The sequence below is a fragment of the Bos javanicus genome, chromosome 11 (assembly GCF_032452875.1).
Source record: "Bos javanicus breed banteng chromosome 11, ARS-OSU_banteng_1.0, whole genome shotgun sequence".
Classification (NCBI taxonomy): domain Eukaryota; kingdom Metazoa; phylum Chordata; class Mammalia; order Artiodactyla; family Bovidae; genus Bos; species Bos javanicus.
Window position 1 is genome coordinate 88,694,688 of NC_083878.1, and position 144,179 is coordinate 88,838,866.

Below are 144,179 nucleotides of genomic sequence, written 5' to 3' on the forward strand. Positions count from 1 at the left end.
TTGGTCCTGCGCCAGACTCAAGGGGACAACCATCTGCTGATTCCACTCAAACAGTGGGCTTTAACTCCTTTCTCCAAGTCACAGAAAAAGTAGACGGACCTGAAATATCTGTCCTGCTGCTTCCCTACTGCTCTTAGATGCTCTTCCTGACCCCACTCTCCTCCAGCGGAGCATATAACAATTTTTTAGAGGAGCCAAATAACTCCAGAAAGAATGAAGGGATGGAGCCAAAGCAAAACCAATACCCAGCTGTGGATGTGACTGGTGATAGAAGCAAGGTCCGATGCTGTAAAGAGCAATATTGTATAGGAACCTGGAATGTCAGGTCCATGAATCAAGGCAAATTGGAAGTGGTCAAACAAGAGAGGGCAAGAGTGAATGTCGACATTATAGGAATCAGCGAACTAAAATAGACTGGAATGGGTGAATTTAACTCAGATGACCATTATATCTACTACTGCGGGCAGGAATCCCTTAGAAGAAATGGAGTGGCCATCATGGTCAACAAAAGAGTCCGAAATGCAGTACTTGGATGCAATCTCAAAAACGACAGAATGATCTCTCTTTGTTTCCAAGGCAAACCATTCAGTATCACAGTAATCCAAGTCTATGCCCCAACCAGTAACGCTGAAGAAGCTGAAGTTGAACGGTTCTATGAAGACCTACAAGACCTTTTATAACTAACACCCAAAAAAGATGTCCTTTTCATTATAGGGGACTGGAATGCAAAAGTAGGAAGTCAAGAAACACCTGGAGTAACAGGCAAATTTGGCCTTGGAATACGGAATGAAGCAGGGCAAAGACTAATAGACTTTTGCCAAGAAAATGCACTGGTCATAACAAACACCCTCTTCCAACAACACAAGAGAAGACTCTATACATGGACATCACCAGATGGTCAACACCAAAATCAGCTTGATTATATTCTTTGCAGCCAAAGATGGAGAAGCTCTATACAGTCAGCAAAAACAAGACCAGGAGCTGACTGTGGCTCAGACCATCAACTCCTTATTGCCAAATTCAGACTTAAATTGAAGAAAGTAGGGAAAACCACTAGACCATTCAGGTATGACCTAAATCAAATCCCTTATGATTATACAGTGGAAGTGAGAAATAGATTTAAGGGCCTAGATCTGATAGATAGAGTGCCTGATGAACTATGGAATGAGATTTGTGACATTGTACAGGAGACAGGGATCAAGACCATCCCCATGGAAAAGAAATGCAAAAAAGCAAAATGGCTGTCTGGGGAGGCCTTACAAATAGCTGTGAAAAGACGAAAAGCGAAAAGCAAAGGAGAAAAGGAAAGATATAAACATCTGAATGCAGAGTTCCAAAGAATAGCAAGAAGAGATAAGAAAGCTTTCTTCAGCGATCAATGCAAAGAAATAGAGGAAAACAACAGAATGGGAAAGACTAGGGATCTCTTCAAGAAAATCAGAGATACCAAAGGAACATTTCAGAGTTCGTCAAGGCTGTATATTGTCACCCTGTTTATTTAACTTATATGCAGAGTTCATCATGAGAAACGCTGGACTGGAAGAAACACAAGCTGGAACCAAGATTGCCGGGAGAAATATCAATAATCTCAGATATGCAGATGACACCACCCTTATGGCAGAAAGTGAAGAGGAACTCAAAAGCCTCTTGATGAAAGTGAAAGTGGAGAGTGAAAAAGTTGGCTTAAAGCTCAACATTCAGAAAAGGAAGATCATGGCATCTGGTCCCACCACTTCATGGGAAATAGATGGGGAAACAGTGGAAACAGTGTCAGACTTTATTTTTCTGGGGTCCAAAATCACTGCAGATGGTGACTGCAGCCATGAAATTAAAAGACGCTTACTCCTTGGAAGGAAAGTTATGATCAACCTAGATAGCATATTCAAAAGCAGAGACATTACTCTGCCAACAAAGGTTCGTCTAGTCAAGGCTATGGTTTTTCCTGTGGTCATGTATGGATGTGAGAGTTGGACTGTGAAGAAGGCTGAGTGCCGAAGAATTGATGCTTTTGAACTGTGGTGTTGGAGAAGACTCTTGAGAGTCCCTTGGACTGCAAGGAGATCCAACCAGTCTATTCTGAAGGAGATCAGCCCTGGGATTTCTTTGGAAGGAATGATGCTAAAGCTGAAAGTCCAGTCCTTTGGCCACCTCATGCAAAGAGTTGACTCATTGGAAAAGACTCTGATGCTGGGAGGGATTGGGGGCAGGAGGAGAAGGGGACGACAGAGGATGAGATGGCTGGATGGCATCACTGACTCGATGGACTGAGTCTGAGTGAACTCCGGGAGTTGGTGATGGACAGGGAGGCCTGGCATGCTGCGATTCATGGGGTCGCAAAGAGTCGGACACGACTAAGAGACCCATCTGATCTGCTGAACCCTACAGCTGTTTGTAAAATGAATCTGAAATAAAGCTCCAGCTTCACATTCTGGGAGAAGACCATATTCTCAGTTTCTTCCAGCCTTTTCAAGGAGAGATCGCCATGGGAGCCTGAGACCTTGGCATGGGGCTGTGTGATCTGGACCTCCACCCTCTAGGGGCTGGTTTCCTGGGCCATCACAGGTTGCCATTTCCTCTGGGGGAATCTTCCTGGCCCAGGTGTGTCTCCTGCATCGGCAGGCAGATTCTTCACCACTAGCACCACCTGGGGGGCATGGAATTAGTGTCAAATGGTAGCTCAGACTTTAAAGCGTCTGTCTACGATGCGGGAGACCCGGGTTCGATCCCTGGGTTGGGAAGATCCCTTGGAGAAGGAAATGGCAATCCACTCCAGTACTATTGCCTGGAAAATCCCATGGACAGAGGAACCTAGTAGGCTACAGTCCATGGGGTCGCAAAGAGTTGGACATGACTGAGTGACTTCACGTTCATGTTCACCACACAAGAAACCTTTAGGAAGGATATAAATAAAGAGGTCCTACACACTCTTTCCATCACCATGCCTGTCAGAGAGATATTGATATTTAACCATTGAATGAGTGGGTTTAGAGTTGGGGAAGTGGAGTTTGGACACAAATGATCAGGGAAGGCTCTTTGGAGGAGAAAGGAGCCTGGAGAGTTAGTGTCTCCATTTCAAACCATGAGCAAATAAATGTTTGCATGCCTGGCAGGGCAGGTAAAAGAATGGTGACAGACATTTGGGAAGTGCTTTCAAATATATGAAACTATTTTTATTGTTATCACATTTGGACCCTTTCAACAGTCCTTTGGGAGTGTTGTGTGTGCGTGTGCATGCTCAGCCATTCAGTTGTGTCTGACCCTTTGTGACCTCATGGACTTAGCCTGCCAGGATCCTCTGTCCATGGAATTTTCTAGGCAAGAACACTGGAGTGGGTTGCCATTTTTCCCTCCAGGGAATTAAACCACTTATACCTCTGAATAAACCTGGACAGCAGACACTAATACAAATCCTATCTTGGATCTAAAACAGAGGAAAAGAAATGACCACGGGGAGCCTAACGTCAGTTGCATAATTAGCATCGGCAGCTGGGTTGAATTTGTCTTCCAGGCAATTTGCCATGGGTGGGGTGCCCCCTACCCCAGTTTTCTTGGAGAGGGCATCCCATGGCAGGGAAGGGAGATACAACTCCTTCCTGTTTCTGATGCCTCATTAGATTCTAGAGGAAGAGACTGTGGCAGGACTGAAAATTCTAGAAACTTCTGTCTTCCCTGTTAGCTCTGCCTGGCTGCTTGAGGGCAGTTTAGTCTTCGCCTTCCTTTCTTGGGGCTCCCTGGAGTAGTGCTCATCATATAATTCTTTTCTGGCTGCACAGGGAGGTGCAGACCAGACCTAGGAAGCCCTGCATCCCTGGAGGGAAGCCTCAGAGTGGGCTGTTCGGAGCTGAGAGCAGCGCTTATACCTGGCCTTCAAACACTCCCCGAGAGGCATTCCTCTGCCCTCAGTGCCCTGAAATCCCTTTAGAGAGGCAAGTCCTGAATATAATACAAGTCCACTCCAGAATGTCCCAGAATTTCCCCCAATCCAATAGAGAATAATTATACTGGTAGGGCTACAATTCAGCTACTGATAAGGCTGACCCCTACGCTGGTCAGGTAGTCTTTTTCTCCAGCAGCTATAGAAAATTCAAACAGTCCTTAGAGCACTGTCTGCATGGACTGCTTTAAGCCTGACAAATGGAATGATAAAATCCTTAGTCTGCATAAAGTTCCATTTTGTCCTTTTCTGCCTTTCAACAATCAAATTAAACTTGAAAGGGCTTTTCCTCACTCCGGGGAGGAAAAGTGCCATTGGAAAAAAAAAAGAGAATCATCTCACTGGCAAATTAACAGATAAGAGTCAACCCTGCTGACGCAATGCCAAGCTGAGGTAAAAATTCAATCTCTTTATCACAGAAAAGTCATTTTTACTAAATCGGGGAAATAAGAGTAGGTCAGGATACAGGAACAGTTTCTCCCTCTCGACGTTTGAGATATAAAACTAAAATGGAATTGGCACTTATGTGTGAATCACAACCCTATTCTCCTTCAGATGACACCACATTTATTAAATTCTTCTATGAGAAATTATAAAGTTGCCCAAGGAATAAAAGTGATGCTCATGATAACAGAGCAGAACTGTGGGCTATTTCTAAACAGCATACTCAGCGTGATAATTGTTGCCTAGATAAAGCCCTATCTCTTCAGGGCCTCTGGGTTTAACAGCAAATTTGGCAAATTAATACAGTCATTATACAGCCAAAAGCTGCATCACTTACCCATTCATTATTGTTCAAATCAAAATTCATACTTTTCCAGGTCTCCCCAGGGTTAAGAACTAGATAGGGAAGTTTATCATTCTGCAAAATAACCTCTCCTGGTTCTCTCTCCACCGTGCTAAGAGAAACAGCCAATCACGTTTTTATATTAATTTTCATATTAATGGATCCTGTGCTGATGGACTAGGAGAGGTGACTTCTTTTCTGGTTCCATCCAACACCCATTTCTCCAACTCTGCCAGCTGCGTGGGGAGGAAGAGTGGGATACATGATTTCTTGTTGTTGTTGAGTCACTATGTCGTGTCCCACTCTTTGCAACCCCATGGACTGCAGCAAGCCAAGCTTTGCTGTCCTTCACTATCTCCCTTAGTTTGCTCAAACTCATGACCATCCAACCATCTCATTCTCTGCCACCCCCTTCTCCTTTTGCCTTCATTCTTTCTCAGCATCAAGGTCTTTTCCAATGAGTTGGCTCTTTGCATCAGGTAGCCAAAGTATTGGAGCTTCAGTTCCAGAATCAGTCCTTCCAATGAATATTCAGGGTTGATTTCCTTTAGAACGGACTCGTTTGATCTCCTTGCAGTCCAAGGGACTCTCAAGAGTCTTCTCTCCAGCACCATCATTTGAAAGCGTCAATTCTTCAGCGATCAGCCTTCTTTGTGGTCCAGTTCTCACATCCATACATGACTGCTAGGAAAACCATAGCTTTCACTATATGGAATTTTGTTGGCAAAGTGATGTTTCTGCTTTTTAATACGCTTCATCTAGTGGCTCAGCAGTAAAGAATCTGCCTGCAATGCAGGGGACGTGAGCTCAATTCCTGGGTGGAGATCTTCTCCCTAGGTGGCTATCTTCTCCATGGAGAAGGAAATGGCAACCTACTCCAGTATTTTTGCCTGGGTAATCCCAAGGACAGAGAAGCCTGGTAGGTTATATATAGTCCTAGGTGTCACAAAAGTCTTTTGTGGCATGTGGATGTGACACAGATGCTAAACAATCAGATATACCAGGTTTGTCAGAGCAGGTGCATGTCTAAAGGGAGCTGACCAAGCCCTCCAGACAACCTGGGTTTGGAGGCTCTGTAGAGAGATGGAGCTTGGGAAACTATAAAAGATGCTATAAAAAATTCCAGTTTTTTACAGATGAGGACATTTTCAATTAAGCATAACTCCCCAGATCATATAACCAGTTTACTCTTATTCTAACATTTAGCTTTTAATTATTTTGATTAAATATTTCATCTGAACAAATGATGTTGCCAACTTGAAGTCAAAATCTGAAAGCTTTTTTATTTATTTAGAATTAGGAGAAGGACTAGGAGAAAGACTTCTTGATTTCCAAATATTGATAGATTCTACTCTGTCTGATGGAGAAGGCAATGGCACCCCACTCCAGTACTCTTGCCTGGAAAATCCCATGAATGGAGGAGCCTGGTGGGCTACAGTCCATGGGGTCGCGAAGAGTCGGACACGACTGAGCAACTTCACTTTCACTTTTCACTTTCATGCATTGGAGAAGGAAATGGCAACCCACTCCAGTGTTCTTGCCTGGAGAATCCCAGGGATGGGGGAGCCTGGTGGGCTGCCATCTATGAGGTCGCACAGAGTCGGACACGACTGAAGCGACTTAGCAGCAGCACTCTGTCTGAATCCCTCAGCATACCCCTTTCTCTCTCTCTTTTTGTTATTTCTTGTTCTTGCTAGAATTTGCTGTCTCTGTTTGGACCTGATACCCACAGGAAGTTTAGAGAAACATGACTATGAAAGAACAGAGTTGGATCACAAGCAACACTTGATTTAGAAGGAGCATCTTCTCCTCCAGAATTTTTAAGCAGCCCGAGAAACAATATGATCATTTCACTCCTACCACCCAGTGAGAGGCAGCCTCAGAAGGTTCCAGAGAAGGTGCTGCTGGCTAAATATATAGGGACCCTAGCTGGTGTGTGTTTTGGGGACAGAATCTTCACACCTTTCTGAAGCCAACACGTAGTTTTCTTAGCTGTGAACACATGATGCTCAGACGCTTCATTTGATCAGGACTCCTTGTTCTGGGACACCGCCTACATTTCAGCATATGATTTACAGAATTGAATCATCCATGTGCTCCCAGGTCTCTCAACATTGCCTTGGTTTCAGAATCCATGTTTCTGATTTCGTCAGTCCATGATTTTCTCCATCGCTTTTATAGCAAACCTTTTTGAATCAAGCACTTCTCACAAGTTCACTTTCTAGAAAGGCAATGAGTATGAAAACCCTTTCCATGAAATGTATTCCAGGGAATGATATGTTGTTGGGAACTGTAGGCTTGCCACCCCATGGGGACAAGTTAGAAAGACTTACATCAGTCTACTCTGAATCAATTTCAAATGTCTCTAAATGGCAACAAATTCTTTTCAAGATGAAACAGGAATCAATTCAACAGCCCAAGTTGGCACCAACATGCCGAGGCTCCATGTGATAATTCTCTGTAAATGAAAGTATTTATAACTTTTCTGAGCTTACTGCCCCCAGTTACAAAAAATGAAATTCCACTTGGGTTTCTCAGCTCTGTGGTCTCTCCTTTTCAGTGTAGAATGGCTGTTGGGCTGTGTGGGGATAATCACTTTGCTGAGGAGTTTATACTGATGCATGCTTCTCCTGCCCACATCAACTCCGGGGCACTGGAGCACAGCCAGACATATTTTTCCACTATGTGCTTTGTTATGAAGAAGTCTCCTTTCCAGAGATCTGCTCTGATGGGTGCTATTATTTTTATTTACATGTGGAATGAGAATCAACTCAAATGAAGGTCCAGCAAGATGCATATGGGATTGGTAAAAATGGAGATCTGGACTAAATTCGTTTTAAAATTGAATTGAATGTTTTCTTTATGGACTGGCCTGGAATGCACTTGATTGAATCACTCATTTTCTAAAAGTGTTTGTTCTTATTTTAGTGGAGATGGAGGCAGGGGCGCCACATGGGATCAGAGGATGGGGCATTTTGTGGCATTTTGTGCACTTGGAAGGGGCATACAAAAATTGGCAAGAATGGACACAGAATTTTTTCTTTGGTGTTGCCAGTGCTGCTGAATCAGATCAGACAAACTGGCATTGTCTTTGCTTTCTCTCCCTTGTTGATAAAAGGGAAGAGGGGCAAGGCAGAAAGTTTTATGCAAATAGATCCATTAGTGAAAACATTTCACTAGCTTCATTAGCCTGGACTCAGTTCAGGGGTCAACAATTCAATCATTAAATGGGCATAAGATAATAATTAGAGTTCATAGGGTTGTTGTAAGGGCTTCCCAGGTGGCTCAGCAATAAAGAATCTGCCTGCCAATACAGTAGATACGGGTTTGATCCTTGGGTGGGGAAGATCCCCTGGAGGAGGGCACCGCTACTCATTCTAGTATTCTTACCTGGGAAATCCCATAGATAGGGAAGCCTGGCAGGCTACAGTCCATGGGGTCACAAAGAGTTGGACATGACTGAGTAACTGAACAACAATAGCAGCAGAGGTTGTTGTAAGGCTAGTCAATGAACGTAGACTTTATTATTTATTTATTTATTTTTTTACGTGAAGACTTTAGAACAATCCCTGGCACGTGGTTGGCATAAGTGCATGCTAATGGCATGCTATTAGGATGACTACTTGTCATTATTATTGATCAGACTTAGACCCCTTTCTGGTGGCTAGAGGCAATTTCAACAGAAGCTGCAGAAATTCATGACTCCAAGTGCGCTTAGTCAATCTCCACTCCTGCCTTCTTGGCTCTGTGATTTGGAGCAACTTAAACTCTGTCAACCTCAGTTTCTTCAGCCATAAATAGAGATAAGGACAAGAGCTCCCACCTCGTGGGACTGTTGGACTCTCACCTGATTGAGCACATCAAATGTCATGTCCACGTGGATTAGCTATGATGGTTCTGGGTGTTTTTCTGTTCACATCAGGACCATTGTCATTCCCTGCCATTCTGTAGTTCCTACTGCAATTCATTCCAGAGGGAACTCAGGGTCTCTTCATTGGCAGACTCTTTACCTGTCTTGTATCCTGCTAGTTTCTGACTTGGATTTATGTCTTGACGTTCAGAGTTAGAGTGTTAGTGTCTCAGTCATGTCCAACTCTTTGTGACCCCATGGACTATAGCCTGCCAGGCTCCTCTGTCCATGGAATTCTCCAGACAAGAATACTAGAATGAGTGAGGGGCCATTCCCCTCTCCAGGGGATCTTCCTGATGCAGGAATGAAACCCAGGTCTCTTGCATTGTAGGTGGAGACCACTACAACTGTACCGTCTGAACCACTAGGAAGACACATCTTGATGTTCACCTGAGATTTTATAAATCGGAATAAAGCTAAGGTAGGAAAAATGTTCATATCCATGAGGCATTAATTAATGGATGATGAATTTTCTTATGATAGTCTTTTTTATTTTTCTGAATTTAAGAGTGACAACTGGCTCCTTTTGGTTTGTCATCATGACTGATTATCTCCCCAAATTTAACATGGTGGTATGTTTCTTTTCCTGTGAAGATGCCTAGAGTTAAGAGTTGGAATTACAAGAAAAGAGAAGAGATAAGAAGGCTATTCCCAGGGCAGCCTTGGTTGAAATCGACCCATATAGGCCATCTTCTCCACTGAGTGGTAAGTAAGCAATGCCCCTTCATGTCTGTAGATGGTCCTGATTAAAAAGACAGAAAATTAAAATTCTTGGAATCATTCGTATGCCTCCTCCTAGCCTATCACAAATAGCAGACTCATTGGAAAAGACCCTGATGCTGGGAAAGATTGAAGGCAGGAGGAAAAGAGGGTGACAGAGGATAAGACGGTTGCATGGCATCACCGATTCAATGGACATGAACTTAGGCAAGATAGTGGGGGACAGGGAGACCTGGTGTGCCTCAGTCCATGGGGTTGCAAAGAGTCTACACAACTTGGTGACTGAACCGAACAGCAAAAGCCCATCGCTAAAGGAGAGAGACTTAGTAGAAACCGAGCTTGGGGTACAGAGTGGTGCTCATGAGTGTTTGCTGAACAGACATCTTTTAATCTAATCAGTTTTGTTTCTAGAGATTCATTTCAGAAGACATAGCATGACTTTCAAGATAAATACAAATCCTTGTCATAATAAGCTTGGAAACTGTTGCTTCTTTCTCCTCATTGGCCTCCTTTATTTAAAAATAGGTGCCTTGAAGTTTTGGACTCTCCGACTAAGAAGGCAAGTGAACCAGATTCTATTTCTGCCTCTGCTGCCCTTGAACTGCAGCAGGCAGTTCACTTGACCTTCTTCCCTTCCCTTCCCTTAAGGAAGATGCCTGCTGAGTACAGACCCCACGGGGGCGTTGGGAGGGTTTCAAGAGTGAATACAACCATCTTGGGTTATAATATGATGCTGCCAACTACTTTAGGGCCTGGGATGAAAGATACTGCATGAAAGAGCATTGTTATTACATTTTGTTAAAAATATGGATCAAAGGCTGGCTATACAGTAAGTGCTAAATGTTAATTATTGTTATAATATCATAACAAAGCAGATGCCAGAATGCTAGATCCCATGAGAAAACCTATTATAATAAGCCAGTGTGAAATGTACATATTACAAAGATATTTGGCAAGGAGGCAGATTTGGTTTTCAAATCTCAATGAACAGTTAAGCAGAATAAAAAAAAATAACTTTTAATGCTATGAAAAATATTAGTGTCTTGACAACCCTTTAACATAAAAATAAGAAGCTGCCTTTTCCCCATAGAAAAGAGGGAGTATTATTGCTTTATTTCTCCCCGAGCAGAAGATATATTTGTAACATCTTTGAATATAGAAAAAAAAGCAATATTTTTCTTTACAATGACCCCTAAAATAACTCTCTTTATGACAAAGATGAATTGGGAGAAAATTTTCTAAGTTTATAATAAAGCGATGAGTAAATCTATTTTTTTTTTTTTAGCTGCAAATGAGTTTATGTTCACATATTGCTGGTTTCTCTTTCCTCCTCCAAATGCATGTTCTCTTTGGTGACATTAGCGGATGGACTTCTTCAAGCATTCGTAAATGTCACTGGCTTCTCTTAGCTCAAGCTTTGTACATATTTTCAGATCTTAAAAGCAGAGTGAAAAGCATTAGTTGCTTAGTTGAATCTGACTCTTTATGACCCCCTGGACTGTAGCCCACCAGGCTCCTCTGTCCATGGGGTTTCCCAGGCAAGAGTCCTGGAGTGGGTTACCATTTCCTTCTCCAGGGGATCTTCCTGACCCAGGGATTGAACCCAGGCACATCATGTAATATCAGCTGGGAAAGGAGGAGGAGGAAGGAGAAAAGACATAGAAAGATGGGTCTGGAAGGAGAACCCTGTCTTAGAAATCACCAAGATCAAGAAAAAGTACTCTATGTCTTCATGCTATGCGTGGAGCATGTATGAATTCACCTAGCATACTCAGCCTTCTTTTCTGGAACACTGCAAAAGATGAATAACCAACTCTCAGGGGAAAGTGAAAACATATCTTTGTGTTGGGTATGTTTTATCTTTAAGGAAGAAAGGGAGATTGGAGAAGGCTGTACACTTCAAAACAAATTTACAGTAGACAAGGCACCCTCGGCTGAAAGCATCATGACCAGAGCACGATTTAGTTATCTTGGCCCCACCTCCATGTTTTTCTGCCCTCACTACACCCAGCCACCTGCTGGCTAGTTATCCATTCCACACTAACTTCAGCTTTTCCTTTAAACCTTTTTTCCCCTGTTACTCTAACTTTTAAAAAATGCACCTGTTGTTAGAAATAAACAAGAACCATATCTGTTGGTCCACTGGATCATGTGTTTGTCTGTCTGCAGAGGAGAAGCTGCAGGTAATCAAAGGAACTGATTTGGGTCTGAGGTTGAAATATGAACCAAACTAGGCTTCTTCACTGAAAAATTTCAGGGTGATTTGCCATAAAAAGCCACTGTCCCTGTGCCCATGAATTACAAAGGGAACCAGCCTGTAAACCACTCCAGTCTTTGGGAGGAGGAGGCCATGCCCAGCAGATGTGTGGTCCAGCTGCACCTGCATGGGGCTTGGGAAGCAGGTACCTCTTGCCTTTCTCAGGACACAGTTGTTGTTTTCCCAGCTCCTGTGATGCCAAAGAGTTTTCACGAGAGTGTGCTGGCAGCTGCTTGTTAAAAAATAGTATGTGTGGAGGCTCCTCAAGAAATTAAAAATAAAATTACCATATCATCGAGCAATCTCACTTCTGGATGTACATCCAAAAGAAATGAAAATAGGACCTCAAAGAGATAACTACACTCCAGGTTCTTTGCAGCATTATTCACAAAGCTAAGATATGGAAACAGCTCAAGTGTCCATCAACAGATGAATGGCTGGAGAAGATGTGGTGTATCTAACAGTGGAATATTACTCAGCCATGAGGAAGAAGGAAATTCTGCCATGTTTGACAGCATGGATGAACCTGAAGGGTGTCATGCTAAGTGAAGTAAGTCAGGCAGAGATAGGCAAGTACTGTGTGTTATCACTTATACGTGGAACCTAAAAAAAAAAAAAAATTGAAACTCACAGAAACAGAGAGTAGAAATGTGGTTGCCAGGGTTGGTGTGGAGGAAATAGAGAGAGGTTGGTCAAAGAGTACCTACTTTCAGCTCTATGGTGATTAAGATCTGAGGATCTAATTGAAGACATGGTAACTCTAGATGATAACATTATTTGTAATTGACATTTGCTAAGAGAGCAGAACTTAACTGCTGAAAAAAAAAAGCGTTATAGAATATGCTCCTCCCCCATATTCTACCCCTGTCCCAACAGCAGCCAGCACAAGAATGGACTGAGGTGAAAGATTTGTAATACACAGACTCTCTCTGAGGGTCAGTGCAAAGAGAAGCCCCAGAGCCAAGAGAGAAAACACAAATGAAGACACTGGAGGAATTTGAAGCCACTGGTACTTCCACCATCAGTACTCACTAGACATGGCCTGACTTCTGGCAGATTAACTAGACGCTGAGATTGTTCTGTTACATGCCAAAAGAGCATGTTCCTCCAGCTGTACCAAATCATTTCAGCAACTAAGCCTCTTTAAGTGATCAAAATAAAGATAAACAAGAGATTTAACCAGCCTCAGGAATTCTATTAGCAGTGATATATTTGTTGTTTGGTGAGTGCCACCTATAATCTGGACACACATTGTATCATATTTAATTCTCCTCTGTGTTCATCATTTTTAGTTTGCTGGCAAAAGTCTCAGTTCAGTTCAGGAGAAAGAGATTCAGTTCACTTCAATCTCAGTTGTGGCTGACTCTGTGTGACCCCATGGACTGCAGCACGCCAGGCCTCCCTGTCCATCACCAACTCCCGGAGTTTGCTCAGATGCATGTCCATCCAGTCGGTGATGGCATTCAACCATCTCATTCTCTGTTGTCCCCTTCTCCTCCTGCCTTCTATCTTTCCCAGCATCAGGGTCTTTTCAAATGAATCAACTCTTCACAACAGGTGGCCAAAGTATTGGAGTTTCAGCTTCAACATCAGTCCTTCCAATGAATATTCAGGACTGATTTCCTTTGGATGGACTGGTTGGATCTCCTTGCAGTCCAAGGGACTCTCAAGTGTCTTCTCTAACACCACAGTTCAAAAGCATTAATTCTTTGGTGCTCAGCCTTTTTTATAGTCCAACTCTCACATCCATACATGACCACTGGAAAAACCATACCCTTGACTAGACGGACTTTTTTGGCAAAGTAATGTCTCTGCTTTTTAATATGCTGTCTAGGTTGGTCATAACACTTCTTCCAAGGAGTAAGTGTCTTTTTATTTCATGGCTGCAGTCACCATCTGCAGTGATTTTGGAGCCCAAAAAATAAAGTCTGACACTGTTTCCCCATCTATTTGCCATGAAGTGATGGGACCAGATGCCATGATCTTCGTTTTTCTGAATGTTGAGTTTTAGGCCAGCTTTTTCACTCTCCTCTTTCACTTTCATTAAGAGGCTCTTTAGTTCTTCACTTTCTGCCATAAGGGTGGTGTCATCTGCATATCTGAGGTTATTGCTATTTCTCTCGGCAATCTTGATTCCAGCTTGTGCTTCCTCCAGCCCAGCGTTTCTCATGATGTACTCTGCATATAAGTTAAATAAGCAGGTTGACAGTAGACAGCCTTGACATACTCCTTTCCCTATTTGGAACCAGTTTGTTGTTCCACGTCCAGTTCTAACTGTTGCTTCCTGACCTGCATACAGGTTTCTCAAGAGGCAGGTCAGGTAGTCTAGTATTCCCATCTCTTTAAGAATTTTCCAGTTTGTTGTGATCCACACAGTCAAAGATTTGGCATAGTCAATAAAGCAGAAATAGATGTTTTTCTGGAACTCCCTTGCTTTTTCAATGATCCAGTGGATGTTGGCAATTTGATCTCTTGTTCCTCTGCCTTTTCTAAATCCAGCTTGAACATGTGATTATCTGGGTCATGAAGATCTTTTTTGCAAAGTTCTTCTGTGTATTCTTGCCACCTCTTAATATCTTCTGCTTCTGTTAGGCCCATACCATTTCTGTCCCTTATCGAGCCCATCTTCGCATGAAATGTTCCCTTGGTATCTCTAATTTTCTTGAAGAGATCTCTAGTCTTTCCCATTCTATTGTTTTCCTCTGTTTCTTTGCGCTGATCACTGAGGAAGGCTTTCTTGTCTCTCCTTGCTATTCTTTGGAACTCTGCATTCAGATGCTTATATCTTTCCTTTTCTCCTTTGCTTTTCACTTCTCTTCTTTTCACAGCTATTTGTAAGGCCTCCTCAGACAGCCATTTTGCTTTTTTGCATTTCTTTTTCTTGGGGATGGTCTTGATCCCTGTCTCCTGTACAATGTCATGAACCTCCATCCATAGTTCATCAGGCACTCTGTCTATCAGATCTAATCCCTTGAATCTATTTCTCACTTCCACTGTATAATCATAAGGGATTTGACTTAGGTCATACCTGAATGATCTAGTAGTTTTTCCTACTTTCTTCAATTAAAGTCTGAATTTGGCAATAAAGAGTTCATGGTCTGAGCCACAGTCAGCTCCCGGTCTTGTTTTTGCTGACTGTATAGAGTTTCTCCATCTTTGGCTGCAAAGAATATAATCAATTTGATTTCTGTATTGACCATCTGGTGGTGTCAATGTGTAGAGTCTTCTCCTGTGTTGTTGGAAGAGGGTGTTTGCTATGACTATTGCATTCACTTGGCAAAACTCTATTAGCCTTTGCCCTGCTTCATTCTGTTCTCCAAGGCCAAATTTGCCTGTTACTCCAGATGCTTCTCCTGGAGGTATGGGTCAGCAGCGGACTGCTGCAGGGACAGGGGCTCCAGGTATAGCAGACTTGGGTATGGCATAAGCCCTCTTGGAGGAGGTTGCCATTAACCCCACCATAGTTCTGCCAGAACTTACACAGTCCATCCTAAAGGAGATCAGTCCTGGGTGTTCATTGGAAGGACTGATGTTGAAGCTGAAACTCCAATACTTTGGCCACCTGATGTGAAGAGTTGACTCATTTGAAAAGACACTGATGCTGGGAAAGACAGAAGGCAGGAGGAGAAGGGGACAACAGAGAATGAGATGGTTGGATGGCATCACTGACTCAATGAACATGAGTTTGAGTAAATTCCGGGAGTTGGTGTAGGACAGGGAAGCCTGGCGTGCTACAGTCCTTGGGGTCGCAAAGAGTCAGACATGACTGAATGACTGAACTGAACTGAACTGAACTGAAATAGCAGGAAGGGAACACAGTTCCACTCATCAACAGAAAATTGGATTGAAGACTTACTGATCATGGTTCTGCCCATCAGAACAAGACCCAGTTTCCCTCTCAGTCAGTCTCTCCCATCAGGAAGCTTCCATAAGCCTCTTATCCTTCTCCATCAGAGGGCAGACAGACTGAAAACCACAATCACAGGTAAGTAACCAATCTGATCACATAGACCACAGCCTTTTTAACTCAATGAAACTGTGAGCCATGCCCTGTAGGGCCACCCAAGATGGATGGGTCATGGTGGGGAGTTCTGACAAAATGTGGTCCACTGGAGAAGGGAAAGCTTTGACTTTCCCTTTGACCAAAGCTTTGACTAGACGGACCTTTGTTGAGAAGGTCATGTCTGTGCTTTTTAATATGTTGTCTAGGTTTGTCATAGCTTTTCTTCCAAGGAGCAAGTGTCTTTTAATTTCAAGGCTGCAGTTACCATCTACAGTGATTTCGGAGCCCCCCAAAATAAAATGTCTATCACTGTTTCCATTATTTCCCCATCTATTTGCCATGAAGTGATGGGACCAGATACCATGATCTTAGTTTTCTGAATGTTGAGTTTTAAGCCAGCTTTTTCACTCTCCTCTTTCACTTTCATTAAAAAACTCTTTATTTCCTCTTTACTTTAGGCCATAAGGTGGTGTCATCTGCATATCTGAGCTTATTGATATTTTTCCTGGTAATCTTGATTGCAGCTTGTACTTCATCCAGCCGGGCATTCCCCATGATGTATGAACTGCATTGTACAGAAGGCAGTGATCTTTCCTTCTTTGCCTTTGGCTTCTCTTCTTTTCTCAGCTATTTGTAAGGCCTCCTCGGACAACAATTTTGCCTTTTTGCACTTCTTTTTCTTGGGGATGGTCTTGATCCCTCCCTCCTTCTGTACAATGTCACAAATCTCTGTCCATAGTTCTTCAGGCACTCCGTCTATCAGATCTAATCCCTTGAGTCTATTTGTCACTTCCACTGCATAATCATAGGGATTTGACTTAGGTCATACCTGAATGATCTAGTGGTTTCCCCCACTTTCTTCAACTTAAGTCTGAATATTGCAATAAGGAGTTCATGATCTGAGCCACAGTCAGCTCCTGGTCTTTTTTTTGCTGATTGTATAGAGCTTCTCCATCTTTGGCTGCAAAGAATATAATCAATCTGATTTCGGTATTGACCATCTGGTGATGTCCATGTGTAGAGTCATCTCTTGTGTTGTTGGAAGAGGGTGTTTGCTATGACCAGTGCATTCTTTTAGAAAAACTGTTAGTCTTTGCCCTGCTTCATTTTGTACTCCAAAGCCAAACTCGCTTGTTACTCAAGGTATCTCTTGACTTCCTACTTTGCTTACCAATCCCCTATGATGAAACAACATCATTTTCTGATGTTCAAGAAAGCCTTGTAAGTCATCATGGCAAAAGTCACAGGTGGGTGCAATTGTCGGAGCTGAACTGGAGACCAGACTTACTGTGTCTGAAGTTCCCGTGACCCATGGTACTTGCTGATTTTTGGAGGAACTTCAAGCTGTAAGAGTCAGACAGTCCTGCTGCTGCTGCTGCTGCTGCTGCTAAGTCGCTTCAGTTGTGTCCGACTCTGTGCGACCCCATAGATGGCAGCCCACCAGGCTCCCCCGTCCCTGGGATTCTCCAGGCAAGAACAATGGAGTAGGTTGCTATTTCCTTCTCCAATGCATGAAAGTGAAAAGTGAAAGTGAAGTTGCTCAGTTGTGTCTGACTCTTAGCGACCCCATGGACTGTAGCCCACCAGGCTCCTCCATTCATGGGATTTTCCAGGCAAGAGTACTGGAGTGGGGTGCCATTGCCTTCTCCGGCCAGTTACTGCTGCTGCTAAGTCGCTTCAGTCGTGTCCGACTCTGTGCGACCCCATAGATGGCAGCCCACCAGGCTTCCCCGTCCCTGGGATTCTCCAGGCAAGAACACTGGAGTGGGTTGCCATTTCCTTCTCCAATGCATGAAAGTGAAAAGTGAAAGTGAAGTCGCTCAGTCGTGTCTGAGTCTTAGCGACCCCATGGACTGCAGCCTTCCAGGCTCCTCCGTCCATGGGATTTTCCAGGCAAGAGTACAGGAGTGGGCTGCCATTGCCTTCTCCGACCTGAATTGCTAAGAGGGACCAAACATGCAACAAAGAAACTGAGGAAAATGGGCTTGTTATCCCAATAGCTGTTGGCTCCTTGGAAACCGTGCACAGGCTTGTCTTCAAGACAGAGGCTTGTTCCTCTAGCACTAAGGCAAGTTGAGTCTCTGAGATGCTTCATTAAGAAGAATCACGTACTTGGTTTTTCCCAGGAGAAGGATCCTTTGCATGGAGTCATTGGGCCCCATTGTCATATAGGCGGAGATGGTCCCAGGTCCATGGGCAAAAGTCGTTCCCTGTGGCTTTCCTTAGCTTTTAGGATTTTTTTTTTTCCAATTAAAAATGCTCTGAGTGAAAACAACCCACATCATTTTCTGAGCACTGTGGAAGTACTCATTGTCCAGGGTACGTGTGATGCTGGAGATTACAGTAAGGGCCACGGGTTTTAGTGTTTTACTTCTGGAGACTCAGGTGGGAAGGAGAAGATGCAGGTTTCAAGGGTTAGATTCTCTTTCCAGAATAGCCAGGGGAGAATCTTATAGCTGTGACTTTTACATCGATATTTGAATATGCGGAAGCATCTGATAGTTTTACGTTTATCTCTTTGCTTTCCTGGTTTGTCTCCCACACTGAACGCTTAGCATCATGAGGCCCCTAGGGACCACCGTGGTAGGCTGCCAGCCTGGGACTGGTACAGCCCATGTTGGAAAGGGACAGCAAGGGAGTAGGGAGGCTGAGCCTTAGGCAGGCACCAGTGGGCCAAGGTCATAGACTCACGGGGAGGCTTATAATGTTGAATCAATGTTCTTGGTCCTGTCCGGTTTCTAGCCTTTCTGGGTGTCAAAATTTCATGTAGGGATCCAAAATTTCAGACTGGATGAAAATTTTGTCTTTGGATGAATTTATTTTTGGACTCTGCATCCACTATTTCAGTAGCAAAGGAAGTTTGACTATAAAATATAGTTTTCTACAAACAAGGAGTCATATAGTTCTTTCCTTTACAATTCTGATAGGCATAAATCTATCACAGACTGGTGTTCAGGGGCATTTGTTTACAAAATAAGCCTTTGCTCTGGTCATAGTAACGTCACAGAGGGTGAAGGCTGGGTGCTCTGTAGGACAGACTTGGTAGTGTTGGTTTTTATTTAAGGACCAATTAGTGGGGTAAGACCTTTCTGTCTCTGGCAAAACCTAGTGAAGTGTTTTCTTAAGGATGTGAGTCCTTAATGGGATTCAGAGCCGAGCTTAGCAGGGAAGCTGCTCCATCATTACCCAAGAGTTCCGTTTAGTCAGAGGCAGCTCAAGACAGGAACATGTGACATCACCGCTCAGCCTGGCTTGGCCGGTGACCCAGTACCCTTCTGGCCAGAGGGACGGGTGGCTGGCAGAGACGTGCCCTCCAGCACATCGCCCTCGACATTTAGAAGAGTCATCTGCTGGATCCTCTATGACACAGCCCGCTGGATGCGTGGACCTGAATTCCCAGGGGCGGCTCACCCCCCAAGTCCGAATTCGACACATGGACACAGTCAAGGGCGTGTTAACTAGGACAGTTAGATTGTATTTGATTAATGCTCGTTGGCACTGCTCCATTCAAAACTGTGGTGCCTGGACAAGGACCTGAAAGGCCAGAGAGACTCCAAGTTCACTGTTTCCCTCAAAACCATCCCAGGAAAGCTGGCGATGAGCCAAGGAGCTGACACTCACCGATGGCTTCAAGCAAGGAACAGGCGGCAACTTTCCATTTCTAGACCAGACACACTGTTGGCTGATGAGTCCCTTTTCCTTAGAGAAAATGTCATTGATAAATCCTGAGGCTAAATGAAGAAACTCTGGAGAGAGAGAACCAACGATCAGATCAGATATGTGTTTAAGGCTCAAGAAAATGTACTGGAAAATTCTGAGTCCCCGAAACAAACTTTTGTGAAGCCGGGAACTGCCAAACTAAACATACCTACGAATCCAGACCTCTGCTGAGTAATTCTTCACAAACGCATTTGAGTGTCAGGGTCCAATAAGATCTCATCTCTGCCGTGCAAATAGGCTGTGCATTTATGGGTGACAACAAAAGGAAGTTTATCGGAGAATCTGATATTCGCTGCATGGAAGATTTTTTTTTTTTTCTTTCTGGCAGGAAAGCCTCATGATCTAAATAAATGCTGAATAAGAGTGAAGCAACAGTGTCTGCCCTCATGCTTAGGTTCTTTGATGGGAATGTAGACTGGATTCAAGAAGAAAACGTGCCGTGTATTCAGTGAGCTTTGGCTGTCTCTGCTGTGTTATGTGGAGGGAAGGCAGCATGCAGGGTGCGGGGACGCGAGGCAGACGGATGCAGGAGGCGTTTACAGGAAGGACTGCCCAGGATGAAGACCTGGCTTGCAAGTTGCCTGGGTGAGGCTTGGAGGAAAGGGGGGAAGGGCAGGGAAGACCTGATGCCCTGTCTTCCAGGAGCCCCCTGGTCTCCTTGGGCACATTCCTGCAGGTGGCATGGCCTGGATTCCAGCAGCCACCTCCTCCCCCTGTGTCTGTGCCCTCAGGGCCCCCTTCCCCAGCTCCTGCCCTACTCACCTGTGTGACAACAGCAGATAAACGAGCTCTCAAGCTCTCCCTTTAGTCCTTGCTCCCCCCCTCCCCACCTCCAACGGAAGACACAGCACACGCAAACCCCCTCGGGCCACTTCTGTGACTTCTTTGTATTTGAAGAGCCTCCATCATCCCTGCCATATGTGATGCTGGTGATGCTCATCTCACTTGCTTCTGTCTCTTAACCGGCTGCAGCCAGGGTGGGCGATGCTGCAACAGCTGTCGGAGTCCAGGGAAGAACCAGCCATCAGAAAAAGACGCCAGGCAGCTCCGAGATTCTGGGCCCACAGTCCTGGAGCACCCCAGGAAGCATGCCCTGACTGTAGCCTCATCTCATGTATTTGGGAACAGAGGACCACAGAGACCCCGCCCCAGCCTTCAGTCTTGTCATTTGCTTTTGTGTTGGCTCTCCTAGTCAGGAAGAGTGACCGGACTAGGAGACCCAGAAGTCACATGCTTACGTGGATCTTAAGACGCTGTGGGTTTGCATGAGGGCAGGTGGGATTCTGATGGGCTCAGGTTGGCAGTGAGGGCCCCATCTGGATTCCTGGGCATTTCAGAGGTTGAGGGAGGGAACAACCTCCCTCAATGAGGGTAGAAGTGCATTGAGGCTGGAAGTCTGATCCCGAACAAGGATATTCGGGAACAAATTTAGGTAATTATGAGCTTAGAGAGCCTGTATTAAAAAGTTGAATCGTCACTTTGCTGACAAAGATCCACATAGTCAAAGCTACGGTTTTTCCAGTAGTCATATATGGATGTGAGAGCTGGACCATAAAGAAGTCTGAGCACTGATGAATTGATGCTTTGGAACTGTGGAGATGGAGAAGACTCATGAGAGTCCCTTGGACTGCAAGGAGATCCAACCAGTCCATCCCAAAGGAAATCAGTCCTGAATATTCATTGGAAGGACTGATGCTGAAACTGAAACTCCAATACTTTGGCCACCTGATGAGAAGAGCCAACTCATTGGAAAAGACCCAGATGCTGGGAAAAATTGAAGGCAGGAGAAGGGGACGACAGAACATGAAATGGTTGGACAGCATCATCGACTCAATGGCCATGAGTTTGAGCAAACTCTGGGAGAGAGTGATGGGCAGGGAAGCCTGGCATGCTGCAGTCCATGGGGTCGCAAAGAGTCGGACATGACTGAGTGACTGAATAACAACAGAGAGCCTGGGAGGTGCAGGGTCAAGTGTTGGTGGTCTGGGGTGATACCTGAGACAACGTGGGAGAACAGAGAAGGGGTGACAAGCCACATCTGGTGCTCCTGTGGTCAGCTGTGTAGACAGGCCAGCCAGTTTCTCTTAAGGACTAATATAAAGGGAATGTTCTTTCTGGCCCTGTTGGGCTGAGTACAGTGCCGGCCCTTTCCTTAGACGTGGATGATAACCTTTCCAACACACACCTCATCTGATCTCCTGTGTCAATGTTTACAAGGAAAAAATCAGCTGTCATTTCAGCTACAGTATTTATATCCACCCATAAAACCGCACATGGAAACCACAAACAAATTTATTTGCCATTTTTGGAAAATTTGGCCCTTAAAGGGCATTAGCAAGAACATTGTGCCATTAGCACAGATTGTTTTTAAAACACTTGAAAAGATCCAAATTCTGTTGAATTTGGGGGCCAAGTAGACTGAAAATTGTATACTGTATCCCAGGAGCAAATGCAGGGTAGTTGTGAGCACAGGAGAGCAGAGAGCCATTTTGCAATGACCCGTGTCCTGCACGGAGGCCATCTGAGCCTGGACACATTTCTATCAGTGCAGCTGGTCGTCCCTGGGCCACAGAAGGCCCCTCCTGGAGGAAGCCCGAGTGTCTCTTGGCTTGAGTCCTCCGGCAGGGGCTGGGCCCTGGGGACGGTGAGGTGTTTCCAGCCTCAATGCCTCCTGGTGCCTTCAAGGAGCCACCCAGATCCGTGTCTCAGTAACAGGGCTCTGTGTTCCCATCTTATCATCACTGCCTTTAGGAGAACATCCGGCGTCTTTTCCATCTGCCTCCTCCACACAAACCTCAAGCCCCAGTGCTACCACGCATCCTAGGTGCTTCCAAAACCACGGTCTGTCTGTGCCCTTGTCTGGGACGTCCTTGCAGAGTGTCATGGCTGAGCCTTGGTCCCCCTGGAGCCTCATCCTTGTGACGATCTCCCACCCCAAGCTGGCCAAACAGAATCTCTCCTGGGAATTGCAAAACTTGACGGAGCCGAGCTTGCAGGTGTCTGGAGCAGAGCCATCCAAGGGCTGGACCGGGTGGACAGCTGCCCTGGCTCTCTAACTCCTAGGACTGGATTATCAATCTTCCTGCTCTGGGACCTGTCTTTGTAGAGTGCCCCTTTTCCTTAATAATGATGTGAAGTTTTACAGAGCTTATTATGTCCTTTGCTAAGGACTGCACACACAGCATTTTGTTTCCAAAGCTCCTGTTACATCCATATCCCACAGATGAGGAAACTGGGGCTCAGAAATTTTGCATGATTCCTTTAAGCAAATGGATTGTCAGGGTTTTAATGCTGATGCCACATATCCCCTTGAGTAATTTCAATCATGTCAGTTTCTACAGTTCCTGATGTCAGACTAGGTTCATTCTACCCTGTGATGTCCTTCTTGACTGATTGGATGATTCCCTCCTCTTGATCCCAATAGGACTGGCTCATCTCTATCTCACATCATTGGTTGGTTTACTTCTCTCTCAAAGTCTATGACTTCATGAGCAGTAGAGCCCTAGGATATGTATGTCCATCACGGGAGCAAAGTAGGAATTCAGTGAGTATTTGTTGGATAGATGCCTGACTCCCTCTTACCTGGGCAGATGGACAGGACAGAAAGGGAAAGATAAGAGCAGGTGACGACAACTCAGGCCACCATTTGTATGTTTCCATATACTCTGGAGGCAGGTATATCGACTGAGGAACAAGAGCTGTTTTGAGAAAGAGATTCTAATAAGATCAAATAACTTGATTTGAATCATTCATTAAATTAATTCAGGAAATACATCTTACCAAATCTCAGTAGATACTGGGGCACAGGAAGACCAGTGTGAGGGGGATCTCTGGACCTGGGGGGTGGCGAGCAGGGAGGTCCATGATCTGCACACGTATGTGTAGGTCAGTGTCAAAGAGTGTCAAAGGGCCCCTGGAGTGGAGAAGAACAGAAAAAGGAGGGGTGGTCTCCCCTGAGAAGTGGCAGGGGTTAAGTTCAAGGGCAAAGGGGCTGAAGGCCCACAGACAGAGGACCTGGGAGGATGCATGGAGAGGGGTCATGTGTGCTGGGGGAGCAGAGAAGGGGAGGGTAGGTGAGGATAGCTGTCGTTGGAAAGGCTGACTTTGCTAAGGGGATACAGCAGAAGATTTTGTCAGTTTCTCTCCTTATGCATGCTGTTTCCATGTAGAAGGAAGGAAACACTGCTGCTGTCAAGACTGGTTGCAACTTGTGCCGGTGGCTTTCAAACTGTGATGCTAGGTCACCAGGATCCTTTCAAAATGCAGGTTCCTCAACTTGTCCTATAGAACTGTAATTCACCAGGTACAGGGCAGAACCCAGGAACCTGCATTTTTATCAAGCTCCACAGGTGATTCTTATGCAACAGGTCCTTTCCACCTGATTTGTAGACCATTTCCCAGAGTCTCTGTGATGAGGAGTCTCTCTGTTGGTTTAGGAGACTATGGGAAGGAGGCTTTTGGTTTTTTGATAGGATGATGGCTCTGGGGAGAGTTTAGGGTTGGGAGGCAGAGACCATGGGGGTTCCATTCTTTTTCATAGAAAGAACGCATGATGCCTCTCTGGAGTCTGCTATAAAATAATCAGGAGCTTCTAGGCAAATCCTAGAGATGGGATTTTCCTCTGGGACTGGCCGGTGGGCAGGGGGAGAATCTCCCTGGGGACACACTGGCCCTGAAGCAAGGTGGCTGTCTGGGACCTGGACCAGGGTTTCCAAAGGCTGTGCTGGTTATAAGCTTTCGCATCAGGCACGTGGATATTATTCCTGGTTCTGTGCAGATATTTCCCTCTTTTATGCTCAGTTCAGTTCAGTCGCTCAGTTGTGTCGGACTCTTTGTGACCCCATGGTCTGCAGCACACCAGGCTTCCCTGTCCACCACTAACTCCTGAAGTTTACTCAACTCACATCCATTGAGTTGGTGATGCCATTCAACCATCTCATTCTCTGTCATCCCCTTCTCCTCCTGCCTTTAATCTTTCCCAGGATCAGGGTCTTTTCCAATGAGTCAGTTCTTCACATCAGGTGGCCAAAGTATTGGAGCTTCAGTGTCAGTCCTTTCAAAGAATATTCAGGACCGATTGCCTTTAGGATTGACTGGTTGGATCTCCTTTTATGCTCAAACCTTCAGTAAAAGTCTATTCCACAAGGCAGCACTGGGTTAGGAGTGTTTTAGGGAATTAAAGACCTGCATTTGCATTTGCTTTTCAGAGCAGAGTATAAAGATATGGCTGAGATGGAGGGCTGTGGCTACATGAAATCTCAAACTGGGTGCCTTAAAACAACAGAAACTTTTCCCCTCGTGGTTCTGGAGAAGCAAATCTAAAATGTGTTGGCAGAGCCTTGGTCCTTCTGAAACCCATCGGAAGATCCTGCCTTGTCTTTTCCAGCTTCTGGCATGACATCCGTGGCTGACAGCCCCAGTCTCTGCCTCTGTCATCCTGCGGTGTCTCCCCTGTGTGTGTCTAAATTCCCCTGTTGTTATAAGGACTCCTGTCATACTGGATCAGGATGCACCCTGATGACCTCATTTTATTATTTTTAAAGTTTTAAAAAGTATTTATTATTTATTTGACTTCATTGGATCTTTGTTGGGATTCCATGGTGGCTCAGATGGTAAAGAATCTGCCTGCAATGTGGGAGACTTGGGTTTGATCCCTGGGTTGGGAAGATCGGTTGGAAGAGGGCATGGCAACCCTCTCCAGGATCCTTGCCTGGAGAATCTTCATGGACAGGGGAGCCTGGCGGGCTACAGTCCATGGGGTCGAAAAGAATAGGACACGACTAAGCGACTAAGCATAGCACAGGGTCTTAGTTGCCTCATGCAGGATCTTTCATGTGGTACAAGGAGCCTCTGGTTGTGACCTTTGACCTTCAGAGTATGTGGGCTTCAGTAGCTGTGGCCTGTGGGTTTAGTTGCTCCAGGGCATGTGGGATCTTGTTCCAGACGAGGGATTGAGCCTGCATCTTTTGCATTGTGAGGTGGATATTTAGCCACTGGACCACCAGGAAAGTCCCAGATGACCTCATTTTAACTTGAATAATCTGAAAAATCTCTATTTTCGAGTAAGGTCACATTTACAAGTACTGAGGGTAGGGCTGGAATGTATCTCTTTTTAGGGACATGAAACAGCCTGTAACATGTGAGAGCGTGCTTGCGTGCTCAGTGACTCAGTCTTGTCAGACTCTTTGCCACCAACTTAGGATTTCCCAGGCAAGAATACTGTAGCAGGTTTCCATTTCCTTCTCCAGGGGATCTTCCCGACCTAGGGATTGAACCCATGTCTTCTGCATCTCCTGCATTGGCAGGTGGATTTTTTTTTACCACTGTGTCAGCCGGGAAGCCCAGATGTAAGACTGGCCCAGATGTAAGACTGGGTCCCCTTCTATCACAACCTTTTCTCAGAATCTTGAGCAATATTCTGGAGGGAAAACGAATTATTGGAAGAAGTATTAGCAATTTGTGAGGCTGGAGTACTCATTATTTTATCGGGCTATTACAAGACAAGTGACCCCAGACGAACTTGGGCTCACTCTGGTTACATACGTGTCATGAGTGGTTAGGGCTCAGCACTGTTTGTCAAATGCATTACCTAACTCCACTTGTCCTGCAGCCAATTCTGCGTCACCATCACAGGATCCGAGTCTGGCTCATGTCGGGCCAAGCTGAGCTCTCCATGTGGAGAGACACTTACTAAATGCTTTCAGTGTTCAGACAATTAAATGAAATATCTGTGGGGCTCAGGTTTTCCGACAAAAAGATTTGTATGCAAAGTCAGAGCCTTGTTCCTTTACTAAAGGCTGGAAAAGTAAACAGGGGCTTGGTTACATGGTCCCTTGGCTAGCAGTGCTGTGCTTTGACACAGGTCACATTCTGATGTCTGTTTCTGATCATAAACACCTGGCCTGGAAGCATCCGCAGTGTGTGTCATTTTTAGAGGCTGGGATGGCAAATTTGAAATTCAAATACTCGTGAACAGCAGAGCGAGAGTAACTATAAAAGTGTTTCAGACTACAGTGTTTTAAATGAAGGTTAATTTTCTGATAAAATAGAAAATGAAGGAAAACTTATCTCCCTGCACGCAAGCATGTTTTGGAATATTATAGCTGAATTAGATGTTCCGATTGTGCAAACAATCAGCTTCATGTCTTGTTAAATGTCTCCTTTTCAAATTATGAAGCTTTCCTATACTAAGGTTAGCAGGGGTATTAAGGGTGCAAGAGATAAAAGCTCCATCTGAGACAGAAGGAAAATTATAACTTGAGAGGGTTCAGAACTAAATCAGAACTTCATAAAATCCCATAGTGCATCCCAAGTTATTAAAAATTGTCCAGCATGGAAATTAACTGCTAGCCTCAGAGGAAAGAAAAGTTATTACTCTTTGCCGTCTTCCCCTGAGATACTGAACACTTCTTACTCCATGGAGTTTTGCTTTGTGCGTACGGAAATACACGTCAAGCTTGTTAATCAGACCTACACAATACATTATCTGCAAAACAGTTTTTTAAGGACACAGAATGTTTACTGCTTATGGGCCCTGGATTTTGGAGAAAGGGAAGGAGAAATCTTTGGAACTTTTCCTGCAAATCAAATTTGATACCCAAAGTTTTATGAGTGCATCTTTTTTTTTTTTTTTTATGATTCATTCTCAAGTCTTTTAATTCAGCTCTTACTGTGCTGTATCCGGAACAGAGAAGTGCATTCACTTTGTGCTGAGTGTTTTCTATTTCTGGTGCTCATGGTAAAGGCACAGAAGTGCAAACACACACTTTACAGCACTTAGTGGAGTTTGTTCACCGAGTGTAGGGAGGAACCCTTATCTTGGTAAGATGTTTGGTATCAGTCTTGCTGTTATGTCTGTCTCCTCATTCTTGTCCTCAGTGTCCAGTTCTTGCCAGTGCCTGTGCTGCCAAAACTCACTAAAACCCCTTCCTGCCTCTCAGCTTCCCACTGACCCCCTCCTTCCTACGAGAGCTCAGCCTGGTGGCTGGCTGAGAGTCATGGTCCTGCCTTCCTGTGTGCCTGTCTTGAACTTTCTCCTGGGCATTTTCCCAGGCTTTGTGCAGCTCAGGGGTTGCATCTTCCAGGAAGCTCTCCCTGCCCCCAGACTCCCCTGATGGGCTCTTTGTATTAATACAATGTCCTGTTGCTTGCTCCTGGTCCATCTTCCCCTGGATCACAGGGTCTAAGGGCAGCATCTGGGTCATGTCCACCTGATATTCTGGCCAGTAGTGAAGTAACTGACATGTCCTGGGCTCTTGACCAATGCTTGTTTGCTCCTCGTGTGAGTGATAATTGAATATACTGGGGTCTCCAGAGAAGACACAAGGCTCTTCTTAGAAGATAAAATGTGCCTTCACTGAAAACCTAAAAAATATGATCCAATAAATTCAGGACTGATGAGGCTGTTCTCAGTTTGATTGGGACAAAGGTTCATCACACACTGATTCTCAGGTTGGAACAGGGCTGTGCCTGGTTAAGAGAAGTTTTAGGTGGATCAGTGGCCAGTAGCTTGGCAGCCTCTATCACCTAATGCAATGAATTGCTGGAAGTGGTCGTGGATGAGATAAATTTTATCTCAGAAAAGGGAAGTAAGAAGAATTGTCCTGGATCCCTTATATATTTGAACATCTTTTTCTGAAGGGAACCCAGTTCCTTGCATTGTCTAGTGAAGGGATTTAGGATAATAGCCAAGTCAAGAATTTTGGAGCCATCCAGCCTATGTATCAACCCCATTATATTAGCTGGAAAATCTAGGAAAGGGGCCAATTTCTGTGTATCTCAGTTTTCTCATGCTCAAGATGGGATTAAGAAGCATCATGAAATTTTAGTGATGATAAATAAGACAATATTTTGTATCTTATTCAAAACAGAGGGGACTTCCCTGGTGGTCCAGTGGTTAAGAATCCACCTTGCTATGCGGGGGACATGGGTTTGATCCCTGGCCAGGGAAATAGATCCCATGTGCTGAGGAGTGACTAAGCCCACAAGCCACAGCTACGAAAGCCCCAGCACTCTGGAGCCTGTGTGCCACAACCAGAGTTCATGCACACCAATGAAAGTTCCCGCATGAAGTGACGAAGATCCCACATATTGTAACTAAGACTTGACACAGCCCAAAAAATTAATTAATTTTAAAAATAAATAAAGTTTGGAGGGTGCAGTCCCTTAGCTAGAAAAGAGTGACTTAGCCGGCTAATCACTTAGCTAGGGAGGATTTTGTATCCTGATTTGTCTTACAAAAAAATAGGACTTTTCCTGCTCTCCTGGACTGTTTCCCTACAAACCCACTGTTCTGTGTCCCTTTGACATTGGTGTTTCGAGTCTTGTGGATTCCTGTTGTTTGGTGCATTGATTTCGGGGGTTTTGCCACCCTCAGAGGACTGTTCATGAGTCATCCTGTCCACTACCCGACACCATAGGCGTTTTCATGGAAATCCAAGCTATATGTTGTTTTTCCTAAATTTTTAGTTTTCAAAGAACATTGCTGGACCTGGCTGCAAAATCCCATAAATTCAATTGAAATCAGTCACGTTTATGATGGGGTTGTTAAAAAGCTGTAAGTGTTATGGATTTATGACTCCGTGCTCACATTCAGCTGTTCCCTTCTTCTGCTTCTAGGTCTTTCTATCCTGTGTGGGATCAAATTTATATTTGTGGGTGAGATCATTATAAATCTTTTATGCAACACAAGTGCAATTTTAAACGTTTGCAAGTATGAGAACTAGACCCAGGATATATCTGCTATATTCCATAGGTTATGGCTCTTGTATAAATAGCAAACAAACAAACAAAAATCTCTCAAACTCAAACCTAAACATTAAACTTTGTAACCAGCACCCCACCTTCATTGAAGAGGGGCTGCTTTCACATGGAGCTAAACTTTGACTCCCTGGATGTTGTTTTAAAATTCTCTTCCTTTTCACATTCAAAAAAATTGCTGTTGTTGATGACCCTCCTTTCAGGTGTCCCTTACCGACTTCTGAGTTTTGTGAGAAAGGAACAGTTTTTCTGCATCAGAATTTCATGTCCCTTTTCGCACGGGTCAGTAGGAAAAGCAAGGTCAGCACAGGGCAGGGGGTGGCCTGATCTTCTTTATCTTTTTCAGTCTTGACCCTGAACTTGTATGTCACAGATGTCAGAATGTTAAAGATGATATCAACATCAGAAGTCTTTTTTTTTTCTTTTAAAGAAAAATATTATGAAAATGAAAGCTTATGTCTGTCTTCTGTCAAGAAAACAGCTGGGGGCTGGGTGCCTACCACAACCGGGAGACTCAAGCTCTGTGATAACAGGGCGAGGCCTCAAGACCATCCGAATGAGAAACTTGGAATTAAACCCTCTCGAATGATGTGACCAAATTAAAAGGGATAAGGGAATGTGATGAAGTATCATTAAAAGCAAATAATGAGATGGATGTTAATATTCTCAAACGTTTTGTGCTGACTTTGGGCCTTGGAGCATGAGGCTCTCGTTTTTGCTGTGTTGTCAGTAGGAAATGATTCTTAAATTAATCCAGGCAACAGAATCATCTGGAGGAACTTTAATAAAACAAAAAAAAATACCCGTTCAAGATTCCATCTCAGATCTGATTGCTGCAGCCGCAGCACCATCCCTCTGTTTTTACTGAGATCTGTGGATGGATTTTTGGGAATGAGAGTGTAGTTTGAGGGTCATGCTCTGTCTACAGCCTTTTGAAAATGAGTGTGAATGCCCTTGGGCTTGTGTCTTGATAGGAATAAATTCTAAGTAACGTGTGACTTTAGGGCCTCATTCTCCTCCTCTTTTACAAATAGAGAATGGAAGCTCAGAGAGGTTTCCTACTTGCCCTAAGGTTGCACAGCTTGTTGGGGGTTGAATGGAGACCTGAACTCAGGTTTCGGGACCCAGGGATCTTTCACTAGACGTGTGGTTCTGTCTCTGAGCCCTGAAGTAACCCCAGGCTGCTGCGGTGAACTCACACGGGCCCTTCAGGGTGTTTGCAATTGTCAAGCTTTGTAGGGCTGCTGTCCGAGGGGGTCACGAAGAGTCAGATACGATGGAGTGACTAACACACAGGGAAGCACAATGATGCTCTGATCTATCAGACAACGTCTAGACTAGTAGCTTGAGAAAGCTCGCTTTCCATGTTGGGCCAGGCTGCATTCCTTTTCATGACATATCTTTCTAGAACTGGGGTTTTGAGGACTGCTAAGAATGAAAGTAGCTATTGCATGAAAATCAGTAGGAAGCAGGACAAGAGGGTAGGCCATGTCTACTGAGAGTCCAAGGACTGACAACTTATGCTGAGCCCAAAAGGGGCCCACACCCACTAGCAAGTGGCTATTTTTAAATGAAAAACAAATGTTATTTTTTTCTTTCAGTTAGTGTGTGTGTGTTTTTTTTTTTTTAAAGTGGCTACTAACTTCCTAGGACAAGAATACTTATAAATTAACTACTTAATAAGTGGAAACATTAGCTATTTCTTTTGGCACAGGACCCTGTGTAAAACTACTGGGACATTAAGGACACCAGGAAAGAGGAAAGTTAAAAAATTAATCTTACTGTCTGCCTGTTATCACACACTCATTTCTGACTTGGATTTTCCAAAGCTTTGGTTTTCTGAGTTTTGGGAAAAAAAATTGATATCTTCTCTTCTTTTGGTGTTGGTGGTCTTGCCATTTATTTTAGACTCCTTGCTTTCAGATGAGTCTATTTATGAAAGAATTTCAAAATACAGTGATTTTTGTTTCAGCAACAAGACCGTTATATTTCTCGTGAAGTGAGTTTGCGTTCAGGGCTGTCTTATGGAGGAGTGGTACGGATGATACAGATGGACACAGGACATTTATCTGTACAAAATATCAACCCTCCTGCATGTCATTCTATGCCACAATCCCATTCCTTTGGGATCTGTAGACAGTATCGGCTTCTAGAAACTCCTGTGGAAATGCAGGTATTTCCTGGCAGACTTGTTTTGGTCAAACTTAATTGTTATTGAAGAGTCAGACTGGAGGAAGAGGATGAGGTTTTTCCCGTTCCTGGAAAGAGAAGACAGCAAGATGGAAGCTGAAGATGGAGGTGCATGTTACTGATGGAGCGACTTCCTGGGACAGGCTGGCTCTTCCTAAAATGCTACGTAAAACCATCACCAAGGACCTAGTGGAGGGAGAGCTCCGATTCTTGGGCTATTTCGGATTTTGTCAAGATAATCCATTTCACTTTTTGGTCATTTTGTTTAACTGGTAAAAACAAACTCTTCCATCTGCCTCAGTGTTTTACCTTTCCGGAAGTTTTAAAAATTCTTTTTTCCTTTTTTTTTTTTTTTTTGCCTAATATCATTTGGTTCTCCCTATAACCCTCAGAGGCGGTGGTTTAGTCACTAAGTTGTGTCTGACTCTTGCGACCCCATGGACTGTATGTAGCCTGCCATGCTCCTCTGCCCATGGGATTTTCCAGGCAAGAACACTAGAATGGGTTGCCATTTCCTTCTTCAGGGGATCTTCCCGACCCAGGGATCGAGCCTGAGTCTCTTGGGTCTCCTGCATTTGGCAGGCAGATTCTTTACCAATTGAACCACAAGAGAAGCCCAACCCTTGGAGGTAGGAAGTCAGAATTATGAATCTTGGCTTTAAGCGATGAGGATCCTGAGGCCAAACAGGAGAGATGTCTTGAGCAGTGGAGGGAAGAGAAGGAATAGAAGCCAGGCTTCTGGCTCTTGGATTAGTGCTCTTTGCCTGTGCTACATTTTTACAGGCTTGAGCACGTTTGATGGTGAGTGTCGTCAGCACCATCAGGAAGACTAAAGAGGCTGGTGGCCATGGTGGCTCATCTTTGCTCAGTGTCACCGCTCAGTGCTGCAGGTGTCCTGATGGCCCTCGGTTCGACAGTCCGTGGTTCAGTGAGCCTCTTCCCCTGCCCCTTCTGCTGCCTGTCCCCTGCTGTAGCTGCTGCTGTTTTTTGCTCATTATCTTCTGTGCTCCCAGCACTCAGGCCCCTCCTTTCAGGTTCCTTAAACACAATTCTTGAAATGAGATCTCAGGCACAAGATACAGGTCACCGGGCCATTGTATTTCCCCAAACGTGACTTCAAACCCATGATTCCATGTGGTCGCCCTCCATGGCCTGCGAAAGGGACCTGTAGCCTACTGTCGGTCTGAGAGCTACGGGTTCTTCTTCCAGTTCTGGAAGGCCCCACCCTATTCATGTACCACACAGGCATGGCACCAAGCAAAGGCAGGCTTGTTTGGTTGAAGGGGAGATGCGTGCATTACGGGAATGTTTTCAAACATGCAGTGCACAGAGATCAATCTAAAGCCAGTCCCACAGAGAAGAAGCATCCAGGGTGCTTCCAGGTCCCCAGTGGAAGAAATCATTTGCAAGGGCCACGGTAACTGTTCAGTCTGAACAAGACCACACAGCCGGGACATTTGATAGTTTTGATCTGGCCTTTCAAAGCTTGGGTGAGGCCAGGAAACTGCATTTAATGGACTGAAGGCTGCAGTATAGAAAATGAGAGGACTGCCGTAAAAACAGTAGAGACCTTGTTACCACCCCTCCCTCTAAGGAGCTGAGTCTCAGCTCTGTAAAGGGGAGCCTGAAACGGGTGTGCTGGCAGCCCCAGGGACATGTGGACCTGGGCTGATCTGCGTGTGGTTAGAGACCTCCCCCAGCGTCCCCGCCTGCACCTCACCACGACACATGCCACTGAGTCATCGCCACCAGGCCAGTCATCTCGACACAGGAAGTCAGGCACCTGTGCTTCTTTGTGGTGAAAATAACTCATGGGGGGAAGTTTTCAGCCGGCCTCGTCAGAGTTCAATGGATGAACCTCATACTCAAGGCCACACCCAAGCCTTGAGCGCTGTGGGTGTGTAAATAACCCCAGAAATGACACTGCAAGGCTGGCTTCACCTCTTCATGGTAGGGCTGGGGAGTTCATTTCCATAAAAGAGGAGGGAGTGAAAGTCACCCTCTGCTCCTTGGGTCCCCACACCTGTCAGATGGGCCCGAAGAAGCGCTTCCTTCCTTCCTCTCATTCTTCCCACTGGCACTGGGCAGCGGGTGGACTTTCCATGCGCCTGTCAGCGTTGGGAGCAGGTGCGCAAGCAGAAACGCGAGAAAACAGCTGATTTGGCTGCAGAGAGGAGAGATTTCTCGCTCGCCTTCTATTTCCATATGACTGTATGTCATCAGGCACTGACATGTTTTCAGGACAAAATCCCCCTCTTGTGACACAAGGATTGGTACTAAGTTGTTCCACATCATGAGGGTGACGGCTCTGGCTCATGCAGATGTGGTCTGTTCACCATAGAAGGAATTCTAGGACTCGACTGCATTCAGTCTTGAGCGATCCTTTGAGAGGGCTACCTGGGTAGCTCAGCGTTAAGAATCCCCGTGTAATGCAGGAGATGCAGGTTTGATTCTTGGGTTGGGAATAGCCCTGGAGAAGGAAGTGGCAACTTACTACAGTATTCATGCCTGAAAAACCCTATGGACAGAGGAGCCTAGCAGGCTACAGTCCAAAGATTTGGACACAAAGTGACTAAACAACAATAGCATCATGGATAGATTTAGGGAATGGGATAGTAGCGTTCATACTATTTATATTCTGATTTTGAGGAGGGCATGGCAACCCACTCTAGTATTCTTGCCTAGAGAATCCCATGGACAGAGGAAACTGGTGGGCTACGGTCCATAGGGTCCCACAGAGTCAGATACGACAGAGGTGGCCTAGCACGCATGCATGCAATCCTTTGAAAACCGAGGAAGCAAGTATCAATCAATCTCCTAACATTCAGATGGGAGCACTGAATCTTAGAGTCTCACAAAGCAGGTCAGTGAAAGGTAGATCTGGAGCTGAAGGCAATATACTCATAACTGGCACTGAGGCTAAGTTGTGTGGTCAAGGTCTTCAAGCGGTACATGACACCAGAAATGGTGCCCAAGTAGGCGGGCTGGAAGAAAGTGTGTTAGTTTCTCAGTCGTGGCCAACACTCTGCGACTCCAGGGACTGTAGCCCTCCAGGCTCCTCTGTCCATGGGATTCTCCAGGCAAGAATACTGGAGTGGGTAGCCATTCCGTTCTCCAGGGGATCTTCCCACCCCAGGAAGTGAACCCAGGTCTCTTGCATAATAAGCAGATTCTTTACCGTCTAAACCACCAGGGAAGCCCAGCCACTGGTTATGAGAGCTGTTGATATTTTTTTGCCCAGAATAGTCAAGAGTAGAGACTTTAGATAAAAGTTAGAATCCTTGGGACAATTTTTATCCTGGTGTTTTAGTTTCAGGGATCTAATTCCGATGGCCTGTTTTCAAGTATCCTCTGTGGTTATTTAAATTTTTAAATGAAAACGTGCTTGATTATTCTCTTAGCCTCATCATTTACTCTTCTTTATAAAATTATTTGGCAAATAGCTGGTAGTAGGGAAGTCACAAATATAATCCCTTTCAGTTTTTCTGTTGAAGGTCTCTTTCCTTTTCATGTGCGGGGCCAGACCTGCTCAGGACAGAGGCAATGGAATATTTACTGTTTGCCAGTGATATTTTACTTTGTCGACAAAGGTCCATCTGTCTAGTCAAAGCTATGGTTTTTCCAGTGGTCATATATGGACGTGAGAGTTGGACTATAAAGAAAACTAAGCACCGAAGAATTGATGCTTTTGAACTGTGGTGTTGGAGAAGACACTTGAGAGTCCCTTGGACTGCAAGGAGATCCAACCAGTCCATCCTAAAGGAGATCAGTCCTGAATATTCATTAGAAGGACTGATGCTGAAGCTGAAACTCCAATATTTTGGCTACCTGATGTGAAGAACTGACTCCTTGGAAAAAACCCTGATGCTGGGAAAGACTGAAGGCAGGAGAAGGGGACGACAGAGGATGAGATGATTGGATGGCATCACCAACTCGATGGACATGAGTTTGAGTGAACTCCAGGGGTTGGTGATGGACAGGGAGGCCTGGTGTGCTGCAGTCCTTGGGGTCCCATAGAGTCGGACATGACTGAGCGACTGAACTGAACTGAATGTTATTTTAGAGTGCCGGGAAAACTGAACGGAGCTTTTTACCTTCATCATACTCTAGGGGCTTACACTGGACAAAAAATGAACAGTTACATTAAAAAGATACTATTGCAAGGTACTGAAAGTGATTCAGTAGCCCGTGAGGCATCTGGTCCTTTCTACAGAACCAGTATGGAAATGACTTCTGTATGAAAAAATATTGAACTGATGAACTCATTTCCTCTTCCTGAGCATAAACTTCTGCTTCAGCATCTGTTAAGGTATCACCAGCTGCTGTTACAGGTAAACCCCCTATGTCTCAGTGGCTTAACACACTAAGGGGGTTTCTTCATGTCCAGGCAGACTGGCTGGTTTTGCTGCTCACTGACTCCCACCTGCTCTTTCAATGATCAAGGATATTTCCTGATTATACTTCTATTCCATCCTCCTTGTCATTGAGTTGGTGTTTGTATTTCCTTGGCCAGAACTCAGTCTCATGGTCATACCTAATTGTACACGAGGGCATTTGAGCCAGCACATATGTTTAGATTTATGTATTAAATCATTTAGTTTAGCTTAACTAATATAGGAGAATAGTCTTAAAAGGAGGGGAAAAAGGTAGTTACTTTTTAAAGGCAACTTGTGAAAAGAGATACACTATTATTAGGTTGGCAATTTATTCTTGATGATTGATGGCTGATTATTTTTGCCAGTGAGCTTGCATGCTTTGCTTTGAAGACTGGTCAATGCTCCCATCATTCCTTGAGTACCTTCCAGTCTCCTCCAGGCAGGGGGAGGATACCTCATCTTCCATTCCCATGTTCATCTTTCTCTAATTATTACATTGTATTGAATCTGCTCATTTACATATGTTGGGAGAATATCAGTTTCATGGCGGGGATCATGTCCTATGAGCTCTTATATCCCATAAACCACTCTTAAAATTTTTTTGCTGAATAAATGATGCATGAATGGTAGGTTTTAGATTAGCCCCAAGGGCATGAGTTTAGATATGGGAAGAGGTCTGCTAAGGCCAGGAACGGCCACACAAGGTCCAAGATGGTCCTGATGTTCCCTTCTGCCAAGCGTCTACAGGAATCTGAGTGAAGCCAAGGGTGGGGCTGCTCCCTTTGGTTGACTCAAGCTCACAAACAGGGCCTAGAATCAAATTTTTTGTGTATGCTAAGTTGCTTCAGTCGTGTCCAGCTCTTTGCAATCTCTTGGACTGTAGCTCCTCTGTCTATGGTATTCTCCAGGCAAGAATACTGGAGTGCATTGCCATATCTTCCTCCAGGGGATCTTCCTGATCTAGGGATCGAACCCTAGTCTTTCATGCCTTCTGCATTGGCATGTGGATTTTTGACTACTAGCGCCACCTGGGAAGAACCAAGATTAAATCAGTCTCTTTTTGTGAGATGACAGTTCATTTGGGAAAGAAATTTTTCAGGAGACTTTCCCATTATTTATCAATTTTAGGGTCTATGAATAGCTTTGAATACCAAATTGCATGTGAAAATGATTGTGTTTGCTATTGAATAATTGACTGATCTGTGACTCACAGCTTTTGAAAGAGGGGGTCCTGGCTAATTGCACCTGCAAGCTACTGATTGCACCTGCAATTAGGCAATTTTGGGGGCAGTTTTTCTCTTTCCATTTAATTGCCCAGATGACAGTGGGGAGTCCCCTTTACAAATCGGGCCTATTATCTCATCGGGAGCCTTTGCAAATATAAGATGACCCCAGAAACAGATGGAGAAAATATATAGTTTTATTTCCTGCACACCAATTAATGCCAGTAGTGTAGCCAACATTCCTGCACTTTTTCTTCCAGTAAGACATTTAAGTTTATTGAATCAGTCAATAACCCATAATGTAATTTAGCACTTCAATCTCTAGTTTTGCTATTTTATTAAAACATATATATCCATAATGGTTATAGTTCTTAAAAACATTTGTACTGTACTTGTTAGAGAGTCTTCTGAAAGTGATTACTGTTGTTCTGTTGCTTTTGGAGAGGGATATAAGAATCCATTGAGATCTGGTCCTTTCAGTAACTGACTACATACTGGTTATTGGTTCTGACTCCAAAGTGTAGAAATTGACCCTATCTATGCAAGGAGATCAAACCAGTCAGTCCTAAAGGAAATCAACTCTGAATATTCATTCGAAGGACTGTTGCTGAAGTTGAAGCTGCAAAACTTTGGCCACCTGATGTGAAGAGCCAACTCATTGGAAAAGACCTTGATGCTGGGAAAGATTGAAGGCAAAAGGAGAAGGGGATGGCAGAGGATGAGATGGTTAGATAGCATCATCGACTCAATGGACCTAAATTTGAGCATGCTCCGGAAGATAGTGGAGGACGGAGGAGCCTGGTATGTTACAGTCCATGAGGTCAGAGAGTCAGACACAACTTAGCGACTGAACAGCAACAGCACAACTCCATCTATTATGTAGATTACTCCGAGAAGGAAATGGCAACCCACTTCAGTGTTCTTGCCTGGAGAATCCCAGAGACAGAGGAGCCTGGTAGGAGGCTGTCTATGGGGTCACACAGAGTTGGACACAACTGAAGTGACTTAGCAGTAGCAGCAGCATGTTAAAATTCAATGGGACTTTAAGGAGATCTTGCTTATACTTACTTAGTTTTTTGAGTTTTGGGTCATATTTGCTATGTAGCTGATACAGAGATGCGCTGCTCAAATGCTCTTTTGAGAACAAGAATGCTTCCCATTTCAGTGAGTGTAGCTGGCTGACCGTTAGTTTTCCTGGAGATCTGTCTCAGTTTTCCAACCATGGGTCTGCTGATGCCCATGTGGAGGGGTAGAGGAAGGGTCTATTCATATTTGCTCCACTGAGACTTTCTGAAGGTGATCTTTGTCCTGTAGCTCCCTGGGAAGACATGGCCTTGCCCTGTGTCACTGCAACCTGCCAGCTCTTCTGCCCAATCCTGCTTCCTCCCATTTCTTTCTTGACAGATATTTCACTCCCCATAAACCTCTTGAGCTTTCAACTCCATCCCAGAACCTGCTTCCTAGAGAGTCCAGTCACAACCACCATTAAGTAAAGATGAATTAGGAATAGCTCAGAGGATGTTTATTTTATGGGACCCAAGGTTTCACTCCAGTTTTGAAGGAAATCTATTTTTCTCTGTGGTTGTATAAGAATTCCTTCTTTTCTTTCTACTCTCTGCCAGTATCAAGGCATTAGGTATATAAGGATAAAAGAATAGAATGCCTTTTGTAAGTTTAGAACCACATTTTAAAGGATTGATTTTTATTTAAATAATAATTATAAATATTTATTAAATGATTATTCAGTTTAATCGCTGAGTCCGGTCCGACTCTTTGCGACTCCATGAACTGCAGCACGCCAGGCCTCCCTGTCATTACCAACTCCCAGAGTTCACTCAGACTCACGTCCATCGAGTCAGTGATGCCATCCAGCCATCTCATCCTCTGCCATCCCCTTCTCCTGCCCCCAATCCCTCCCAGCATCAGAGTCTTTTCCAACGAGTCAACTCTTTGCATGAGGTGGCCAAAGTATTGGAGTTTCAGCTTTAGCATCAGTCCTTCCAAAGAACACCCAGGACTGATCTCCTTTAGAATGGACTGGTTGGATCTCCTTGCAGTCCATGGGACTCTCAAGAGTCTTCTCCAACACCACAGTTCAAAAGCATCAATTCTTCGGCGCTCAGCCTTCTTCACAGTCCAACTCTCACATCCATACATGACCACTGGAAAAACCATAGCCTTGACTAGACGGACCTTTGTTGGCAATGTAATGTCTCTGCTTTTGAATATGCTATCTAGGTTGGTCATAACTTTCCTTCCAAGGAGTAAGCGTCTTTTAATTTCATGGCTGCAGTCACCATCTGCATTGATTTTGGAGCCCCCCAAAATAAAGTCTGACACTGTTTCCACTGTTTCCCCATCTATTTCCCATGAAGTGATGGGAACAGATGCCATGATCTTCGTTTTCTGAATGTTGAGCTTTAAGCCAACTTTTTCACTCTCCTCTTTCACTTTCATCAAGAGGCTTTTTAGTTCCTCTTCACTTTCTGCCATAAGGGTGGTGCCATCTGCATATCTGAGGTTATTGATACTTCTCCTGGCAATCTTGATTCCAGCTTGTGCTTCTTCCAGCCCAGCATTTCTCATGATGTACTCTGCATATAAGTTAAATAAGCAGGGTGACAACATACAGCCTTGACGTACTCCTTTTCCTATTTGGAACCAATCTGTTGTTCCATGTCCTGTTCTAACCGTTGCTTCCTGATCTGCATACAGATTTCTCAAGAGGCAGATCAGGTGGTCTGGTATTCCCATCTCCTTCAGAATTTTCCACAGTTTATTGTGATCCACACAGTCAAAGGCTTTGGCATAGTCAATAAAGCAGAAATAGATGTTTTTCTGGAACTCTCTTGCTTTTTCCATGATCCAGTGGGTGTTGACAATTTGATCTCTGGTTCCTCTGCCTTTTCTAAAACCAGCTTGAACATCTGGAAGTTCATCGTTCACGTATTGCTGAAGCCTGGCTTGGAGAATTTTGAGCATTACTTTACTAGCGTGTGAGATGAGTGCAACTGTGCACTAGTTTGAGCATTCTTTGGCATTGCCTTTCTTTGGGATTGGAATGAAAACTGACCTTTTCCAGTCCTGTGGCCACTGCTGAGTTTTCCAAATTTGCTGGCATAGCGAGTGCAGCACTTTCACAGCATCATCTTTCAGGATTTGAAAGAGCTCAACTGGAATTCCATCACCTCCACTAGCTTTGTTCATAGTGATGCTTTCTAAGGCCCACTTGACTTCACATTCCAGGATGTCTGGCTCTAGGTGAGTGATCACACCATCATGATTATCTTGGTCATGAAGATCTTTTTTGTACAGTTCTTCTGTGTATTCTTGCCGCCTCTTCTTAATATCTTTTGCTTCTGTTAGGTCCATACCATTTCTGTCCTTTATTGAGCCCATCTTTGCATGAAATATTCTCTTGGTATCTCTAATTTTCTTGAAGAGATCTCTAGTCTTTCCCATTCCGTTGTTTTCCTCTATTTCTTTGCATTGATCACTGAGGAAGCCTTTCTTATCTCTTCTTGCTATTCTTTGGAACTCTACATTCAGATGCTTATGTCTTTCCTTTTCTCCTTTGCTTTTCGTTTCTCTTCTTTTTGCAGCTATTTGTAAGGCCTCCCCAGACAGCCATTTTGCTTTTTCACATTTCTTTTCCATGGGGATGGTCTTGATCCCTGTCTCCTGTACAGTGTCATGAACCTCCGTCCATAGTTCATCAGGCACTCTATCTATCAGATCTAGCCCCTTAAATCTATTTCTCACTTCCACTGTATAATCATAAGGGATTTGATTTAGGTCATATCTGAATGGTCTAGTGGTTTTCCCTACTTTCTTCAATTTCAGTCTGAATTTGGCAATAAGGAGTTCATGATCTGAGCCACAGTCAGCTCCCCGTCTTGTTTTTGTTGACTGTATAGAGCTTCTCCATCTTTGGCTGCAAAGAATATAATCAATCTGATTTCGATGTTGACCATCTGGTGATGTCCATGTGTAGAGTTTTCTCTTGTGTTGTTGGAAGAGGGTGTTTGCTATGACCAGTGTTTTCTCTTGGCAAAACTCTATTAGCCTTTGCCCTGCTTCATTCTGTATTCCAAGGCCAAATTTGCCTCTTACTGCAGGTGTTTCTTGACTTCCTACTTTTGCATTCCAGTCCCCTATAATGAAAAGGACATCTTTTTTGGGTGTTAGTTATAAAAGGTCTTGTAGGTCTTCATAGAACCTTTCAACTTCAGCTTCTTCAGCGTTACTGGTTGGGGCATAGACTTGGATTACTGTGATATTGAATGGTTTACCTTGGAAACGCACAGAGATTGTTCTGTTGTTTTTGAGATTGCATCCAAGTACTGCATTTCGGACTCTTTTGTTGACCATGATGGCTATTCCATTTCTTCTAAGGGATTCTTGCCCGCAGTAGTAGATATAATGGTCACCTGAGTTAAATTCACCCATTCCAGTCCATTTTAGCTCACTGATTCTTAGAATGTCGACATTCACCTTTGCCATCTCCTGTTTGACCACTTCCAGTTTGCCTTGATTCATGGACCTGACATTCCAGGTTCATATGGAATATTGCACTTTACAGCATTGGACCTTGCTTCTATCACCAGTCACATCCACAACTAGGTATTGTTTTTGCTTTGGCTCCATCCCTTCATTCTTTCTGGAGTTATTTCTCCACTGATCTCTTGCAGCATATTGGGGACCTTCTGACCTGGGGAGTTCCTCTTTCAGTATCCTATCATTTTGCCTTTTTATACTGTTCATGGGGTTCTCAAGGCAAGAATATGGAAGTGGCTTGCCATTCCCTTCTCCAGTGGACCACATTCTGTGAGACCTCTCCACCATGACCCGCCCATCTTGGGTGGCCCCACATGGCATGGCTTAGTTTCATTGGGTTAGACAAGGCTGTGGTCTGTATGATTAGATTGACTAGTTTTCTGTGATTATGGTTTGTGTGTCTACCCTCTGATGCTTCTCGAAACACCTACCGTCTTACTTGGGTTTCTCTTACCTTGTACATGGTGTATCCCTTCACAGCTGCTCCAGCAAAGCGCAGCCGCTGCTCCTTACCTTGGACGAGGGGTATCTCCTCACAGCTGCCCCTCTTGACCTTGAACGTGGAGTAGCTCCTCTCTGCCCTCCTGAGCGAGCGCAGCCACCGCTCCTTGGATGTGGATCTGGTAACTGATTATTAGTAATACTATTGTTTAAGGAAACCAACTCTGTCAAATGTTTCTAAGTGAAATACAAATTACCTCTAAACAGGTACTGAAAATTAGAAGAGATGTTTTACCTTTGGATCATATCACCAAAGCAACATGGATTTCATTTCACACAATTTATTCATCTTCCAGTAAACTTCGGTATACCTTTCCATGTTAACTTTTATTACAGTGGATAGCATTATTTGACAGAAGTCTACTTCCTGCCTTAAAAAATCTACATTATAAAGTGTGTCTTCTTACTACCTTAACCATTGGGTATAGTGTTTTCAAACTCCCAACAAATCTTTAATTAATATTAATATTTGGGATCTGAGAATGAGAAATCAGAATTCTTGGGAATTCTAAGGAATCTCTGAAAGTCTGAGAGAGGCTTATTTTTCCTGCTTTGTATATGTATTTTTAATTATGAATTATTTTTATTATAATAGGGTTGCAATAATAACTGGATAAATAATGAATGATTACTATAACAGGGTTATACTCAATAAGCAATGAATGACTTTTATTGTCATAGGATTATACTAAAACTTTGAATGGCTTTCTGCAAGCAAAATTTATCATAATATTTGTGTGGTTTATTATTTTTGTAAACTGATGCATTATGATAGGATTAAATCTTTTGATAACATGTAAAAGGGATATTTTCCTGATAGAAATATTTGATAATAGAAAAGATTCAAGGAAGGTAACATTAATACCAAATATGTACCGAACAAAAACCATTTCAGAATGGAAAGATATCCCAAATGTGTTTAGTCTCTCAGTCGTGCCTGACTCTTTGTGACCCCATGCACTGTAGCCTTCCAGGTTCCTCTGTCCACGGGATTCTCTAGCAAGAGTACTGAAGTGGGTAGCCATTCCTTCTCCAGGGGATCTTCCAGACCCATGGATCGAACCCAGATCTCCTGCATTGCAGACAGACTCTTTACCATCTGAGCCACCAGGGAAGCCTCATTATCCCAAATACTGATATTTAAAAGATTCCATGTAAAAAGTCACACCTAAAGTGTCAATTTCCCCATGTGATACTCTTGATCTTTGTTTTGCAACAAATATTCCACATGTAGATGCTTTTCTTGCCTTTTGTCTTGAGTTGATCTAATTATTATTTGTTCAAAAGCACCTTCATTTGAGCATGAAGGCATATGTCACTGGTTTTCTTTTTTAACAATTAAAATGTTTTGTCTACTTGCCCTGATTTTGGTGTTGCTGTTGAAATCACTATCAGTTATGCTAATTTAATTTTTTGTTTTGCTAATTCAAATTTCACATGTAGTCTCCACAGCACTGCACTGACATTTTCTCTTTGCATTTCTTCTGTTTAAATATTTACAAAGAACTGTAGTCCATAGCAAATACTCAAACACTAGAGAATGTTATTGGGTATATTTGAATAATGTAACATTTAGCTCTCCTGGTGTGGTTCACAGCATAAAGAAACACATGTCAATATTGCCAATTTAAGTATTTATTTTTTGTTTCAAACTTGCTATTTCTGGAAACACTCATAAAATTTGTATAAAGTACATCTTGTTCTATATATGTATTAATATTTATTTTCTTTGCAATAACAGTGTACTGTTAGGAGCACACAGGACCAGAATACACTCTTATAACATGGCAATGATCACAGGCAACAGGCACTGATTAAATCACAACACTCTTCTGCTCCTTGCTCTGATCCCAGTTTCCAGAAACTTATTAATAGATCTTAACCTTGGACTCCCCACGTAGCACTTCCTGCTATTGCTTTTTACTTGAATTAGAGACTTCCATTGAGCTAATAATGTCTTACCTGTTAACTCTATTCCTTCCAGGAAAATTAGAATTATTCAAGTTTTCCTGAGTTCACAATTGATTTTTCCTAGAATTTGGGATTTAGAACAACATAAATTTCCTGATAAAAGCAGGGAAGAAATTCTCATGTAAAAACACTGGTTGTCATCTCTGGTTGAACAATGGAATTTGTTGGGTATTTCATTAGAGGAAGACTGAATTTTTCTCCCTCTGGGATCTTCTCTGGGTCAGGGACAGAGGTATGGTGAACACTGGAGATATTTATGAACAAGTATAATGGTCTTCATGGCAATCACAATTAATGTTAGGGATGCCTAAGCACGTAAGTGTGAAATTCTTCAGATAAATTTTTACATACTTTGGGTCCTGATCTTTCTTAATCATCATTCTCAAGCTGAATGTTATGGAAAGTTTATGATAGATAAATGTAATTTTACACATCTAGATAGCATCTCACTCTCATAAATTGATAAACATATATAGAGGAGATGAGGTTAGTATTTAAAGCATTTTGTTCACTCATTAATATGAAGTCATTTTTGTAAATATGCTGTAACTGTGTCACATACATGAATTGGTAGAATATAGATTAGTCAATTGATTAAATTACCCCCAATATAATAAGCTGATTTGCCATGTATTTTATTATAGTGATGTAGTATTTGGAGGTGATGATATGTTTGTGAACATGTAGAAAGGACATTTTTTTTTTTGCTTGAAACTGGTAATTTACTGCTCACTCAAATGCCATAAATACCGGTTTTGGCCAGAGAGAAATCATGGAATTTATCTTTGAGCTAAACTGTGAGTCAAATTTTAGACCAGCAAGCATTTTTGTACGGTTTCAAATTATAGCCTAACTGGTTACCTTTTACTAGTCCTCCCCACCTATAACCTCTCTCAATGATGGCAAACCACAGTGGTCCAAAGTCTCTGGACCAAGAGGAGCCGACCCACTTGATTTAGGTCCCAGAATTACTCAGCTTTGTGACTCTGAGCATGTCATCTAGCACCTGGGTCTGCTTCCGGGGTTTGGATGTCTTGCTTCATTCCAGTTCAGAAATCTTGTAATTCTCTGATCTGAATTATATCCTGTATACAGTTCTCTGTACCACAAACTTCGGCAATCCCAAGCCTTATCTCACATGATGGGTTAGATATTACAAGAGGAAGGCAGAGACAGACTACAGCTGGATCAGGCTGTCTTGGGGTCACATTTAATTCGAAGCACATTGGTTGAATTATTGATCAGACATTTCCTGGGCTGGCCAAAAGTCTGTTCGAGTTTTTTTTCCATAACATCTTATAGAAAACGCTGAATGAACTTTTTTGTCCAACTTCAATACAAATATGTTTGCTAAGCAACTTGTAAACACTGGCTAGGCCATCAGTGGCTTGTTTTCCTAAATCCTGGGGATCCGCATAAACATGGGAGCCCCTGGAACAGACACCTGCAGCAGCTTCCTCTCTGCCTTGGCTGTTTCCTGAGGCAGAGGGGCTGTGGCTCGTTTCTTGGCAGGAGTTAACTCTCCCGCCCTTTCCCATTCTGCCCTCCAGACGGTGATGTTCTTTGTAATGGGGTGTGAGCCGGGGCAGGGAGGGCTGGTCTGCTGGACTGTGGATGCTGTCAGCCTCTGGGGTCCACAGGGGAAGACTCAAAATAGAACAGCAAATGCTTTTTTCCCCCCCCAAAAAGTCCATTTGTTTCACACCAAAACAGACATGGATGATTTTTTCTTTTGAAAAAAGATTATCTCAAATACAATAGCTTCTAAGGGATTATACAGAATCACTAACCTATCCAACCGTCCACGTGCTAAGTGTTCACTGAGCACCTGCGAAGTACCAGAGTCTCTGTAGAGAGATGGAAAAAGAGGTTCACAAGAGAAGCCTGGCCTAGTGGTGGTGCATAATTTTGTATGTCAACGTGAGTGGGCCATCTGGCCTAGATATTGGGCACAGATGAGTCTAGAGGTGACTGAGAAGGTTTCTTTAGATGAGGTTAGCATTTAAATCAGTAAACTTTGAGGAAAGCAGATGGCATGTTACCCTCCTTTATATGAGAGGGCCTCACCCAATCAGTTGGAGGTCTTAAGAGAAAAAGCATGATTTCCAAGGAAGAAGAGGGAATTCTGCCTCCAGACTGCAATGTCATCTCCAGGGTCTCTAGCCAGGATATCCATGTCAGCCTGAAGCTTCTGAATGATATCAGTAACTGGTCCTCCTCAATAATAAGAAAAATAGTGGTCATAATAAACAACTTATGTTAATTGAAGACTTACGCTCTATCAAGCATGCCTTGGGAGCTTCACAGGTATTGGCTCATGTAATCCTATGAAGTGTAGGGATTGTATTCATCACCTTTTAATGGATGAAGAAACCGAGGTATCAAGGGATGATGTAACCTCTCCCGGTAGTTGGTGTCTGCGTGGGGTTAAAATGCAGGCAGTGTCTCCTACTGCAGAGCTGTTGCCTGGATCAGTGCACCGTGTTCCCCTCTCCTGCTCATCCCGCTAACCCTGCAGTCATGCAGCCCCTCAGGTCCTATCCCTGTCACACCCCTGTCCTTGTGTGATTCCTGCAAGGATCCCATGTGGTAGGAAGGCCTGCTGGTTCATTCCCCAGCTCACAAGTGAAGAGAGGGAAAGTCAGAGAATTTGTGAAGCCTGTGCTTTAGTCTTGGGGCCAATAGTCACTGCAGTTCCTTTGTCTCCTAATGAAGATGGTGCCATTTTTAACTGCCCGGTGTCTTTCCCTCCAAGGGTTTCTGTTTACCCTGAGGTTGGCAAATGGGTAATTTTCTCAGCAACTCAGACTCTTCAGGCCCTGGGGCTGTGTTAAGGAGGTAACATTGCAGCCGATGGAGTGGACATGCTTTTGAAGGTCTCCCTGTTCCTCTTGTGCTCCGAGGCTGTGCCTGCCAGGTGTCTTTTTTGGAGAATCTCATTTCTTCTCTCCACATGCACTGTTTCCCTTGGTTTGTGGGTTCAGCTTAATCCATCCTTCCAGAATCTTCCTCGACAGCTCCTCTCTCTTTTCTTTCCTTCTGCATCAGAATTTCTTGGCCACGTGTCCCATTTGATAATTAACCATTGGCACAGTTCTCATGTGCTTTGATTCATTCAAAACCTCAGGTGTTGGGAGTTCTCTCTTCAGGAAACCTCTCCAGGTTTTTCAGCTCCCGGGTCAGGCCCAGAGCCTGGCAAGTGGAAGGCACAGAGTTTACATTTGTTGATTTGATGTGATTTAATATAATTCAAAATGCAGACCAGTCACAGTTGGAAATGACCCAGTCAGCTCAGAGTGCTTCAAAGGGAGGCTGGTCAGAAAGCTCCCCTGGAGCTAGGGAACCTCCCCTGGGAACCTCTCCAGGCCCCTGCTGTGACGTCCTGGAATTCAGTAGGAGTTTTAATGGGTGTAATAATGACCCCGTGATTCAGAAGTACAGCTTGAACACAAGCAATTTCCTCAATTCAGTTCCTCACCAGGGAGCATTTCCTGGGGAGAGTTCAGAACTAGTTTTATTACACCTTCTTTAATTTGGGCACTTTTCAAGTCAACCCCGCAGGGATCACCTCTCTCTGTCCAGGCTGCTTAAAGATTTCCCTGAATTTCTTTTGCAGCAACTGTAGAAAAGGGCAAAACCAAGGTCACTGCTATGTAACTTAGGAAGTAGCTTGGGGAGGAAGGGTTGAATGGTGGATATCTATGGCAGGGCATATGAGAAAATGACACGCAGGGGACAGTCCCTAACCGAGGGTCCTGGGAAAGTAACATGGGACTTATAGAACCACAGAGAAGAAGCAAGGGGAAAGGGAGCCATGATGTCACAGGACCACGTGCAGCAGGGCTGCCCTGGGACCCCAGTGCCCTTATTCAAGAGATGTTAGAGCTCAGATCAGTGCGTTCTTAGCCTGACAATGGTCCCGGATGCCGTCAAAGCCAGGCCTTTACTGGACAAATGGAATGGAAGCACAGAGAATGGATGGGTCTCTTCCCAGTGAAACAGCACAGGAATCCTTCCCCTCCAGAGTGAGTAGCTGGAAATAGTCAGGTATTTCAGTGTAAACTTTGATTTTGGCATCTTAACCATTCTGGATCCAAGATGGGTTTCAGGGCAGCAGGAGAGGAAGACGTAGTCTGGGTGAGTGAACAAAAGGAAGCAGAGCACCTCGGGCGCTGGCATTATACAGAACAGAGTGCAAAGTCTGGCCCTTTAACTGTTGAAAGCTGAGACTTCAGGGAACTTACTAATTTCCCCGAATTTCCTGCCTCAGGGAATTCTTGGGTGCAAAGTGCCAGCCAACAGCTCCATGAACAGGTCTCTTCCCACTATGGAAGGGCTCCTGTCGGACTGCGCCTGCAGCATCACGACGTCTTATTTCTGGGTGCTTCCAGACTGTGACCTCAGTCAGTACCTGCACCGGGCTTGAAGCTCTGTGGGAACGTCTCAGAGCCCCTGTGGCTGGGATGCCGGCTGTTGGCCGAGTGTGACAACGTTAAATATAACAGCTGATGATGTCGTCAGAGCCCGGTGAGGAGCGGCGTCTGCCAGCATCCCAGCCACTGGCGCCTTGTCCGCCCGCCGTCTCGTCCGCCCTGCCACTGTGGCCAGACGGCCAGTTGGCCGGAGTCTTTGCCCCTGGGAAGCAAGGGGGCTGGGGAAGGGGGCCTCCGAGGGGGTTTCTGGCTCCTGAATGCTGTGATTCCCTCGCACACTAGCAGGAGGGCAGCGATCCAGTCTCTGCCAGCCACACCTTCTGCCATCTCCTCTTGGAGGCCTTGTTGAAGCACGTGGTGGCCCCGGGCAGCTGTGCGGCCTTGACCAGGGTGAGGGTGACAGCTGTCAGGTCCAGGGCAGCCCCGTGGCCTGGGGATGTGGTGGGTGGCTGAGCGAGAACCAGACCAGGTCTCCAGTCTCCTGGCTGGTGCTCATCAGAGGCACCCAGACACCCTCCATGCTGCTGGCCCCTGCTTAGCACATCCATGGGCCCAGCTGGCACATGCAGGGCCCCCAACTCCAGTTCTGGAGTCTGGGGGCGGGCACAGGGGAGGCTTACCCAGGGGCAGCTTACCTCCCTGTGACAGACATAGCTTTTTTTTTTTTTTTTAATGTGGACCATTTAAAAATCTTTATTGAATCTGTTGCAATATTGCTTCTGTTTGATGTTTTTTGGCCTCGAGGCATGTGGGATCTTAGCACCCTGACCACGGATTGAATCCACATCTCCTGCATTTGAAGGCCAAGTCCTAACCACTGGACCACCAGGGAAGTCCTTGGGGACACAGTTTTGGTCAAGCTCGGGTGACCAGAAACAGGCTCCTGTATGGTGTTCAGAGCCAATATCAGTAAAATGATACTCACCACCAGACCCGGGAAAAACAGGTTAAATGTGCTTTCTTTCTGAATCCCAAACATTTTTTGTTTTTTCAATCTGTAAAGGATGCTTCTGCTTATTGCTTTTCATGCAGCCACTTGCTCAACACTCGGGACCCACTGGACACCCCCGCCCCCATCGTTTTCTTGCTTGCTCACATGTTGCAAAGCCCGAGTATCCAAGGGCCCTGTGCTGGGTGAGGAGGTTGATGAAATGAACCCCGAATGCTTTCTTCTGGTCCTGGCCATGCACCACGTCCTCACTGTCATCTTGTACACTGTCACCTGCCTTCGCTCAACTCAGTACACAAGCATTTAGCGGTCATTGCATTGGCAGGCAGACCCTTTACCACTGAGCCACCAGGGAAGTCCAAGTCCAGGTGTCCTAAAGCAGCTTTTTCACCCTAAGGAGAGAGATTCCATTTACTCCTGTTCACAAGTTACAAAATGTTTCATTCATTTGTGACTTTTGGTAGGAGTAGGGGCAAGATTGGGAAGTGACATTAGTTGTTTCATTGGCCAACACTCATGGATAAAATCTGGTTGTCTATATCCTTTCCAGCAAATGCATTGCTCTGCCCTAAATTTAATTTCCATTGAGATTTCTCAATGAAATATTCCCCACCTTATTTTGTATTCTTTACCAAACTGGTTTTTAAAATGATTTTCGTGGACAATGAATTCCATTCATCATATAAAAGCTCTGAAACCCAGGTCAGACTCGGTGCACAACCCCCGAGGGAAGGTCCACCTGCTTCTTTATATTTCACATGGTGCTTGGCAGTCCTCTCCTCTCTTCGCGCCCTTACACACTTTGGCTGGAACAGAATGTTTCCAAGCAGGTGTGTCCTAACCCAGAAGCCTGGGTTTAAGGATGCTTTCGTGAAAACAAATGAGCAATGAACATATTCAGTGCCATACAATTAGATCTCAAAATAGCAACTCTAGAGTTTTTAAAATAAAAGATACCATCCCCAATGGAGATGACATGATTTCAAAAACACCTACAGTATAACATTTCTACATGAGTCAAAAAATAGAGATACAATTAAAGAGATACAGGAAAGAGAAAAAGAAAGGGGTGTGATTTAGGTGGAAGCTAACTCACATAGAAAAAAAAAATTTAACCAAAAAGATGAAAATAGTGGACCAGAGAAAAATTTTCTTTTCCTTAAAAACACATGCACAAAGAATGCCAAGGAATGAGGGAGAAAGTGGAATAAGCTGCAGAAGTCATCAGCTTTTATCTCTTTATTGTAAAATACTGCATGCATTGAAATAGAATTTTGGCAACAGGAGGCTTGAGTCAGCATGGCCACACAGTCTGGTTTGCTCAGAACAGTCTCTGCTCTTGCCTCCAATAATCTCACATTCAAATCCTGTCATTCAGTATCACTGTCCGTCCTCAAATTTGCAGTAGTTTGGACATTAAGTTATATGGTCTCTTGCAAGGAGATCCAACCAGTCCCTCCTAAATATTCATTGGAAGGACTGATGCTGAAGCTGAAACTCCAATCCTTTGGCCACCTGATGTGAAGAACTGACTCATTAGAAAAGACCCTGATGCTGGGAGAGATTGAAGGCGGGAGAAGGGGACGACAGAAGGTGAGATGGTTGGATGGTATCGCCGACTCAATGGACATGAGTTTGAGTGAATTCCGGGAGTTGGCGATGGACAAGGAACCCTGGCATGCTGCAGTCCCTGAGGTTGCAAAGAGCAACTGAGCGACTGAGTGACTGAACTGAACTGTAGCAGCAAAACTCAAATATTTGTGATATGGAAAATAATTAGTAAAGGCATTGGTTTCCTTCAAGGTTTTTGAAATATGGGATTGAAATGACAAGATAAAATTCCACGTGTTTCTATCACTAGCTCAGATGTACACTGATGCTGGAGTGACTGAGGATTTCAGAAGAACATATAGAATGGAGTGTGGAAGAATTAAGTTATCTTCACGGCTATGGTCAGGATATATTACATTTGTAGGGCGAGCAGTTTTTTAGAGACCTCCCATATGTGTAGACTCCTGAGGACTTCTATGACTTTGAGTGGCCTGGTGAGAGGAGGTAATGTTAACAGTGATGGGGAAGATGCCAATCCACTCGCTCTCAGGGTGGACGCCACCCCTACTGATTCTGGAGGAAAAGGAGTGGAAACAGACCGGAACACATTCAAAAGATAGGGACCCCAGAGGCAGGAATCTACTGGGAAGATCGTGGGAAATGAAATCTGCATATCAACATAGAATCACGACTAATGGATCCCAGTAGTTCCAGCTTTGGAAGAACATATTAGGTGTTGCTTTTAGTGGAGATGAGGAACAGAAGCTCCTTAGGAGAACATTTTGAGGTGACAAGGGCGATCATCTGGAAAAGGGTGGTTTGGTGCCCAAACTCTTTAAATGTGTCCTTGGAAAGTTAAATAGATTATACAGAGTTTTTTTTTTTTCTTATTTTTTCTCCTTTTTATACACTGTGAATACACGATAGCATTATCTATTACTATCATCTGAAAAAAGTAGCCTTGTCTTTTATTATATTTGGGGAGGTTATCAATTGCCAGAGATTGCCTAAGTGGAGTGTCAGTCTCATTGGCAGAAAGGTAGGTTGAAGGATTCAAGTCTAATACGTTTGGGGATGACTTTGTGCAGGTGACCCAGTGATGTCTGCATTCATTTCAAGGGAGAGTGTGTCCTGGACAGCTGGCTTCTTGCTCCTCAATCAAGACACTCTGAAACTGTGACATTCGGGGGATCCCCCGCCCCTTTCTGAGTCATCCAGGAAGTAAATGGGATATATCAGAAAAGTCTGACCGAGGCTTGATTTCCAGGGTCAGTTTACCGAAGGTGAGGTCGTGGGTCTCTTTCTTAATCAGCATGAGGTGATAGGGATACTGGAGGGCAGTCCTGGGAAGATTTGATGAAATTCTAACTAGCTATTGTATTGACATGTGAAGTACTTAGGCTTCTGCAAGGAGGCTGTTCATCGCATGTGGTCCCCTGGATCTCGTGGTACCTATTCTATTGGGCAGAATTCTGGGACACAGGCCCCGAGGGAATTACACCGCTGGGCCAGACAGCTCCATGGCTTCTATGATGTCCTTCTTATTAATCACTATATCAAAGTAGATTTAAGTGCAGTAGCAGGGTGGTCTTTCATTTAAAAGCTTTAGAAGAAAGCTAAATGAACGGCAAAGGTGACACAATATCATTTAACTTCTATCTTTTTGTCACTGTAAATAAATAGAACCAGTTTTCTTAAGATGTGTATCAAATTTACTCCTTTAATTTATTCATTAATAGACATATTTGCCTATGGCTTACAATTTGAAATGTCTGTAATATTACCAATCCCAAAGAAAGGCAATGCCAAAGAATGGTCAATCTACCACACAATTGCACTCATCTCACATGCTAGTAAAGTAATGCTCAAAATTCTCCAAGCCAGGCTTCAGCAATACGTGAACTATGAACTTCCAGATGTTCAAGCTGGTTTTAGAAAAGGCAGAGGAACCAGAGATCAAATTGCCAACATCCGCTGGATCATTGAAAAAGCAAGAGAGTTCCAGAAAAACATCTATTTCTGCTTTATTGACTATGCCAAAGTCTTTGACTGTATGGATCACAATAAACTGTGGAAAATTCTGAAAGAAATGGGAATACCAGACCACTTGACCTGCCTCTTGAGAAACCTGTATGCAGATCAGGAAGCAACAGTTAGAACTGGACATGGAACAATGGACTGGTTCCAAATAGGAAAAGGAGTTCGTCAAGGCTGTATATTGTCACCCTGCTTATTTAACTTATATGCAGAGTACATCATGAGAAATGCTGGGCTGGAAGAAGCACAAGCTGGAATCAAGATTGCCGGGAGAAATATCAATAACCTCAGATATGCAGATGACACCACCCTTATGGCAGAAAGTGAAGAAGAACTAAACAGCCTCTTGATGAAAGTGAAAGAGGAGAGTGAAAAAGTTGGCTTAAAGCTCAACATTCAGAAAACGAAGATCATGGCATTCGGTCTCATCACTTCATGGCAAATAGATGGGGAAACAGTGGCTGACTTTATTTTGGGGGGCTCCAAAATCACCTCAGATGGTGACTGCAGCCATGAAATTAAAAGATGCTTACTCCTTGGAAGGAAAGTTATGACCAACCTAGATAGCATATTCAAAAGCAGAGACATTACTTTGCCAACAAAGTTTCATCTAGTCAAGGCTATGGTTTTTCCTGTGGTCATGTATGGATGTGAGAGTTGGACTGTGAAGAAAGCTGAGCACCAAAGAATTGATGCTTTTGAACTGTGGTTTTGGAGAAGACTCTTGAGAGTGCCTTGGACTGCAAGGAGATCCAGCCAGTCCATCCTAAAGAAAATCAACCCTGAAAACTCATTGGAAGGACTGATTCCGAAGGTGAAGCTCCAGTACTTGGCCACCTGATGAGAAGAGAAGATTCATTGGAAAGGACCCTGATGCTGGGAAATATAGAGGGCAGGAGAAGAGGGCAACAGAGAATGAGATGGTTGGATGGCATCACCAACTCAATGGAGATGAGTTTAAGTAAGTTCCAGGAGATAGTGAAGGACAGGCAAGCCTGGCATGCTGTAGTCTAAAGGGTTGAAAGGAGTCGGACACAACTTAGTGACTGAACGACAATAAAAAAAATCTCTAAAGAACAGATTCTTAAAGCTAGAAAGGGTCTTTGTCTTTTCCTTGAAACCATCTCTCACTTGAGGCAGAAATGAAATTGATGGTATTTCAGCCATAGCTTCTATACACCATTCATTCATTCATTCACCAAGCATTTACTGTGTATATACTACATTTGTTAGACACTGGATAAAATGGTTCTTCAGACATTTAAAATCCATTGGAAGAAACTTGCAAAGCAGTCAGTCAAGTGCAGGTTAAATATACAGTATATACTGTGTGCTTAGTATATGCTAGGAGCTGTTCTGAATGTTGCCCACAGATGAAATTTGATCCGTACAAGTCATCATGACATAATACTCAGTCTGAACTCTCAGCATCCATGCCTAACAGCCCAGGACACATGCAATCTACTGCTCACAGAAAGCAGAGGGAGGACCCCAACCCAGTCAGTCTGATCCAGAGTCTGGGCTTTTAATGATGGTGCCATAGAAGATGCTGGAACATGCGGAAGAAGCCCTGGTCCAGCCTGGAGACTGCGAATGGTTGAGACTTGCTTCCTATAAATAGGTACCCAGGGACTCACCATCTGTAGAGACAGGTCACCAGCTTTGGAAGGCTTATGAATGTAAGCCTTTTCTTCCTGAAAAAGAAGAGAAAACACACAACTGAACACTATGAAACATTAGGAAAGGAAGGAGGAAGGGAGTGGGAGTGAGTAACCCGGGGAACAGTAAGTAGGTGTGGGGAGATAAGGGAGCAGTCGGTGAGAAATGGTGAGTTCTTTTTCTCGTTTCATGACTGTATCACTGAGACATATGCTCCCACCTCCTGGGCCTGGAACTTGCCAAGATCCACCTCCTCTACCCACCAGCCTCCGCCTGAGACACCCGCCCCACCGTGACCACATCGCTCTCACCCTCAGCATCACTTCCTGGGGCGACTGGCCCGCCCCATGGATGGTCTTCCTGCCACCATTATATGTTTTCACAGAATCCTTCAGAGACCTCATCACAACTGGAATTTTTTGGGTAATTATTTAAGCACTGGTTCTACATCCACTTTTTTGCCCTAATTCTAAGCTCCATGAGGACAAAAACAGTCTCTCTTTTGTTTGTCATTATCTACCTGGTACCCAATAGCGTGGGCTTTCCAAGTGGCTTCCCTGGTGGCTCAGAGGTTAAAGCATCTGCCTGCAATGCAGGAGACCTAAGTTTGATCCCTGGGTCAGGAAGATCCCTGGAGAAGGAAATGGCAACCCACTCCAGTATTCTTGCCTGGAGAATCCCATGGACGGAGGAGCCTGGTGGGCTACATTCCACGGGGTCGCAAAGAGTCGGACATGACTGAGCAACTTCACTTTCACTTTCCAAGTGGCTCAGAGGTAAAGAATTCACCTGTTAATGCAGGAGATGCAGGAGACTCAGGTTCGATCCTTGGGTCGAGAGATCTCCTGGAGGAGGAAATGGCAAACCCACTCCAGAATTCTTGCCTGAATAATCCCACAGACAGAGCAGCCTGGCAGGTTGCAGTCCTTGGAGTCCCAAAGTGTTGGACACGACTTTGAGACTGGGCACACACGCATGTACCCAGTGTAGTGCCAAGGTCAGCATTAGTGCCTGTTATGGGTTGAATTTTGTTCTCCACTACCCCTCAAAAAAGATATGCTAGAGTACTAAACCCTGGTGCCTTAGAACATGACTTTATTGAGAGTTGAGTCTTTACAGAGGGAATCAAGTGAAGATGAGGTCGTAGGGGTGGGCCTGATTCAATACAACTGGTGTCCTTATACAAAGGGGAAACTGGATTACAGACACTCACACGGTGAGGACACTCTGTGAAGGTGAAGGCAGAGATGTGTGAGTCAAGGGACCCCTCAGACTGTCAGCAAACTACCAGCAGCTGGGGGAGAGGCCTGAAAAGATTCCCTAACATTTTCAGGAGGAGTCAACCCCGATGACAGACACCTCAATCTTAAGCTTCCAGCCTGCAGAGGAATAAATTGCTTGTTCAAGTCACCCAGTTTGTGGTCCTTTTTACTGTCCTTATCAAAGGAGGGATTTCGGACACACACACACACACACACACACACACAATTTGAAAATGAAGGCAGAAATCTATAAGCCTAGCAGGTAGCTAACACAGTACCCAAGAGTGAAAGCGTTAGTCACTCAGAAAGTTGTGTCTGACTCTTGTGACCCCACGGATGGATGAGCCTGGCGGGCTACAGTCCCACCAGGCTCCTCCATCCATGGGATTCTCCAGGCAAGAACTGGAGTGGGCAGCCACTGCCTTCTAGAGGGTCTTCCTGACCCAGGGATTGAACCCAGGTCTCCTGCATTACAGGCAGATTCTTTACCATCTGAGCCACCTGGGAAGCCCATAGCACCTGATGAATATCCGTTAAATATGAAAAAAGAAGAAATCATGCATAGATTGACACAGTCCTTTCCCTCACTTGGAATAAGGGCTCAGTTGATGTCTGTTGCTAAAAGGATGTTTAACGTGTTACCTTTTGTGTGTTTGTTTACATGTTTGAATTTTATTTCTCATTGCTAATTTCAAAGCCAGATGAGTTTAACTCTTTCTATTACTCTTAAGAAAAATGATATTTTAACTTACTCAATTCTTTATTATTCTTCATGTCCTGGATCTTGGACTAGAGAGGAAGAAGGAACAGCACCAAAGAGTGGCTGGTGTCACCTGAGACCGTGTGTGACACCAGTGATAAGCATGAAATCTTGAAAATCACACACCGAAGAGCTGGCTTTACATTGTGGGGGGAAATGTGACTCATTCCTGCGTTCGTGATGATGTTGCCATGCACGGATTGGTACCTGGCAGGCTGCGTTTTCTCTAGGATTTCTGCCACCAACTGTCACTACATGCTTTCCAATTTGCACAATCTCATCACTGCCAAGAATGAAATCCTCCCTGTGACTTGTAATTACAGGACTGCTCCTGTTGCCCCCCCTCCCCACATCCCTGGAGATTAAATTTGCACATTCTGACAAAGTCATTTCTTGATTTTGTTTTCTGTACGAGTCATGGAAGGTTTCCTGAACAAGCTCCATTGTAAACAGGGAGTAGGTGTCAACTCCCAGAAGTACTTTCTCCTCTGACAATTCAATTGTTTTCTTGGTCTCCAGGTTTTTCACCTTTTACGAAACATGATGTTTTCTCTATATCTTGTCTAAATACAGATATGAAAACACTGCACAGATTGATAAGCTAAAGAGCTAAAGTCTAATTAGAAGACAAATGGGATTTTTCTGCAAATATGTACAGAGTGTCTTGAAAGATCACTTGGGTTTCTCAGGTGCCCCTGACGGCTTGAGACTGATGTCCCAGGAAGCAGAACAGAAAGGAAAGACAGGGATTGTCTGGAATGCCACTCAGGTTGTTCAGTTGCTCACTTGTGTCTAACTCTTTGAGACCCCATGGAATGCAGCTTTGGATTTTCCAGGCAAGAATACTGGAGTGGGTTGCTAATCTTCCCAGACCAGGGATCCAACCTGTGTCCCCTGGATTGGCAAGCGGATTCCTTACCACTGAGCCACCAGGGAATCCCGCTACTCAGGTACCTTGGTACTAATTGCCACTTTGGATCAATTCATTGTTTGCCAAACGGATGTGAGTACCTTGGCTCCCATGGGGACTGCCTCACCAGCCCATGACTTGCTTTATGGTTCATAATGAGCCTTGGTGCCTGGAATCCTTGGTGCCAAGCTAACCTTGTTCCAGGTGAGTCCCCCACCTGCCCTCTTCAGCCCACTCCTCCACCCTCTGACATCTGCTCCGTCTCCTTTGACTCTTCCCCTTTGCTTCTCTGTAGCTCCTTCCTCTCAGCCTGTGCACACATTAAGTATATACCATCTTTAAATGAAATGGAACAAAACAAAATCCTATTAATGAGCTTCCTCCTCAAGGTGGAAACCTCCTCTCTTATTTCTTTTTTTGCAAAAACCTGGAGAGTCTTTCTAAGCTGAACATCTTTCCTTTTTTCACCTTCCACTCACCTCAGCTCACTCTGCGGCCACTTCACCCTCCCTGCTCTTATTAAGGTGTCTAAATATTCCCCCAAATTGGGAGACTTTCAGTCCTTATCTCACTTGACTGTCAGTGTGACGTCATCTTCCCCAGCTTCAAGCGCCGTCTCTATGCCTTGAATCCCAAATCTTCACTTTTACCAAGGACCTGAGTGCTGAGCTCTAAACTTATCTTTGAAGTGCTCATTGGACACGACCCCAGCAAGTTGTCTAGGAACTTCAAGTTGAGATGCCACAAGGTGAATTTGATAATGTCTTCAAAACTGCTCCTTGTTGTGTTCCCTATTTCAGCACATGGCAGGACCACCCGCCACCTCCTCTAAGCTGGAATCTTGTGTATTTCCTTGTTCTTTCTCTGTTACATTTCTCACACCCAATGTTATCAACTTCGTTTAGTCTTGCCTTGTGTATAACTCTCAAACTTGTTGTTGTTTTAATTTGCATTGCCATAAGTTTGGTTCTGCCCTTAGCATCTCTGCTGCTGCTAAGTCACTTCAGTCGTGTCCGACTCTGTGCGACTCCATAGACCGCAGCCTACTAGGCTCCCCCGTCCCTGGGATTCTCCAGGCAAGAACACTGGAGTGGGTTGCCATCTCTTTCTCCAATGCATGAAAGTGAAAAGTGAAAGCGAAGTCGCTCAATCGTGTCCGACCCTCAGCGACCCCATGGACTAAGACCTGTTAACTAAGAGTTAGCCAAGGAGACTTTTTTTCCCCTTAAGGTGCAACCTCGTTAAAGTCTGGACCCTGATTTTGAAAGTCCGTGATGGGGTTTGAGACTCTGCATTGCTAGTCTGCTCCTTGGTGCTGCTGCAGTGGGTTCCAGGCCCACGTCTCAAGGAGCAATGGTCCCAACAAGCAACTCCTTGTCTCACATCCTCCACCTTCCTCTTCCACTTCCCAATCTCTGCCCTGCATAACACTTCCACCAACCTTTGCAGGTCATTCTCTACAATGTGGACGATGACCTTCTAATCTCTTAAAGTAAAAATATGATAATGCCATTGCCCCATTTAAAAAGTTTTAATTAGGCTCTCACTGCTTTCAGGGCAAAATGCAAGCTTCTCAGTAAAATCTACAGGATGATTTTAGTGATCAGAAACCCACCTGCCTCTTATACCCTGATCTCTCAATCCATAGGAGATTTATATTCCTTTTCTTCAGGGGGAGGGACTGAAGACTCTGTTGGATTCTCAAACTGGTCTTTAGCTGAAGAAAGGGGAATACCTACTGTCCTTTCTTGATGAGGGAAATGTTATATAGATCAAGAAATAGGAACCTGCATGGATGGGAAAATTTCTCTGAGCTCATCAAGCCCAGGGAGTTGCAGATACTGCAGTCCTTGGGGTCCTAGCCCAGGGCTAGTTTCACAGAGCCATTAACACTGCCCTTCATTAGTGAGTGAGATTGAGGTCAAAATGAGATGTGGAAGGGTTATGACTTCAGGTCACAAAAGTAAAGCAACTTGCTTTAGTTGCTTTGCAAGTCTTGAGTTATTCCTCCTTTGTTGAGTCCACACTGGGAGAAGGCTTGACTGTACTTTTTTGACAATGGAAAATAAACAGAAGAAAGAGAGATGCTCTGGCAATGCAGGAAAGGGAACTCGGACTGTGGCTGGAAGAAGTGAGCAGTGTCAAGAGGTGTGTCATGTCAAGATGGTGATCAGTGAGCCACAGATGGAGGAGCTTGGTTACTCAGCCTGGAGGAGAGAGGTTGTGGGGCTGGGGGGCCTTTCCAGGAAGTCATGCTGTCAGTTTTCCAGTATCTGCCAAGTTATTATGAGGGTGGAAGTGGGCTTTAGGGGAAGCCCACTAAATAGGTAGAATTGTCCAGGGATGGGACAGGATGCACCACGGTGTGGCAGCTGTTGCTCTAGCAGGGTTTCCATGATGACATCACATGGCTTCTGTAGATGGGACTCCTTTATACACGCAGGGTTAGATCAGTTGACTTTGGCTGCTGCCTTTACCCCCAGGTCCATGATTATACATGCTTTAGTGATAAAGACTGAGTGATGGGTGCTCACCTCATGAACAATTCAATGGTCCCAGACATAGGTAAGTAGATGCCATGGATGACAGCCACAGTCAGAAAAGGTGAAAAGTGAAAGTGAAGTCACTCAGTTGTGTCTGACTCTTTGTGACCCCATGGACTGTAGCCTACCAGACTCCTCTGTCCGTAGGATTTTCCAGGCAAGAGTACTGAAGTGGGTTGCCATTTCCTTCTCCAGGAGATCTTCCCAACCCAGGGATTGAACCTGGGTCTCCCGCGTTGTAGGCAGACGCTTTACCGTCTGAGCCACCTCTGACTTTTCATCAAGTCACATGTGCATCTATTTTGAATGGGTGACTATTTGTTCTCATAAATTTCTAGGGTGTTCTATAGCCAACTTATTTCATAGAGTAAATTAAGGATTGTCAAAATGTTTCTGCAGCGGGTCAGATAATAAATTTTCAGCTTCGTGGGTTGTAGGTCTCTGTCTTGACTACTTAACTCTGCTGTTGTAGCATGAAGGTAGCCCATAGACAATCTCTACATAAATGGATGTGGCTGGGTGCCAATAAAACTTTACTTACAAAAACAGACAGCAGTCACAATTTGTCCCAACAAATTATACAGTCTGACAGTGCAAACACTTTGTGTTTAATTTGAAACACTGATGAAAAACAGAAAATGCATTCAGCATGTATTGATTTTCTATGATGTTTATGTGATCATGAGTATTTGTTTGAATGAAAGTGAAAGTGGTCGTCGCTCAGTTGTGTCCGGCTCTTTTCGATGCCATAACTATAGCCAGGGAGGCTTCTCTGTCTATGGGATTCTCCAGGTAAGAATACTGGAATGGGTTGCCATGCCCTTCTCCAGCGTATCTTCCTGGCCCAGGTATTGAACCCAGGTCTCCTACATCACAGGCAGATTCTTTATGACCTGAGCTACTGAGGAAGCCCTATATTGTATTTGTATGAATACCTAGAAGTAAACAGGGTTTCTATGGGATTGCTAGTTTAACTTTTGGTTAGTGTACTGAAACATCATCTCAGAAGACAGGTGTCTTCTTTCTGTAGGAGACTTCGAAACCCACCAGCAGAGCAGGAGAAATATATGTTGACTTTAAAGCTGTAAATTTTGCTATCAGGATTGTTCATCTTTAAAGATACAGTTTTGACTCTCAGAAGACATTTAAAAAACAATGTCAAAATAAATAGCATTTGACATTTTAAAACACAATTAGTGTTGAGCATTCAGTAGGGGGCGGGTAGAAGCAGCAGCTGGGCTTGTGGAGGAGGAGTGGTTTCTGGTCACTCCTATTTATTACACTTTTGGAATAATGGCAAAAGGTGGTGACTGCTACATCTTGGGGTCTGTTTAATCTCCAGCTGTGAACATGTGATCAATCATCTCGTGAACAACAAAAGACTTTTTCCCAGACCAGCAATGATTTCCATGTGCTCACAGGAGGTTTATGTATGTGCTGTCCTGCCAGCTGACTGGCCCCAACGATGCATTCTCTGTGCTCCATGACTCAAGGGAGATGGAAAAGAGGACTTAGGACTGATTGCTTCTGCTAGTGACTTTGCAACTAACTTACTACTTTGGGGGATTGTCTCTGTTTTCCTCCTAAAAAAGATAAGGGAAACAGTACTTGTAAGTTTACAATTTCAAATGCAAATATTATCAAACCATTTTGCAAACGACTGTGATTGTCACCGTGTCTCAGTTGCTGCCTTTTATTTACAAACAACTGAGGCTCTTTCTCTCACTTCTGGATGAGACTTTGCAAGGGCTCCGAAACCAACCTCAAAGGTTCTAATGGAAATGTATGTTGTCCAGACATGAAGCATCAGTAGTGCTGCTTTCAGAGGGTAAGAAAATGTGAGCTACATCTGCTCCCGAAGTTTCAGGCTATTTGGCTAAAATTCCTCCATGTGTAGGGATGTATAGGGTGAATAAGTAAGTGTTAGTTGCTCAATCATACCTGACTCTGACCCCATGGACTGCAGCCCACCAGGCTTCTCTGCCTATGAGATTTTCCAGGCAAGAATACTGGAGTGGGTTGCCATTTCCTTCTCCAGGGGATCTTCCCAACCCAGGGATCGAACCCAGGTCTCCTGCACTGCAGGTAGATTCTTTACCGACTGAGCTACAAGGGAAGCCCTTGTAGGGTGAATATAACTCAGCAAATAAACATTTAATTCACCCTTGTGAATTCACAAGGTGAATATAATTCACCTTTGTAGGGTGAATATAACTCAGCAAATAAACATTTAATTCAAATTTAAACCTAAAGAGCTATCTGAGACAAAAACCATTTTCCAGTATCTTCATTCTGTATAATTTTGGGGAACTGAAATTGCTTAGAAGAATTTTATGTTTTATTTGTGACCATTTAAGAATGTATCATAGTAAGGCTGTGTAACTGACCGTTGGAATTCCCATTTCTACCATTTGCAGAATGGGTAGGACTGGTTGAGGGCTGATGTGCCACTGGTGGGGGTTTTCTACGTTGCTTTCCATCACGTGCTTGGTGAAATATGGCAAGGCAGATGGAAAGCGGGTGATCCATGTCCATAAGGAGATTTCCTGGGGAGGGTTGAGAGGCAGTGGGTGTGCAGAATTCCCCCCACTGTACCCCACTAAAGCTTTTGCCTAAATGAAACAGAAGCATTTTCTCTCTTTCAGATTTTCAACTTAATGATCCCAGAAATGTTTTGTAAATGAATGTTTTTATCTTTTTTTTTCTCTCTTTGTGTGGTCCCACCTCCTTTTTCTAGTCTTATTCATAAGGGTCCCACTGTTTCCTGGTAGCTGAGGGGTAGGTATTTGAACTTACCTGTTCAGTGGTGCTGGCAGGGATCAGAGACCGCAGCCAGTGAGCCTGTAGCAGTGCAGATGTCCCCAGGGGAGGACACTATTAAATCAGGAAGACTATTTCAACAAATAGATGGCAATGTGTATATTAGCAATGATGGCAGGTAGATGTTTAGGCAGGAAAAGCTGTTGATTACAAAAGCTAATATTGTGGGAGATCAGGGTGAAGTGTACCTACTAACAGTCCTTGATTTATCAGCATTATCCAAAAATTGAGCTGAATCTAAAAATTCTAAGCAAATATGTGTGCTATTTCATTGGAGGCTGACAAGTACATCTTGAAGTTAACCTCAAAGTATCAATGACATGTCTGGAAGAAACTTGAGACATGGATGCTTTTCACAACAATATTAAAATGCAGAAAAAGTTAATAGTCTGCTACAATTATCCATTCATCTTCTGTCTATAAAATGGAAAATGGTGATGTACTGGAAATTATTATGTTCAGTTTGTTTACTTTTAAACTGTTAAAATGTTGAATGTCAGAAAAAGGAAAGTGTGCTACACAATCAAATTTTAAAAATCAGGATATAAATAGCATGAATGCTACCATCCCATTCCTTAAATCTATCCTTAGTACTGTTGCTGTTGTTTAGTCACTAAGTCGGATCTGACTCTTTGCGACCCCATGGACTGGAACCCACCAGGCTCCTCTGTCAATGGGATTTCCCAGGCAAGAGTATTGGAATGGGTTGCCATTTCCTTCTCCAGGGGATCTTTCCCACCCAGGGAGTGAACCTGCATTTCCTGCATTACAGGTTGATTCTTAACTGCTGAGCCACCGGGGAAGCCCTATCCACAGTACTAGGTTGAGCCATATCACATTACCATTTTGTGTGTCAAATTGTTGACATCAGCAATTTCAAATGATCTGGGGTATAAATGAAAACACATGTATACACATGCACAGGAAGGATAACTACCAAAAGTTCTGGACGGTGATCATCAGCATCTGATTTTTCTCTTTTTCTTATTCATACTTTCTATAAAAAATGTGCATTACCTTTCTGATGAGAAAGAGAGATAGAAAATGTTTCTAGCTGCTCCAGGCCCCTTCATTGTGAAGAGATATTGGGTCTGGAACTGATCTACATGGTTTGCCAGTAGATTTGAAAATTCTGGGTCTCTGGTTTCCAGAATTCTTTAAAAATACCAGACTTGGTAAAAATACTTACCCTTTTCTTCCCTTCCCCAAATCGATACCCACAACTAGATCCTTTATGTGCAAACCTCTGGCATTTAGTAGATACCAAATAAATCTTTGTGAGTGGCTGAATGAGTGAATATGCAAATACATGAGGGAGATAGTTATTAAATAATAAATGTGTAATGCATTCTGAAATTTTGCTTTTTTCCTCCTGATTACTAAACGACTTGAATTGTCTTAAGAGAGAATGTGGCAGAATTATAAGTCCATACATATACACATAACACTAAGAGGAAAATCTAGTTTGTCATAAGGGATAACAAGGAAAATTTTGAATGTATTCTGCCGAATGAGTCTAGAAGTATCTTCCCAATTTTCCTGGATAGAATAAAAAATAATGTCTGGGTAAAAATCTCAGTTCATTATCTGGAAGATGTTAGAATTTCTGGGCTTTTTACCATACAGATATTTCTAAAACAGTTTCACTGATAAGGACAAATGAGCAGTGCCCAGCCTGGCTCCAGTCTCTGTTCTAGGTCACAGACCGCATTTAATTCTGTGTGTGATCAGAAACGTTCCTTTCAGTGGCTATCCATTTCTGCTTTGGAATAAAAGGAGGGTGAGGAAGAAAGGGAGAAAGAGGGGAGGAAGGAGGAAAGGAAGAAAGAGAAGAAGCAAGGGAAAGAAGAAAGAGAGAGAACAGAGACAGAGAGATGTTCAGCCACATGGGATCCTCATTCGGTCGTATTTTTAGCAAATGGTTATAAAAAAGCTCCAAAGGGTAGATATTGGTCATTTACTAGCTGACACAATCAGTGGAGAACTCTTTTCATCCTGCGATTACCTCTAAGGGACTCATGCCAGCTCAGATGGGCTCTAAGCCCCTGAGTAGACCCCGTCCTTAAATTAACTTGAATAACCTAATTTCTACCTTCCCTGAATCTCTCCTTACACACTGCGCACAGGGCAAAACAGAAGTGAAACAAGAAAGATTAACAAGGTCTGTGCCAGCTGTTGGAGGAGAAGGCATTGTTTGTCTGCATTTAAGGAGAAAAGGACACTATTTGGCCGCGTGGGGTGCCTCGGTGTCGGCTGGTGCTAATGATCGTCCGAGGTGGAGCTGTAACACGAGCTGCCCGTGGACCCGCTCTGCTGACAGGTGTTAATGGGAGGGGGCAGGACACAGCTGCCTGAACAGAAATCCCATTATCCTTTGCTGGGTATTGATGTGCCCTGTGGGATGTTTTCTCCCTGGCTGTGTTAATGTTCAGCGCACACGCTTGCCTTGTTCGTGGCACAGAGATAGAGAGACAGAGGTGCCCGGGGCAGACGTAATGGGCTCTGCCTTCCAGTCTGCAGAGGTTGTGTCTGTGGGGACCGAAGGCTTCCTTAATTATAGTGCCAGCTAGGGGACAGGTCTCGAGGAATAGCTCAGCCACGAATAGAATTGCCTGAGGTGCATAGTAAATTAATCTAATGACACGAGGTGCCTGTTGAAAGTCTTTTTTTTTTTTTTCCTATCCATAAACAGTAGTCTCGTTTTAAAACTTGATGTTTTGCACAGAAGTTCCAGGAAGTGATCCAATAGTGGAAATCTTGGCCATCCACAGTCCTCTAAACATTTTCAGACTCCTCATTGTTTCCAGTGAGGGATTCTGAAAAATCACTAGAGATAATGTAGAGATAATCCTTGCCTTTGGCCATGCTCTGTGATTTGGTGGCTGAGTTCAAGGGCAGTATGTGATGGAATTGGGTTTGTTGGAGTTAAAAATTACTGAATATAACTTGTAAAGAGATCTTATCACACAGATGAGTCAAGGCAGAATTTACTGTGAAGATTTACACAGCACAGACTCAACTCTGAGCAGTAAATTCACCTGTAGGTCCACTCATTTGACATTCTCCATCATCAGCCAGCCACACTGTTCACCAGTAGAATCTCTACGTGTTAAAGTGTTCCTTATATTAAGCCAAAACCTGGATTTCTGTAAATGGCATGCAGATGTATATGTGTATATGTCGGGTATCAAGACTGTGGCATTTTTGGGCATTTAAAATATTTCAACATTCAATTTAGTTCAAATTGCCCAGTTTCTGCCAGCTGCAGTGCTTTTATTTTCTCTCGGCCTTTTGGCTACTATCAAGTGTAGCAAGGGGCCTCCCAGGTGGCACAGTGATAAAGCATCTGCCTGCCAGTGCAGGAGACACAAGACATGCGGGTTTGACCCCTGGGTCAGGAAGATCCTCTAGGGGAGGAAATGACAACCCCTCCATTATTCTTGCTTGAAAAATTCCTTGGACAGAGGAGCCAGGTAGGCTACCATCCAGGGGGTCACAAAGAGTTGGACACAACGGAGCGACTAAGCACACACAGTAGAGAAAGTGTATGACTCCCTACTTTTGAAGTGTCTCTTAGCTCAGCCTCCATCTCTATCAGCCATTCCACTCTCTGTTCATGTTTCTGAGTAGTGAGGGTTGTACTCTTTGGCTCACATTTCCCCTGAGAAAGGTGACACAGACAAGAGAGGATCTAGGCTCAAAGCTTTGAGCAAAGGCTGTTGTGAGGTCCATTCCCTAGAAGGCGATTTCTACATCCATTTGCACTGCTTCTGTCAACACAGAAAATTCATCTCAGAGGTTTAGCTAAGCAAAAAGCAGAGGATAAGCTGGGGATGAGCAGTTTATCTAAGATGGTTGGAAATGGCTCTCATAATGATGATAGCATCTTTCCCCTTCAGCAAGCTCAAGGCATTTCCTCTTCTCCCTTTCATGGCTTGTGGGAGAGCTCCTTGCTAACCTTGTTTAGCCGCATGCCTATTCAGTAGATTAGGGATGGAGGGTGAGGGGCATGTCTGCTCGGGAGCTGGAGAGGAACATACGCCTGGATTTGGTAAAAATATACATGTGAATTTGGTAAAAATATATAGAACTGGCTTGAGCCAAGAGGCTGCACTTCTTTTTCAATGCATTATATTTTTCTGGTTATGCAAGTAATTATGTAGCTTCTGTGGGAAATTCAAAACTACAAAAAATGACAATCATTCTTGATTCTGCTATTCAGAAATAATAACTGTCATTACTATTTTGATAATTTCTGTCCATTTAAAATTAAAGGATTTTTTTGCATCCTTTTAAATCATTTGCTGCTTTGCCCCCCAAACATTCCCCCACAGCATTAAAAACTCTTTAGGGAGGTGAGTTCCAATGACAGAGTCATATTCAGGACAAAGAAGGACCGGGGCGTGGTGGTGGTCGCTCTCCACGTACCTGGAGCTCTGGGGGCAGAGGGATGAAGTCTTCCTGCAAGTCGTTCGGATTTCTCAGGTGCCCTTGACAGCTTGAGACTGATGTCCCAGGAAGCAGAACAGAAGGCAGGGATTGCCTGGGATGCCATTCAGGTCGTTTAGTTGCTCAGTCATGTCTGATTTTGGGGATCCCCTGGGCCCACCAGGGCCCACCAGGCTCCTCTCCATTGAATTCTCCAGGCAAGAATACTGGAGTGGGTTGCCTTTCCCTTCTCCATGGGATCTTCCTGACCCAGAGATCAAACCCAGGTCTCCTGCATTGCAAGCAGATTCTTTACCATCTGAGCCACGTGGGAAGCCCCAGAAAAACAGCTTAGGGCTGCCTTTAGTGGAGATGAATAGTTTACTCTGGTGAATAGAAAAAGAACCAAATGAGGAACAGTAGCTCCTTTACCATCTGAGCTGCCAGGGAAGCCCTGAATTCTCCAAAGCAGGTAGAAAGTGCTCAAGGACAAGATTTACATGCCTTGGCCTTTGGGAGACTTCTACCTCCCTGTTTGATGAAATGGGAGCAGAGTTAGAAGTGAACGGGGAATTTCACAGTGATCGCACCTTGGAAAGAAGCAGGCGACTGGTGTAGAAGGATGGATGGGAAATGCTGCCCTCTGGTTTGGGAGGGCTCAGTAGGATAAAGCTGAAATCGCCTTACGGTTCAGACCCTCAGCTACTGAAACTTAATCCTCTGCTGCCTCCAAGACTATCCTACAAATAGGTGACTCATTGAAAAATTGTCCTGAAATAAGGTACAACCTTTGCAGATTGACTCCAAGCAGAAATGCAGAGTTAAAACATGAAAAGTAAAAGGTTCATAAAGAATGCTTACCAGAAAAAAATGATGTCACAGAGCTTAAAAGTATTATGAGCAACTATTTCTTCATGAAGGCAAAGATGTTAATGAAAGGGTGACCTTTCTGAGCGTAAAACTCCAAGGAGACCTATAGAAAAGTGAGAAAATCAAAGCCATTATGGAAATGAGACTCTTATTACGAGAAACAAAAAGCTGTATGTGGCTAAAAAGTCACTCAAGGATGTGAAAAGTAAGTCTGAGAAAATGAGCAAGATGAAATGGAAAAGAAACACATTACAAAAGTTTCTAGAAGAAAATTGGTAGTGAAAACAGGTCATATCATAGCCCCTGGAAAAACAAAGAAGGGAGAATATAAGACAAATATTTTAAGTGCGTTTTAAGATTTCCAAAAATTAAAAAAAAAAAAGAGGATGAAATGCAGAGATTGAGAGAATATAGTATGTCCCAGGAAAAACAAGTTCAGAATAAAACTATTCTAATATGATTTACTGAAGTGAATGAAGATAATTTTGTGGCATAGAGGAAAAATAAGGTTATTTCTAAGGAGAAAAAGGTAAGGTGACCCTGGGGCTTTCTCACAGCATTTAAATGTGAAAGTCAGCAGAATATGGTAAGTTCTTAGAGATGAAACTGTGGCTCAAGATGTTTATATGCATGTTGTTTTTGTTGCTGTTCAGTCGCTCAGTTGTGTCCAACTTTTTGTGACGCTATGGACTGCAGCACGCCAGGCTTCCCTGTCTTTCACAATCTCCTGGAGCCTGCTCAAACTCATGTCCATTGAGTCAATGATGCCACCCAACCATCTCATCCTCTGTCATCCCCTTCTCCTCCTGCCTTCAATCTTTCCCAGCATCAGGCTCTTTTCCAATGGTGGTCTTTTCTCAAAAGGTGGCCAAAGTATTGGAGCTTCAGCTTCAGCATCAGTCCTTCCAAAGATATTCAGGGTTGATTTCCTTTAGGACTGACTGGCTTGGTCTCCTTGTAGTCCAAGGGACTCTCGGCGGAAGTCTTCTCAGAATCACAGCTCAAAAGCATCAACTCTTCAGTGCTCAGCCTTCTTTATGGTTCAACTCTCACATCTGTAGATGACTACTGGAACAATCATAGCTTTGACGATACAGAACTCTGTGTACAAAGTGGTATCTCTGCTTTGTCATAGTGGTATATCTAGGTTTGTCATAGCTTTTCTTCCAAAGAATGTCTTTTAATTTCGTGGCTTCAGATACCATCTACAGTGATTTTACAGCCCAAGAAAATAAAATCTGCCACTGTTTCCTTTTTTTCTCCTCATCTATTTGCCATGATGTGATGGGACTGGATGCCATGATCTTAGTTTTTCGAATGTTCAGTTTTAAGCCAACTTTTTCACTCTCTTACCCTCATCAAGAAGCTCTTTAGTTACTCTTCACTTTCTGCCATTAAAGTGGTATCATCTGCATAAATGGGTTTCTCCGTAGCCTTCTGGCTTATATAGTCTGCTATATTTAGTATCTTTGCACCTTTTTATTTACTGTATCTTTTTTACCTTTTTTTTTTTGAGATATCTCTTATGGCTTATTTCCAGAAATTTTTGACTTTATATGTTATCCCTTTTCGTTTAGTTTGCTTGGGTTTGTTAAGATTTTAGGATCTGTAAATTTATAATTCCCAAGCAATTTGATTAAAAGAAGTCTTTATATTTCTACAAAAATATTTTTTGTTCTTTTTCTTTCCTCTCCTTCAATAGCTCCACTTACATTGTCCTTTATTGTGGATAGTTTCCATTGCTATTTTTAAAAATTCAGTTATCTTTTCTTATGGAGCTTCTGATCTGCTTTTAATACTGTGCTTTTATTTTTAATTTACAATTTTTATTTCTAAAAGCCTCATTTAGGTCCTTTTTTTTTGCATCTTAAATAATTTCCCTTTTCATCATGACCATGCTTTCCTCTACCTTTGTGAGCCCTTGGAATAAAATTATATTAGCTTTTTAACTTGTGAGTTTGTTAGTTCCTTTATATCTGTCATGTCTGGATCTGTCTATTTTTTTTTTTCTTCTGGTTATGGAAAAATTATGCTCTTTTACAAGCCCGGTAAATTTTTAATAGACACCATATATTGTGAATGTCATGTTGTTTGCTGTATTTTGGTGTTTGAATGTGTTCTTAATAGTGATCTGTTTTTGTTTTTGTGTGCCATTAAATTAGTTGGTGGACTTCCTTAGCAGTTCAGCTGGTAAAGAATCTGCCTGCAATGCAGGAGACCCTGGTTCCATTCCTGGGTCAGGAAGATTCCCTGGAGAAGGGATACGATACCCACTCCAGTATTCTTGGGCTTCCCTGGTAGCACAGACAGTAAAGAATCCACCTCAATGTAGGAGACCTGAGTTTAATCCCTGGGTTGGGAAGATCCCCTGGAGGACATGGCAACCCACTCCAGTATTCTTGCCTGGAGAATCCCCATGGACAGAGGAGTCTGGAGGGCTCCAGTCCATGGGGTCACAAAGAGTCAGACACAACTGAGTGACTAAGCACACACAGAAGTTACTTGGTATCAGGTGGTATCATTTTGAGATTTGCTGTTTCTCTTTTCTACTGGAACCATATATTATATTTTGTTGGGGTATTCAGTCACTCATACATGTCTGACTCTTGAGACCTCATGAACTGCAACACACAAGGCTCCTCTGTCCATGGGATTTTTTTTTCAGGCAAGAATACAGCAGTGGGTTGCCATTTCCTCCTTCAAAGGATCTTCCTGAATCAGGGATTGAACCCAAGTCTCCAGTGTCTCCTGCATTGCAGGTGGATTCTTAACCACCAAGCCACCTGAGAAGCTGCTGTATTTTATTTTGTAACTTCTTATAAGTTCATGTGTATTTCTTTGTGTATTCGGATGCATACTGCAACCAGTTCTATATTTTCTTTCTTTAATCTTTCATTTAATTTTATTTCAAATATTTACTAAATTGTATTTCCAGTTTATTTTTTAATTAACCTTTTTCATTTTGAAATAAATGTAGCTTGACTTGCAAAGGGATTTCATGTGTTCTCTACCCAGTTTCTCCCAAAGGCAACACTTTGCAAAATGACAAGACAGTGTCACAATCATAATATTAACATCAGTACAGCAGGATATAGATGGTTGCAGCACCACGCTGTGTGACCCTTCACAGGACACCCATTTCACTCCCAACCATGCCCCTTTTTTTACCCCATTCAATACTATCTGCCCTTCATTTGTATAGTTTCGTCATTTCAAAATGTTATGTAAATGGAATCATACAGTAAATACCTTCTTGGAATTTTCTCCTTTCACTTAGCATAATTTTCTAGAGATGCATCTAGGTTGAGACATCTATCAATAATTTGTTCTTTTTTACTGTTGAGTAGTATTTCCTGGTATGGATGTTTCACAGTTTATTTAAGCCATTGAAGAGCATCTGGGTTGTTTCCAGATTTGGGCTACTATGAATAAAACTGCTATGAACATTTATGTACAGGTTTCAAGTGAACTTTAGTTTTCGTATTTTTCTGGGATTAATGCCTGGGAATGCAAATGGTTATATGGTAGTTGCATGTTTAGTTTTTTGAGAAACTTCCAGACTTTTCCAGAGTGGCTATACCATTTTCCACTGCCACCAGTGACATACGAATAATTCAGTTTGTCCACATCTGTGCCACTATTGATGCTGTCATTTTTAAAAAGTTCTAATCATTCTGATGAATGCTTTTATTCTGTATTTCATGAGCAGATAATAACATTGAATAGCTTTGCATGTCTTTATTTGCCATCTGTATATCTTCTACAGTGAGATGTCTTTTTATGTCTCTTATACATCTTCTAATTAGACTATTTATTTCTTTACTGTTGAATTTTGAGAGTTGTTTATACATTCTAGAAAGCAGTCCTTTGGTGACTATGTGATTTTCAAATATTTTATCCCTCTCTGTAGCCTGTCTTTTCATTTTTTAACAGAGTCTTTTGCAGGGCAAAAGTTTTTAATTATGATCAAATCAAAATTATCAGTTTCTTCTTTTATGGATTTTATTTTTGGATACAAGTCTAAGAACTCTTTACCTATCTTGAGATTCTAAATATTTCCCCTATTTTTCCTTAAAATTTTAGTGTTTTACATTTAATTCCATTATCTGCTTTGAGTTATTTTTGAGGTTTCCCAGGTGGCGTTAGTGGTAAAGAATCCACCTACAAATGCAGGAGACAGGAGATGTGGGTTCAATCCCTGGGTTGGAAAGATCCCCTGGAGTAGGAAATGGCAACCACTCTAGTATTCTTGCCTGGAAAATCCCATGGACTGAGGAGCCCGGTGGGCTACCGTCCATGAGCGTCGCAAAGAGATGGACACGACTGAGCACAAACACAGCCTCCAAGATGTGAAGTTAAGTTCTCAGTTCTTTTTTCTTTTAATATATGTTTGTTAAATTTTTCGGTATCATTTACTGAGAATACTATCCCTCTTTCATTGACTTGCTTTTGCATCTTTCTCTAAAACCAGTTGTGTGGTTGTTTTTGGGTTCTGTATTATGTTCCTTTTGTCTAAGAGTCTCTCTCTCTCCACCAATACCACACAGTCCTGATTACTGTAGCTACAGAAAATCTTGAAGTTAAGTAGACTGACACCTCTAATTTCATTTGCTTAAAAGACTGTTTTTGGAGCAGTGTTAGACTCATAACAAAGTTTAGAGGAAGGTGCAGAAATTGCCCATATAGTCACTGTCCCCACACATGTATAGCCACCCCCCCTCCGTTATCAACAACACTCACCAGACTAGTACATTTTTTTTTATTACATACTGGACTTTATTACAACAAATTAATTAACTTCTGATAGAAGTTTCATTAGAAAAAATGTGGATGTACTGAAATTCTTATTTGACACTGCTTTTTGGCTAATCATTCTAGTTTTACTGATTCTATACTCAGTCATTAAAGGCAGAAAGATTAATATTTCATAACAAAGGACTTTCTCAAGTGGTACAACATTTGAAGTACGTAAAAGGAATATTCTCAAAATGTGGACATGACCACAATAAGAGTGTATGATCAGAGAACTTACTGCTGTTTATGGTGTATTTATAGTAGCTACAGACAACTGTTAATTCATGCACATTAAATCTTTACTACCTACTAAAGGTTTCTACCTTATACACATTAAATTATTCATGTCCTAGGGTTTGGCATCTGGCCCAAAGTTAAACCGTGATGGAAGATGGCTGTAAAATTGGCTTTTCAGGGCACCAGAGAAAACCTGTCAGCAGACTAGTACATTTTTTACCAAGGATGAACCTACACTGATATATCATGATCACCCGAAGTCCCTAGTTTACCTGAGCATTCATTTTTGATGTTGTGCATGCTATGGTTAGACAAATGCATAATGAAACCTATACATCACTTTGGTATCGTACAGAGTATTTTCATTCCCTAAAAATATCCTGAGCTGTGCTTATTCTGTTCCCCACACCCTTACCAACAGCTACCAATATTCTTATCTACACAGTTTTGCCTTTTCCAGAATATCATATATGGTTGACCCTTGAACAATGTGGATTTGAACTGCATAGATCCATATACAGGCTGACTTTTTCAATAAATACTACAATACATGGCTCAGATGGTAAAGAATCTACCTACAATGCAAAAGTTTGAGCTTGATTCCTGGTTTGGAAAGATCCCCTGGAGAAGGGAATGGCAACTCACTCCAGTATCCTTGTCTGGAGAATCCCAGGGACAGAGGATCCTGGTGGGCATGGGTCCATGGGATCGCAAAGAGTCGGACACAAGTGAGCAACTAACGCTTTCACTTTCACGGCAATACTACAGGCTCCAGAGTTGGTTGAATCTGCAGATACAGAGACTCGGATACAAAGGGCCGACTATAAGGCTATCTGCGGATTGCCAGCAGGATCAGTATTCCTATCACCCACATTGTTCAAGGGTCAATTGCATCATAGTTGGAATCATATCATATATACCTTGTCAGATAGGACTTTTCCACTTGGTAATATGCATTAAGTTTCCTCTATATCTTTTCATGGCTTGATAGCTCATTTCACTTTAGTGATTAATAACATTCCACTGGCATGTGCCAGAGTTGGTTTATCTTCTCACCGAGTCATTCTGGTTGGTTCAGTTCAGTTCAATTCAGTCTCTCAGTCATGTCCAACTCTTTTCAACCCCATGGACTGCAGCATGTCAGGCCTTCCTGTCCTTCACCAACTCCTGGAGTTTACTCAAACTCACATCCATTGAGTCGGTGATGCCATCCAACCATCTTATCCTCTGTTGTCCCCTTCTCCACCTGCCTTCAATCTTTCCTAGCATCAGGGTCTTTTCAAATGAGTCAGTTCTTCACATCAGGTGGCCAAAGTATTGGGCTTCAGCTTTAGCATCAGTCCTTCCGATGAATATTCAGGACTGATTTCCTTTAGGATGGACTGATTGGATCTCCTTGCAGTCCAAGAGACACTCAAGAGTCTTCACCAACACCACAGTTCAAAAGCATCAATTCTTCAGCGCTCAGCTTTCTTTATAGTCCAACTCTCACATCCATACATGACTACTGGAAAGTTTTGGCAATCAAGAATAGAGCTTCTATAATCATCTGCATGCAGGTTTTTTGGTGGATATAAGTTTTCAGCTCCTTTGAGTAAATATTAAGGAGCACAATGGCTGGATCATATGGTAAGACAACATCTAATTTTGTGCAGCCCATTTGGAGGACAGTTTGCTTCACATTCTTACCAGCATGCTGTGTTGTCAGAGCTCTGGATTTTGGCCATGCTAACAGGTATGTGGGGATAGCTCATTGCTGTATGATTTATATTCTTCATGTCATATGATGTGGAGCATCTTTTCATAGATTTATATACCATCTGTATATCTTCTTTGGTGAAGTATCTGTTAGGTCTTTGGTCAATTTTTTAATGATGCCATGAATTTTGAATGCTATTATATGGTCATGTAGCCATTCTGCCCTGTTACTCACCCTTCTTTCCTCAACCTCGTCATCCCTCCTTCCTTCAATCCTGTTTATGAAATTCCTAGTCACTTCTCACGCACAGCACACTGGCTCCATTCCCTCATGGCAGCCTGTTCAGACCTTGTCTAAAGAACAATCTCCTCTTTCTCTCCAAACTTTGTTTTGTTTTCAGAGTTATCCATTGAAACACTGCAGGGGGTACGTCTCACGGAGAATATGCTGTGAACAAGTCCTGGATCTGTCTGCCTGGAACTTAGGCCTGGGTATGGTACAGACTTCAGCTCTTTGACTGTTAACATATGCCTTCAACACACTCTTTCTCATTTGCCATTTGTCTTACAATGTTTGTTGTTTTATCCTGCTGTATAAACATATTTATTTGCAGAAAACCTGTATTTGAAGTTGAATATACAGCTTTCCCTTTAGGTGTATTTATTTTTCAGGCTTATGTAGAATATCCTTCTCTGCCTAAAGGTTATAAGATATTACTCACATTTGTGGTGTGTGCATTTCTTTCGCAGTAAGAAATTCCTTTCGTTTCCTTTACATCTGAGTGAGTTCCGTTCCAGGAGCATGTTCGTAAGTCCAATTTGTTCTTAAGTCCAACAAAGTCAGCCCAGGTGTTCAACTAACACAATCAGTATATAGAACTGTACTATAATAGGTTTATAATACTTTTCACACAAATAATGCATAACAACAAACACAAAAAATAAAGAAAACAGTTTTTAATCTTTGATACAGTACCTTGCAAAGAGCAGTAGTAAGTACAGTGCAACAGCTGGCACACAGGGGCTGGCATCAAGCGAATAGGCAAGAAGAGTTACTGACTCTTCTCGACTGGAGGCGTTACTGACTGGAGGAGAGAGAGGAGGGGGAGATGGTAGAGCTGAAGGGCTGTCAGCAACAGGAGATGGAGGACGAGCTGCAGTTTCACTCACGCCTGACGCTGAGGGGACTCACGACCACATCTCTGAAAGTTTGAAACCTGAAGGTTTGGCTGTAAAGGACTCACTGTATTGCTTTATTTCTGTTTTTTTTTTTTTTTTTAATATTTGATTCTGTTGGGAACATTTTGACATAAGAAAGGAGCTGAAGACCCTGCATTCTTCTCCCACTTGCCAAAGAACTTGTCTGACATCATTTACATGTTAAAAAATTATTCTCTGCTGAATTGAAATGGCATCTTTTTTCCACATACTCAGTCTCTATTTATGCTTGAGTCTTTATCTGGATTCAAGCATACACACTACTATATATAATATAGTGAAGAAGGACGTACTGAATAGCACAGGGAACTCTACTCAATTCTCTGTAGTGATGTACATTTGCAAAGAATCTAAGTAAGAGTGGATATATGCATCTGGATAACTGATTCACTTTGCAATACAAAAGAAACTGACACAACATTGTGCACAACTATACTTCAGTAGTTTTTTTTAAGATAAAAGAAAATTTCTAAACAAAGAAGATTAAATCCTTATCTGGGTCTCTACTCTTCCCTGGCCTTGGTCTTTTAGATGTTGCCAGTTGTGTCCTTCATAACATCATTGTTAAAAAATGAGATTATCTCTACTCCCCACTCCCAACCATGGCTTTATCTTGGTTATTCTAAAGATATTATATTGGGGTTCAAGGTCCTAGACTGTCAGAGTTAGTGGGATCAAAGTCATCTGAGGCCAGCACCAGCAAGGCATGGATGGGGAAACCAAAGACATAAAAGTAGAGCAATGTGACTGTTGACGGATGGGGAGTCATCACCGGGCCCAGGGTTTAAGTCATGTTTATACACTCTGCCTCTACGCTTCACCTTTGCTCCTACCGCGCCGCGCGTCCTTGTAATCTACCTCTGCTCATTGTGCTAGTCCCCTTCTCCCTGCCTCAGTGCATGCTACTCAGACCTTCTCATGTGATCTTGGAAAAGCAGAAGCTGGGCAGGAGAGAAGCGAGGATGCTGTGTTGTCTGTGTGGAAAATGCTACCGTGTTACACCCTGTGGGGTTTTCCTGAGCTATCTGTGGAGTAAGCAGACCCTGAAGTCAGGGCCACCTGGCTCTGGAAGCTCTCTGATCACGTGGGACTTGAGGTGGACATGGCTGTCCTACCACCCCTGGTGCGGGATGTCAGGGATGCCAGCTGGCCCGGAGCCTGTTGGCAGAGGCAGCGGGGGCAGCCCTAGGCCAGGTGCCCAGTGATGTGCATGATGGAATTGCAGCAGAAGCCCAACAGACCAATAGCGGGGAGACTTCTGAAAGACAAGCACCCTGGCTGCTCTGTGAGTTGAATAGAACCAGAGCACGAGTGTGAGGCTGGGAGAGTATGTGTGTTCTGGGGGTGTGAGGCTGAGATCAGTGATGTGAACCGGGTGGCAAGAAGCGGGTGTCTGTGAATGCTGGGAGGACGGTGTTTGGAGAAGAAAATATGGGATGGAAAATGTGGACCTTCTCCTGGCTGTAGCGGGAGTGATGACTGCTTCTTCTGGGGACATGCTGGATCCAGACACAGCATTTGAGGGATTTCTGAAACCACCCCCTTCTGAGGCTCTCATGTGGTACCTGACCCCTGGGCCTTGGCTGGGAGGGACTGTGGGACCTGGTGACCCCAGGGCAGTTTCCTGGGCAGGCCTCAGCAGCTTTATCATCAAGGCTGCTTGGTGCCAGAGAGGAAGATGAGGATAACTAATGGCTGTGGCCCATGGGATTTGTTTCAAATCTCATAGAGGGCATTCTCAGGCCTTCCAGAAATAACAGAGAACATTTTTCGAAGGGGGTATAATTCCTGATTCACAGAGGAGGAGCAACACAAATTTTGCAGCCCGAAAGTCCCCCTGTTTTTTTTCTTTTTGACCTCATTTTTCATACCAAGTCGAGGTGGCCCAGGAACCCTGGGGTCACCTGTGTTTTTCCACGTTGCCTTGGACACCCAGTATGTTGGTGGAGCTCTGACTGTTCCAAGATTAGCATTATTCAAAATGTGCTACCTTTGCCCCCAAGAATGAGGCCTGCATTTTTTCAAGGCTGAGACTTGTCAGAAGAGGAAGCAGAAGCGAGTTGTGGGAAAGCGTGATAATAACGTGGGCAAGAGGAGAGTATCCTTCTCCACAGGCCTCGGAAGCAAGATTCCTGGGGAAGTCAGGCTCAGCTGGTAACAAAAACAAGGAGCAGGTACTTAGAATGCTCATAATTCTAAAATGAATTCTAAAATGCAAAATCTCGGCAGTTCTGTTTTAAGAGTACATCACTATGTAAATATTAACAGATGGGGATACTGACTCAGAATAGTTACTCCTCATAGTAAGTGGCTCCCCTGGAGGAACCTCAGCATCTTCCCTGGGGACGGAGGAAGCAGAAGCTTGTGCCTCTCCAGGCGGTTAGAGGGATGAGACACCCGGCTGCTCTCAGCAAGTTGTCAGTTTTCTTCATGGATCTCCACCATGTACATCATCAATCAGGGAGGCAGGCAGGAAGTCACCCATTAGGGTGGGTCCTCGTGCAGTGTTTTGGGGAAACACTAGCTGTTTGTCTACCCTGGGGTTGGGGAGGCCCCGCAGGAACAGGTCGTTATGGACTGAATGGCTGTTTTCCCCAAAATTCGTGTGTTGGAGCCCTGACCCCTAATGTGAGGGTATTATCTTGCCATTGTTGTGTAGCTGCTCAGTCGTGTCCGACTCTTTGTGACCCTATGAACTGTAGCCCGCCAGGCTCCTCTGTGCATGGGATTCTCCAGGCAAGAACACTGGAGGGGGTTGCCATGCCCTCCTCCAGGGGACCTTCCTGACCCAGGGATCGAACACAGGCCTCCTGTGTTTCCTGCTTTGGCAGGCAGGTTCTTTACCACTGAGTCACCTGGGAAGAGCAATGTGAGGGTATTAGGAGATGAGTATGTTTAGATGAGGCCATGGGATTGAGCACTGTGTTGGGATTAGAACCTGTAGGAGGACAGGGGAAGCACCAGAACTTCTCCACCAGGCAAGGAAACAGCAAGAAGGCAACCATCTGGTGCCAAGAAGAGGGCCCTCGGCAGACCCAGGATCTGCCAGCACCTGGGTCCTGGACTCCTCAGTCTGCAGAACTGCTAGGAAGACATCTGCTGTAAGTCCCCCAGGTTGGGCCATTTCACTCTGCCAGCCCGAGTAGACCAAGGTGGAATAGGCAGTTCCATGTCAGAGACAGCTGGGCCCCAGGCTCACCTCCACCATCCCTGTAACTGGATGATCTTGCATGGCTCTGAACTCAGTACTTCTAAAACAGAGATAATGTCTTCCTTGTAGGACTGTTGTTCTGTCTAGAACACACACACACCACCCTTGACTCCTGCTTCCCCCTCCATGTATATATAATGCATCCAGCCCTATACACTTGGTACAACATATTGGTACCTCAATATATTATTTTTATTGTCTGCGTGCATGCATGCTAAGTTGCTTCAGTAATGTCTGACTCTTTGAGACCCCAAGGACTGTAACCTGCCTGGCTCCTGAGTCCATGGGATGCTCCAGGCAAGAATACTGGAGTGGGTTGCCATGACTTCCTCCAGGGGATCTTCCCCACCTAGGGATCAACCCTGGGTCTCTAGGCAGATTCTTTACTGTGGAGCCCCAGGGAAACCCAGTTCTTATTGTCTACTGGTTTATACAAATAGAAGCTCTTTTAGAGCTGCCATCTATGTGGCAAAGGTGATGTGCTAAAGGAGACATTTAGAAACTGGACTTCAGAGTAGAGGAACCAACTGGATGTGGAGGTCCTAAATCTGGAGGGACTCAGATTTGACTTATTTTTAGTATACTCTAATGTGGAAACTAAAAAGGTAGCATGCATTCTACTCTAGAGGTAAGCACCCAATAATAAGCCCCTATGAACAGTGAAGAAAAATTGCTGCACACAGCTTTTCCATTTTTGATGAATAGGCTCTGATGCCACAGTAATGGTATTTAGTAAATTATAATGCTTCCATTAAATTATAGTCCCGTGGCAAGTAGTTGTGAATTCAATTACTCTGCTTGGCTTCTAGCTATCCTACATATTTCATCAAAAGTTGATTTGCTACTGATGGCAATAGCTCCACATTTCTATGAGGAAAAGAATGCACTTGGCAAAATTTGGGTTGAAAGTCAACCAGCGAATGAGAGGCTTATTGGAGTCCTCCATTAGCTGGGAACTTTGGTGGTCACCCTCCGTTTACACGGGGCTGCCCTGAGACCCTGTCCTAGGGAGGCAGTCTTTTGTGCTGTTCCTTCTATCCAAGCCTACAGTCCAGCAGCTCCAAGAGAGGGCAAAAGGTGGTTCTCCTCAATTTTCAGGTGAAACCAAAGGCGGATCCCATCTGGAAAAGGAAGGCTCCAGTGCATAAGTCTGCCAAGAAACTTCAAGTTCAAGTTAGCCCTCCTAGGACATGAACTCCAGTTAGTGACAGGAGACCTGAGAGTCAAATTTCAGGGGTTCAAGTTTCTTTAGTGGATAGCATCTGAAGTAACTAGCCCTCTTGAGCAGTGCTAAAACTTCACTAGACTGAGAAGTCTTCAAAGCAAGGTCAAAGGCAGGAAGACATTGGCATGACCCAAAGAATGGGGCAAACAGCATTACTTACCTCAAGTGTTGATGTGAAGAGTAAATGAATGCTGCATGTAATACACTTGAAACAGTGCCTGGCCTTTAAGAATGTTACATGTAAGTGTTATTATTGTTATTAAGCATATTATATATTTTTATCACACCTTGAGGAACTCTGTGGTCCACAGAGAATATTGGGAATCATAGCCAAAGAAGGATTCTTGAGAGTGAACCTGTCGTTGACGTTGTTCAATCCCTCAGTCGTGTCCAACTCTTTACCACCCCATGGACTACAGCACACCAGGCTTCCCCGTCCATTACCATCTCCCAGAGTCTGCTCAAACTCATGACCATTGAGTCAGTGATGCCATCTAACCATCTCATCCTCTGTCACCCTCTTCTCCACCTGCCTTCAATCTTTCCCAGCATCAGGGTATTTTCCAATGAGTGGGCTCTTGGCATCAGATGGCCAAAGTATTGGAGCTTCAGCTTCAGCATCAGTCCTTTCAGTGAATATTCAGGGAGTCATAGTTGTCTCCATTTTGTGGTGTAAGATGACCTTGGTTCCATGTATAACTAGTAAAGGAAAACACTTTCCAAGTTCATCACCTGATTGCGATGCAGGGCTGTGATTTGCATCCTATCATACTATGGTACCTCCTCCTAGACACCCGTTGCCACACAACCAAGATATCATAGAACTTAACTGATTAACAAGCTCTCTGTCTCTAGGACTTGATTTATTAACTTATTAACCAGGGTTCATACTATAATACTGTAAAGCCTGATTTGGGCCACATTAGGAGTATTTGAGCAGCTGTGTAGCTGAGAGCTTGGTTTCCCTGATGGCTCAGTGGGTATAGAATCCTCCTGCAATACAGGAGACACAGGAGACTCGGGTTCAATCCAGTATTCTTGCCTGGAGAATCCATGGACGGGGGAGCCTGTTGAGCTACCATCCCTTGGGTCAACAGAGTCAGACAAGACTGAGTGACTAAGCGCAAACACACACACACACACACACACATACACACATGCACACACAGCTGAGAGCACGCTAAGGCAGAGGACCTGTGTATCAAGAGAAAAAAGGAAATTCCACAATCTATAGACACTGAGTGGTGATGTTGATTCCTGCAAGATTCTAGAATGTCCATGGATTAAGCATGAAAAGCTTTCAGTGATGTCTGGTTCTCCCAAGAGCTGGTTAGAGGATTGAACTCTGCTTCCCAGAAGCTGAGGGTGGGTTTGCAGAAAGAGGTGACACAGATCAGTTCGTATTACTAGGGCATGGCTCTGAGCCTGCTCCTCTCTGCTCCCCATGGCAGGAGTACATGTTGGCATGAGACTGCCTAGAGAGCAAAATATTCTGGTGTTCTCAGCTAACTCCAGGAGGACAGCTACCTTGGAGAGGAACTAAACTTGTCTTTGTCATCCACTGTTATTTTGGTCTTGTTCTTTTTCTTCTGTATCTGTTTCTTTTTTAAATTGAAACACAATGATCTGTTTTTCTTTTTTACTAACATATAGAAGCATAGTCTACCTTGATTGATATTATATGGTTTGTAAAGGAATAGGTCTAACTAGAGAGGTCAAGAGGAACTATACACACTTCCATTATGTGATGAATATATTGTAGGTTGTTTCTTTTTATTATGTTGTTAGACTAGCAAACTGGGGCAATGCTGTTCATTTCATTACTTAGTTTTCATTACACTTTTCCAAAAAAATATTTATTAAAGTCTCTTGAGCAAGAAGGAAAAGTATGAGCTCAGTGCTACAAGAGTCAGGTTGAATTTTTAATACCTTAATTAATGTATTAAAATGAATCTGAGCAAAACCCCTGGTGAACTATCATGGGGTTGGTTCATTCTTTGAACTGTGGGTATGCACTCGGTCACATAGTAGTGTCCAACTCTTCAGGACCCCATGGGCTGTAGCCCACCAGGCTCCTCTGTCCATGGAATTTTCCAGGCAAGAATACTGGAGCAGGTTTCCATTTCCTTCTTCAAGGGATCTTTCCCACCCAGGGATAGAACCTGCATCTCTTATGACTCCCAGGTTGGCAGGCAAGTTCCTTACCAACTGGACCACTGGGGAGATCCTTCATCCTCGCTCTGTGAAAGTGAAAGTGAAGTGTCCAACTCTTTGCGACCCGTGGACTGCAGCCCACCAAGCTCCTCCGTCCATGGGATTCTTCAGGCAAGAATACTGGAGTGGGTTGCCATTTCCTTCTCCAGGGGATCTCCCCGACCCAGGGATCGAAGCCAGGTCTCCCACATTGCAGGCAGACGCTTTAACCTCTGCGCCACCAGGGAAGCCCCTTAAATACAAGAATACAGTCTCTCAGAAAACCTCCTATAGAGACACAGAACTTCTTTGCTCTGTACCTTTCATAAAAAAAGGAATGGTTGGAACCAGGATTTATGGTATTCTTGCTAAACGTCCCAAATCAACTAGACTAAATTCAGATTAAATTATGTTCAGTTATATGTTGTGTGATATTAAATTAATAGTATAATATAAAATTTCTATGATCACTTAATGCAATGTTATTTATTTTCTCCAAAGGTTGGTAAACACCTATCCAAGACTAAGAGAGATATCCAAGACTAGGCGAATCCCGCCAGGCTCCTTGTCCATAGTATTCTCCAGATAAGAATACTGGAGTGAGTTGCCATTTCCTTCTCCAGGGAATCTTCCCAACCAAGGGATGGGACATGAGTCTCTTTCTTTGCAGGCAGATGTTTTACCATCTGAGCCACCAGGGAAGCCCAGCAGGAGAATAGTTAAATACATTGTAACATGTGTCCTTGAAGTACATTGAATGTCACTGGGTTTGTTAAAGATATAATGTTAAATTAAAAGATGAAGTAGTTACAAAATTATATACAGCAGTGAGCCCAGTGTGGTTTTAAAAGGAAAGTACCATGGTAGGGAGGCTCAAGAGGAAGGGGATATATGTATCAGATCAGATCAGATTAGTCGCTCAGTCATGTCCAACTCTTTGCAACCCCATGAATCGCAGCACGCCAGGCCTCCCTGTCCAACACCAACTCCTGGAGTTCACTGAGACTCACTTCCATCGAGTCAGTGATGCCATCCAGCCATCTCATCCTCTGTCGTCCCCTTCTCCTCCTGCCCCCAATCCCTCCCAGCATCAGAGTCTTTTCCAATGAGTCAGCTCTTCACATGAGGTGGCCAAAGTACTGGAGTTTCAGCTTTAGCATCAGTCCTTCCAAAGAAATCCCAGGGCTGATCTCCTTCAGAATGGACTGGTTGGATCTCCTTGCAGTCCAAAAGACTCTCAAGAGTCTTCTCCAACACCACAGTTTAAAAGCATCAATTTTTTGGCGCTCAGCCTTCTTCACAGTCCAACTCTCACATCCATACATGACCACTGGAAAAACCATAGCCTTGACTTGACGGACCTTTGTTGGCAAAGTAATATCTCTGCTTTTGAACATGCTATCTAGGTTGGTCATAACTTTCCTTCCAAGGAGTAAGAGTCTTTTAATTTCATGGCTGATTCACTTTGTTGTACAGTAGAAACTAACACAACATTATGTGTGTGTGCTCAGTCACTCAGTCATGTCTGTCTCTTCACAACCCCATGGACTGTAGCCTGCTAGGCTCCTCTGCCCTTGGAATTTTCCAGGCAAGAATACTGGAGTAGATTGCCATTTTCCTTCTCCAGGGGTCTTCCCGACCCAGGGAACGAAATTGGCATCTCTTGTGTCTCCTGAATTGGCAGGTAGATTCTTTACCACTAGTACCACTTGGGAAGCCCAACACAACATTATACACCAAAAAAAAAAAAAAAAGAAGAAGAAAAAAGGACCAAAGTACCCAAAGATGATTTTTCTTCTTTCTTTCTCTTTTTGCATTTCCAATAATTTTTTACATAGATAGGTATTATTTTTATAATGAAAGTAACATACTTTTAAAAAGAGGGAAAACTTTATATATAATGATATCAATACTCTATGGCTATATGGTTTTCAGTGGTCCATTTGAAGTTTCTTTATGGCCCATGGTTTGAAATAAAAGACATTTACTTAAAAAAATTAGAAAAAGACTTCCCAACAGACATATAAAGAACTTTGTCAAAAAACGTATGAGGAAAAAAATCCCCTGGATTTTTCTCAAATACTATCTGCTCTCATTTATTTACACATTTGTTCTTCTATTTGCTTGTTCATTCAACACGTCAGTATTGAGAACCCAGGTTGCTCAAGGTCATGGGTGCACTAAGTTGACTATTTGCCAGCTCTTTAAGTACAGATCAGGGGCTTTCCCAATAGCTCAGTTGGTAAAGACTCAGCCCGCAACGCAGGAGACCCTGGTTCGATTCCTGGGTCGGGAAGATCTCCTGGAGAAGGAATAGGTTATCCCTCCAGTATTCTTGGGCTTCCCTTGTGGCTCAGCTGGTAAAGAATCCACCCGTAATGTGGGAGACCTGGGTTTGATCCCTGGGTTGGGAAGATCCCCTGGAGAAGGGAACGGCTACCTACTCCAGTGTTATGGCCTAGAGAATTCTATGGATTGTATAATCCATGGGGTCGCAAAGAGTCGGACACGACTGAGTGACTTTCACTTTCACTTCACTTTTCACTAAGTACAGGTCTTGTTCTCCACCGTACTTGAGCGTTCAGAACCACTGAATTCCACTGTTGAGCTGTATGTTACAACATTACTGCTGGTGTGTTGTGAAAATTGCAGCGTGTGCTCATTGTTCCTTCTTCCTGTCTCAATTTCCTTCCTTCCAGTTGATGGTGAATTACAACAGATGCAGCCAGAGGAGGCCAGAGTGGCAACCCAAGCCATCACAACTGGGGACCAAGGGGACAGTGGGTCAGATTCTGCAGGCTGGGCTATACTGTAGGCTGCACTTTGTGTCTGGGACACTTTCCCAAGAACAAAAAGCAAAACGAAAGAACACACACAGGTCACAGATTTGAGGCTGTTATCCGGAAACCAGGGAAAACAAGCAAGAGGAGCTGGGGTTAAGCCAAGATGTGTACATTTGATGCAACTAGTTAATTTGTTCAGATCCTTAGGGAACATCTACCTTCCAAAGTAAAGAAATGTTGTTGCTGTTCAGTCCTTGTCAAGACCAACTCTATGACCGCATGGATTGCAGCATGCCAGGCTCTTCTGTCCTTCACAGTCTCCTGGAGTTTGCTCAAACTCATGTCTATTCAGTCAGTGATGCTATCTAACCATTTCATCGTCGGTCATCCCCTTCTCCTTTTGCCTTCAATCTTTGCCAGCTGCAGGGTCTTTTCCAATGGGTTGGTTCTTTGTGTCAGGTGGCCAAAGTATTGGAGCTTCAGCATCAGTCCTTCCAATGAATGGTCAGGGTTGATTTCCTTTAGGGTTGACTGGTTTGATCTCTTTACTGTCCAAGGGACTCTCAAGAGTCTTCTCCAGCATCAATTTGATTAAAAAAAAATCAAGAGCAAAAATGATGTATTATAGCAAACAGGCCCTTAGACGTGGGTGCCCACTTCTGTATATTTACACCTTCACTTTCCCAGGTGCAGAGCTCCTGAGAGGCGCCTGTCAGTATTGGTTTTATGTTGAATTCGCTGAGACTTCACTTTTCAACATCAATTAATTTATAGTAGGTGCTTTTAATGTACTAAAATATAGTAGAATGTGGAGAAGGAAAATTTTATTTTAATGGCCATGGAAGCTTCCATTGTCTCTGCCTCCAGGCGCTATATTTTGTAGTGTAATTTTAAAAGTCATAAGTCATGGGGAAGAAAGCATTTCAAGCCTCTTGGGAAATAGCTCTCCCTTCTGTTCCCTGTGGATTGCTATTTGGAAAAAAAAAATATCCTGAGAATTAGAGGACCGGGCAATTTTGCTTTGTTTCTTTATTGAAAATGAGATATCAGAGATAAATATATTTTATTTGAAATGAGATCTTTTTGTTGTTGAAAAAATAAGATATCCTTATAAAAATTCAGAAACTATAAGAACATATTTTTATACATATAAATTTACTTTTAAACATATTTAAAAGTAAAAGTAACCCTGGTTTTCCTAGTAGACATAGTCACTGTTTATATGTATAGTTAGACAGTTAGAAATATACACATATAATTTCACATAAAAATTATACAGTTCTTTATATATAAAATAATTTCAAGTGTGTATATTTATAGAATATTTTGCATTTTCCTATTGCTTTATATATTCATTTTTTTCTTTACATTTAAAATATAAATTGACACACCTCCTTTTATAAACCTCATTTTATTGGCTGCATAATATTCCATTGTATATTCACAATGATGATTTTTATTTTAAGGTAAAAATTCTCTTTGGGTATAAAATTATAGACTGGTACTCTTCCTACCTGCAGAAGTATCGTGCAACTCTAAGAAGATAATTCTTAGATCAATTGCTAAAAAAAATTCACAGACTCTGGCCAGCAGTAAGTACAAGTTCACCTACTCTCGTCTAAAACTGGAAAGAGTTAACATATGTGCTGTCACCATGAGCACAAGTGTGGGCAGGAAAGCCGTTCTCCTTAACCATTTTTAAATCACACCCAGGATGCATCTGGAAATGATGTCAGGCCAAGACAGAAGTATCCCTAAATTCTAATGAAGTCAGCAACAGGATCACGCGTGAGGCACCTCGGGACACCGACCTCTAAAAGCAGACCCCCGTCTCTCTGTGTCTGATCCACGACAAAGTGCTTTTGCTAATTAAATGCATAGAATCTCTTCTCGCTTTGTAAGACAGATTTCATTCGTATACGTTATATAAAACCCCGTAACTTAAAAGGAGAAATTATAGGACTATTTCTGGCTGGGATTTTTTAATTCTGATTTTACTGAATGACTAAGCAGTCTTGAATTCATAAATATATCTCACTTACTCAATTGTGTCCACAATAGATGGGGCTGCCATCTTCCCGTTCGTTGGCTTAGCCTATTGCCTGCGCTTCCAGAATTAGAAGGGCCACTGTCTAGACCTCCTGACGTGTGAGCAGCCCAGGCTGTGGTCCTCTCGGGCTGCAGAACCGCTTCATCCCCACTCTGGAGCCGCCTTTAATCTTGGTGCTGTTTGCAGACAGACTTTAAAAAGCTGCCCCGAGAATACATCCCTGCCAGTAGTTTAGTGTGTCAAGCCGAGGACAAGAATTTTGTTCTATTCTTAAGATGCAGCTATTTGTGTGGGGGAAGCTTTGGCCAATGGGAAAGAAAGCCGAAGGTCAGGAAAAGAACTCTGTGGGATCCCGTGCCCCATGGGGTTCTGGAAGGGTCTTTCCTGGGAGGAGGGGGAGATCTGGAAGGGTCAGCACACCCCGGGGGTGGCTGTTTTGTGGCTTCATGAGATATTAACCCCAAGCACTCCAGGGTGCAGATGAGAGATGTCGGAGCGAGACGAATTCTCTGTTTGCTTAAAAATTGTTTGCATTCTTTTTTTTTTTTCCCAAAAAATAATAAAATCCTCTAAAGGACTGTTTGTGGGCACTTGTCCAGAGGCAGAGATATGAAGAATAAAGGTAAATAGCTCTTTGTAGAGAACTGGACCTGGGGAGATTGGAGGGAAATGCAAAATTTGATATCCTGGAAACTCTAAATATGCTTTTATTTTTTAAAAAGTGTTTGAGATCCACGTGCCATCCACCACACAGGTGGAGGAGGTTGCAGAGCGCCGGCAAGCCCCACGCTGGGCGGGTGGCCGTCCTGGCCCCGTCTGTGTACCAGCGCTGCCACCAGCTACGGCCAGGGTTGGCTCAGGACTCCTTGTGTGAGTAAGAAACCGAGGAGAGGATAATTTATGGCGTGTGCTTTGAGATTCCCTTAAATAGAAAAGACCAGCCGCTCAAGTTTTCTCAACATGTTTGCTGCTCCCAGGCTGCTCGCCGAGCACACGGCAAACACAGAGCCCCAGAAATGTCTGCAAAAAGGTGCGGGAGCGAGCCCAGCCTCCAGATTGCAAGGTCCCGAGTGACTTCCCGGTGACACGCAGCCCTACAGAATGACGGCAAGGTCAAGTGTAGAAAGGGTAGGGACACGCCTTGCCAAGGTCTGGCCCCCAAGCCGGCCCTCCACCCTCATCCATCAAGCCTCATTTCCTTTCACACAGTGCAAATGTGAGCAAAGTAGCTTATTAAAGAATAATTCATTGTAGAATGCATTACAAATTGTGATTTATAGCCTTCACTGCAAACTGAACATTGCTTTAAGTTCTAACTTTGAGTAAAATGGAAATTCATTAAACGTCTACCTGGAAAGAGATGGACTTCCGTGGTGGCTCAGATGGTAAAGCATCAGCCTGCAGTGTGGGAGACCTGGGTTCAATCTCTGGGTCAGGAAGATCCCCTGGAGAAGGAAATGGCAACCCAGTCCAGTACTCTTGCCTGGAAAATTCCACAGATGGAGGAGCCTGGTGGGCTACAGTCCATGGGGTGGCAAAGAGTTGGGCGACTACTGAGCGACTTCACTGGGAAGGAATATTTCATGAGTATTTAGAATCCTTAGGAAGTCATCAGGATAACGTTTATACCCCTACAATCAGCATTTTGTGGACATCTATTTTTAGATCTTGAGCTCAGCAACTTTAAATAGGTGACTGCTTATGTTAGGGGGATTCAGGGGATTCTCTGGAACCCCAGTGCTCTCATACCCATCCTCAGGTTCCCACTGAAGACTCAGTTGGGTGTTTGTGATTCAGAATTCAAGGGAAAAGGATAAGCAGGTGTGACGTGTGAGGGATTCTTAGGAGGAGGGCAAAGTGGTGAATCTTATCCTGACTGTATAGAGGGGGTGCCCGCCAGAAACAAGTCCAAGGGGCTAGGGGAGGGGGCACACAGAGGCGGCGATGGTCAGCTGGGGTGAGGGAGCTTGAGGGAAAGCTTCTCAGAGACGTGGCAACCGGGGAGAGTCCTGTAATAGGAGTCAGGCAGGGGTGTCCAGAGAGGAGAAAGGGGGTGTTGAGGTTAGGTGAAGGCAGAGCCAGGACACAGCGTGTCTGGGCTGCAGGATGGAGCCTGCTGGGGTGAGAGCTGGGGCTGGAGTGTGAGTTGTGCTCGGAAGCATCCTGGGTCCTCCTGTAACTTCACTCTGATGTGGTGCAACAGATGCTGCTGGCTGGGAGGACCTGGAGAGTCAGTTACCCATTTCCCAACACTTGCTTGGAAAGGGCCTTGGGGAAGACTCCACAAGCATCCTTGGACTTTGAGCACGACAGAGCCCTGAGTCCCATGTAGCCAAGCAGAGGGACAGCTGCATTTTGTGGTGGGAGGTGCTTTATAGAACAGATTATATCCCATCTATAGTCTTCATTATGCAGATCAATCATTTTAAAGCATTTACTGAGCACATGATGACTTCCTACTTAGTGCTATTTAACATATTGAAGCACCAGTGTTTTGGTCATCTGGTGTGAATAGCAGACTCATTGGAAAAGTCCCGGATGCTGGGGAAGATGGAGGGTAGACGCAGAAGAGGGTGACAGAGGATGAGATGGCTGGACAGCATCATCAGTGCACTGAACTTGGACTTAGACAAACTCCAGGAGGTGACAAGGGATAGGGAGCCCTGGAGTGCTGCAGTCCATGGGGTTGCAAAGAAGTCAGCACGACTGGGCGACGGAAGAACAGCAACATACACCAGGAGATCGGAGGCAGCCTGGCCACCAGAAGTTTCCTGTTGCCTTAGATTGACTCAGCCTGTCCCAGGCTATGGGGTGCTGATTTGAGCAAACTGGTGTGGACCAGATGACAGAGAGGGGTTCGAGAGAGGGACAGAGACTTCATTGGGATGGCCAAGTGATCATGTCTAGATGGATGGAGGCGGGAACAAAAACCTCCCTTGCAAGAGGAAGCCTGGAAACATGGTTTTGTGTCAGAGGTTGTGAAAAGGAAATAGCAGCCTTGGAGATCAGTGGAAAGGAATCAAGCAAGTGTAGCATAGCTGACAGGGAGGCGGGATAAGGGGAGGGTGCTGGTGTTCAGCTGACTGAAGGGCCAGGTAGGTGGGTTAAAATTCACTGCCTTCAGGAGGAGCAGCTGAGAAGCAGCCTAAGAAGCTGTCAAGCGACAGAGAGCGGTGGAGCCTGAGGCAAACAGAGAACGCAGGGAGGTCTCCTGACATCAGCTCTAGTTTTAACCTGGCACCGGACAAACCAAACTGGTGGCTGTGACTGATGTTAAGTCTGTCAACTCTCGGGGCTTCCCTGGTGGTCCAGCAGTTAAGACTTTGCCTTTCAATGCGGGGGTGTGTGTGTTTGATTCCTGGCTGGGGAACTAGAGGCCGAAGACCAAAAAAAGCAGCATAAAAACAGAAGCAATAATGTAACAAATTCAATAAAGACTTTAAAAAAATGGTCCATATAAAAAAATCTTTAAAAGAGTTTTTAAAAGTTTCTTTTTTCTTTCTTTCTTTTTTTTTTGCACAGGAAGGGATATAATTTTAATGTTGTAAACTCTTTCTCAAGGGCTTCCTGGTGTCTCAGCAGTAAAAAATCCTCCTACCAATACAGGAGATGCAGGTTCGATCCCTGGGTTGAGAAGATCCCCTGGAGGAGGAAATGGCAACCCACTCCAGTATTCTTACCTGTTGAATCCCAGGCACAGAGGAGCCTGGCGGGCTACAGCTCATGGGGTCGCGAAGAGTCGGACATGACTGAGCCACCAAGCACTTGCACACATACAGCCTGATATTAGTAGAGCTCCAGGAATTGTAGTGAAGTAAATGAGGAAAAAAAGAAAGAAGGAAAGCATGGAATGCCAGTGAGAAAACCGAAGTGTCTCCAACTTAAAAACAAACAAAACACAGCCTTGATTATTAAAAATAGAAACCTGAGATAATACAGCCAAGAATGTTACAAATCCATGCACTTTTCATTAATCCCTTAAGGAAAAACTCCTGCAAGCTCACAGAAGCTCTGTGGAATCTTGGGGATGGGGGCAGGGTATAAATAGACGTGCGGGAGACACGGATTCAGAGACGGTTCTATACGCTGACAGGAGGGTAAACAAGCAGCAGTTGCCTCCGTGGCACAAACACTGGGACTCGGCTAGTTCCGACTCCTAGCTCTGAGTCTCTGTGACTGTGCCACCGAAATTAAGATTTCTCACTTTACATCTCACCATTCTTGACGGGGCCAGAGCTGGTACAACATGAAATTCCGTCTAGAGTGATTTCACCCTCGAAGCAAAACTGCAACGTCTCATATGGCAACGCAGCACTGTATTCATGACTGCCTTTTCTTCTTTCCTTTCTTTTTTTTCATTTTTATTTATTTATTTTTGTAAGCAGAAAAAATAATGTGGTTTGATGCAATGGCCCAACACAATAGGAGCTAATGAATAGAGCGTGTTGCACTTGAGAGACTGCAGTTCAATTACTGGTGGTGCCAATCAAGTCAGAAATATTAACCATGGTAACCGCAGATTTCCAGCTTTACAGAGGCATCAGGGAGGCAGTTGCTGTTTGCGGATCACTGGGGTCCTGGGAGGGCCAAGGGCTCCGAGTGACAAAGCACCACTGAGCTGGTGAAAGCCGGCTTCACAAAGACGGGCATTGAGGGACTTCTGCTCCGAAAGGTCCTGCTGAGGAGGCCCAGGGCTTTATCCCCAGAGAACTTGCAGGAGTCCAGGAGGGAAGGCACAATGGCAGAGAAATACGTATTTAGAGGAAGCTGAATAGAGAGAGCAGAAAGGAAGGTATGCGCAATGGGTCATTCTTTATTTCAGTGATCTGGATTCGTTAGAAATTGGGGGCTGTGAGTTATATACAGGATAAGGTAGTTCTTGTGGGAGAAGGGGGCAACAGAGGATGAGATGGTTGGATGGCATGACTGACTCAATGGACGTGAGTTTGAGCAAGCTCCGGGAGATAGTGAAGGACAGGGAAGCCTGGCGTGCTGCAGTCCATGGGATTGCAAAGAGTCTGACATGACTTAACAACTGAACAAGAAGTGGGTTGAACTGTGTCTGTTTAAAATGCCTTATGTTGGGGCCCTAAGTCCCAGGATGTGACCTTCTCTGGAAATAGGGTCATGGCAAGTGTAACTGGTTATGAAGAGGTCATCCTGGATGATCAGTGAATTGGGTGAATTCAACATGGCTGGTGTCCTTATAAAAATGGGACGTTTAGACACAGAAATGCAGACAGGATGAATGCCATGTGAACTTGAAGACAGAGATTGGGTGGGTGTATCGTCAAGACACACAGCACCAGAGGTGTCAGCAAAGCCCAGCAGCTGGGGGAGAGGCATGCAACAGTTTCTCCGGGGCACCTCAGCCCTGCAAACCCTTGATGTCGGGTTTCTGGCGTCTGAAAGATGAATAAATTCTGCTGCTGAAAGCCATTCCATTTGTGGTGCCTGTTATGGAGTACCACCCAGATCCATGGAATCAGGAACTTTGAGAGTCGGGAAAGTTACCAGAAGATTGTGATGCACACTCAAGTTTGAGAACCACCCCTGCCAATTTTAGTTCTTAGTAAAAACAATCCAGGCATGTTAAAACAACAACAACAAAAAATAAAAATAAACAAAAAACCCCAGACTTTTGGCCTTTCTTCCTAGCAGTTATCATACTCCGTTTCCCCCATGTACACACCCCAATTATTGAATTACAATCTCACAGATACTTTTTTGGAATAAGTTCTGAATCTTAGGGGCCAGGTTTTCCTGAGATGGGCCTAGTGTTTTTTTCTATTTAGAAAGTAATTGATTTTCCAATAAGGATTCTCCACTTTCAAACTGTGTTTCCCAGTTATAAAACAACTTAACACATGAATTGGTTCATTTGCGTAATTGTAGGTCCCGACCCACCCATGGGGAAGACTAAAAAGGAGACACTTCCACTTGTTTGGTGGCCCCTTGGTGAGCCAGCATGGGTCCGAGGCCTGAGCAAGCCTGTGTCCCCAGTGCCTGGGGAGACCCAAGGACCTCCAGAGGATCCAGATAATCACACAAGTTGGGTTTGCAGAGAATCTAGCAACACTTGTTCGTGTAATGCTTGATCATTAGTTTGGAGTCTTTATCTGTAAAAGAACCTTGAAATGTGATCTTGACCATGGCTTCACTCCCAGCCCTCCAGAGCTCCATCTTTGCCTCTGGGACCTTTCGGATGGCACCCAAGTTCCCAGAGTGGGGCCCGTCACAATTTACCCCCACTTACTTCACCAGGCTCGTTGCCCTGGCCCCTCCCACCTCACTCATGTTCCATGTCATCAGCTCCAATGAGAATAAAGATATCAGCTGACATTGCCCTACCATGCATCACTCTGTGTGTGTGTGTGCTAAGTTCTTCAGTCGTGTCCAACTCTTTGCGGCCCTGTGGGGCATAGCCAACCAGGCTCCTCTGTCCATGGGATTCTCCAGACAAGAATGGGAGTGGGTTGCCACGCCCTCCTCCAGGGGATCTTCTGGACTCAAGGATCAACCCATGTCTCTTACATCTCCTGCATTGGCAGGTGGGTTCTTTACCACTAGCTCTACCTGGGAAGCCTGTGCACCACTCTGAGCTCTCCTCAATGTGCAGAAAAATTTCCTGGGATCAGGCTCCAATCTGGGGTCTAAGGTGCCCCCATAATTCTAACAAGCTCTCAGGTGTCACTGGGAGGGCAGTAGCGATTGTGGGCAGATCATACTTGAAGGAGCAGGCACTTAGCACATATTCACACGTTTAATCCTCACGACCATGTGTGACGTTGGTGCTATTGTTGTCGCTATTATTCAGATGGGAAAACTGAGGCACAGGATGGTGAAGTGACTTGCTTGAGGTCGCGCAGCAAGAAAGTGTCAGAGTTGGGACTTGAACCCAGGAAGTCTGGCTCTAAAGTCCACTTTCCTGTTCACTTGCCTGTGCTGCTTTTCAAACAGGCCTGGTAAACTGTTTGTGGTATCCAAAGACCCCATCTTCTTTCACTCCTCAATGTTCTCATCTGTGAAATGGGGCTTTGACAATACCTACCTCATATGGTTTTCATGGGGATCAAACGAGACGATATGTGAAGTTTCCCTCTGGTTCTCCTCCTCCTTTTCTTATTATTTATATTACTGTGTGGTTACTAGGGCTTCCCTAGTGGCTCAGATGGTAAAGCGTCTGTCTGCAACGCAGGAAACCCGGGTTCAATCCCTGGGTTAGGAAGATCCCCTAGAGAAAGAAATGGCAGCCCATTCCAGTATTCTTGCCTGGAAAATCCCATGGATCGCAGAGCCTGGTAGGCTACCATCCATGGGGTCGCAAAGAGTTGGACACAACTGAGCTAATGTAGATTAAACCCCACTGACTCTTGAGGCTGCATCCTTAGGACTCCTTAGCTGTCGAGTTACTGAAATTCTCTGCAAGTCAATTTCCTCTTCCAAAAGAGGCATAATAATCATTCTTTCCTCATAAAGTTATTTTGTGAAGGATGAACTAGATAAAAGCTCTTTGTGCAACCTGGGTACATAGAAAAGTGTCAAAATGTTAATTATTATTATTTAATTAAACAAAAACACTTCTTTTAGCCAATAGTAGTCTCGGACCATAAAACGTCTACCTACAATGTGGGAGACCCAGATTCAATCCCTGGGTTGGGAAGATCCTTTGGAGAAGGAAATGGCAACCCACTCCAGTACTCTTGCCTGTAAAATCCCATGGACAGAGGAGCATGGTAGGCTACAGTCCATGGGGTTGCAAAGAGTAGGACACGACTGAGCGACTTCACTTCACTCACACTTTTATCCATACACACCAAGGCTTCTGTGGTGGTTCAGACGGTAAAGAATCCACCTGTAATGCAAGAGACCCAGGTTTGATCCCTGGGTCTTGATGATTTCCTGGAGAAGAAAAGACTACCCACTCAAGTATTCTTGCCTGGAGAATCCCAGGGACAGAGGATCCTGGTGGGCTACAGACCATGGAGTCACAAAGAGTCGGACACGACTGAGGTACTAACACTTTGGTTTGAACTTTGGTCTGTTCACATTTATAGTCATTTAATATTCTAAGCACTTTCACAGGTATCTTCTTATTTAATTCTTACAAAAATCTTATGCAACACTTATACGCCCTGTGTAGGTGAGAAGACGGAATCACAGAACCAGTATGACTTGCTCAGGGCAAGTGCAACCATGCTTGTAGTTCATTGTTGGTGGAGCAGAGTGGAAACCCCCCAACGATGCCCATTGGTTGCTCTTTCCAAAATGGCCAATGCAGCTCTCACAATGAAAGACCCCCTGAATGCACGGCAAGATCACTAGCATGTGTGAACTGCATGGAGTTTCTTTGCAACCCAATACATTTCTGCTCACTTAGCTTTGGTATTTTTGTGGATTCCTTAAATCTTTCTTTTAATTATGTGTTTATGTTGCTTTTTCCTCCTCTCTGACTGTGACCCTTTTTGTAATAACTCGAGCAAGTAGTCCTGTCCAGCTTCTCCGGTGATCAGTCTGTGCTTGATGCTTCAGCATCATCCCTGTAGCTGGTCCCCGAGAGCCAAGTTCCCAGAGACAGGATGCTGAAGTCAAAGGGGCAAATGGTTTTGCACCCCCTGCTCCTGGAAGCACTCACTTCCCCCTTCATCATTTTTGAAGCTGGGGCAGGAGCCATTTATGTAAAATTAGAAAACTGAGTCCAGCTTGATCTCATAGCTCAGGTGGTAAAGAATCCGCCTGCAGTGCAGGAGACCCAGGTTTGATTCCTGGGTTGGGAAGATCTGCTGGAGAAGAAATAGGCTACCAACTCCAGTATTCTTGGGCTTCCCTTGTGGCTTAGCTGGTAAAGAATCCGCCTGCAAAGTGGGAGACCTGGGTTCAATCCCTGAGTTGGAAAGACCACCTGGAAAAGGGAAAGGCTACCCACTCCAGTTTTCTGGCCTGGAGAATTCCATGGACTGTATAGTCCATGGGGTGGCAAAGAGTTGGACACGACTGAACAACTTTCACTTTCACTGATTTCAGTACCGTGTGCAGCCGTGTCCCGTATGGCACTCTGAGATGAACTGAGCATTGTCTAGGGTGGAGGCCAGTAATTTCCCTAGGTAAATAAGAACCTTTCCTGAGGTTAGTGGTGAGCTTACAGATATTCATTCATTTTTTTAGAATTCATATCTATTTATAGTATTATGGCTTCCAAAGTAGAGCTAGTGGCAAAGAACCTGCCTGCCAATGCCGAAAACCCAGGAGACCCTGGGTCCTGAAGATCCCCTGGAAGAGGGCATGGAAACCCAACCTAGTTTTCTTGCCTGAAGAATCCCATGGACAGAGGATCCTGGTGGGCTACAGTCCATAGGATCACACAGAGTTGGACATGACTGAAACGACTTAGCACTCATAAATTATTATTATTATTTTAGGCTGTGTCACCTGGCATATGGGATCTTAGTTCCCTGATCAGGGATCAAATCTGGGCCCCCTGAAGTGGAAGCACGGAGTCTTAACCACTGGACCACCAGGGGAGTCCCTATTGATTCATTTTGGATTCAAATTTGGACAGTTATTGCCAGAGTATTACATGATCTAAACAAGTGTTATTTGTAAAATGTAAGTGAATTTATGTGAATTTTATTTTCATAAAATTTTATTTTATTTTATTTCAGCAAGCATTTATCATAGGCCTGTGATGTGCTCAGGAATAGGACAGATCTTTTCAGGATTAAGAGCATCAGAACACACACTCACCCACGTGCATGCACACACACAATGCCTTACAATGAACCTAGGGAGATTTGCCTCTAGCTTGGAGACCTTACAAAGAAAATAATTGGAAAATATTTGCAGTGTTTTCCAATTAAGAACCCAATGGAATGTGTAGGCTGTTTTAATGCTGAAGCTGTGTAGTCAGACAAAAGTGCTGCTTTTTGTTAATAATTGGGGCCACTTCATCTTGCTGTGTGAGGCAGACAAAATTTTCACTTTACTGGGTGCAGGTGAGATGGAAATGTGGAGGACTGCTTTTCTAGAATGGAAGTGGTAATATCGTGGGAAGAGCATTGGGCTTGGAGGCCAAAGATTGCAGTCCAATTTTCGTTCTGATATTTGCTCACAGTGGGATTTTTAAACAAGTTAATTAACCTCTCTGAACCCAATTTGCTGATCTGTAAGATGCAGTTAACAACGTCTCCTTTAAGGACTGCTGAGTGGAGAAGATATGCAGTGATAGAAGGGAGCGTGTCCTGTAAACACCGAGGCACTGTGTTCATTCAGATGCTGTGATGCTAAGAGGGTTCTCAACGTGACTAACGTGAACGTCCACACGTGGGGTGATGTCAGGAAAGGAAAAAGGAGATCTGTTCTGTGTCTCCATTTCTGCCCCCAGTGAGCGGCCAGGCCTGAACTGGGGGACCGAGAGTCAGTGTGCCTGAGGCATTGTTGGTGCAGCCCCAGGGAAAACTGGTCCTGCAGGTGGAGAAGTATGGAGTTTAGTTGTATTACTATGTTCACAATGTTGTACAGCCATCGCCATTTCTGGTTCCAGAATTATCTATCACCGCACTTGTTAAGGGACTTTCCTGGTGGCTCAGACGATAAAGCATCTGCCTACAATGTGGGAGACCCAGGTTCATTCCCTGGGTTGGGAAGATCTCCTGGAGGAGGAAATGGCAACCCACTCTAGTATTCTTGCCTGGAAAATCCCAAGTACGGAGAAACCTGGTAGGTTACAGTCCATGGGGTTGCAAAGAGTTGGACATGACTGAGCAACTTCACTTTCACTTTGGGACTTGTTGAGTGTGGAAAACCCATCTACAGAGATACTCTGCAACCCTCCCTCTCTCTGCCCTGCCCTGGCAACTGTCTCCATGCATCTGCCCATTCTGAATATCTCCTGCAGGTGGAGTCGCCACCGTCTGTGGCCTTTTGTGTCTGTCTCCTTTCCCAGAGCACAGCAATTCTGACCTTCATCCACATTGCAGCATGTACCCCCATGCCACTGCTTTTTGACGTCTGAGTAACGTTCCGTCGTGTGGGTGACTGTCCCGTTTCATCGCTCTGTTCATCAGCTGACGGACATGTGGGTTCTTACCTTTGGGCAGTTGTGAATAGTGCTGCCATGGACGTGGCCGTGAAGCTTTTGGTTTAAATCTGGTCTGATCGTGCCTGTCCCTATTCCATTCTCCATTTGGCCAAAATAATCTTCTGGAAGATAAATCTGACCTTCTCACCCCTTTTGTAAACCTCGGTGGCCCCCCTGCCTTGCACGATAGTCTTGAAGATCGTGTACAGGACATGCAGGCCAACACGTGCTCTGGCATTTTGCCCACTGCCTCGGCACACCGGCCACCCAGCACTTCTCTCAGTTCCTGGAATCCAGCAAGCTTCCACCTGCTCCCCTCGGTCCCATGGTTGACCAGCTCAGCCTATAAAGCTCTCCTGCGCGCTACTTTACCAAGCTCCCTCCTAATCACCCTTCAGAGTGTGACTAAATCTCACTTCCTAGGGCAGCTTCTAACAACCTGCCAGGCTGCGTCCATCCATCCCCATACAGCCCTGTATTTTGTATTCTCTCACGCTCTGCCCTTCTCCTTGGCAGTGTGCACCCCTCCTTGCTATGTCCGTGATGAGCTGCCTCTCCCTGATTAAACGTTAAGGCCCCCCAAGGGATGGTACTGAGTGTCTCGCGCACAGCTGTAAATCCAGCACATAGCATGTTTCCTGCCACCGAGTAAGAGCTCAGCTTTAATTTGTCAAATGTCCAGGGTGTCTGACCCCCAGCAACTCCAACACATTTAACAGCCTCTGCTCCCCACACCCCTGGCTGTTGCACACTTCCTGTGTTTGCACAGCATGTGGCAGAAAGAGGGAGGCCTCTTTGTCCAGTGAAGAATTCAGGGAATGGGCATCATTCCCCGTGAGATCTGAGTAGATGGCCCGGTTCCCCTGGTTCTGCTGGAGCTGTGAAGGTGAGAGGTGCAGACTTTTTCTTGAGACTGGAAAAAGACGAGAAAAGTGCTGTCTGGGAAGATTGCTTTCATCTGGTCCATGACTGTTTTCTGTTAAGCAGAGGATCTGCAGCCCCAGCAAAGCTGAGAATGTAGGATGGCTGAAATACATTAAGCTTTGGGCCAGACGTTCATACATTTGACATGACATCAGAGCCATGGAGGCCCAGTCACTTAATCTCCTGCAGAGACTGAGCAAAGTCGGTGTCTGTAGAAGATCACTCACAGCATTTTCCTCCTGGGACAAATGGGGGGCAAGTTGGGTACAGGTGCCTCAGCCAGGACAACAGCCATGGGGACCACACTCTGCAGGGTCCCTGTAGGGCTGCAGGCTGTGGCAACAGCTGGGAGGCCCTCTCCTATTGCAAGAATGAGTCACTGCAGGTGGATGACCACACGCCGGGAGAGGCTGTGGAGGGCTGCGCCCAGACCAGTGTCCTGGAGTGATCGGTCACCGAAAGCTGGCTGTGGGAAGGGCAATGGAGGCCCAGCTGGACAGGTTCTTGGCTAGAGCAATCTTCGGATCATTCTGAGTATTTCACTGCCCACAAGCCATATGGAAAGACTTAATCAAGAGTTTGCTTTGGTTAGGCATTCTTTCTATTAAAAAGATTTTTAATGAGGAAAAATTGACAATAAAGCATTAATTACCCTTCAAAATGATGGCTCACACCCATTTAAACATGCCTCCATACCGGGCACTGGGCTGTGTGCCTTACTTGCATCATTATTGCTAAGTCCTCACAATGACCTCCCAAGAGGGTGTCCTGATTAGCCCGTGGTACCTAAGGAACAAGAACTTGGGAGATTGATTAAACAATGTCTCCAAGAGTATTTAGCTAGGAAGGGCTGAAGTGGTATTGTGACCAGTTTACTTTGAATTCACAGCCAGTACTTTTAAATTTTACAGCAAGTTGACATCATGTTGGAGGTTTGGGATGAGGGCAGGACCCACTTAGGATTCAGTCCTATGCAGCAGGGAGTAGTGATAGGTGATGAAATAGGGAAATTCATCAGCAGTGTCCCCAAGGAACTCCAGACTTATGCACAGGTATACACACACACACACACACACACACACACACACACACACATGCACACCCAAAACAAAGACAAGCAGACGGCCCAGGAGCCTCCAAGGGTAAGCACCTCCCTGTCAGTCTTATTGTGGGATTCAGTGAATTGGTTCAGGTTGATGGTGGATTTGGAATCATGTGCTGCTGCTACTGCTGCTAAGTCACCTCAGTCGTGTCCGACCCTGTGCGACCCCATAGATGGCAGCCCACTAGGCTCCTCTGTCCCTGGGATTCTCCAGGCAAAAATACTGGAGTGGGTTGCCATTGAGCAGACTTAATATGGGATCACCCTCTTGGATGATGTATTTCTGGCTCAGCGCTACACTGGACTCATGGCATTACCACTTTGACAATGATCAGAAGGAGGTGGTTCCTTTTCAACTCCTCCCCTTGTAATAAATGTCATGAGCGAGTATGGAAGACCGCACTGTGATTCACAGGAAGGAGCACTGGCTCAGGACTGAAGAACACAAGCTCTTGGGACAACTGTCCTGTTCAAATCCCTGCTGTGCTACATGTCACCATGTGACTTGGACTAGTTGTCTCAACAATCTGTACTTTCCTTTCCTCTTCTGTGGAATGAGAATGATGAGAACACCTTCCCGTGATGGTTAATTGTTGCTGTTATCTTGGTTAGATCACAATACCCAGATATTTGGTCAAACATCAGTCTGGATGTTGCTGGGAAGGTATTTTGCCAGGTGAGATTAACATGTAACTCAGTAGACTTTGAATGAGACAGATTATATGCTTCATAATGTGAGTGGGCCTCATCTAAGCAAGGGAAGGCCTTGACAGACTAATTTCCTTCAGGAAGATGGGACTCTGCCAGCAGAGGACCTTCAGGCTCAATCTGCAGCGTCAAATCTTCCCTGGGTCTCTAGCCTGTGGGCTTACCCTGCAGAAATTGGACTTGCCGGTCCCCGCCATTGTGTGAGCCAGTCCCTTTTTCTCTCTCTCTCAATAGGATATATAATATTCTATTGGTTCCGTTTCTCTGGAGTAGCCTGATAACCACACTGCTGCACTTACTCACTGGGTCATTCTGAGGATTAAATGAGTCATTACACTTGAAGCTCAGAGACCAGTGCCTGGCATGGAGTAAGAGGTCAGCGTGTGAGCAGTTATGCTGAAAGTGAAAAAGTGAAGTTGCTCAGTCGTGTCTGACTCTTTGCGACCCCAGCGACTGTGTAGCCTACCAGGCTCCTCTGTCCAGGTGATTTTCCAGGCAAGAGTACTGGAGTGGATTGCTATTTCCTTCTCCAGGGGATTTTCTCCATCCAGGGATCGAACCCGGGTCTCCCTCACTGTAGGCAGACGCTTTACTGTCTGAGCCACCAGGGAAGTCAGAGTTAAGCTGAATCCAGTGCTAATTGGATCCGTGCACAAACACGTGTAGGCACAAGGGTGACGGGCGGGGTGAGGGGTGGGGGCAGCCAGGGCAGGCAGGTGAGACACGCTGCAGAGGAAGATGAGGGAAGCAGAGGTCCTGATACCAGGTTGACTGCACACAGTTCTAGTGGACTGCTTGTCCTGCCGCTCAAGGTTTCTGCCTTGATCTGGGTCCTTCCATTGTCACAAGAAGGGGTGAGTTTCAAGTGACGTCATCTGCCCAAATGCAAGACTGGCGTTTTGCACAGGGATGCTGATTCTCATACAGGAACAAGGGTGCAAAGGTCAAAGTTACAAATTAATCTGCAACCCTTGGCCATGAGGCAGGTAAAGAACTCACGTTTTCAGAGCCATCTGTACGCTCATCTATGGTAAGGTGAGCACAGGTACAGGTGAACTAGACAGGCAGCTCCTGTCCTTGGGGAAACCCAGAGCATGGGAGGGAAATACTTGCCTGAAACCAAATCCTGGCCATGACCTTGCGGAAGTGGAGGTTAGGGCCAGAGCAGTGGGAGCACTGAGGGTGGAGCACCAGGGGCAGTGGGGGCGAGGAAGGCGGTGGAGATTCTGTGGTTAAAGAGTGCCCTGTGAGAAGCAGGGGAAGGACGTCCCTCAGAAAAAGGTGCAGCCTGAGCAGAGGAGGAAGCACAGGGGGTCTCTATGTCCTGGGGTGGGGAGGAGGAGCGGCCTGAGATGAGGGGACTGAGACAGGACCAGCCTCAGGGACAAACTTGCTTGCGACTGTGTATCATTCACGTTAGTTATGAGAAAGAAGTGGCATTGCTGCTAAAAACTGCGTTTACTCTAGCCTATTTCTGTTGCGTGCTACATGCTCAGTTTCTAAGTCATATCTGACTCTTTGTGACCCCACGGACTGTAGCCTGCCAGGCTCCTCTGTCCATGGGATTCTCCAATCAAGAATACTGGAGTGGGTTGCCATTTCCTCCTCACTTCTTTTACTTAACTTGAAGCTAATTTTTATGACACCACCAAGAGAAGGACCACCAAATCCTCGGAGACAAAAGCATTGTTATGTTCTGTCTGAGAGCTCCTCTAGCAGCCAGCTCAGTGACTTACAGAAAATGCACTTGAATACATGTTTACAGAAAGGAATCAAACGATAAACCTTTGCCTTTCAGCTCATTCGATCGATTCAGTGTTTAGTGATTGTTGACGGAAATATAATAAAATATTTGCAGATCAAAAAGGACCCTTAGGTATTGGCTATTCACTCATCTCACTATAGAGATGGAGGTGTTGAGGGCTCAAGATAAGTCATTTGCCCCAATGCACTGAGTAGTGTGACTTGTCAGATAGAGGCTTTATAGTCTAAGAATCAGAGTGATGAGGCAAATCCCCTAGAATCACACAAATCTTCAGATATGGTTTTATTCACTTGTTCATTTATTTGTGACCAGTCATTTCTGTTATTAAGAGAGAGGTGCTAATAACACAGGGCTTCCCTGGTGGCTCAGTGGTAAAGAATCCGCCGGCAATGCAGGAGACCTGGGTCTGATCCCTGGGTCGGGAAGGTCCCCTGGAGAAAGGAATGGCAACCCACTCCAGTAGAGATGGTTCGTGTAGTTCCACTACAGGTGAGTTGGCCGCCTTCTGCCCTTGATGAAGGACGGCACCGCTCACCAGCTCATAACCCACCAGATCTATGGTGGGAAGGCAGTGGGATCCGTGTAGGGTCACCTTGCAAGTATGCAGTGACATTCAAGTATTCCAGTGACTGCTGTGTATGATTGTGAAAAACATACAGGTCACGGATTGTAACGAATGTGCCCACTAGTGGGGGTGTTGGAAATGGGGGAGGCCATGCATGTACGGTGGCAGGATGTTTGTGTGAAATCTCTGTACTCGCCTCTTAATTTTTCCATGAAACTAAAACTATTCTGAAAAAGTGAAGTCTTTATTAAAAAAAATACCTGGAGTGAATGAATGAGTGACCTGCCCAAGGTGACTCTCCTGGCATGTGATAGGGCAGACAAAACTTGCTCTCTGGATTTGAAAGTGAAAGTGAAGTTGCTCAGTCATGTCTGACTCTTTCTGACCCCATGAACTGTAGCCTACCAGGCACCTCTGTCCTTGGGATTTTCCAGGCAAGGGTACTAGAGTGGGTTGCCATTTCCTTCTCCAGATTTAGTGCCCTGATTTAAGGTCACTCCTGACTTAAGACTAAACAGAAATGCATCTGTGATCAATACGCCGCCTTTCTGGGCTCCGATTATGGAATCAGCAGATGAAGGCTATCACACAATGTGTATGCACTCTTGTTCATTCTCATTCTGCAGGCATTCCTCCACAAGGACACGTCACTGTCTCCCGGAGGGCATGTGCATGTCTAGAAGGTAAGGCGAGTCTCCTTTCCCTTCCTCTGTTCACCCTTCTTGCTCTGAACTTGCCTTTCTCCTTCCTGCATCCTAAGCAGGCCTTGGTGTCTGCATCTCTCATCATTATTAGGATCTCAAAGACGGAGGCTGTGTTGAAACCAACTTTCTACACCCTCTCTCAGCTCTGCGCTCTGTGCATAATAGGTGCTCAAAAACTGCTTACTGAGGAGGAACTCTGACCATTGCACTGCCTTTGTCTGTCCCATAGAAAATAGATTCCAATTAAAGGCCTTTTGTTGGTGGTAACAACAACAAATAATAATGCCAAAAATTCTTGTGTTACTGCCACGCTTTCAAACAAAAGATTACATAATTGTAGGAAAGAAGCTGTTCCTTCAGAAACTACAAAGAAGTCTTTCCTTCTGTCATAAAATATTTCGGACCCTAGTATGGCTTAATCACTGAGAATAGGACAATGACAGTTTATGGATGGATGGACGGAATAAGTGAAGTTAATAATTCACATATCTTGCATGTATTTGTGGGCATGAGTCCCTTCAATGTTCACCTGAAATGATTACAGTGTTGTTAATCAGCCATACTCCAATACAAATGAAAAAGTTCAAAGTTTGAAAAACAATGATTCACATCCCAGTTGACAAGTGTTCCCACAAGGATTCAGAGAGCACTTTCTTTTGCTCACTGTTTTGGACCACACACTTCTGAAAGACTAACCCCCACTTTTTCAGTTGGTGGTTCTTGAGTCCTAGCTGGTCAGCAGAATGTCATGAACGTGTCTGAAGTTGGTGACATTATTTACTGCCTCACATTAGAGAAAGGGGACAATGAGAGGAAAAGTAAGGTCAGGGTGTTGCTTAGATAGCAAGTGTGTATGTGTGTATGCTCAGTAGTGTCTGACTCTTTGTGACCCTACGGACTGTCGTCTGCCAAGCTCCTCTGATTGTGGGGATGTCCAGACAAGAAGACACATGTACCCCAGTGTTCACTGAAGCACTGTTTACAATAGCTAGGACATGGAAGAAACCTAGATGTCCATCAACGGATGAATGGATAAAGAAGCTGTGGTATACATACGCAATAGAATATTACTCAGCTAGAAAAAGGAAGGCATATGAGTCAGTTCTAATGAGGTGGATGAACCTACAGCCTATTATACAGAGTGAAGTAAGTCAGAAAAAGAAAGACAGATATCATATATTAACACATATATATGGAATCTAGAAAGATGGTGCTAATGAACCCATTTGCAGGGCAGCAAAGGAGACACAGACATAAAGAAGAGCCTTTTGGTCACAGTGGGGGAAGGAGAGGGTGGGATGGCTTGAGAGACTAGTGTTGAAACATACATATCACCATATGTAAAACAGATCAGTTCAGTTCAGTTCAGTCCCTCAGTCATGTCCAACTCTTTGCGGCTCCATGGACTGCAGCAAGCCAGGCTTCCCTGTCCATCACTAACTCCCTGAGTTGCTCAAACTCATGTCTATCAAGTCAGTGATGTCCAACCATCTCATCTTCTGTCATCCCCTTCTCATCCTGCCTTCAATCTTTCCCAGCATCAGGGTCTTTTCCATCAAGAAGAGTCAGTTCTTTGCATCAGGCCAAAGTTTTGGGGCTTCAGCATCAGTCCTTCCAATGAATAGTCAGGACTGATTTCCTTTAGAATGGATTGGTTGGATCTCCTTGCAGTTCAAGGGACTCACAAGAGTCTTCTCCAACACCACAGTTCAAAAGCTTTCTTTATAGTGCAACTCTCACATCCATACATTACCACTGGAAAAACCATAGCCTTGACTAGACGGCCAGTGGGAATTTTCTGTATGATGCAAAGCCAGTGCTCTGTGACAATCTAGAGGGGTTGGGTAGGGAAGGAGGCGGGAGGGAAGTTAAAGAGGAAGGAAACATAGGTATGCTGATGTTGATTCATGTTGATGTATGGCAGAAATCATCACAATATTTTAAAGCAATTATCCTTCAATTAAAAATAAAATAAAAAGAATACTGGAGTGGGTTATAGGCTAAACACTGGAGACATTCTCAAGGTAAAGTTGCCATCAGAGAGAGGAGTGTGAATCAGAGTGAGAAATCAAGTCAACAGACAGACAAATGTGTTTTCTGCTGGTGTTGATAAACTAATCCCAATAAAGGAAAGATAAGCAAATGTTCATTTGTAAATGAAGTTTCAGAGTAGAAGCAGCACTGGACATATCAGATGGAAAATTTGTTTTAAAAATAGAAATTAATTTATTCCATAAGTCAAAAGATGAGTGAGGCTGTCACTACATTAAAAAAAAAAAAGAAAGATGATCACTACAAATGTGTTTAATGTCAGGGAATGCAACTTTGGCAATACTTTTAGAACTGGATTTAAAAGTAACTTCAATCACTTTCTTGCCAATCCTTTATTCCTCCTTTTTGTTTTTGAAGAAAAAAAAAAAATCCAAGTTTCCTCTGAATCTAGTTCGAGCATTTCTGGAAGGGAATTTGTCCAAGATTCTGTAAACTGCTGATGTTCTATTTTGCCATGCCTTATAAACATATAAAGGGTTATTTTGTTGTTGCATATTTAGGTTTTTAATCACTTTTCAACTCCTTTACCTCAGGAATCCATTCAGTTACCCTTTCAATTTTATTTCTTTGCTTTTTTATATATTCTTCTGATATTCATTTATGTTTTAAAATTTATTTTATATTGGAATATGGTTGATTAACAACATTGTGTTAGTTTAAGTTGGACAGGAAAATGATTCAGTTATGCAATCCTGAATATTCAATGGAAAGACTGATGTTAAAGCTGAAGCTCCAATACTTTGACCACCTGATTCAAAGAGCTGACTCATTGGAAAAGACCCTGATGTTGGGAAAGACTGAGGCCAGGAGGAGAAGGGGGCAGCAGAGGATGAGATGATTGGATGGTATCATCGACTCAATGGACATGTGTTTGAGCAAACTCTGGGAGATAGTGAAGGACAGGGAAGTCTGGAGTGCTGCAGTCCATGGAGTTGCAAAGAGGTGGATCTCAGTTAGCGACTGAACAGCAACATGCATATACATGTACCTATTCTTTTTCAAGTGCTTTTCCCATTTAAGCTGTTGCAGAATGTTGAGCACGGGCTACACAGTAGGTCCTTGTGGGTTGTCTATTTTACATGTAACAGTGTTGGGAAACCATATGTGAAGATCAGCACTTTTTATGAGAACAAAGAAGTGAATCTTTCTTGTAGAGAATAATTCTACACTGGCAGAGAGCTGTACTGGATGACCTAATAGGCCCTTTCTATCTCTAATTTCTATGATTCTATGAAAATCATCACCCAGGATAAGAAACAGATGTTAGCTGGTGACAATGGCCATGAGGCTCCGTCTTCCTCTCTCAGCCCCTCTCAGAGGCGTAGGTTGCCACCTCTCCCCCCTCTTCTTTGCTCTGTGGCAGCTGATGGGATATTTATAGTCCTCTTCCGCAGCATGCCAATTATAATTATCAATATCTCCACTGATAAAAAAAGAGGCATCATCTGAGTTGCACGCTGTATGCGATAAGCCAAGTTTGAGTCGAAAACGAGAATAGTTTCTTCCAATTATGGACAAAAGAGAGGTGCATTTGGTAGTGGGGGCTGCCACTGAGGCTGTGCTGATGTGGGTTTTGCCTCCCGGAAATCACTTCTATGGACAATAGCCAGGTGGAGATGCTCTTCTGAGCAGCTCTGGCTTGAACAGACAATGCCGTCGGTACTGTACAGAGTTAGAGAGTTGCTTTAAATATAATAAATAAAAGTGAAATCTTACACAAGGCAGCACAGCTTAGTAATTGCTGTTTTGGAGCTCACGTCTCTGCAGTTATTGAGCTCAGCATTTCATCTCCAGCTGCAGCACAATTTTTGCCAAATATAGATAAATGAAGTTAAAGTTATTGGCAACCACTAGTTCTGTGTCCCTGTTTTGAGTTTATAGATTTCATAGGAATGGCATTACTTTATTTCTGCAGCAGACAATTGTTGTTCTAAAGTGAGAACTTTTTCCATGGTACGGTCTATATGGCATCTTGATGGAGGCTGGAAATGTTAGCAGAGGGATCTCTGGGCAGCTGGAGTGAGGTTTCTGTTGAAATTAAGAGGTGAGGGAAGGCAGGTTCTCCACCTGATCAGCATAGTGTGTTTCCAAACCTTAACGGGATTTTCATAAAGCACCTGAAGATATTGCCTGTCATCATGGACTCCCTTCTGACACTGAGGGCTCCAGTCCCATCTGCAGTGTCCTGACACCCACCTGCAGAGACAGGCAGCCCCAGGGAAACTGTGTTGTTGTAGCCTTTTATTTCTGGAGAAGTTGGAGGCTGTGCGATTTCTGCTTAGATGACTCAAAGATATAGATGGGGATACAATCAAAGAATTATAGCATGAAGTCTTAAAAGTGATCTTAGAGCTGGATTTCCATTTTCTATATGGTATTATTCCCTTCCGAGGCAGATGACCCCTGACCTCTTTTTGATCCCCTTTGAGTGGACATACAGCCTAGTCTTCCAAGAAGCATTTGTTTACAATATCCACTCTCATTGTTGTAGTTCACTATTTCCTTGGCACTTTTTTTGGGTAGAATGTTCCCTTCTCCATCCTAATCTCATTGATTTCTTCAATGATCTTGTTATAGCTTTGGTTGTAGACTCCTTAACACTCTTTGCTGCTTCAGAAAAATAATTTCTAGAACCCTATGTGGCTGAAAAATGGGATGAGAAAACACACTTTGGAAAGAGATCATCATGTGAGTCATAGTCAATTTTATTCACACACACACACACACACACTCACACACACACTCACACAGTCTAAATCTAAAAGCTTCAGCCATTAACTGACCTGAATCTATTAACTTCAATTCTTCAAGTTATTAATAATTTTTCTATCTCTGTTTAACTCACTTATACCAATCATCAGTCATTCCCACATTTTTTTTGCTTGCTGAGCCCTCTGTAGATGATATTTGAACAGAGTGGTAACTTAGTCTCTTTTTCCTCATTTTTTCCTCTCCCCTCTTCTTCCCTCTTTCACACTATCCTTGTTTTTTTTTTTTTTCCCCAGGAGTGATTTGAACCCATTTAAAATGTGACCAAGCAGGACCTTAGGGGGTCTTTCCCAGGATAGACTTTCCCCCATATCCTCTGCTTTAGTTCCTCTCTGAACGAAGCTGAAGCTCCAATACTCTGGCCACCTGATGTGAAAAACTGACTCACTGGAAAAACCCTGATGCTGGGAAAGATGGAAGGCAGGAGGAGAAGGGGACAGTAGATGATGATATGGTTGGATATCATCACCACTGACTCGATGGACATGAATTAACTCAGGGAGCCGGTGATGGACAGGGCAGCCTGGCGTGCTGCAGTCCTTGGGATCGCAAATAGTCAGACACAACTGAGCGACTGACCTGAACTGAAGTACCTAGATAATAATATTTAATGCAAATTTCCTGAGTTGTTTTGCAGATATGAATCATCCCCACCCCAAATGGAAGATGTTAACTACTTGATGACCAGGAGCTAGCATAGCCCCAGGCCTCCTGTAGCCCCAGGACTGATAATATTAACCCCTATGACACCACCTAGTTCTCTTGTCATCAGCCAATCAGAAAACAGTGCAGAAGCTCATCATACACTCTGTGATGCCTCCACCTCCCAACCTGGCTTTTAAAAATGCTTTGCTGAAACCCTTTGGGGAGCTGGGGCTTCATGGGGCTTTTTGTGTCCTGGGAGGGCCCTGCAATAAACCTTACTTTGCTCCAAACCCTGAGGTTTCAGTTTGTTCGGCCTCACTGTGCTGGACACACCAACTTGCTTTAAATAAAAGATGAATGCAATTCGACAATGAGGAAATAATTTAAATATTCTAAAGTGGATCCTTTTCAACTCACAACATTCAGGTGACCACCTCTACTAGAAATGACTTTAGGAAATGCCTTTCCTGTGTATTGTCTTTCCAGAAAAACTCAAGACTCGGAGCAAACCCCTCTCATGCAGAGTTGGGGGGGGACCCTCTTCCACAGCGTGGGCCAGCTCTGCCATGACATTGTCACCCTGTACTATCAATACATATCTGTACATAACTCCTCCCCTCCAAACTGGTTAGTGACCATTTTTATTTTCAAATTCTAAGTCCCAGCATGCTGGTAACTGATGCAGAGATGGTTGTCTGCACGTTTTTTATCGAATAGACGAATGCGTAGATTTGAAGAAGTAGTACCAAAATAAAGGGAGGGCCTCTGAACAGTGTTTGTAAGAGGTGAGGATGCTTTAGTGAGTATGTTGGGTTTGGAGATGTCCCCTGCTCACACGCTGCCTGGCCCAGCTCCCCAGAGCAGTCTTGCTCCAGTCCTGCCTGGCTGGGGACCTAGAACAGGGGAGACCCTGTGCCTTGAGGGTGTGATTCTCGGAGGTCAGCGGAAGGCGATGCTCTTGGGGAGCGCTGCTAGAGGCTCAGCGGCAGGCTCAGTGCTGAAAGTCCACCTTCGCCGGCTGCCTGCGGATCTCACCTCCCTGTCCTCCCAGGAGCACCGGGATGCGCTGCTGCTGGGTCTCCTTTTGAGACAAAGTGTTTCGGGGGCGGGGGTGCTGCACCTTTTCTGAACCTGAGTTGGTGACTGCTGTCCTGTCTTCGAACAACAGAGCTAGAAGGAGCAGCTTTCAGCCCCCCTCCTCGGTTATTCCACTTGAATATGAAGAGACCACCTTCCCAGTAGGAAAGGACCTGTACAAGTTCTGTTCTCCAGCTGAAGGAGGCGCCCATGTCCTCCTGCGTGTCCTGGGCCCTAAGTCTTGCCCTGAGGCAGAGACATGAGGCCCCTGAGCATCTTTTCTCCAGACAGACTGAAGATTTTATAATTCTGAGGGTGATCTTGGGTGGCCTTGGTCTGCAACGGCTTGGAGCGAGGCCTAGGCTCCTAGCCAGAGACTGGTCTGGGTTTCGGAAGTGAGAGCACCAGATCCTGGCCACGAGACCGGTGGTCAGTGACAAGGGCCTGGCCTTCAGCTTTTCAGTAAAGAATTTCCACAAAGACAGAAAGTAGTGAAACTATTAAGTGTTTATTAAAAAGAAAAAGAGCACAGTATTTGTGGATAGGCTCATGGGCAGATTCAGATGGAGGGCTGCTGAGTTGTGTCTTCATGGCAGCTTAATCACTTATGCAGGGTACTTCTTCCAGTTTTCCTTTGGCCAATCATTCTCATTTGCTTGCTTCACAGTCCATATTTGGTATATCTCAGGATCCTCCCATGTGTGTGCATGCATCTGTCTTAGCCAAGGTGGATCCTATTGACCAGGCATCTAGGTAGCCTGGCATTAGTTAGCATCACTTCCCCTTTGGCCTCCAATGAACCTTTCTGTGCAAGTGTGGTCCAGGAGGTCTCCTGACTTCAGGGATGAGAAATATGTGGTCTGAAAAGGGCCCTGCCTCCTCCCTTAATTGCCCTGCCATTCTTGTCTTGGAGTTTCTATCAGTAGAGAAAGAATTTTCATTTGCTTTACCCTGGTGGGGGGAGGATCTGCCTCCTGCCTCAAGAGGACCCATGTGAGCTGCTCCAAAGAAGCCTTGATCCAGTTGGCCATGCCCCATGCCAGCTCCAGCCTGAGAAAGGGCCAGGGAAATCCAGCAGTGGCCAGGCCACTGGCTTTGATTGTGAAGTCAGGTTAGGGTCACCCTTAAGTGCTTGGGCTCCTCTGGTAAGTGGTGCTTTTCTTGGTCCATTTAAATCCATGGCTACCATTACTGTTTTTCTTCCTTTTTTTAATTAGGGGGAAATTCATAAAACATAAAATCAGCCATTAACCATTTCAAAGTGTGCAATCCAGCGACATTCAGTCCATTCACAGTGCTGTACAACCACACCTTTATAAGTTCCAGAACATTCTCAGGACCCCAGAAGGAAACTCGTTCCCAGTCATCAGTCACCCCCACTCCCCGACCCCCTTGCAAGTGTTCTCATTCTACTGTTAGCATTTGCCTCTTAACATGGTGTGTTTTAGAAAGAAGTCCTCTCAGCCCTTTTATTTTATTTTACTAGAAACAAATGCATTAACACATCTTGTGCCAGGCATAAGGAGAAGACTCTTGAGAGTCCCTTGGATAGCAAGGAAATCACAACTGTCAATCCTAAAGGAAATCAGTATTTAATATTCATTGGAAGGACTGATGCTGAAGCTGAAGCTCCAATACTTTGGCCACCTGATGCAAACAGCTGACTCATTGGAAAAGACTCTGATGCTGGGAAAGATTGAAGGCAGGAGGAGAAGGGGGTGTCAGAGGATGAAATGGTTGGACAGCGTCACTGACTCAATGGACCTGAGCTTGAGCAAATTCTGGGAGACAGTGAAGGCCAGGGAAGCCTGGTGTGCTGCAGTCTGTGGGGTCACAAAGAGTTGGACGTGACTGAGCGACTGAACAACTTGCACTGAGGGTTTAATACACATGCACTCGTTTAATCATGGACACAACACTATAAAGCAATTACTATCTTTCTTCATACTTGACAGGCCAGGAGAAAAAGGCAGAGGGTAGTGTGGTGATAGGGTAACTGTCATGCAGCTCAAGTGGCTACGCCAGGCCTGAGGGCACGTCATTCACTCTTACACGCTTAGCTGGTGGTCCTCTGTGGTCGGCTCCTGGATGACCCGTCTCTTCCTGCTGCCCACAGAGCTGCCTTCCTTTCTCACTGACCACATGAGCCTTTCAATTCTCCTCCTTCTGATTTTGTTTTGTGGCTTCATGGGCTTTGGGCAACAGAAGAAAGATCCAATGTCAACATCTGTGTTGTAATTTTCCATGACCATCTCAGGATGACCAAAGACGTGACTGCTATTTTCTGGATCAAGATGTCTTTCAGGCTTTAGACTGATCTCTTTGGACAAACAGGGTTTAGGTAAGAGTCCAGAGACTTCACAACATTCTTCTGGAAATTGAGCAAAGCTGGAAATTTTGTGAGAAACAATCAAAGTTCCTGGCCAAATAGTAATGTGTTTGCTTAACCTTGGGGGAAAAAGTTTTTGTTTTTTTTTTCAGATACAGAGTTTGATGTCATTGTAAACTTTCCTCCAACTAAAAAGGCAACAGGGTAAGACCCAGGGCTGAAAATGGAAAAGCATTCAATATGTGTGCATATAGATATTCATCTAGTTAATATGTTTTTATTTTACTGCAAATACAGATACATGCTTCTGATAGATACGTCGACCGAGTTCCTGTCAACTTTCAGAGTTATAGGAGTTACCATTTTTAGCGATTTCTTCAATATGAACAATTTTTGTTCTCAGAAAGCAAAGGTAGCTTTGAAAATGACCTGTAGAGTTGGTGCAGATCATCCCAGTCATGAGTGGGGTTGGGCTTTTGTCTGGAGTTTGCTTATGAGGGATCAGCAGGTGAGCACTGGGGCTGTGTCCCATCACGTGTGCACATGGGACCTCCGATGACCTTGGGTTTCTGGCCCACACTCCTACGTAAGCCCTGGGGAATGATATCGGTGGTCATCAGAGGGCGAGCTTACAGGGTTGAGTAATCCCTAAAGGCCTCCACCACGTCTTACCTCGCTAAATCCTCACAAAAAAGCCATGAAGTGGGTGCTGTGGTCACCCCCACGTTACAGAGGAGGAAGCTGAAGCCCAGTGTGCAGGCAGGGGCGTGGTAAGCATGTTCTGGTTTCATTGCCACAAGCAGGAACATAGGTGTTCTCCATCTTTCCTGTTCAGTTTCTTTCTGTTTAGATAAATGAAACTGACGGAAAAAAAAAAAAAAAAAAAACAACAGACTCTACTGCTAAATTTTCTGTTTAGTCCCCATGGACAGAACTGAGAGAGGTCCTGTGTTTTTCCATCTGCCCAGGGTACCTGTTCTGCCTGTGGTGGTCTTGGAAACTATAGAAGACAGAGTGGGATCTGGGCCTCAGAGAGGCACGGGGCTATAGATGACCCTGTAAAACCATCAGCTTCTTTTTGATGTTGGTTTTCACCTTACAGAGCAAGGGACGTGTTCAATCCTACTTTATGATTTTGGGTTTTTCTTTTCACTCTGGGTTTCACTATTTTCACAGAGGGGAAATAGAACTCTATACTATCTCAAAGGAATGGAGGCATATATTTTCAGTAAGAGCACACGTTTTTTAGTTAAGTGTTATATGTGGCCTAACAGCGAGAGTCCCTCAGTGTAAATAGCCTCTGCAAATGCATGGCTTGGTGTCCTTGGGGGTACACACTAGCTTGACCATGCAAATTCTCATCCTCACTTCCGTCTGTCGTCTTCAGCCTGCAAGCAGGTGTTATGCTCATGTTAGGGCTCTGACATGAGGAAGTGAAATAGAAGAAATGCAAGGAGAAAGGACAGTAAAAGAAAGAGCCCAGGGATCCAGTTCCTCCCATATGGTCAATGGAAGAGGCATGCAGGCCAGTTGAATATAAAGTGTTCTAGTTTGATCCAGGTAAGACCAAGGTAACAAACAGATTTGGCTTGATGCACATCTCGCCTGTTGATAGTGGGTATATGGAAAACTTTGATGAAAAAGCTTTTAAGGCTGAGATGCCAGTGGGAAGCATGCAGGGATGGTTCAAAATGTTGGCTGTGGGTCAGCAGGGGCTTGTTCACGTTGTACCTGTGGCCAGGTAAGGAAGACAGGACAAATTTTATTATTTATTCAGTTCAGTTCAGTTCAGTTGCTCAGTCGTGTCTGACTCTTTGTGACCCCATGAATCACAGCATGCCAGGCCTCCCTGTCCATCACCAGCTCCCGGAGTTCAGTCAGACTCACGTCCATCAAGTCAGTGATGCCATCCAGCCATCTCATCCTCTGTCATCCCCTTCTCCTCCTGCCCCCAATCCCTCCCAGCATCAGAGTCTTTTCCAATGAGTCAACTCTTCGTGTGAGGTGGCCAAAGTACTGGAGTTTCAGCTTTAGCATCATTCCTTCCAAAGGAATCCCAGGGCTCATCTCCTTCAGAATGGACTGGTTGGATCTCCTTGCAGTCCAACGGACTCTCAAGAGTCCTCTCCAACACCACAGTTCAAAAGCATCAATTCTTCGGCACTCAGCCTTCTTCACAGTCCAACTCTCACATCCATACATGACCACTGGAAAAACCATAGCCTTGACTAGACAGACCTTTGTTGGCAAAGTAATGTCTCTGCTTTTGAATATGCTCTCTAGGTTGGTCATAACTTTCCTTCCAAGGAGTAAGCGTCTTTTAATTTCATGGCTGCAGTCACCATCTGCAGTGATTTTGGAGCCCAAAAATATAAAGTCTGACATTGTTTCCACTGTTTCCCCCTCTATTTCCAATGAAGTGATGGGACCGGATGCCATGATCTTCGTTTTCTGAATATTGAGCTTTAAGCCAACTTTTTCACTCTCCTCTTTCACTTTCATCAAGAGGCTTTTTAGTTCCTCTTTACTTTCTGCCGTAAGGGTGGTGCCATCTGCATATCTGAGGTTATTGCTATTTCTCCCGGCAATCTTGATTCCAGCTTGTATTTCTTCCAATCCAGCATTTCTCATGATGTACTCTGCGTGTAAGTTAAATAAGCAGGGTGACAATATACAGCCTTGACATACTCCTTTCTCTATTTGGAACCAATCTGTTGTTCCATGTCCAGTTCTAACTGTTGCTTCCTGACCTGCATACAGATTTCTCAAAAAGCAGGTCAGGAGGTCTGGTATTCCCATCTCTTTCAGAATTTTCCACAGTATCATTAAGTCCTACTAAAAGTGCACACCAGACATTTCACACAAATGCTAACCCATAATTCTTCTAATCACCCAATGAGATATGAGAGTTGGCCCATAAAGAAGGCTGAGCACAGAAGAATTAATACTTTTGAATTGTGGTGCTGGAGAAGACTCTTGCAAGTCCCTTGGACAGCAAGGAGATCAAATCTGTCAATCCTAAAAGAAATAAACCATGGATATTCATTGGAAGGACTGGTGCTGAAGCTGAAGCCCCAATACTTTGGCCACCTGATGCGAAGAACTGACTCATTGGAAAAGGCTCTGATGCTGGGAAAGATTGAAGGCAAAAGGAGAAGGGGGCGACAGAGGATGAGATGGTTGGATGGCATCACTGACTCAATGGACATGAGTTTGAGCAATCTCTGGGAGTTGGTGATGGACAGGGAGGCCTGGTGCAGTTGATGGGGTCTCAAAGTGTTAGACATGATTTAACTGACATGACTTAACAACAACTACCCAATGAGATACTTGTTATTAGGCTCTTTTCCAGATGAGCTCATTGAGAAGGAAAGTGATTTAGTAGCTGATCCACAGTTATAGGGCGGTTCAGTGGCAGAGCCTGGTTTGACCTCACGTCTGTCTGTCTCTCCCCACCTCTCCCTGCTGGCTGCCCTAGGCAATCATCTGTCATTCCTGCTGAGCAGGCACACATGCTCCTGTCGGCTTTTTGTCTAGGTGCTGATCTGGTGTGTTTCCTCATCAGCAGAGGCTTGTCGTAGTTTGGACCTAGAGAAGATCCCCAGGAGAAATGTGGATAAAGGAACACTGGATGAACTGGACATTCTGCCTTTCCTCTGACAGCATTTGGCAGGGAGAGTCCTCTTTAGCACGACAAACTGGGGTTCATGGGGACATGGACAACACCTTACTTTTACTGAATGTATATCGAGGGGCCCATTTTTGCAGGTTTGTTTCAATAAATCCTGAATTACCAGGGTAGCTGACTTGTGACTCACCGCTCTGCTTTTCCTGTGCAGGCATGATCCAGGGGCGAAGGGAAAATTGGAGAATCCCACTGTTCTGTTCTTTTCTTCTGTTCCACACGGAAGAAAAAGAAAAGAAAAGGGCTGGTTTCGGTCCTAGCTGGTGACTGAATTGTCCGACTCTGCATTGAACTTGGCCCATGGTAGTTGCAGCTTTGTTCATGAATGATCAGCAGTCACATCTGGATTCACGTATTTACCTAAATGTAGACAAACCCCAGTTGTCTCGGATCTGCCTGATATATTTCCATCTGATGCTGTATTTCTTTCCCTAAATATCTCGCCCCACCATCTCACGCCTCCACATTGCTCTTTTCTCCAAAGACTTAACAACAAAAATATGTGCCTCTCCCTGCCCCCCCCCAAACCTTCTCCACCCCAACAATGAGTGAAAGAAGAGAAATATATGTTCTTTCCTCTTAAAGTGATTCATACTAATGTTCGGAGATGTGTGACAAGCAAAATATCAGCACATGTTAAAACAGCGATACCTTCAGAGATAGCGTGTTTTAATGTCTCCTCTTGAACGAAGCCTGATCAAGATTGTCTCTGTACCAAATAAGGAGCCTGCGTTCAGGCACACACAAGCACGCCCAGCCCTCCCTTCCACTCCCCCACCTCCTCGCCTTTTTTTTTTTTTTTTTATTAGAAAACACTTGAAACTTATCATGTGAAGCAGATGGGAGTAGAAAATGCAACTTGAAGACAGTTATATAAATATATCCTTGATGTCTGTTTTGCTTTTCAATTTGCAACGAGAAGTACAAAGGTGGAGCTGCGTGCCAGCGAGGGCCGCCCGTGTCTCCTGATATCCATTCCAGATGCTGGCTAGACTTCCTGGAGCCAGGCTTATGGCACTGGGGCTGAGCGCGGGTCTCCTCCTCCAGGTGCGATGCCTCATGCTGGTCCCCCACACGCTTCTGGCCTTGTCCAAACACTCCCGACTGTGGACTGGCCCCCACCCCCATCCCCAGACCCTAATTTACGTTCCATGAGGCCTAACTTTCTTGGGGGAGAAGTGGATCCTAGAATCAGGGTCACGTGTTCTTGCTTATCACCTGGGCTTTTCATGAAAATGAGGATCCTAGAACAGAAAAATAAACAAATGAAAAGAAAAAAAACCCACCCAGAAAGGAAAGGGAAATAAAAACAGGGGAGAAAATGTGAACCCTGATTGTGTTTGCAAATGCTCTATGCCAGCCCACAAGAGGCTCCCTGTGCCCGTTTATTGCTGAGTTTCATGAAAGGCTGGGCGATTTGACCCCTGGGCCTGCAAAGCACTAATGGTGCTCTCTGTTTGTACATGCTTGTAAAGGATTTTACACCATAATATGTTAACTTCCTGATTAAACAGTGCTAAGCACAGAAGTGTATCATAAATCTTACAGGCGCCAACTTCATTTATCTGAACGTCGGTTACTGTCTAGTGTGGGTAAACACACTACAGGGGCATTTATTACGATGTATGGGCCCACAGGACAGGGCCATTAATAACCTGTGCCCCACGTCCCCTCACCCAGACTGTGCCCTTGTCTTTGAGAGAGAGCCCGTCCGTCTGTGACCTTGCTTTTCAGTTGAGACTTGTCTCATCCAGGCGAGTGTGAATTTCACAAAGGTTTTCAGGAGAAAGATTATTGGGCAAAACCAAGAATCACCAACTGCCCTCCAGTTTCCCCAACAGGGCAATTCAAGGTACTAAAGAGCGATGGTGACCAAGGGACTCCTGGATGTCACGGGTCTGCATAGTGCTTTGTAATTGGAGAGGGTTTGACAGGACAGTTCCAAGGAAATGATTAGGAATGACAGATGAGCTGAAGGTTTTAGGGACAGAAATGGAAGGACTGGGTCTAGAGGGAGCCTGTTTTCTCCCTAGTGCCCTGAGAAGCAGGAAATGAACTGTGCGAGGCATTATTAGCACAAACGGGTCTACTCCTCTGTGTTAATGACAGAAAACAAACACTGGAGATTATCTTGCTTTCCCTTCTGCTTCCTCATAACAAAAAACCCATTTTAATTGGATGCATTTTTACTATTTTGACTCGTGTGTGTGTGTGTGTGTGTGTGTGTGTGTGTGTGTGCTTGAAGAGAGGGCAGATGCACACCAATCTATGGATGATATAATAGGGAGAAAAAGGTCCAAATTCTGTTTGTTTTTGTTGCTTTGAAATTCAGTCTCAGTTTTAGGTGTTCACTGAGGTCTATGTATAAACATTGGTTCATTGAAAGTTGCTACAGTATCATTCATTCTTCCCTGAACTAGCTGTGTACCTTTGGGCATATTCATCAACCCAAAGTTGATCCTTTTCACCTGTAAAATGAGAAAAATAGGGTTACCTTGAGCTGTAAATAAAGTAATTTTTATGAAAGAGCCTAGCAGAGTGCTAGGCAAATTATTCTTACTACAGTTAAGAAATGTAGAATATGGAAGAAGGCTCTATCCAAGAGGTATTTGATGAAACAATTCAAAATATTCTAAGAATTCGTCTTGTAATTAGATTTATTTTCAACAAACATCACAGGAGACGTGGGTTCTATCCCTGGGTCAGGAATATCCCCTGGAGGAGGAAATGGTAACCCACCCCAGTATTCTTACCTGGAGAATCCCATAGACAAAGGAGCCTGGCGTGCTGCAGTCCATAGGAGTCACAAAGAATCGAACACGACTGAGAACACATGCGTGCACACATGCGTGTGTGTCAACAAACAAGCTGGAAGGCGTAGCATGCCTGGCAGGTGTGCCAGCAAGTGTTGCACACATCATGGGGCCCCGAGACGAAAAAGTCAAGACCTGTCCTCACTGGGTTACAATCTAAAGAGGGGACAGAATGTGGAAGCCACTGGTGATATACTTTTTTGGTGGAAGGACCTTTGTTCAGTGGCTTCAGTGGTGCCAGTGGTGAGTGAGGAATAGGCTCATGGATCTGGAGAGGCTGTTAGACAAGGATACCTGGTTCTCAGTGGCATCTTGGTCAGGGATCAGCCCTGTCTATCTAGGAAGAAGCACAGAAGAAACCTCCAGGTATAATTTTCAGAAAGAATCACCAGGAGCCCGAGAGGGAATGTGCCTCCCAGCACAGGCATGGCCTCCATTTCTGCCCCTTCATCACCCCAGCCTTGTGCTCCAGGGCCGTCCTGCCCCCCGCCCCAGCCACTGCCGCCCCAGCCTCTCTCAGCCATCCCCACCTCTGCTCCTGCCATCAGAATCAATTTTCCTCCCTTCTCCAGCTTACTTTTCACGCGGGCTTCTGGCTCAGAGTCCTCCGTGAAGTCTTCCCCAATTTCTTGGCTTGAACCAATCCCTCCTACCTTGGACTCCCCTAGCCTTGCACATACATTGTATTTTTTTTAATTCAAAATTATTTATTTACGTATTTGGCTGCATTGGGTCTTAGTTGCAGCACACTGGATCATCGTTCCATCATGTGCAATCCTTCACTGTGACGCATGGACTCTCTGGTTGTGGGGTGTGGGTCAGAGCTGGGGGGGCATGGGCATATCTGCTCTGTGGCCTGTGGGCTCGGACTTGAGTCTCTTGCATTGCAAGGTGGATTCTTAACCACTGGACCACCAGGGAAGTCCCTACACGTGCATTAAAAAAAAAATGTCCTTTTTAAATCCAGCTGTCTTGGAAGATGGGGAAGAGCCTCATCTGCTCTGCATCCTCGGCAGCAAAGTGGTGATCCCAGCGGCTGTCATGGGGGAGGGAGAGGGCCCTCCACTGCCCTTTCTGTGTCCAGTAGGCACATCCCTTTCCTTCCTGGCTTCACTGGCCCTTCCAAGCAATGATGGTGCCACCTTCAGGGTCAAGACACTGAGGTTTAAAAGAGATTTATGAACGTGTTTTTATGTACATGCTCAGTGGCTCAGTCATGTTTGACTCTGCGACCCCGTGGACTGTAACCTGCCAGGCTCTTCTATCCATGGGATTCTCCAGGCAAGAATACTGGAGTGTGTTGTCATGCCCTCCTCCAGGAGACATTCCTCACCCAGGGATGGAACCTGGGTCTCCTGCACTGCCAGGCGGATTTCTGACCACTGAGCTGCCTGGGAAGTGCATGAATATTTTCGAGATCATACAAATACTGTGATGATGAACATAAGATTTGAACCCAGGTGTTTTTGATCCCAGAAACTTTGATTGGACAGAACTCCATGGGCAAAGTCCACAGCCAGGATGGGTGGGAGCAGTTGGTGAGCCGCCAGGGAGGGTGTTATGACCAGGTGGCCCCAGCCTGTGGCTCACTGCCCTGTGCTCCAGGGTTCCTGTGAAATTGGGTAGAGTTGGTCACAGTCTATGGCTAGTTAGCTGGGTAGTCATGAGACCAATCCGTGCAGTTCGCAGGGTGTGCAGCTGGGGAGCCAGATCTGAACCCTTTCTTCATCAGCTTCTGCCGGCATCGTTGTTGCAATGACACAGGTAGAGTCCCTGTGACAGCGCTGGTCACCCAGGAGTGATCCAAATGCCATTCATAGTCTTATAATAATACTTATGGTATTTGCCTTCTGCCCTCAGAGGGCCAAGAAAACGCTTTTATAAGAACCGGCAATTTCCGTAGATGTCCAAAAGGCAGAATGTGAAAGATCGTCAAGAGTAACTCAAACTCTGGGCTTAGGAGCTTACTGGACTCATGTTCAGCCTGCCAACTGATTGTCAGGGAAAAATACTCTAGAGTAGGATCGGCAAAATGCTGCCTTTGGCCAAATGCAGCCCTTGCCTATTTTTCTACAAACCACGAGCTGAGAATGGTTTCACATCTTTAAAGCATTGTGGAAATAAAAAAATCCAAACAAAAGAAGACTATGAGAGATATTCTACACGTCCAACGAAAGTGTTAGTTGCTCAGACCTGTCCAACTCTATGTGACTCCATGGACTGTAGCCTGCCAAGTTCCTCTGTCCGTGAGATTCTCCAGGCAAGAATACTGAAGTGGATTGACGTTCCCTTCTCCAGGGGATCTTCCCAGTCCAGGGACTGAACCCTGGTCTTCTGCATTGCAGGCAGATTTTTTACCTTCTGAGCCACCAGGGAAATGAGAGTTACAGACATGGGTATTAGAACAGGGAGTCTGGGAAACACTAGGCTGAGTAGAGCTAAGCAGAGAACTGTGCTGCAGGCTTAGCATTTAAGTCCACAAATTCATTTGACCTAGGAGGTCCATCTCTATTTATCACTTTAAGGACACATATCCCAAGGCAGTATTTTAAGAAATGCTGATGGAAGAATCTTAGTACAAAGGGATCTCCATCTGCTAAAGTCAAAGAGAAAAAGTGCAGGCAAAGTCATAAATGAGTCTTTTAAAGATGTCAGTTCTGGTAGGTTTCATTGGAGAAAGCTGGAGAAAGTGAGATGTCCCCAAATGATTTTCATTGTCGTGGAAGAGTTAATATTTTTACTTTGCATGATAGTAGCGAAATAAAGATGAGAAGATGGTTTTGTCCCCGGCAAGTGCCTTGAACGTGTTCTAGAAACCAGGTTGTCAGTTTGCTGCCGGTCCCATCAGTCTCTGAGGTTCACCCTGGGATGTTTGCGTAGAAGAGATTCTTGACAGACCAGAATGTGAGTCAAGCCAAGCTGAGCTGTTTGTTGTGCTCCAAGGCCGCCAACATGCCTGGATTTTTTATTTAGTGAGGAGTACTTGAAAGGCCAGATCTGGCCAAGGTAGACAAAGTCCAGCTAGGATTGAGCCAGGATTATAACAGAGGGCCATCACCTTCCTTCATTGTGCTGCTTCAGGCAGTTATAGACACCAATTACAGGCTAGGCGTTGTGTTCAGAACTGGTGGATACACACACAATCGAGACTTTCTTCCACCCTCTAGAAACTCATGTTATTCATGCCTGCTTGCTGTCACTTCTGTTGTGTCTGACTCTTTGCGACCCCATGTCAGTAGCCCACCAGGCTCCTCTATCCATGGGATTCTCCAGGAAAAAATACTGGAGGGGGTTGCCCTTTCCTCCTCCAGGGCATCTTCCTAACCCAGGGATCAAACTGGTGTTTCTTATGTCTCCTGCATCAACAAGTAGGTTCTTTACCACACATTAGTCATAGAGTTGATTAATACTTATTAGGCTGTATGCCCTTCAGGGAAACATGGTAGGTTTGACTTTGGCCTTAAAGGAGCTCACAGTCTAGCAGAGATGGCAATGGGCAAGTAACTGAAGTAAAGTTACTTCAGTGAACTTGGACCAGAGTGTTGAACGAAGCCGACACAGTCCTCCTGCTCTCGGAGGTCCCAGCTCAGCGAAGAAGACAGACATGTGTGACAAGAGTCGCAGGGCAGTGTGGCATTTATAAGAAGGATGAGAATGGCTGCTCTGGGTTCACAAGAGCCATGTGCTAATTTTGCAAATGAAATGAGGAAATGTTTAGCCCACCGAAGGACACCGAGGTGTTCACAAGGCTGAGAAGTGGGATGGGCACTCCTGGAGAAGCAGAAGAATAGGAAGGAGCATGTCGTGTGGACACAGAGGGCAAGGAGGCCAGGACTAAGGTGTCACCAGAGCTTTGAGAGAGGGAGGGAGCCCGAACCCCAGCGAGGGCTTTGCTCTTACTCTGGGCGTGTTAGGGGCATTTCTGAGAGCTAAACTATCAACAATGACCAGCACTGCTGAAGACAAATGGATCACTTGTGCTTCCTGCTGATTCCTCAGGTCAGCTGAAATCTCCAGATCAGCTATCCTGAGATGGAAGGGTGTCCCCAGAGCGGGCCTGAGCCAGTGGCTCCTGCAGGTCAGGCATCATGCAGCTTGGTAACGTGCTGTTTGAGAAGAAGACAAAGTTTTCTTTGGAACCATAGAGCCTGAGCTGCCAAGGCTATTGGTGCAACAGAAAGAGGAATTCCAAAGTTCAGTTGTTCTAAATCTTACCACACAGGATAGGATGGCTCTTGTCTGCTATGTTTTGCATTTTTGGTGCCTCTTCATGCTCCACTTGCTATAATAACCTACACATTATGGCAAGAATAATAGATGAGCAATTTAGAAGTTTCAGGCAAGAATATGTATTTCTTGAACACCCACCAGGTGTCAATGCTTTGTTAAATACTCATTATTCAAAGAAAGGATGGAGATCAGTGTTTATTGAGTGGGGTGTGTATGTGTGTATTGTTTTCTCGTGTGAACTTATTTCACGGAACTCTTCCTAAAACCACCTGAGGTTAGGCATTCACTTTGCTAATTTATTAATGAATAAGGTGGTAAGCTGCAGACAGCTAAAGCCACCTGGCCAAGCTTTCCGAGAAGGAAGTGGTCACAGCAGCTACAGAGCAGGTTGTCCTGACTCCAGAGTTCTAGCCCTTCCTTTCCATTGTGCCAGCAGACTCCTGCGCATGAGTGGTGTTATTTCAAAGGCACAGGGTCAGAACGACATTCACAAGAGTAGCCAGTGTTTCCTGAGCAGTTTCTGTCTGTGAGCCCTGAGCAGGTATGGGGTTACCTCCTTCCATCCTCACAAATAGCTGGCAATGAGGTACTGTTATGACATGATTTTAGAGATGAAGATGAAGGATGGCAGGCATGGGGAGCCTCTCGTGTGGCCCCTGTTTTGTGTGGTGTCATTTTTCTTGTGGTTGTTGTCTCACGTCAGGGAGAGGAATGGTGTAGTGAAAAGGATACTCACACATGCTTCCAGAAACTCTGCTGGTGCAGAGACATGAACACATGCAGATCCTCCACCGTCTAACAGCTCAAAGGTGAGAGGGGGGACGGCCTAGCAGACAAGCCAGAGCTTGAAAAGGTCTGAATAAGAGCAGTGATGGATATTTGCTGAGGTGTAGAGGGTGCAGATGTGGACAGTTCTGGGAGTATTTGCTCTCACTCTCACCCACGGCCATCCCTATGTGGGTCTTGCCCTGGCAGGAGAGACAAGTATCTGACCGTGTTTTAAAATAGTATTAGTAGTAGTAGTAACATTGATATTAAACAAAATCCTTGGACTGCGGACCCTCCAGGCTTGCTCTGGGTGGGACGTGAGCTCAGGGTGCCTCATTTTCAGCTGTAAGTTTAAAAAAGTCTACTGTAAAAATGGATATCAAACTAAACAGAGGTACATCCAGCAAAAGAGCTGTGTTGGTTGAAGTCACAGAGCAGCAGCTGACCATTCCTGCACATGGGCTTGCCCAGTGGTGTTGCTTAGAAACAGGGCGTTATCAATGAGAACCTCACGGCAGGTTGGAGCAGTTCCCAGACAGCCGGTTAATAAAGATAATTTGCAATGGAAAAAAGTCTAATATCTGCTCCAGCAAATTTTCTTCTCTCTTGATTTAATGTCTTCAGACTTGAGAAAATAATCTTGGAGAAGAAATGATAAATGTGGTTGATACTTCTTTTGATAGGCTGTGACTGCTCTGCTCAGTCATGTCCAACTCTTTGAGACCCTATGGACTGTAACCCACCATGCTTCTCTGTCCAGGGGATTCTCCAGGCAAGAATACTTAGGTTGCCATTTCCTCCTCCAGGGGATCTTCCCTACCCAAGGGGTTGAAACCGCATCTTTTGCGTCTCCTGCATTGCCAGGCGGACGCAGGTTAAATGAGACAATACCTTTAAATACGTCTCATAAACTGTAAAGTTAACAGTGGAAATGTACAACTTGTCAAAATGACCATTAAAAAGATAGGGTAGTCTGGGGAGAAAACAATGCAACTTGGCATTCAAAAAAAAAAAAACCAAAAAAAACCGATGCTAGGGATTTCTGACAAGTGAAGATCAGAAAGGGGACCCTACAAATGACAGATGTATCCTCTACCTGTGTGTTGATACAGGTCAACAGGTTCCAAAATGTTTTATCAGCATGATAGCAGCTCTTCTGGATGATAGCATTCAACACCATCCAGGACATTCCTTCTCAAAGGACATTAAAATGTTTTAAAAAACTCCAGCCTTTGTGACTCTCATAGTTAAAAGGGCCCCTTTATTATTATTATTATTTTTACCTCAGGTGGCGCTAGTGGTAAAGAATCTGCCTGCCAATACAGGAGACACAAGAGATTTGTCTTGTGTTTGATTTCTGGGTTGGGAAGACCCCTCTGCATAGGAAATGGCAGCCCGCTCCAGTATTCTTGCCTGAAAAATCCCGTGGAAATAGGATGGTCTACAGTCCATGGGGTTACAAAGAGTGGGACATGACTGAGTATGTACATTATTATTATTATTAAGATGTTTTTAAAAAGCCAGACTGTCTAGTAGAAACACTAAGATGGAACCAGTAACAGAGATTTAAGCTTGAATGCTTACAAAACCGCCTAGTCCAGTGGATTTCAAAATTCCTCCCACTTAGTTAAACTGTGAAATTCTTTTTTTTTTAAAGAGCTGCCATTGAAAAGCCAATTATGTTAAATCAATAAACGCACGTCTTCCCCAGGGATTGTAGAGGGCAGTGGATTCCCAGCCACTGTCCGCTCTTGAGTCAGCCTTTCAGACACCCACTCCTCAGCTTCTGCCCTTGACTCCGTGTAAGTGGCAGGCCTCCCTCGAGGCCACTGAGGGTCCCCTTGAGTGTTGTCATCCAGGAACATACCACACCAAAGGGACCACCCACCCATGACTCATCTGGTGAGAATGAACATCCTGAAGAAATGATTTACAGCATCAACTGTGTTTTAGTGAAACGTCTCACCCACAAACATCTTTGTAGAATTCCAAGTATTCATTTTCAGCGCACATTTTGCAAATCCAGTCCCTGGCCCATACATGAAAATTCCCAAATAATTGTGAAATGCTCTAGTTGAACTCCAATCAGCAATCAGCAGGAATTAAAGTCTATTTCTCACCAATTCACTTACCTTCTTCTCTCCTGGTACAAGAGAGACCATGTCAGGATCAGTCTCCTAGTATTTCCATCCCCTATTTGGTCAGATGGTAAAGAATTGGCCTGCAATGCAGGAGATCCAGGTTTGATCCCTGGGTCAGGAAGATCTCCTGGAGAAGAGAATGACTACCCACTCCAATATTCTTGCCTGGAGAATTCCATGGATAGAAGAGCCGGGTGGGCTACAGTCCATGGGGTCGCAAAGAGTCAGACACAACTGAGCAACTAACAGTTTTGCTTTCATTTATTTCTTTTTTCCATGAATATGTTTACATAAAAAAGAATGAATAGATTATTTGTGAGTTTCCGTGACTATATGGATATGTATGTGTGTGTATATATATATGGTAGATACATATATGTTTATGTACTTTATGTACTTTTTCTTGTTTGTTTTCACTACTGGCCACCAACAATGAAAAATCTGGGGTCCCAGGTGCTTTCAGAACCGACACCAAGGCTTGGTTGTGAATTCAAAAGGTGGTGCAAGGTTTGGGAATCTTAATGACTGAATCAGTTGCTCTTGGAAGGGCTGGGGTTCAATCTTCTGCTTAGCTTCTGTAATAGAGTAGGATTGCCCCTTGATCAACAAAGGCGAATTTGACTCCTGAAAGGGCAAGCTGGTTTCGATTCGGGCTCCATTCGTGCCTGCCTGTGACTGGCTTCTAAACAGAGCGTGGAGAGCTTCGGAAGGCACACAAAGAGGATGTTTCTACCGGAAGGCACACCAGTACTTTCCCTGCAACCTGCATGCCTTTTAAAGTGATAAACTGTTATCGTTTGAAACTTGGCTCCTTTTCTCCCCCCAATAAGAAGCTGAAGTCTGACCATTTGAACTTTAATAGTTTTGGAATGGTATAATCACATTGTTAGATGCATTTTGCAGCTGGACCAGTGAATGATATCCATTCAAAACCCAGTTTTACCTGGTTGAATCCATGTTTCCTACATACACGCACATTGGGCACATCGTCACCCCTGGCTCCCCCTCAACCAAAGAAACCTTTAATCCTGGAGGAAATCATTCCTGCTGTTATTCTGGCACTCCGAAGGGCCTCACCTGCTCTCTAAGGAGCTCTCCAAGCAGATGGAGAGAGGGCTTGTATTGGGGGTGTTCTCATACACATGGTGGATGTCTTGCCCATGCAGCAGATTCTGTTTCTATTTCTGAGAATTTTGTCAGGAGTCTTGACAATCAATGAGAACTGAAAACAATTAGTCACAGCTGCGGGGCTCTCTTTAAGTTCACGGTCAGAACAACGTCACAGGAAAGCCACGTCTGAAGGTGAAGATCAGGGCTGGGTTGAATTTGATTTTTACCCAGACAATGGCGTTTCGGTCTCTGGCTCAGGAAACGTCAGGACATTCCCTTTGTTTAATCAAAGTTCTCTTCAACTCGCAAATGCTGGCTGATCTGCAGGCCTGCCTTACATTTCCCATCTCTGAGAGACGATACCTTTGGTGTTGAAATCTTTACAGCTAATCTGAGCAAAATGTTTTCAACCAGTAAAAACCCAGCCAAACAGTGTCATTCTCATTATTGATCAAAGAAATTTCCGAATTTCTCTGAATCAGGGAAGGACTCAGTTTGATTTCATCCCATTCAACACACCCAAGGAAATTCACAAAGATTTGAGAAGCAGGAAGTCGGGCACAGAAACCAAGCCCTCCGCTACTGAAAGAGGGGTTGGAAAATCTCATTTGGGGACTGCCTCTCAACATATCTGAAAATCAACTTGGCGTCTTTCTAAGCAGCCGTTCATGTGGCCCCATTTTGCATGGTGTCATTTTCTGTTGTCTCACTTTAGGGAGAGAAAAGGACTAGTGAAAAGGATACTCATCCATGCTTCCAGAAACTGCTGGTGCGGAGGCGTGAACACACGCGGAGCCTCTGCCCTCCAACAGCTCAAGGGCGAGGTGGGGGACTGCCTTGCACAGAAACCAGAACTGGAAAAGGTCTGAAGAAGAGCAGTGATGGACGTTTGCTGGGGCGTAGAGGTTATGAGCAGTCCTTTCTGGGTTGGTGGGAGGCGGGCAGGGAAATACTGAGGAGGCTTGAAAGACCGACTGGGTTTGCATGGCCAGGAAAGACATTCTACCCAAAAAAGCCTGGAAAAAAGGCAGAGAGGCCTGACACACAGGTGGGTCACCAGATGGCCCTTCCACACCATGGACATATAGTGACTCTATAACCATAGTGACTCTATAACTTTGGCTCAACTATTCAGCCTCCTGAGTTCTGATTTCCTTATCTATAAATCAGGGACAATGCTCATCCTCCTGGTTTGTTACATGAAGGTTATGGTGGTGGTGGTTTCGTCGCTAAGTCGTGTCCAACTCTTTTGCAACCCCATGAACTGTAGCCTGCCAGGCTCCTCTGTTCATGGGATTTCCCAGGCAAGAATACACCCAAGGAAATTCAGCTTAAAGGGCAGGGTAGTCAGTCATTCCCTTCTCCAGGGGATCTCCCCAACCCAGGGATTGAACGTCTCTTGCATTGCAGGCAGATTCTTCACTGCTGAGCCATCATGGAAGTGCAGGTGAGGGTTATCCAGAGGGTTAAATAAGGGAATAGGCTCTTCAGGCTGTGAAGTCTGGTGTATGGACACAGAGCCAGAAGGTGATGTGGGTGGGTGGGGGTGTGGTGGAAGCCGGCTTCCTTCTCTCCCTGGGCTCCTGGCTTCTCGCCCACTGCCTCCATGGAACCTCAGACCCCACGGGTATGAGCATCGCTTGCTTGCTGGTCTGTCCTTTCACAGCATTTCTCCTGGGCTCTGTCTCCTCTGTGTGCTGTTTCTGGGTCACTCTGGGCTCAGTGGGGATAGCAACCTCTGGGTGAAGCACCTCTCCGGCTCCCTCCCTCCCTGCCCCTCCCTGGCTGCCCTGAGCGGAGTCTTTCAGGCCCTCTGTCCCAGCTCTCCAGCTCTCCTGCCTCTGCCTAAACCTGTAGGGGCAGAAAGTCAGAGGTGGTTTGCTGTCGCTCCCAAGCCTGGCAGGCTTGGGGAAGGATGGGCAGCCAACAGATACCGTTGTTCTTTGCAGGGGAGGTGATAAGGGCGGGTGGCAGGAGCGGGGCTTCATAGGAGGTGGGGCTTCCCCAGGCCCTGGAGCAGGACACCAGCTGCCCTGCAGTTGCAGGGCAAGAAAGCAGTGCAGGACAGCCTCAGAGAGACCCTGAAGGTCAGCCTTAACTGATCCAGCGACGTGAAAGTTGTTTAGTTGTGTCCAACTCTTTGTGATCCCATGGAGAGTGTGTAGCTTGCCAGTCTCCTCTGTCCATGAAATAATTCTCCAGGCCAGAATACTGGAGTGGGTTGCCAGTCTCTTCTCCAGGGATTTTTCCCATCCAGGGATTGAACCCACATCTCCCACAGGCGGATTCTTTACCAGCTGAGCTACCAGGGAAGCAAGGAGGCAAATCTCAAATGTGTCATAAAATGTTCCCTGCTTTGACCAAATCTTACAAAATAAATCTGGAGCAAAGGCCCCTCGGAGGAAAAGATTTGCTGGGTCCAGGTCTCCACTCTGTTTCTTGCTGAGTTCTCCTCCAGGTTGGAGAGGAAGATACGCCAAGCTGCTCCTCTCCCTGGGGGGCAGGGTCAGCTGGAGGTGACCTCCTTTTACACAGACATTGCCTTCCAATAATTTGAAAATAAGAACTGGAATCAGGAGAGGCAGGCTGCAGACTCCCCACAGGCGGCCAGCGAGGGCATCACGGAACCTCAGCTACTCTTCACCCCAGCTTTGTCTTTTCTTAGCGTGAGTCTGGCCACGTGCCCTGGACCTCACTAGCAGCCCACAGCTGCAGCAAATTGATTTATCCTCTGATGAGAGTTGGGGCTGCAGCCTGTAACATCAGAGAGATACTACTTCTCAGGCTGTTTTTCAAAGACACAGTGCAATTTCCTTAGCTCTTTTCAGTTCTCCTGGGACTGTGATATTTTGTGTGATTTGTGATATTACAAATCACGGTTCATAACTATTGTATTTTTCAAGAAGGGGTTGTTTTGAGATGTATGCCTCTGAGGGAATACCAGATATGTCACATGATTCACATAAAACACCCCAAGACACCTGCCACGCTGGGCTGCTAAGTTCATTGCTTTTCATGAATTCCTATTTTGTTACTATTTCTTACCCCTTGAGGACAAGCTGAACCAGAAGTGAGGGGAAGTCTGTCCAGATCTAAATGATCTCATTCCCTGACCAGTCAGAACACTCCAGAGCTGAGCCAGGGCATGGACATGCCTTAAGCAGGGAGGTGACCACGGGATGCTCAAACTGGGACAAGCCTAACAAAGAGCCTGAGTCAGGTAGGTTGGAAGGGGCAGTGCAGCCTGGCGGGAATAACCCAGGGTTTCGAGTCCAATAGACCTGCTTTGAGTTCCCTTTCTACCTCTTTCTAACCTGTGGATGAGCCATTTCATGTGTTTGTATCGAGGGTCCTTCATTTAGACAGGAATACAGTGCGAGTCACCTCTGAAGAGTGTTGTCAGGATTAAGTTAGATGAGGGGACAACTGGAAAACCTCCTGATAACAGGACCCAGCAGTGCTCACATGGCATCTACTACAGTGATAATTTTTATCTGGGAGGCAATCAGGTGACCTGGAGTGGCCAGAGCCTGTCTGAGAGGGGGACATTGTTTTTGCAAGAATCCAATTCCATCTGCTGCTCCGTGCCTCTTGGGAGGGTTTTTCCCATGGACTTGCCAGCACCATCTGCAATGTCAACTTCAAGATTGCATTCTCAATGGCTTCCGCAGCCTTCTGAAAGGCTCACCTGGACCAACTTAATCTGAGAATGCTTCCCGGAACGCTGCAACTACATTGCTTATGAGAGTAATTTGTAACCTTAGTCGGAGAAAGAAGCGACATCAGAAAAGAATGGGATAGAAGGGGATTATCTGGATTCATGTGAACTTACAAACCACATTGCACTGCACCTGTTTGCCCTCCTGGCTGTGGGGTTTGAGCATCACCTAGACCTGCTGCCTGGTGACCCAGGGATGTCATTTGAGTGGGCGTTTCACATCCCTTAAAGTTAACCCTGCCTTCCTGCCCAGGTTGGAAAGTAGCACTAGAAATCCAGAAATCCAGCCTCCCATATTCTTCATAGCCAAAAGTGCATTTCCAATTAAAAGTAGAAGTTTGAGGGTATGAATCATGCACTTTGTATAAATTATATGTGATGATTTATTTTCTTCACACCAAATAAATTATACACAGTGAACTTGGCCTACATTTACACCACCTCAGCTATGGATCATGGGTTAACACCAAGAGAATTGATTAGAATGACAACTAATTTAGTGGGTGATGAGGACCCCATGATACAGACTCTGGAGGCAAACTATTCTAAAGAAGTGAAGAATCAAAAGAGCTTTTGTGAACCAAAGGGTTTTGTAATTCCTAGAGGTCCTTTCAGACTCAGAAACTCACCTAATATGAGCAGTACAAGGTCTCGCCTCCCCAGTGCAAAGCCCTAAAGCATCTCCCCAAAGAGGCAGTGATTATATGTAGCCCTTAATGACCTACTTCCCTGTTCCCACTTCTCTTCTGCCTGCATTAAGGAAGTACAAAGAAGGAAGACTTCAAAGCAAAGTTTGATTTTGAAATTAACTTAATTGTAAAAAGCTATCATCGGACCATTTTAAAGCTGTTTTTTAAATACCCATCTCCCTTTAAGAAGAAGTCATTTAATAAGTCTTATAATGCATAACAAGCTCCTGCAAGGTGATTACAACCAATTTTCCATTGCTTTCTTCCCAGAACAAATGCTATTAGACCTGGTGTTGTGCGATCATAGACTGCTAAGTTCGGTTCAGTTCAGTTGCTCAGTTGTGTCCGACTCTTTGTGACCCCATGAATCGCAGCACACCAGGCTTCCCTGTCCATCAGCAACTCCCTTCCAATGAACACCCAGGACTGATCTCCTTTAGGATGGACTGGTTGGATTTCCTTGCAGTCCAAGGCACTCTCAAGAGTCTTCTCCAACACCACAGTTCAAAAATATCAATTCTTCAGCACCCAGCTTTCTTCACAGTCCAACTCTCACATCTATACATGACCACAGGAAAAACCATAGCCTTGACTAGACGAACCTTTGTTGGCAAAGTAATGTCTCTGCTTTTGAATATGCTATCTAGGTTGGTCATAACTTTCCTTACAAGGGGTAAGTGTCTTTTAATTTCATGGCTGCAATCACCATCTGCAGTGATTTTGGAGCCCCCAGAAAATAAAGTCTGACATGGTTTCCACTGTTTCCCCATCTATTTGTCATGAAGTGATGGGACAGGATGCCATGATCTTCGTTTTCTGAATGTTGAGCTTTAAGCCAACTTTTTCACTCTCTTCTTTCACTTTCATCAAGATGGTTTTTAGTTCCTCTTCACTTTCTGTCATAAGGGTGGTGTCATCTGCATATCTGAGGTTATTGATATTTCTCCAGGCAATCTTGATTCCAGCTTGTGCTTCTTCCAGCCCAGTGTTTCTCATGATGTACTCTGCATATAGGTTAAACAATATATAGCCTTGACGTACTCCTTTTCCTATTTGGAACCAGTCTGTTGTTCCATGTCCAATTCTAACTGTTGTTTCCTGACCAGCATTTCAGGTTTCTCAAGAGGCAGGTCAGGTGGTCTGGTATTCCCATCTCTTTCAGAATTTTCCACAGTTTATTGTGATCCACACAGTCAAAGGCTTTGGTATAGTCAATAAAGCAGAAATAGATGTTTTTCTGGAATGATCCAGCACACGTTGGGAATTTGATCTCTGGTTCCTCTGCCTTTTCTAAATCCAGCTTGAACATCTGGAAGTTCACGTTTCACGTATTGCTGAAGCCTGGCTTGGAGAATTTTTAGCATTACTTTACCAGTGTGTTCAGCTGCTGCTGCTGAGTTCCTTCGGTTGTGTCCGACTCTGTGTGACCCCATAGACAGCAGCCCACAAGGCTCCCCCATCCCTGGGATTCTCCAGGCAAGAACACTGGAGTGGGTTGCCATTTCTTTATCCAATGCATGAAAGTGAAAAGTGAAAGTGAAGTCGCTCAGTCTTGTCTGACTCTTAGCGACCCAATGGACTGTAGCCCACCAGGTGTGAGATGAGTGCAACTGTGTGGTAGTTTGAGCATTCTTTGGCATTGCCTTTCTTAGAGAGTGGAATGAAAACTGACCTTTTCCAGTCCTGTGGCCACTGCTGAGTTTTCCAAATTTGCTGGCATATTGAGTGCAGCACTTTCACAGCATCATCTTCCAGGATTTGAAATAGCTCAACTGGAATTCCATCACCTCCACTAGCTTTGTTCATAGTGATGCTTTCTAAGGCCCACTTGACTTCACATTCTAGGATGTCTGGCTCTAGGTGAGTGATCACATCACAGTGATTATCTGGGTCATGAAGATCTTTTTTGTACAGTTCTTCTGTGTATTCTTGCCACCTCTTCTTAATATCTTCTGCTTCTGTTAGGTCCATACCATTTCTGTCCTTTATTGAGCCCATCTTTGCATGAAATGTTCCCTTTATATCTCTAATTTTCTTGAAGAGATCTCTAGTCTTTCCCATTCTGTTGTTTTCCTCTATTTCTTTGCATTGATTGCTGAGGAAGGCTTTCTTATCTCTCCTTGCTATTCTTTGGAACTCTTTCCTTTTCTCCTTTGCTTTTCACTTCTCTTCTTTTCACAGCTATTTGTAAGGCCTCCTCAGACAGCCATTTTGCTTTTTTTGCATTTCTTTTCCATGGGGATGGTCTTGATCCCTGTCTCCTGTACAATGTCACAAACCTCCACCCATAGTTCATCAGGCACTCTGTCTATTAGATCTAGTCTGTTAAATCTATTTCTCACTTCCACTGTACAATCATAAGGGATTTGATTTAGGTCATACCTGAATGGTCTAGTGGTTTTTCCCTACTTTCTTCAATTTAAGTCTGAATTTGGCAATAAGGAGTTCATGGTCTGAGCCACAGTCAGCTCCCGGTCTTTTTTTTTTTTTTTTTTGCTGACTGTATAGAGCTTCTCCATCTTTGGCTGCAAAGAATATAATCAATCTGATTTCATTGTCGACCATCTGGTGATGTCCATGTGTAGAGTCTTCTCTTGTGTTGTTGGAAGAGGGTGTTTGCTATAGACTGCTAAGCAACCATGCAAATTTAGGAACCAAGGCTCAATGAAGGTTCACATCTCGTTCCATGACACACACACAACTAGGTATGTTACAACCACATGGAGCACACAGGCTCCCTGAAGACATTCTGGTTGGTTCTCTCCACTACCTCCCTTGTTTTTGCTGCTCAAAGTAGTGAGTCTGAGTACCAGCATCTTGACATCATCTAGGAGTTTTTCATAAGACTCTCAGGCTCCAGCCCATTCTACTGAATCAGGATCTGTACTTTGGGTTAATTGACCACTCTGTGAAACTGGAAAAGAAAAACCAAACAAACCCCCAAAACCAGTTAAACAAGCTCTTAATTTGCATCCTGTTAAATTCCATGGAATATTATAATTATCTAAATATCTCTGTGATCCCCCTCCAACTCCTCAACTCCCCATCCTGAGCCCCTTGCCCCCAGGGTTTCTCTCCAAAATTTGTCCCCAGTGACACCAGCATGACTTTTATGAAACTCAGCCTGTTCATGCCTGTTTCTTAGCTTAAATCCTCCATGGGTTCTGATGTGGAGTGAACTGTCCTCTTCCAAATTAATATGAAGCCCTAACCCCCAGTGTGATGTGATTTGAAAATGAAGCCTTTGGATGGGGCCCCCATGACAGGATCAGTGCCCTTTCTAGCAAGCTTGCTCTTTCTCTCTCCACAGGTGAAGAAGACACAGCAACAAGGTGGTCTTCCTCAAGCAAAGAAGAAAGATGGGGCCAGAGTCTAATCATGCTGCTATCTGGATCTTGGACTTCCAACCTCTAGAACCTTGAGAATTAGATGTTCTGTAGTTTAAGCACCCCTTTAAACCTTCAGTCTGTGATAGTCTTATGGCAGCCTGTGTTGACTAGGACAGGCTCTGTTCTGTTCAACGAGAGAATTGCAAGCTCCTCAAATGTAAAAGGAAAACAGGATTTGAGCATCTTTCCAGAGCTCTGTGAATGGTTTCTGATTGTGTGGATAAATAGGGCAGTGCCATTTATCTAGTAATTGATCCAGAGGTGGAAGTGATGGTGGAGAAGGGAGAAATCATTCTGAGCATCAGACAAGGGGTGTTAGATTTCATGCTGCTTCAGTGTTTGGTTTGGTTAATTTAATATCAATTTGACTGGGCTATGAAGTACCCAGGCTCCTGTGCAAACATTATTCTAGGGGTTCTGTGGGGGTGATTCTGGATGAGATTAGTATTTTAATCAGTAGACTGAAGAAGCAGATTGCCCTGCAAGTGAATGGGGGTGGGGGGGGGCGTTGCTCATTCACCAGCTGAAGACTCTGAGGAGAACAGAATGACTGAGTCAGAGGGACTCCTCCTGTCTGACTGCGCTGACCTGGCACCTTGTTTCCTCTGACCTTTGGACTTGAACTGAAGCACTGGCCCTTCTTGGGTCTCTGGCCTGCTGGGGTTTTCAGACTGGGACTATATCATCAGCTCTCCTGGTTCTCAGACCTTCAGACTCAGATTGGAATGGAATTACATCACCACCCTCCTGGGTCTCCAGCTTATTGAATGCAAATTTGGGGCTTCTCAGCCTCCATAATTCCATATATAAAGCACTTTCTCTTCTCTCTCTTTTTCCTCTATATGTATATATGTATAAACACACACACACACACACACACACACACACACGCACACACACATTCTGTTGGTTCTATTTCTCAGGAGAATCCTAATGAATGCAGGATCTATATGACAGCAGAGTTAGGGCAGCGGGGTGCAGGCCTGGGAACAGCCCTTTCTGCTCTTCGCCAACTCCTACTTGGCCTAGCTGACCAGAGTGCCCCAGAGAAGGCCAGCATCTCAAATAGCAGGCAAAGAAGATCAAGCAGTCATAGAATGGGGTTAAAACACGGCCTCCCCTCGTGTATAAGCTGAAGCCATGCAAGGGGCTTCTTTGTTCCTGCTTAGATGAGAAGTGATCAGAGTATGCGTGCCAGCATTACCAGGTAGATCTTGAGGCTTGGCCACTACTCTGTCCCTCCCCTAGACTCCCCAGTGCCTTAGTGAGGCTGATGAGAAGCAGTAATGTGGCGCCCAGACCCTGCTTGCACTGGCTGTGGCTGCAGAGTATTTTATTACTTTATCTACTTTGACTCAATCCTGACATTAAAGATGATAGCAGAACCATCTAGAAAACGAATTGCTGAAAAATCTGAACAAAAGATAGTAATTCTTTGCACAGTTACACATTCAGCTTCATTAGCTTCTTTTCAATTTCGATGACAGTAAAACCTTCTTCGGTGGAATAATGCAGGCCAAGGGCAGGTCCAGGTTTTGGGGCCTGAAGCATGTCCAGATTTTTCAGGCTCTCTTTAAGAAAGAGAATAAACATTATAGATGCAAAATGAAAGGGAGTATTTATTTAGAATGAGAAAGCAAATTTTAGGAATCTGAAAAGTATCACAAAATCTTAAAAAGCATAATATTTTCACTAATTAACTGCTTGACACATCTCTGCAATATTTTAATTCCTACATTTTGGCTGCATATTCTCTGAAGTGTTTTTACATTGGACAATAATTTATAATATTTTCTATAAAGAGATGAGAAGAATAACTCAGTCTTCTTATAGCACATTGATTTAATTATTGATAGTTGGAATGCTTAAACATGCAACTCAACACATAGATGTATTCACTGTTTATGCTAAAGCTACAGACTTGTACCTGACTAACAATGAACATGGAATTTGAAATTAAATTTAAATTAAATTAAACATAATACCATTTACATTAGCACCCTCAAAACTAAAGTGATTAGGTATAAATCTAAAAAATATGTACAAGAACTCTATGAGTAAAACTAAAAAATTCTGATGAAGAGCTAAATAAATGAAGAGATAGTCCTTGTTCACTAGGAAGAAGACTCAATATGGTCAAGATGTCAGCTTTTCCCAATTTGATCTATAGATTCAGTGCAATTCCAGTAAAAGTCCCACCAAGTTATTTCATGGAGATCAACATGAATCTAAAGATTATGCTGCTGCTGCTGCTGCTGCTACTGCTAAGTCGCTTCAGTTGTGTCCGACTCTGTGTGACCCCATAGACGGCTGCCCACCAGGCTTCCCCGTCCCTGGGATTCTCCAGGCAAGAACACTGGAGTGGGTTGCCATTTCCTTCTCCAATGCATGAAAGTGAAAAGTGAAAGTGAAATTGCTCAGTCGTGTCTGATTCTTAGCGACCCAATGGACTGCAGCCCACCAGTCTCCTCTGTCCATGGGATTTTCCAGGCAAGAGTACTGGAGTGGGGTGCCTTTGCCGTCTCCCCTAAAGATTATATGTAGAGGTAAAAGGCCCAGAATAGTCAACATGATATTGGAGAAGAAAGAAGCTGGAGGACTAATACCACTCATTTCAAGAATTACCGGGAAGCTACAGTAATCAGGACAAGTTGTTATCAGACAAAGAAGAAAGAAGATCAATGGAACAGAAGAGCAAGTCCAGAAGGAGACTCACATACATACAAGCCATCAAATGAGCTTTGACAATGGAGCAAAGAAAAACAACAGGGCCAAGATAGTCCCTTTTGATAAATGGTGCTGGAAAAATGGAACTCCTCACATGCAAGATAAAAATGGATCTAGATGAAGACCATATGCTCGGCACAAATATTAACTCAAAATGGATCAAGTATCTAAACATCAAAACTAGAAACATCCTAGAAGATAACATAGGTGAAAACCTAGATGATCTTTAGGTATGGTGATGCCTTTTTAGCGACAATACCAAAGGCACAATCCTTGAAAGAAATAACTGGATTGCATTAAAATAAAAAAACCTCTCCTCTATGGAAGACAAGCTGGATTGCATTAAAATAAAAAACCTCTCCTCTCTGGAAGACAAGATCAAGAGGATTAGAAAACAAACCACAACTGGCTGGTGATGAGAAAATATTTGCAAAGACATATCTGATAGAGGACCGTTATCCAAAATATACAAAGAATTCTTAAAACTCAATAATATAATATCAAACAATGTGATTTTAAAGTGGGCCAAAGATTTTTAACAAACACCTCGCCAAAGAAGATACACAGATGGCAAATAAGCATGTGCAAAGATGCTCCACATCGAAGGTCATCAGGAAATGCAAATTAAACCAGCAGTGAGATACCCGTACATGACTGTTAAAATGGCCCTAATCTGGAACGCTGATAACGCTAAACACTGGTGAGGATGTAGAGCGGCGGGAACCCTTACTCATTATTGGCAGGAATGCAAATGGTATAGCCACTTTGAAGGACAGTTTGGTAGGTTCTTTTCTACGAAGCAAAATGTACTCTTACATTATGATCCAGCTGTCATGCTCCTCGGTATTGACCTGAAGGAACTGCGAACATGTCCACACATAAACCCGCACATGGTATTTCTAGCAGGATTGCCTTGTGGACAGCAGTTATCTCATAGCAGGATGGACTTCCTAATATTCAGGGAGGTAGCAATAATACTTTGATAATGCAGAGACGTCAGTCAGTTCAGTTCAGTTGCTCAGTCGTGTCCGACTCTTTGCGACCCCATGAATTGTAGCACGTCAGGCCTCCCTGTCCATCACCAACTCCTGGCACTGTTTAAATTGGGAAACTCTCTCTAAGTTTTAGATCAGTCCTGGGGATGTAGGGTGGGTTCTCCAGGTGGTTCAATGGTAAAGAATCCGCCTGCCAGTGCAGGAGATGTGGATTTGATCCCTAGGTCAGGAAGATTCCCTTGAGGAGGAAATGGCCACTCCAGAATTTCTGCCTGAAGAATCCCATGGACAGACTGGCGGGCTACTCCATGGGGTCACAAAAGAGTCAGAAACGATCGAGTCACTGAGCATGCATGCCCACAGGCACATTCAGAGATGTAGGATAAGAAGCTGAACGAAGCCATCTCCCACAGCTTTATCTGTGTTATACAACACAGAATCCACTTCTCCACGTTTCTCTGTTGACAGCACAAGCAGGATGCAATGTGTAGCCATGAATTCACTGTTGGAGTGCAAAGCAAAATCAGAGGAAAATCAGGTGGTTATTTCAAAATGTAAACTGTGCGAGAAATAAATTATTTCTGACTGGGTTCTATTAAGGAGCTCAAACTTGATTAATCTGTGGCCTAGATAAGCATTTACCTCTAGCAATTACATGCCACTATTACAGTGATTATTTTATAAAAGCTAATAAACACTATCTGGAGTTAATATTTGCTCCTGGGGAAAGTTTGCCAAGAGCTTAGAATACATTTATGGAAGATTTTGCCTGCTAGGTTTGTGTGCAAAGTTTGAAACAGCAAAACCCTTTTAGCATCATTAACAATAATTATACAAAAAAATCAGTGTACAAACAGTTGTACCCAGGAAAGCTGAAATCTGATATAGAAATAGACAAAGTTTAGGAATTTTGCATAACTGGCCAAATCCTGTCAGTGTTTGGCCAATTATGCAAAGTCCAACTAACAAATTCTGCAGTTGATTTAGTCTTTGAAATGATCTCTGCTTAAATCGATACTATGTACTCTTGTGTGTGTCAGAGTTCTAAATAATGGCTGACCTCTTGGAAATTTAAAGACTAGAATTAGACTAGTTAGTTACGCTAAGCAGATTGTGGTGTGTTTTAACCCACCCAGACCAGCCTAACAATGGGATGTTTGCTAATGTTCTCAACAGGGGAGAATAAGGAACTCATTTACAACCTGTGTATCTGGTTAAGTGCCCATTTTAATAATACGTTTAAGCAGGATTTTCTTTGAGTTCAATGATTGGTGGACATGCATAAGCACATATATATGAATTTTAGTAAAGGTGTTAGATATTCACACATTCTCTTAATTAGGCTAGAGATTCAGAAAAAAAAAACTAGTACTTTCTTATTATGGTATTATCATCAAGATACAGTATCCTATTTAAAATTCACATATGAGTAATCTTTATGTCAAAAGAATAAGCATAATCCATGATCCCGGATTTGCCACCATAATTTTCTTTATTTACGTACAGATTGTGTGCATGTGTGTGTGCTCGATCATGTCCAACTCTTTGCAACCCCATGGATTGTAGCCTGACAGGCTTCTCTGTTCATGGAATTTTCTAGGCAAGAATACTTAAGTGAGTTGCCATTTCCTCCTCCAGGGGATCTTCCTGACCCAGGGATCAGACCCACATCTCTTGCATCTCCTGCATTGGCAGGTGGATTCTTTACCACTGAGTCACCTGGGAAGCCCACCTATATATTTGTAGGCTCTGTCAGCTCAGTCAACAAGGGATGTGAGTAGGGGTGGAGGAAGCTACCATCTGGGTCTTTGAAGTTATTCACTTTCTGCAAACTTTATTCATCTCTAAAGCTCTCATGCCTCCTTGTTTATCGAGAACCTTAGATAAGATTTCTTGTTGGTAATGAGAAGGGAGTTGGATCTAAAACTTGTTTCATTCTTCAATCTGGTGTGCACCGAAAACATTTTTCTTAGGGTGAAAGATGACAGACAGATGTCGGATACACTAGGCTATGTGCAGGTATCTATTCTGAGAAGCTGAGGAGAGAACGATGCTCTGAAACATACTAAAGTGTGTGTGTGTTTCTTCTCTGGAGAGGATGGGTTCTTTGGGGAATTAAACTTATGCATTTACTTATGCATGAAACGAACTGAGAGCTACCCCGTGTAGCCACTGCCAAGAACAGGGGCCACCTTGAGGGGCTGGACAGGCAGCTCTGATAGTCTTATATTCTCAGCTCAGGGGGATTAGGTGGGGAAACAGCAGGGACACAGGTTCTAAGAACCATAGGAAAGAATCCTAGATATTAATGATAATTGATACTCTAAGTGAATTATGGGTCTGCCTTAACAGTATCAATCAAAGCATAGACTTTTATAGTGATACAGCTATTTTAAAGAAGTATTCTTCAAAGACGAATGACAAAATCGGAAAAATTCAGGAGTGTAGTCTGGGGGAATTTTCATCTACTTCGGACTTTGAAAAAACTAAGGGCCATGCATCCTCTTTATACCACAGGAGTTGCCACCAAAACATTGTTGATGACTAATCATTATTCTCTCAACTAAGAAAGCATTTCTCTTCCCAAAAGACAGATGTAAGGAAGTAGACAAGCTGGACATTTTCCAGTGGAAACCCTTGTCCAATTTCTTAGACGTTAAGATCGTACTTTCAGAAAAGTTGTTTAGGGCCTTCACTGTAGAGTCACATCTCTCCTATATCTTATCTTCTAAAAATCCACCAGTTGTAATACTTGAAAAATACCTTCTTAAGTTTATTCTTGCTGTAGCTTTCTAATGATCTTTTTGTTATACTTTTATTGAGATATATTCACACACCATACAATTCACCCATTTAAAGTATACAGTTCAATGATCTCTAGGGTGTTCACAGTTATGGAACCATCACCCAAACCAATATTAGAACATTTTCATTAAACCTGAAAGAAACTCTTTCCCTTTAGCTATCTCTCCCCATGTCATTTCATTCCTGTGTTCAACTCAAGCCAACCACTGATCTACTTTCTGTCCTTTTTGATTCGCCTATTCTGGAAATTTCATATAAAAGGAATCATATAATATGTGGTCTTTTGTGACTGGCTTCTTCCACTGAGCATAATATTTTCAATGTTCATTCGTATTATAGATGCACCAATACTTCTTCTATTTTTATAATTGAATAATATTTCATCATATGGATAGACCACATTTTGTTTATCCATTTGTCAGTTGATGGTCAGTTGGATTCTTTCCACATTTGAGCTATCATAAATAAAGTTGCTATGAACATTGGTATACAAGGATTTTGTGATTTACATTTTCATTTCTCTTGGGTATATACTTAGGGGTGGAATTGCTGGCTTAAATGGTAGCTGTCTGTGTAATCATTTGAGGAACTGCTGGACTGTCTCCTAAAGCAGGATACAACACCATGACGTTCCCACTAGGAGTGTGTGAAAGTGAAAGTCACTTGGTCTTGTCCGACTCTTTGTGACCCCACAGACTATACAGTCCATGGAATTCTCCAGGTCAGAACACTGGAGTGGACAGCTGTTCCAACCCAGGGATCGAAACAAGGTCTCCTGCATTGCAGACAGATTCTTTACCATCTGAGCCACCAGGGAAGCCCAGGAATACTGGAGTGGGTAGCCTTTCTCTTCTCCAGTGGATCTTCCTGACCTAGAAATCAAATTGGGGTCTCCTGCTTTGCAGGAGGATTCTTTACCAACTGAGCTACCAGGGAAGCCCAGGAGTGTGTGAGGGTTCTAGTTTCTCCACATCATTGCCAACAATTGTCAATCTATCTTTTTGATTACAGGCATCCTGCTGCTGCTGCTGCTGCTCACTTCAGTCGTGTCCGACTCTGTGCGACCCCATAGATGGCAGCCCACCAACTTCCCCGTCCCTGGGATTCTCCAGGCAAGAACACTGGAGTGGGTTGCCATTTCCTTCTCCAATGCATGAAAGTGAAAAGTGAAAGTGAAGTCGCTCAGTCGTGTCTGATTCTTAGCGACCCCATGGACTGCAGCCTACCAGGCTCCTCCGTCCATGGGATTTTCTAGGCAAAAGTACTGGAGTGGGGTGCCATTGCCTTCTCTCATAGGCATCCTAGTGGGGTGCAAAGTAATATTTAATTGAGGTTTTTATTTTTATTATCCTAATGACTAATCTGAATGCAGAGTTCCAAAGAATAGCAAGGAGAGATAAGAAAGCCTTCTTCAGCGATCAATGCAAAGAAATAGAGGAAAACAACAGAATGGGAAAGACTAGAGATCTCTTCAAGAAAATCAGAGATACCAAAGGAACATTTCATGCAAAGATGGGCTCGATAAAGGACAGAACTGGTATGGACCTAACAGAAGCAGAAGATATTAAGAAGAGGTGGCAAGAATACACAGAAGAACTGTACAAAAAAGATCTTCACAACCAAGATAATCACGATGGTGCGATCACTGACCTAGAGCCAGACATTCTGGAATGTGAAGTCAAGTGGGCCTTGGAAAGCATCACTATGAACAAAGCTAGTGGAGGTGATGGAATTCCAGTTGAGCTATTCCAAATCCTGAAAGATGATGCTGTGAAAGTGCTGTACTCAATATGCCAGCCAATTTGGAAAACTCAGCAGTGGCCACAGGACTGGAAAAGGTCAGTTTTCATTCC

At 44.2% G+C, this 144,179-nt stretch overlaps 2 long non-coding RNA genes across 3 annotated transcripts; both read left to right on the plus strand.

The window, feature by feature from the left end:
* Nucleotides 1–2,999: 2,999 nt before the first annotated feature.
* Nucleotides 3,000–85,742, plus strand: LOC133257478 (uncharacterized). Of its 2 annotated transcripts, none has more exons than XR_009739571.1 (4): nt 3,000–3,460; nt 8,963–9,052; nt 9,226–9,336; nt 85,406–85,742. It is a non-coding gene; the product is annotated as an uncharacterized LOC133257478 (long non-coding RNA). The 2 variants fall into 2 exon arrangements; XR_009739570.1 differs by lacking the exon at nt 85,406–85,742 and adding an exon at nt 41,917–42,301.
* Nucleotides 85,743–86,762: 1,020 nt separating this feature from the next.
* Nucleotides 86,763–87,377, plus strand: LOC133257479 (uncharacterized). The gene is made up of 2 exons (XR_009739572.1): nt 86,763–87,081; nt 87,203–87,377. It is a non-coding gene; the product is annotated as an uncharacterized LOC133257479 (long non-coding RNA).
* Nucleotides 87,378–144,179: the final 56,802 nt, after the last annotated feature.